Raw genomic sequence first — 142036 nt, forward strand, 5'->3', positions numbered from 1 at the left:
ATCTGTGCGAGTTTTTTCATGAAGTTGACAGATTTCCACTCTATACGGACCCTATACGGACTCTAAACAGACTCCAACGAGAGACTGCTGAATTGGAATTAATTTGCAAACTGGATACAATTAATTTAGGCTTGAATAGAGACTGGGAATGGATGAGTCATTACACAAAGTAAAACTATTTCCCCATGTTATTTTTCCCCCCCACCCCACCCCCTGCTGTTCCTCAGATATTTTTGTGGCATCTTAGAGACTAACAAATTTATTAGAGCATAAGCTTTCGTGAGCTACAGCTCACTTCATCGGATGCATTTTTCCACCAAATGCATCTGATGAAGTGAGCTGTAGCTCACGAAAGCTTATGCTCTAATAAATTTGTTAGTCTCTAAGGTGCCACAAGTACTGCTTTTCTTTTTGCGAATACAGACTAACACGGTTGCTACTCTATAACCACTAACAGTGTCTCCTTCAGCAGGGGGGAGGGTCCCTACGGGGGCATTAGAAGGTCCCGGGTTCCTTCTTGACTGGTGACCCATTGGGAGCATGGGATGGAATTTCTCTTGCTCCAATTTTCTTTTGAATCTAGCTTATTTAATTCACACACTGAGAAAAGATCCTTGTAACGAGGCATTTTCATGCAACGCCGTCCTCTCCATTCAGCTATGGCATAAGGGGCAGCAAACCCAGGCGTTCCCCATCATGCCTGCTCCTCCCACAGTGCCATGGTTCGTGTAACATGTGGCCAGATTTGTAGGCTGAGAGAAAAGGCTGCAGAGTCAACTCTCCGGAATCAGCAATTGCCACAGTTCTAGTTTCCTGAACAACCTTAACGCTACGCACTTGGCCATGTGCATTACGACACCATCCTTTAATTGCATGATCACGTACTAATTTTAGCTACATGAGTCACCAGCTGGGTTTGAACTCAGAATGTAAGTGAAGATGGGAGGGAGACTCTGCATGGAAATTGCAGTCAGTTGAAGATAGAAGACCAGACCCAGTGGTGGCTCCCACCCCAGTGCACCTTCCCCAATGCTGCAGGGTATATTGACAGTGACTTGTCCCCTCCCCACAGAGACATGGACAAGTTGGGAGTTGCATGTTTGATGAGCTGGGTTTTTCTCCTTGTTGTACGTGAGCCTCTGTAAGTCACCAATGTCTAAGTGGGGGGAATAAGGGTGTGAGACTTTTGCTGAGACCCTGGGGGCAGGTGAAGCTGCTCCAGCTGCCTGCAGGAAAGCGATGGCCAATGCCCTTCCTAACCTGAGAACTACGGTGACCAGATGTCCCGATTTTATAGGGACAGTCCCAATTTTTGGGTCTTTTTCTTACATAGGCTCCTATTATCCTCCACCCCCGTCCCAATTTTTCACACTTGCTGTCTGGTCACCCTACTCAGAACCAGGAGGGAGATGCAACCAGTTGCCACAGAGTCACAGCACCGATGCTCTGGAACTGCTCTGTATGAAGCTAGTGAGGACTAACATGACTCCCCTCAAGGCATGCAGTCCAGGGCAAGAAACCTCCTCGGATACGGCCTTCCTGGGTCTAATCTTGGAGCATTCAGCCTCCCTGTCCATGCACTTCCTGCAGCAGGTCCAGCTGGACTGGACCCCTGGGCTGGACCCCCACTTCGCACTCTCAGCCAGCTGGTAAAACAGAAGGCTTATTAGTTGACAGGAACACGGTGTGGAACAAAACTTGTTAGCACGGAAATGAGTGACTTTCAGCCAAGTCCATCTTGGGGCAGTCCTGGGCCTGGGGCCGCCAAGTCCAAAACATAACAAAACTGCTCTACCTTTCACAGCAAGTCCGGAACACGCCAATCCCATTTCAGAGGCACCGCCCCCCGCCAACGGCCGAGCCCGGAACACGCCAGTCCCATTTCGGAGACGACGCCCCCCGCCAACGGCCGAGCCCGGAACACGCCAGTCCCATTTCGGAGACGACGCCCCCCGCCAACGGCCCAGCCCGGAACACGCCAGACCCGTTTTGGAGGCGCCGCCCCCCGCCAACGGCTGAGCCTGGAACACGCCAGACCCATTTTAGAGGCACCGCCTCCCGCCAACGGCCGAGCCCAGAACATGGCAGTCACATTTCAGAGGCACCGCCCCCTGCCAATGGCCGAGCCCGGAACACGCCAGTCCTATTTCGGAGGCACCGCCCCCCGAACTGCTGAGCCTGGAACACGCCAGTCCCATTTCGGAGGCACCGTGAACGGCCGAGCCTGGATCACACCAGACCCATTTCGGAGACGCCTCCCGCCGCCAACGGCCGAGCCCGGCACATGCCAGACACATTACAGAGGCACTGCCCCCCGCCAACAGCCAAGCCCGGAACACGTCAGGCCCATTTCAAAGGCATGGCCCCCCGCCAACGGCGGAGCCTGGAACACGCCAGACCCATTTTGGAGGCACCGCCAACGACCGAGCCCGGACACGCCAGACCTATTTCAGAGGCGCCACCCCCCGCCAACGGCCGAGCGCGGAGCACGCCAGTCCCATTTCGGAGGCGCTGCCCCCCGCCAACAGCCGAGCGCGGAGCACGCCAGTCCCATTTCAGAGGCGCCACCCCCCGCCAATGGCCGAGACCGGAACATGCCAGACCCATTTCGGAGACGCCGCCCCCCGCCAACGGCCGAGCCCAGAACACGTCAGGCCCATTTCAAAGGCACCACCCCCTGCCAACGGCCGAACCCGGAACACGCCAGACCCATTTCGGAGGCACTGCCCCCCATCAACGGCCGAGCCCGGAACACGCCAGACCCATTTCGGAGGTGCCGCCCCCTGCCAACGGCCGAGCCCGGAACACGCCAGACCCATTTCGGAGGCGCCGCCCCCCGCCAACGGCCGAGCCTGGAACACGCCAGACCCATTTCAGAGGCGCTGCCCCCTGCCAATGGCTGAGCGTGGAGCACGCCAGTCCCATATTGGAGGCACTGCCCCCCGCCAACGGCCGAGCCCGGAACACACCAGGCCCATTTCAAAGGCGCCGCCCCCCGCCAACGGCCAAGCCCGGAACACGCCAGTCCCATTTCGGAGGCACGGTCAACGGTCGAGCCTGGAACACGCCAGACCTATTTCAGAGGCACCGACAACGTCCGAGCCCGGAACACGCCAGTCCCATTTCAGAGGCACCGCCTCCCGCCAGCGGCCGAGTCTGGAATACACCAGACCCATTTCGGAAGCACCGTCAACGGCCGAACCCGGAACACACCAGACCCATTTCGGAGGCGCCGCCCCCCGCCAATGGCCGAGCCCAGAACACGTCAGGCCCATTTCAAAGGCATCACCCCCTGCCAACGGCCGAGCCCGGAACACGCCAGACCCATTTCGGAGATGCCGCCCCCCGCCAACGGCCGAGCCCGGAACATGCCAGACCCATTTCAAAGGCACCGCCCCCCACCAACGGCCGAGCCCAGAACACGCCAGACCCATTACGGAGGTGCCGCCTCCTGCCAACGGCCGAGCCCGGAACACACCAGACCCATTTCGGAGGCGCCGCCACCCGCCAACGGCCGAGCCCAGAACACGCCAGTCCCATTTCGGAGGCACCGTCAACAGTCGAGCCCGGAACACACCAGACCCATTTCGGAGGCACCGTCAACGGCCGAGCCCAGAACACACCAGACCCATTTCGGAGTCGCCGCCCCCCGCCAACGGCCGAGCCCGGAACACACCAGACCCATTTCAGAGGCGCTGCCCCCCGCCTACGGCCGAGCCCGGAACACGCCAGACCCATTTCGGAGGCGCCGCCTCCTGCCAACGGCCGAGCCCGGAACACACCAGGCCCATTTCAAAGGCACCGCCCCCCGCCAACGGCCGAGCCCGGAACATGCCAGACCCATTTCAGAGGCGCTGCCCCCCGCCTACGGCCGAGCCCGGAACACGCCAGACCCATTTCGGAGGCGCCGCCTCCTGCCAACGGCCGAGCCCGGAACACACCAGGCCCATTTCAAAGGCACCGCCCCCCGCCAACGGCCGAGCCCGGAACATGCCAGACCCATTTCAGAGGCACTGCCCCCCGCCAACGGCCGAGTCCGGAACATGCCAGACCCATTTCAAAGGCACCACCCCCTGCCAGCGGCCGAGCCCAGAACACGCCAGACCCATTTCGGAGGCGCCGCCCACCGTCAACGGCCGAGCCCGGAACACGCCAGACCCATTTCGGAGGCGCCGCCCCCCGCCAACGGCCGAGCCCGGAACACACCAGACCCATTTCAGAGGCGCTGCCCCCCGCCTACGGCCGAGCCCGGAACACGCCAGACCCATTTCGGAGGCGCCGCCTCCTGCCAACGGCCGAGCCCGGAACACACCAGGCCCATTTCAAAGGCACCGCCCCCCGCCAACGGCCAAGCCCGGAGCACGCCAGACCCATTTCGGAGGCGCCGCCACCCGCCAATGGCCGAGCCCGGAACGCGCCAGTCCCATTTCGGAGGCACGGTCAACGATTGAGCCCGGAACACGCCAGACCTATTTCGGAGGCACCGACAACGTCCGAGCCCGGAACACGCCAGTCCCATTTCAGAGGCACCGCCTCCCGCCAACGGCCGAGTCTGGAATACACCAGACCCATTTCGGAAGCACCGTCAACGGCCGAGCCCGGAACACACCAGACCCATTTCGGAGACGCCGCCCCCCGCCAACGGCCGAGCCCGGAACATGCCAGACCCATTTCGGAGGCGCCGCCCCCCGCCAATGGCCGAGCCCGGAACACACCAGACCCATTTCAGAGGCGCTGCCCCCCGCCTACGGCCGAGCCCGGAACACACCAGACCCATTTTGGAGGCGCCGCCCCCTGGCAATGGCCGAGCCAGGAACACGCCAGACCCATTTCGGAGGCGCCGCCCTCCACCAATGGCCGAGCCCGGATCACACCAGACCCATTTAGGAGGTGCCGCCCCCCACCAACGGCTGAGCCCGGAACACTTCAGGCCCATTTCAAAGGCACCGCCCCCCGCAAACGGCCGAGCCCGGAACATGCCAGACCCATTTCGGAGGCGCCGCCCCCCGCCAACGGCCGAGCCCGGAACATGCCAGACCCATTTCAGAGGCATTGCCCCCCGCCAACAGCCGAGCCCAGAACACGTCAGGCCCATTTCAAAGGCATCACCCCCTGCCAACGGCCGAGCCCGGAACACGCCAGACCCATTTCGGAGATGCCGCCCCCCGCCAACGGCCGAGCCCGGAACATGCCAGACCCATTTCAAAGGCACCGCCCCCCACCAACGGCCGAGCCCAGAACACACCAGACCCATTTCGGAGTCGCCGCCCCCCACCAACAGCCGAGCCCAGAACACATCAGGCCCATTTCAAAGGCACCATCCCCTGCCAACGGCCGAGCCCAGAACACGCCAGACCCATTTCGGAGGCGCCGCCCCCCGCCAACGGCCAAGCCCGGAACACGCCAGACCCATTTCGGAGGCGCCGCCCCCCGCCAACGGCCGAGCCCGGAACACACCAGACCCATTTCGGAGGCGCTGCCCCCCGCCTACGGCCGAGCCCGGAACACACCAGACCCATTTCGGAGGCGCCGCCTCCTGCCAACGGCCGAGCCAGGAACACACCAGGCCCATTTCAAAGGCACCGCCCCCCGCCAACGGCCAAGCCCGGAACACGCCAGACCGTTTTCGGAGGCGCCGCCACCCGCCAATGGCCGAGCCCGGAACACGCCAGTCCCATTTCGGAGGCACGGTCAACGGTCGAGCCCGGAACATGCCAGACCTATTTCGGAGGCACCGACAACGTCCGAGCCCGGAACACGCCAGTCCCATTTCAGAGGCACCGCCTCCCGCCAACGGCCGAGTCTGGAATACACCAGACCCATTTCGGAAGCACCGTCAACGGCCGAGCCCGGAACACAACAGACCCATTTCGGAGACGCCGCCCCCCGCCAATGGCCGAGCCCGGAACACGCCAGACCCATTTCGGAGGCGCCGCCCCCCGCCAATGGCCGAGCCCGGAACACGCCAGTCCCATTTCGGAGGCGCTGCCCCCCGTCAACGGCCGAGCCCGGAACATGCCAGTCCCATTTCGGAGGCGCTGCCCCCCGCCTACGGCCGAGCCCGGAACACACCAGACCCATTTCGGAGGCGCCGCCCTCCACCAATGGCCGAGCCCGGATCACGCCAGACCCATTTAGGAGGTGCCGCCCCCCACCAACGGCTGAGCCCGGAACACTTCAGGCCCATTTCAAAGGCACCGCCCCCCGCAAACGGCCGAGCCCGGAACACGCCAGACCCATTTCGGATGCACCGTCAACAGTCGAGCCCGGAACACGCCAGACCTATTTCGGAGGCACCGACAGCGGCCGAGCCCGGAACACGCCAGACCCATTTCGGAGACGCCGCCCCCCGCCAACGGCCGAGCCCGGAACATGCCAGACCCATTTCAGAGGCACTGCCCCCCGCCAACAGCCGAGCCCAGAACACGTCAGGCCCATTTCAAAGGCATCACCCCCTGCCAACGGCCGAGCCCGGAACACACCAGACCCATTTCGGAGGTGCTGCCCCCCGCCAACGGCCGAGCCCGGAACACACCAGACCCATTTCAGAGGCGCTGCCCCCCGCCTACGGCTGAGCCCGGAACACGCCAGACCCATTTCGGAGGCGCCGCCCCCCACCAACGGCCGAGCCCAGAACACGGCTGACCCATTTCGGAGGCACTGCCCCCCACCAACGGCCGAGCCCGGAACACGGCTGACCCATTTCGGAGGCGCCGCCCCCCCACCAACGGCCGAGCCCAGAACACGGCTGACCCATTTCGGAGGCACCGCCCCGCGCCTACGGCCCAGCCTGGAACACGCCAGTCCCATTTCAGAGGGGGTTTTTATAAAAATTCCATTATTTAGTAGTAATGTAACTACACCTGTACCCTGATATAACGCGACTCGATGTATCGCGGGTTTGCATACAACGCGGTAGAGCTCCGACATGCTGCTCTCAGTTGGATAAGGGGCAGAGGGTATCGGGGGCTGTCAGGGGCTCCCCCCCCAGGTCTGGGAGGCAGGAGCTGTGGGTGGGGGCACTTTTGGGGGTCGCGCAGTCCCAGAATGGCCGGGGAGCGGCCCGCTCCATTTCCCTCACCCCACCCCCAGCCGTGTCGCTCGGAGGAGGGGTCTTGGGTGAAGGGATCCCCCCCGCACTCACCGGCAGCGGTGGAAGCGGAGCAGCCCGGCCTCCGCCCGCTCCCAGCCACGGCGCTTCGCTTCCCGCTGCCGGTGAGTGCGGGACCTTTCCCCGCCCCCACCCCACCCCCCAGCGACACGGCTGGGGCTGGGGCAAGGAAAGCAGAGCAGGCTGGGGCCACGTCACTGTGCTTCCCGCCACTGGTGAGTGCGGGGGGCGTCCTTTCCCCAACCCCTCTGCACTCACCAGTGGTGTGGACCTGTTGGCGGGGGGTGTGTGGATAGGGGTCAGAGCAGTCAGGGGACAGGGAGCAGGGGGGTGGGGTTGGGTAGGGGTGATTAGGGACGGGGGTCTCTGGAGGGGGTGGTCAGAGAACAAGGAACAGAGGGGCCAAAGCAAGTTTGATATAACACCGTCTCACCTATAACGCGGTGAGATTTTTTGTCTCCCGAGGACCGCGTTATATCGGGGTAGAGGTGTACACACAAAAAGGTACGTTGTAACCGTTCTGCCAGATACGGTCTCTGGTTCAATATTTAGGGTTTTCTTCAACAAAACAACACACAATTGGCTCAAATCCCCCCTGCCCCCACCCCCGGTAACCGGTTTTCTGCAATTCTTCTGTTACACTGAACATTGATCTTTTTCCCCCCTCCCATCTCTTTTAGTTTATTTTTTTTCCAGTTCCTATATAGATTTTCAGGGGATCTGAAGTATTTAAGAGAGACAGAGAGAAAACCAACTCTTTTAAGAATCTGGCTTATGTTACAGATTACTTTGGCTTTTTCACAGTCCCCCGCCCCCCACACACTCTTCTCCTCCCCTATAATGTAACTGTATCCCTATGATTTCAGGCTGCTTGTGTTTGCTGCCTGGACTGGGATCCCGTGTTCTTCATGGTTTGCAGATGACATGCTTGGTTTTTAGCCAGGGCGGGGAACTTTCTTCGCGTCCTGCACGTTCAGGACCAAACGATGGGTGCTCATCGGGCGACTGGAGGAGCCGTGCGTCCAGCCGGGAAGAGGAGGAGGCTGAAGGAGAAACAGCTGGAGGTGCTCTTGCAAGCGGTGAAGAGTCCAAAGGGGGCACCTGCTTCCTCCTGCCCAGCAAGGTGGACTCCAGACTGGGTCAGCATTGGTAGGTCTGGAAAAAGGGAACCGTGGAACCGCTCAGGTGCCTTGAGCCCTTCGGTAAACGGTATTCAGAAGGTAATTTTGCCTTGTGTAGGGCTGATAGTTTGCAGAGAGGTCCCAGTGAACAGTCCTACCTGCCATTCGAGAGCTGGTTTGCTTCAGAAAATAGGCCCCCCCCGCCAGCCGTTGCCGCCCCCCTGCCCCCACGCTAGCCATCACTACCCCACTGGCCCCCCCGCCAGCCATCACTACCCTTCTGGCCTCCCTTCCAGCCATCACCGCCCCTCTGGCCCCCCCACCAGCGATCCCTACCCCTCTGGCCCCCGCACTAGCCATTGCCGCCCCTCTGGCTCCCTGCCAGCCGTCGCTGCCCCTCTGGCCCCCCCGCCAGCTGTCGCCACCCTCTGCCCCCACGCTAGCCATCGCCGCCCCTCTGGCCCCCCCACCAGCCATCGCCACCCCTCTGACCCCCCCACCAGCCATCGCCACCCCTCTGCCCCCCCCCACCAGCCGTCCCTACCCCTCTGGCCCCCGCACCAGCCATTGCTGCCCCTCTGGCCCCCCGCCAGCCATCGCCGCCCCTCTGGCCCCCCCCTGCCAGCCATCGCCGCCCCGCTGGACCCCCCGCCAGCCGTCACCGCCCCTCTGGCCCCCCTGCGAGCCATCACTACTGCTCTGGCCCCCCGCCAGCCATCGGCATTGCTGCCCCTTTGGCCCCCCTGCCAGCTGTCGCTGCCCCTCTGGCTCCATCACCAGCCGTTGCCACCCCTCTGGCCCCCCTGCCAGCCGTCGCCACCCCTCTGCCCCCCGCCATCCGTCGCCGCCCCTCTGGCCCCCCTGCCATCCCAATGCATGACCATCAGAGAAGGGGCGGGGCAGGGGCAGGACCTCAGGCAAGGGGGTGGGGCAAGGGAGTTTGGTTTTGTGCAATTAGAAAGTTGGCAAACCTAGTGGGGGGGCAGAGTCATGTGGGGAGGGTGCTGGTTCCCCTATAGCCCTGGCTGGGGAGGGGCAGAGTGACAGGGCGGGGCTGGCTCCCTGATAGCACTAGCTGGGGTTGGCTGAGTGATAGGGTGGGGCTGGCTCCCCTGTAGCCCTGGCTGGGTGTAGGGGGGGTAGAGTGATATGGGGTGGGGGGGGGGCTGGCTCCCCTGTAGCCCTGGCTGGATACGTGGGGGAGGGGATGCCTTTTCCTGCAGCCAGTCCCCCTGCCCTTGAAGCTTTGTGCACATCAGCCCGTTGCGGTTCATGTAGCTTCTCCCTGAGCACAGAGGATCCATCACACCTGGCCAGATCCCCTGGCTGCTCTGCCCTGAGGTGGCTGCTTCCACTTCAGCGTCCCAGTTCCCTGCCCTCCCCGCCCCCAGCCCCAGTGCCTGGGGTGATGGCACTGAACTGGCTCCCATGTGTCTCCAGCCGCTGGAGGGGAGGGGCAGGGCCTGGAAGCCCTCGCCTTCCTTGGGGGCACAGACACCCCGCCCCAGGCACTGACAGCACAGGAGCACGTGCGATCCCTTTGGCGCCCCTGCAGATTGCCCCAGCCCGAGCCTCGCCACACCGCCCAGCTACAGGGGCCCGAGCCATCTGAGCTGCTCTGGGGCAGGTTCTGTTCATTTCCGTCACGCCCGTGTCAGAGGCACCTCTGCTGGGAGACGCCCCCCCAGCTACTGCCCTGCCTGCACCTCGCACCTTTGTCTAGGATGTTCATTGCTTTTTGAAGAGCTCGAATTTGGATGCTCCTGCTCCTCAAGGTCTGTGGAGGGGAGAGCCCGGTTCCTGGGCATTCACCACCACTGCAGGTGGGCAGCCGCCCCCCCTGGACCTTAGGGGTATCTTCCTGGGCCACCTCCCTTTCCTCCACCCGAGGGGGGCAGAGTCCCACTCCTTGTGAGCCCTGCAATGCCTCCCATGCAGCCAGCAGGGGGGTGCAGAGCCCCCATCTCTGCACCTCAGAGAGGCTTTGGAGGCCTATCGCCCCTTCTCCAGCCAGCCCGGAGAAGAGCCCAGCTTGCGGCCGTCTGCAAGAAATGACCAGCCTGCAGTGACCTCTGGACTCTTTAATGAAGGTACCTGACTAGGTTACTGCTGGCAACCAGGCATGCCCTGGCCCTGCTGAAATAACGCCCCGCTCCCGGTTTCTCCGGGGAGGTTTTCTTTTTGACCCGGGCTGCCCCGGCTGCATCATCGCTTTGAGAAAGAACAGGAGATATTTTAATAATCAGGACTGCCCAATGGCACCATGCCACGTGCCCCCTGGTCGCCTGGAGCTGTTCAGGAGTGGAGAGGGAGAACTGTGCTTTGAAAGCCTGGCCCTGGTGGACCCAGGATAAGGGCAGAACAGGGAAGGGCGGGCTCAAGGCCATAGAGCTGATGGGCTGGGCCAGATGGCGCCAACACCCCGCAGAAGACGGGGACAGTGCAGCGAGATGAACACAGCCAGTTGGCGCGGGGGCGTGGGCTGACAGCTGCTCTCCCAGCCTGTGAGCTGTTAACAGCCGTTTGTACGTGGTACCTGCCGCACGCCGGCCGGCTGGGGTTCTGTGCCAGCACAAGGAAAGGCCATGGTGCAATGCTCATGGCGCAGTCGGCCTGCACTCGGAACAGCCAAGCCCCCCACTGGAGCCCTGAGCAGCCTGTGAGGCTCCTCTGCCCACCGCCGGCAGCTCTCAGAGCCAGTCATCAGAGGGGTCCTGGGCCGTGCCGATCTTCACAGCCCCTTTCAGGGAGGGAGCCCGGATGACTGTTCCAAAGTCCTTTAATGATCCTGCCAATGCAGGCGGGAGGGGCTCTGGCAGGGAGAGTCCCAGCCCTGCAGCCCCTTACTGGGGCCAGGAGGGTCTCTTGCGTCTCTCTGGCTCCATGCAGGGGGGCTGGAGGTCCAGCAGGCTCCATGTGACTCGTCTGGGAGGCAGAAGGTGTTGTGACTGGCTCCGCTTCAGCTTGTGGGGTCCAACGGGCACGCTCTGGCCAGGGACCTGGGGTCTCGGGAAGAGGTTTCTGCTCAGCAGTAGAGTCACAGTGGGCTGCTTGGGGCCCCACCACACAGACCTAAGGGACAGACACAGCCGGGCTCACTCAGGCCTTGGGGCTGCTGGGTCTGAGCCCGTCCTCTCTGCCATATCCCCCACCTCTGTCCCAACCCATCAACCTCTTATGTTCAAGCTCCTTTCCCCTCCCTCCGTAAGTTGCTCTCTCTCCAGTCCCTTGTGCCCCCTCCCCTCTTGGCCTTTCCTCAGCTCCATCATGGCCCGACTTCCTTCCCCCAAGGAGTGCTGTCCCCATTCCCTCGGGCCTCCCACACGCTCCCTTGTCGCCCCCTCCAGACCACTCCAGGGTCTCTGCCCATCCCTGCCCCATTCCCTTGACACCCTGGGTCGCCATCTTTCCATCATGTCCCCTCCCCTGTATGCCTGCTCTTCCCACAGCCCCCATGGCCAATGCCCCCCCAACACTCCCCCCGCTTCCAGGAAGACCCTGCGGTGTCAGTGTCACTGTTACATGCCCCAGCTCAGCAGGATCCAGCTCTTGGCCTCAAGCCTTTCCTAGCCCTGTCTGCTGTTAACCTGGCAATGCTGCTGAGCTGGAGAGAAGGGGCTCCTGTGGGGAGAGCCCCATCCCCCTGGAGATAGCAGTGGGGGGGCAGAGAGTGAGCACCCCCTGGAGCAGGAAGCTGAGGCTCAGAGTGGAAGTGTAATAAGCTGTTCTGTGCTCATACCACTGAACGCTGCCTCTCTGCTCCCCCCTTACACTGGTGCATCAGAGGCCATCTCTGATCCCAGGAACAAGGCCCTCCCATTCCCACTGTGCACTGCAGAGGGAGGAGTCAGATTGCAGCCATCAGTCACCAGCAGCGGAGCTCAGCCCCCCCCTTCCCAGAAAACTCCTCAGGGAGAAGGCTCCCTAGCCTAACCCAGGGCTGCCTCAGGCAGGGCTCCCCCAGATTTCACCCATTAGAGCACAGCTCAGTAGGTGGTGCTGCAAGCTCACCCTCACCATCATGACAGCCTGGACTAGGAGTCGCTGGGACCCCTACAGGTACAGCTGGTCAGTTAAAAGCCCTGGCCCATTTATTCTACAATCCACACACATGCTCAGATTGTCTTGAAAGCTGCCATGCCCACTGAGGAGCTGGGGTACAGTTTGTGCTGCAAATTTGGTGTCATTTGGCTAAGCAGCTCCCAGGATCCAGCTTCTACAAATGACCGCATTTTCTAGTCAGTTGGTTCTTAGGGTTTTGCAAGTGGCCAGGGAAAACCAAAGCCCAGTATCCACGGCACTCTGATCCCTCTCCTGGCTCCCGCTGGCTTACAGGGAAAACCGTTCTTTATCTGCACTCTGACCATTGTTCTGCGAGGGGTGGGGGCAGACACGCATTCCACTCAGGTGGGCATGCCCAGTTCCCCAAAGCCAGAGAACTCTGTGTAGCAAAGCCCCTTGGGGTACCGCAGGCACCCTCAGGACTCCAGCCCAGCCCCCGTCAATTCCTTCACACTGGCAGCTGTTTGTCTGGAGACTCTGATGTAGAGGGACCCGAGGGCAGGCCAGGGAGTACACGACTGCACCCACCTCTCAAAGAACAACGGTTACTGTAACCATGAGTAACCATTTCTTCTCCCAGTGGTTGCAGATGTGTAGACCACTCGGGCGACTTGCAAGCAGTAGCGGCTTGGCGTCTATTTAAATAGTGACTGCAGAACTGCTCTTCCACAGCTCACTTCTGCCCTAGAAGCCGTCCTGACCATGTTTGGTAAAGCTGGATACAGAAGACTCAGTAGCAGCCCTGAATATATCTAATATGGGAACAACCCTGAGAAATGCCACTAAGGCAGCCTGGTGTTTGCTACACCCTATTGTAATGCAGGAAGTAATCTGTCTGGAAACTGTCTGAGCCGAAACCACTTGACTGTTCGTCTGGTCTGCACAGGAGACATCACGCCGCGGTGATAATCAAACTGGCTTAGTCCCATCCAGACAGAAAGCCAGGTTCGTCTTACATCCAACATAGGAAGGTGCTGGTCATCTGCATTGGAGTGCAGCTTAGGAAAAATACAGGCACCTGTATAGTTTGGTTAAGGTGACATGGTGAAACCACTTTAGACAAACATTTTGATGTGGCCTTAAGGCTCCTCTGTCTTTCACTAGCTGAAAGTCTGGAGGTCATGTCATTAGGGCCTGGCCTCCTTGCTGACGTTATAGCAATAAAAAAGGCTGTCTTTTGGCAAAGGAAGGACAGCATACAGGTTGCTAGAGGCTCAAATAGAGGCCCTGTCAGGGCAGCAAGCACAGTGTTAAGTTCCAACAGGGGAATCCCTTCTTTATAGGTGGGAAGAGGCAAACAACACCTTGCAGACATCTAACAACCATGGGGTTGGAAAATACCGACTTCCCGTGCATCAGGGAATGAAACACTGAGATTGGTGCAAAGTTGACCCTCAATGGCTGAGAGCAGGCCCCATGGTTTACGATGTAACTGGTAATCTAAAATGTCCTGAATCTGGGCTAGTACCCATCGAATTCCCCAAGTCAATGACAAACCCAAAAAACATTGCCACTTGGCCGAAGAGGTTGATCTAGTAGATAGCTTCATACTATTAGCAGAACCTGTTGGACTGCCTCTGAACAGTTCTTCCCCACTTCATCTGAGCACGCAGCATTCATACCATGAGATGCAAACTGCGGCCATGGTGCAGAGACAGTAGGTCCAGGAAGAGCGCAAAAGGCACTGGACGTTGGACCAATTGGCTGTGAAGGCCGGAGAATCAACATTGTCTTGGCCAGGCTAGTTCAACGAGTATCTGTTTGGCCTGATCCAGCTTCATTTTGAGAATGACCTGAGGGACAAGCAGAATTGGGGGAAGGCTGATCCCCAAATCAGTAGAGGGCATTGGTCAGAGAGCCTGGACTGTGACCTGCTCTAGAGCAAAACTGACAGAACTTCTTGTCTTTTGTTGCAAATAGGTTGACAGATGGAAAGCCCCAGTCCCTGAAGATGGACCTTCACAGAGCACTCATGATTCTTGGAAAAATTCCTGCTGAGTTGATTGGCCAATTGATTCTGGGCACCTGGAATGTAGGCAGCTGTGATAAAGTCTTTCTTGATGCAAAAGTGCCAAAACGTTATCACTTCCCAACAGAACTGATTGAAGTGGTTTGTTGAATTGGTTAGTTCACACACTACATTGCAGTGGTATTGTCAGGATTTATATAAACAGACGTGCCCCTGATGTGAGAGAGAAAAAACTTGGCACACATTGTAAAGCACTCGAAGTTCAAGGACTTTAGTATATAATCATAGAATCACAGAATCTCAGGGTTGGAAGGGACCTCAGGAGGTCATCTAGTCCAACCCCCTGCTCAAAGCAGGACCAATCCCCAACTAAATCATCCCAGCCAGGGCTTTGTGAAGCCTGACCTTAAAAACTTCTAAGGAAGGAGATTCCACCACCTCCCTAGGTAACGCATTCCAGTGTTTCACCACCCTCCTAGTGAAAGAGTTTTTCCTAATATCCAACCTAAATCTCCCACACTGCAACTTGAGACCATTACTCCTCGTTCTGTCATCTGCTACCACTGAGAACAGTCTAGATCCATCCTCTTTGGAACCCCCTTTCAGGTAGTTGAAAGCAGCTATCAAATCCCCCCTCATTCTTCTCTTCCACAGACTAAACAATCCCTGTTCCCTCAGCCTCTCCTCATAAGTCATGTGTTCCAGTCCCCTAATCATTTTTGTTGCCCTCCGCTGGACTCTTTCCAATTTTTCCACATCCTTCTTGTAGTGTGGGGCCCAAAACTGGACACAGTACTCCAGATGAGGCCTCACCAATGTCGAATAGAGGGGAACGATCACATCCCTCGATCTGCTGGCAATGCCCCTACTTATACAGCTCCAAAATGCCATTGGCCTTCTTGGCAATAACGGCACACTGTTGACTCATATCCAGCTTCTCGTGCACTGTAACCCCTAGGTCCTTTTCTGCAGAACTGCTGCCGAGCCATTCGGTCCCTAGTCTGTAGCGGGGCATGGGATTCTTGCAGGACTCTGCACTTGTCCTTCTTGAACCTCATCAGATTTCTTTTGGCCCAATCCTCTAATTTGTCTAGGGCCCTCTGTATCCTATCCCTACCCTTCAGCGTATCTACTTCTCCTCCCAGTTTAGTGTCATTTGCAAACTTGCTGAGGGTGCAATCCACACCATCGTCTAGATCATTTATGATGATATTGAACAAAACCGGCCTGAGGACCGACCCTTGGGGCACTCCACTTGATACTGGCTGCCAACTAGACATGGAGCCATTGATCACTACCCGTTGAGCCCAACAATCTAGCCAACTTTCTATCCACCTTATAGTCCATTCATCTAGCCCATACTTCTTTAACTTGCTGGCAAGAATACTGTGGGAGACCGTGTCAAAAGCTTTGCTAAAGTCAAGGAACAACACGTCCACTGCTTTCCCCTCATCCACAGAGCCAGTTATCTTGTCGTAGAAGGCAATTAGATTAGTCAGGCATGACTTGCCCTTGGTGAATCCATGCTGACTGTTCCTGATCACTTTCCTCTCCTCTAAATGCTTCAGAATTGATTTCTTGAGGACCTGCTCCATGATTTTTCCAGGGACTGAGGTGAGGCTGACTGGCCTGTAGTTCCCAGGATCCTCCTTCTTCCTTTTTTTAAAGATGGGCACTACATTAGCCTTTTTCCAGTCGTCCAGGACTTCCCCCGATCGCCATGAGTTTTCAAAGATAATGGCCAATGGCTCTGCAATCACATCCGCCAACTCCTTTAGCACTCTCGGATGCAGCGCATCCGGCCCCATGGACTTGTGCTCGTCCAGCTTTTCTAAATAGTCCTGAACCACATCTTTCTCCACAGGGGACTGCTCACCTCCTCCCCATGCTGTGCTGTCCAGTGCAGTAGTCTGGGAGCTGACCTTGTTTGTGAAGACAGAGGCAAAAAAATCATTGAGTACATTAGCTTTTTCCACATCCTCTGTCACTAGGTTGCCTCCCTCATTCAGTAAGGGGCCCAAACTTTCTTTGACTTTCTTCTTGTTGCTGACATACCTGAAGAAACCCTTCTTGTTACTCTTAACATCTCTTGCTAGCTGCAACTCCAGGTGTGATTTGGCCTTCCTGATTTTACTTCTGCATGCTCGAGCAATATTTTTATACTCTTCCCTGGTCATTTGTCCAATCTTCCACTTCTCGTAAGCTTCTTTTTTGTGTTTAAGATCAGCAAGGAATTCACTGTTAAGCCAAGCTGGTCGTCTGCCATATTTGCTATTCTTTCTACACATCGAGATGGTTTGTCCCTGTAACCTCAATAAGGATTCTTTAAAATACAGCCTTCCTGTTCTGTCCACATAGCGTGGACCCTCAAAGACTCCAAATACACTCCCCAATCTATCATCGAGGCATCAGTAACTATGATCCTGGTCAGTAAAGGACAAGCGAAAGACTCCCTCAGATACATTGTTCTCTAACGACTGCAGGACCACTGGAGGCACTCAGACTAGGTTGTTGGATTAGACTGACAACATGTGAGATAAACCAATTTAAACAGGTGCACTCTCACAGGTTGAACTACATAAGTACATGAAGCCATGTGGCCTAGCAATCTCAAACATACATGAGCTGTGGTTGAAAGATGAGATTTGAGGGACAGACATAGGTGAAAAATTGTTTGAAACCATTTATGAGGGAGAAAGGCCCTTGAACTTGTAGATTCTAGTTGGGGCCCCAATGAACTCAATTTTTTGCGTTGGAAGTAATGACTTTCCTTTGTTCAAGATGAGCCCCAGTTGACTGAAGAGACACAGTCTGAATTGGAAGTGATGGAGGACTTGGACTTCAGACTTGCCCCTCACTAGCGAACTGTCCAGTAAGGGAAGACCCAAATCCCCATTCTCCTGAGATAGGACATCACCCCAGTCATGCATTGGGTGAATATACCTGGGACTAAGGACAGGCCAAAAGGGAGTACAGTAGAACCTCAGAGTTACAAACACCTCAGGAATGGAAGTTGTTTGTAACTCTGAACAAAACGTTCTGGTTGTTCTTTCAAAAATTTACAACTGAACATTGTCTTAATACAGCTTTGAAATTTACTGTGCAAAAGAAAAATGCTGCTTTGCCTTTATATTTTTAGTAGTTTATGTTTAACACAGTACTGTACTGTATTGGGTTCTCTCTTTTTTGGGGGGGGTCTCTGCTGCTGCCTGATTGCATACTTCTGGTTCCAAATGAGGTGCGTGGTTGATGGATCAGTTTGTAACTCCGATGCTCATAACTTAGAGGTGCTACTGAATAGCGTATTGATAATGTTGATCTGCCACTACAAATCTGAGGAACTTCCAGTATTTTGGTAACACTGCTACATGGAAACAAGCGTCCTGAAAATGGAGGGCAGCAAACCAGTCATGATTCAATGAGGGGAGAACTGTCGCTAGGGTGACTATGCAAATCTCATATATTTGATGCACTTGTTGAGACCTTGGAGGTCAAGTTTAGGTATCAGCCCTCCCTTGGATGTGGGGATCAGGAAGTAACATGAGTAGAATCCCTTTCCCCCAGTGTTGGAGGGGAACTTCTTCTATGGCCCTTGAAGCATATAGAGTCTAAAGCTCTTGAAGAAAGGCTGTAGTCATCCTCCTTAAGGAGTGTTGGTGAGACTTAAAGTCTCCTGGTGGAATCATCTGATGAGGAGGATGACAAGAAGTGGAACAGATGGGCTCCCCTACGGTAAGGCTTGTCCCCGTGATAAGGGGTCACTGCTATAGTGGGAGCTGTATCAGTTTGTGTCTCCAGTCTCAGTGGGCCAGGAAGTGAGACAACAGAAGGACAACAGCTCTGATGTGAGCTGATGATTGAGATCTTGAAGAGCAGTGGGCACTCCAAGGAGGCCAAAGAGGAAATTAATGTGGTACAGGAAGCCAGTATATACCGGGCCAAGAACTTGTGTCCCTGCTGAGGGAACGCTGTTGTCTTGGTAATGATCTTCTGGAGGAAGGGGACGGGAGAGAGAGAGAGAAGGATTCTGAGCCTGATTTCAAGGAACACCCCAAATAGTGAACAGATGAGCTAAACCTGCGAAGCCCACTAAGTACCCCAATCTGTTTGAGGTCTGGTGAGGAGACTGGACTGGTACCAAGGATGGTACAGTAGTCAGTGCCATGAGTACTGCTTGGGAAGTTGAGGCTGCACTAAAATGCAGTACGGGAAAGGCTGTCGGTCCTGTGCAGAGATCGGTACCCTAGCCGACGAATGGCTTGGTACTGAAGGTTTGGAGACTCGGACTAGTGCTATCGTCGGAGCCGAAAACGGTATTGGTACCAAGCAGGATGTCTTGGTGCTGATGATGGGACCAGATCCACCTCTTTGGTGGGCTTCTTAACCAGTAACAAGGGAGAAGCCAGTAACTATCCATAGTCCAAAGCAACTGACCCACTCTGGCCCAGGACTACAGGGGGCTTCCCCACAGATGAGGACTCCTGTGTCAGAGGTGAATCTGGGACAGAGAGGCAGAGTAAATCAGCTGCTGCCTGAAAAGCCTGTGGTCAGTACTGTCAGTGCCAATGTGCTGGCACCGGACGCAACAGATGTCCTGCAGATATTACCAGAATTGACGGTACAGTACTGGTCGGTTTGCTTCTCAGTACTGGGGAGCGGGTAAATGGTCCTCGTCCTGCTCTATTTTGGACACTCAAGGAGTCTTGCTAATGCTCCCCACACTCCTCCTAGAAGAGAAGGAAGAGTCTCTGAGCCCCGGAATGCCTCTGATTAGTTTTGTGAGCCCTCTTCCTTGGGGGACTACAGGAAGGAGAATGGTCCCTTCTCCATGGAGAAGAACCTGAGTCTGGCTGTCTATCAGAAATTGGCACTAGCTCCAACACAGTTTGTGAGGCCAGGTGAGCTGTGCAAGCTCCCAGATCCTTCTGGGGTTGCTTCTGGAGGTGTTACTTCAAGTGTAGGTGTCCGGCAACAAACATTTTCCTTTCCTGTGCCCCTCTCCCAGGCACCACAAGCATCAAATGTGATGGTCACTAGACGGGACAGCCACATGAAGGACAGTGCTTAAAATTCGGTGAAGACATAGTGCCAGGCTTACTAACTAACCAACCACTCATGGAACTACTAACCCTCACTAACTAGCTAGCTAATGGGGCTAAAACTATTTACAAAGCACACAGAGTGATCTTGCTGTGGTGCAGTAACCGTGAGGAACTGCAAATCAGGCTGTGGGTGGTGAGAAGGAACTGAGTGCAGGGGGTGGGCACTGCCCTTATATTGCCTCAGGAGGGGCCCTGAGGAGGGACAGGGCGCATGTGCTGCCCCAGCGGGTACTGCTACACAAAGTTCTCTGGCTTTGGTGTGCTGGGCACTCTTGCACCTGAGTGGAAACACGTCTGTAGCCACTCAAAGGAGGACTGCCTCTGGGGAGCTTTTATGCCCTGAGCTATCTACTGCTCAGCCCCCCAAGAGCTAAGTTCCCCTTTGCATGTTGCTGGCTGAGGTTCGCTGGCTTTGCTTAGCCTGGATTTCTGGTTCCTGAAGGATCTCTGGCTGGAACGACCCCTCGACCCTGCCATTTATCTGCCCCTCTCCCATTTGCGCTGAGAGGCATGCATGCCCACAGAGACCTCTTGGCTGTTTCTTTATGGAGCCTCCGTGCCAGTCGAAGGCTCAGAGCGCCCCATTCCCTGACGACTGTTCTGGTCCTGCTTCCTCAGCTGTGGAGCCGAAGGCGCCCTGCTGGCGCTGGATCCCTGCAGAGCGAAGCAGGCAGGGGTGCTCTCTAGGGCTGGGGAAGCTGGGGGCAGTAGTGGGGCCCCTGCGTGTGCTGAGCGGTCAGACCCCCTCAGGGCCACAGCTGGGCTCTGCCTCGGCTACCCCCTCCCCTCCATTCTGCACACCTATCCCGCCAGGGTAGGGAGCCCTGGCTGGGGGAGGAGGCGTGGGCCCCAGCATGGTACCTGCATGGGCTGGCTCCAACCGTGGATGCAGAGTGCGCCAACGTTGAGCTGCCTAGAGACAGAGGAGAGGCAAAGGTCAGAGCCCTAGGAAGCAACAGGATCCAGCAACACCTGCTCTGGCTCTAGGTGCGGCTCCACAGGAGCAGGGCCTGAGGGGCCATGATGTGGGGGAGGTGAGCGAGAGGAGACCCCCGTGCCCCTCCAGGGTACAGCCGCACTGGAGAGATTCCTCTCCCTTCCCCAGCCGCGTATTAACGCCTAGGTCGACAAGGCCTGGGCCTAGGGCGGCAAATTTATAATAGCAGCCAGAGGCTGCTTCCCCCGGTGCCAGTTCGTGCCCTCTGCCCCTGCCCCAACTCCACCCCTTCCCCGCCCCCTCCCTGCCCCTGTTGGTCCCCTTCCCCAAATCCCCGGCCCCGCCTCCTCTCCTGAGCGCGCCGGGTTCCCCCCTTTCCCCCCTCCTTCGCGAAACTGTTTGCGCACAAGCACTGGCTGGGAGCGGGGAGAAGCAGGACCCGGCGGCGCGCTCAGGGAAGGAGGAGGAGTTGGAGCGGAGGTGAGCTGCGATGGGGGGGGGGCCCGGGAGCTGCTCGGGGGGGGCAGCAATTATTTCAGGGCCTGGGGTGGCAAAATCATTAATCTGCCACTGCCCTTCCCCCACCACAGATCGTCAGCTCCCTCTCTGATGTGGGAGAGAGAGTCCTGTCGCTCACTTTGCACCCACTGGCTACCCCTAGTGGGACCCATGCGGATCCCATGGGGGTGAGGTCACCGTGTTTACCTTGCCGTAGGGATGGAGCCAGGGGTGCTGGATCAATTTATATAGTCGGGGTGCTGAGAGCCATTGAACCAAACTGTAAACCCTGTGCATGATGGAAACCACTTCAAGCCAGGGGTGCGGTCATCCCCCCCCCCCCGCATCCCTTGTTTCAGCACCTATGAATAGGACCCAAATACCATCATCCTCATGGTGGGGGGAAAGGAATTTCCCTGGAACAGCCCAGCTCTGCCAGGCTCTGGTGGGGTGCGGGAGAGGAATTTTCCAGGAACAGCCCAGCTGTGCCAGGCACTGGTGGGGGGGGGAGGAATTTCCCAGGAACAGCCCAGCTCTGCCAGGCACTGGGGGTAGGGGGCAGAGGAATTTCACAGGAACAGCCCAGCTCTGCCAGGCACTGGGGGTAGGGGGCAGAGGAATTTCACAGGAACAGCCCAGCTCTGCCAGGCTCTGGGATGTGGGACTGGGGCAGGGGGCCACCGTGGACCATGGCAGGTGCCTGGCCTGTCTCTTTGCCCTGGGTGCGCAGTCCCCCTGCAGGAGGGCACTCCCCCACTGTGGCGCCAGCTCGCTCCCCGCCCTCACCTGCATGCCGGGTGCTGTGGGGCTCTCCGTCCAGCTGGGCATGGAAGGGCGGGGGGTGCTCTCTGATGGGTGACACGCCGGCGGGTCTCTGGGGCTGCGGCGGGGTCAGCATGGTGATAAGCAGGGGCTGGGGCTGCCGGGCCTTCCATAAGCGCTCAGGCCCAGGGCTGTGCTGGTGACACAGCTTACTCTCCCATAGACCCTCTTCTGGGAGCAGACAAACTGTGGGGGCAGAGGGTTTGAGCCCAGGGACACAGCCCAGTGCCTGGGAGCTGTGGCAGGCCTGCTCTGACAGGGGGGGGTCCACCCATTCCTTCACCCCCCCCACCCATGGCCTTAGCAAGCCACAACTGGGAGCGGCCTACAGAGAGCTTCATTGGGATCTGTCCAGCTCCAAGGGGTGGGTTCATGAGGGACACTGTAGACCCTATGCAAGCGGGGGATGGGGGCACATGCCTTGCACCAGTGTGGGAGTGGGGGACAGGGCAAGTGTCCTGAGGATGGGGGCCATCTTGGGTGGCCTGCAGGGGGCTCAGAGAGTCTCTGAGAGTCTGCTGCTCCCCCCTCACTAGTCTCCCTCCCCGCTGCCTCCCAGCTCCCCTTCTGCACTGTCCTCCTAAGAACCCCTGGGAGTGGGGAGGGGAGGTCTGAGACTAGCAAGAGACTCCAAGGCAGCAGAGCAGAGGCATGCCCCCTCTCCCCCAGTTCTCCAGCCAGGGCCTCGCCACGCCGCACTAGCAGACATCCCCTCTTAGTACACAGGCTCTCTCTCGAGATGGGGCCATCTGACGGACTTGGGTGGGCCCTGCTCCTTCATGCAGGGAGGGCCTCGCAGCGAGTGGCTGTGTGGAGTGCTGCTGGCAAAGAGACAGGCTTAGCTCTTACCCTTGTCAAAGGGAAGCGTGTTCTCTTCATCTCAGGTTCATCCATGCCACCGCCGCCACCCCCACCCTTGGTGTTTGGGGCTGGCTTGATCTCCACTGAAAAGCTGGATCAATGCAGCAACACTGGTCAGAAGGGTGAAGAAACCACAGCCCTGACCAGTGTAGCTCTCCTGACAAAACCTCCAGTGCAAACACAGCAATGGCAAGGCAGCTTCCATGGACGTAGCTACCGTCATTTGGGGGGAAAACGGTTACTCACCTTCTTATAACTGTTGTTTTTCGAGATGTGTTGTTCATGTCCATTCCAATCAGGTGTACACGCACTGCGTGCACAGTTGTCGGAAAGTTTTTCCTTAGCAGCTCCCGTCGGGTTGGCTGTGGAGCCCCCCTGGAGAGGCACCTTCATGGCCCTCAATATATGACCCTGCCAACCCGGCGCCCCCTCAGTTCCTTCTTGCTGGCTACTCCGACAGGGGAAGGAGGGTGGGTATTGGAATGGACGTGAACAACACATCTCGAAGAACAGTTACGAGAAGGTGAGTAACCGTTTTTTCTACTTCGAGGGCTTGTTCACGTTGATTCCAATCAGGTGACTCCCAAGTTCTACCCCGGAGGTGGGGTCAGAGTTAAGGAATCGCTGATTGGAGCACCGCTCTGCTGAATGCTGCATCGTCTCTGGCATGTTGGGTGATAGCACAGTGAGAGGTAAATATGTACCGAGGACCATGTTGCTGCCCTGCAAATTTCTTGTCTTGGGACCTGGGTCAGGAACGCCGCTGACGAGGCCTGTGCCCTCATGTGCCGTAAGAGCCAGGGCTGGGGCCTTGGCCAGCTCGTAGCACGTGCAGATGCAGGACATGATCCAGGAAGACATTCTTTGAGATGAGAGCGGGAGTGCTTTCATCCGGCCTGCTACCACCATGTACAGCTGGTTCGACTTCCTGAACAGCTAAGTGTGCTCAATGTAGAATGTTAGCACTCGCTGAACACCCAATGAGTGTAGCCTCTGCTCTCGACTACTGGCATGAGGCTTAGGATAGAAGACAGGTAGAAAAATGTCTTGGCTAGTATGAAAGAGTGACACTACCTTGGGAAGAAAGGCTGAGTGAGGCCTGAGTTGCACCTTATGCTTGTGGAAGACTGTGTAGGGTGGATCGGAGGTAAGGGCTTTTAGCTCTGACACCCTCCTAGCTGATGTGATGGCCACCAGGAAGGCTACCTTCCACGATAGAGAAGGCAACAAGTCGCTATTGACTCAAAAGGGGCCCCATTAATTTGGAGAGGACAAGATTGAGGTCCCATGCTAGAACAGGCTGTCTGATCTGAGGACGTAGGCATTCCAAACCCTTGAGGAAACAGTTTACCATGGGGTTAGCAAATACGGATTGGCCGGATGCTCCCGAGTGGAAGGCTGAGATAACAGCAAGATGTACTTTGATGGATGACACTGCCAGGCCTTGTTGTTTCAGGTACAGAAGGTGCTCTAGAATGAGTAGTATTGATGCCTGGAGTGGAAGTATACGCTGCTGGGCACACCAGCAAGTGAACCTTTTCCACTGAGCTAGATATGTGTCCCTAGTAGATGGTTTCCTACTGCCAAGTAGGACGTCCCTTCCTGGTTCTGAGCACAGAAGCTCCATGGGGTTTAACCATGAAGCTTCCAGGCTGTGAGATGGATGGACAGACTTTGACTCCCTCAGGGAACTGATGGGCAGGATCCCCTGGGAGAACAACATGAGGGGAAAAGGAGTCCAGGAGAGCTGGCTGTATTTTAAAGAATCCTTATTGAGGTTGTAGGAACAAACCATGCCGATGTGTAGAAAGAATAGTAAATATAGCAGGCGACCAGGCGAGCCATTGGCCATTATCTTTGAAAACTCATAGCGATCGGGGGAGATCCTGGATGACTGGAAAAAGGCTAATGTAGTGCCCATCTTTAAAAAAGGGAAGGAGGAGGATCCGGGGAACTACAGGCCAGTGAGCCTCACCTTAGTCCCTGGAAAAATCATGGAGCAGGTCCTCAAGGAATCAATTCTGAAGCACTTAGAGGAGAGGAAAGTGATCAGGAACAGTCAGCATGGATTCACCAAGGGCAAGTCATGCCTGACTAACCTAATTGCCTTCTATGCTGAGATAACTGGCTCTGTGGATGATGGGAAAGCAGTGGACATGTCATTCCTTGACTTTAGCAAAGCTTCTGATACTGTCTCCCACAGTATTCTTGCCAGCAAGTTAAAGAAGTATGGGCTGGATGAATGGACTATAAGGTGGATAGAAAGCTGGCTAGATCGCTGGGCTAAACGGGTAGTGATCAATGGCTCCATGTCTAGTTGGCAGCCGGTATCAAGCAGAGTGCTCCAAGGGTCAGTCCTGGGGCCGATTTTGTTCAATATCTTCATAAATGATCTGGAGGATGGCGTGGATTGCACCCTCAGCAAGTTTGCAGATGATACCAAACTGGGAGAGGTGGTAGATAAGCTAGAGGTACGGATAGGATACAAAGGGACCTAGACAAATTAGAGGATTGGGCCAAAAGAAATCCGATGAGGTTCAACAAAGACAAGTGCAGAGTCCAGCACTTACGGCAGAAGAATCCCATTCACTGCTACAGACTAGGGACCGAATGGCTAGGCAGCAGTTCTGCAGAAAAGGACCTAGGGGTTACAGTGGATGAGAAGCTGGATATGAGTCAACAGTGTGCCCTTGTTGCCAAGAAGGCTAACCATATTTTGGGCTGTATAAGTAAGAGCATTGCCAGCAGATCGAGGGAAGTAATCATTCCCCTCTATTCGGCATTGCTGAGGCCTGATCTGAAGTACTGTGTCCAATTTTGGGCCCCACACTACAAAAAGGATGTGGAAAAATTGGAAAGAGTCCAGCGGAGAGCAACAAAAATGATTAGGGGGCTGGAGCACATGACTTATGAGGAGAAGCTCAGGGAACTGGGATTATTTAGTCTGTGGAAGAGAAGAATGAGGAGGGATTTGATAGCTGCTTTCAACTACCTGAAAGGGGGTTCCAAAGAGGATGGATCTAGACTGTTCTCAGTGGTATCAGATGACAGAACAGGGAGTAATGGTCTCAAGTTGCAGTGGGGGAGATTTAAGTTGGATATTAGGAAAAACTTTTTCACTAGGAGGGTGGTGAAGCAGTGGAATGGGTTACCTAGGGAGGTGGTGGAATCTCCATCCTTAGAGGTTTTTAAGGCCCGGCTTGACAAAGCCCTGGCTGGGATGATTTAGTTGGGGATTGGTCTTGCTTTGAGCAGGGGGTTGGACTAGATGACCTCCTGAGGTCCCTTCCAACCCTGATATTCTATGATTCTGGAGGGTTTATTCCATATCCATATTCTATGACTGGAGGTCCAGGTGGTGAAGGTGACCATGGTCCTGAGTGATCAGATTGGAATGCAGTGGTAACTCGATTGGAGTGTCCACTGACAGCTCCAGGAGCATGGTGTACCAGTGTTGTCGGGGCCACGCTAGGTCACCAGAATTACCTCCGCTCTGCCTCTCCAGATCTTGAGAAGTGCCTTGTGCACAAGAGGGATCAGGAGAAAGGCATCCAACAGGGTTGCCAGGGTATGCATACCCTATGGCTTCATAGTCACCCGGGAGTCTTTTAAACTGTGCAGCTTGGAGTCTTTTTGCTCCGAAAATAACCCTGTGCCTTCAAATGGTGGGTCCTGCAGGGTTTGCTGCAGCTCTGGGGGCAACTCAAATGCCTGTAGCCATGAGCTTCTCCTCATGGCTACTCCTGAGGAAAGGGTGCGGGAAGCCGAGTCCGCCAAGTCCAGTGAAGCCTGGAGGGAGGTTCGCACCACTGCCTTTCCTTCATCAATGATATCCGAGAACTCGGCTCTGGAGTCTGGTGGAATCAGCTACTTAAACTTCAACATAGAGGCCCACGAGTTGCGTATATTTTCCTGCCAAAAAGATCCATCCTTTTAGACTCCTTGGACTTAGGGGCCAGCCCTTGCTGCCCCCGTCTCTCTTTCTCATTTACTGCCGATACTATGAGGGAGTATGGCTGTAAGTCAGAGAACAGGTACTTGTACCCCTTGGAGGGAACGAAGTACTTGCGCTCTAGGCCCCTGGTGGTGGGCGGGATTGTGGCAGGAGTCTGCCATAGAGTCTTAATATTGCTTTAGATAGTTTTTATCAGTGGCAGAGCTACCCTGGACATCCCTCTGGCGCAAGGATGTCAAACATGGGGTATTCGGGTTCCATCACCTCCTCCACCTGTAACCCCATGTTACGGGCAATCCTTCGTAGAAGATCCTGGTGGGCCCTGGGCTCAACTGGGGGAGGACCCGAGGTTGAAGCTCCTGCCACTGCTTCGTCCGGGGACAAAGATGAGGAGGCCAAAGGTTGTACGAGGTCCTTCTGACCCTCCGGCTCCCTGACCTCCTCCTGTTCAGCATCTGGGACCTTTATGGCGACCATAGTCGAAGTGACAGTAGCCTGGCCTTGCAATGAGTCATGCCTCGGAGTTGCCTTGTGAGGCTTGCGCCACGGTCGCCTCAGAACCACAGGGCATAGGCTGGTCCTTGGCTGTCTGGGTGGTCAATGCTCCGAGGCCACCAAACGGGAGCCCAGGGGGTCCAAAAAGGCTATTGCGCCAGAGGCTACCACTGGGACTACCATGCCATTGGTGCCTTCCTCCATCACTTGTCGGATCTATGCCTGCTGTGATGGGAATAGTACGAGTCACCATCCGAGTCCAAAGACACGGATCTCGACTGAGATGATCACAGTGGTGCCACATGGTGCTGTGCCGGGGACCTGTGCCGAGTTGATGATGCAGGGGACCCGTGTGGACTGAAATCGGGAATCCGATGTCGTGGATCCAATGCCAGGAACTGGTACTGAGAGTATGGTACCGAGGGTCAGTGCCCATCTTCTCTCAGAGCCAGGGATTATTGCCACTCCCTCGTTGGTGCTGGGGAGCATCGTGCTACTGGTGCCAAGGAACCCCTTGCGGAGTCCGGTGCCAGACAGCAGTCCCTTGAGGATGGCGATCTGGAGAGGTGTCAAGGCGAATGGTGCCAGGCAGGAGAGGGTGACTGCTGCATCATGGCCAGCTTGCCTCTAGATGGTGCTGGTCGTGGCAGCACCGGGGGGCTTATCTCTGATCACGGGAGCTGAGGAGCTGTCATCGCTATTAAGTCCTGGGGTAGAGGGTAACTCCAACTCCTCCACCTGGTACTGCCCATCCTGGGAGTCGTGCGCCAGACTTGACAGTCCCCCAGGGGTACCGAAGTTGACGGCGCCAACTCTTGCTGCCTGATGCTGAGGGCTCCTTCACGGAACGCCCCAGTACTGCACCTGCAGGTCCCGCTGTTTTCTGCACCGGGGAGCGCCCCGTCGGCTTTTCTATGCCGCTTGTACTGCACCAGTGCATGCGAGTGGTGCCGGGTTGTCTGTGCATGCTGCGGTGCCAGAGTGCGCCAGTGCCGGGTTTCTTAGACTAGAGTGCTTCCTCAGCACCGTGTCACCATGGGCGACGAGTTCTATGGGCCTGCGGTGCATGGCACCAGGAATATTCCTGGTGCCCAGGCACCACGGGCCCAGCTCCAGCACTGTCTGAGGCCGGGTCTCTCCCTCGGCCCCACCTTCTGCCGTGGGCACCCCCCCCACACGCATCCCCTGGTCCATTTAAAACAGCCCAGGGCCCCCACTCACCACCAGCAGCACAGCAGAGCTGAGTGGCTTCCTGCCTGCTCGCTCCACCTGCCTGCTGGCCCCCTCTGCAGCTCCTGGGCAGGGTGGGTCTGTGTCCCACTCCAAGCGCCCCTGTGGCCAAGGGAAGCTGCGGGAGCAATGTCTGGGGGTAGCAGCACATGGAGACTCCCGGCCTACCCTGCCTAGAAGCCCCAGGTAAGCGCCGCACCTCACCACCCCCTCCCAGAGCCTGCACCCCCAGCCCGGAGCCTGCACACAGAACCCAAACTCCATCCCAGAGCTTGCACCCCCACTTCCTTCCCATACACCCTCTCCTTCCCCCAAACTCCCTCCCAGAGCCTGAACCCCAACCCTCCGCACTCCCTCCCAGAGCCTGCACCCAAACTCCATCCCAGAGCCTGCACCCCAGATTCCCTCCCCCACCCAAACTCCCTCCCAGAGTGCAACCTCTCACCCCTTCTGCACCCCAATCCCCTGCCCCAGCTCAACCTGCACCCCAGACCTCCTCCCCCCACCCATACTCCCTCTCAGAGCCTTAGGCAGGTGGGGGGTGGAGTTTGGGGGGGCGGGTTCTGGGCACCACCAACATTTCTACAAACCTGCCGCCACTGCGTGTCACCTACCGATGCCAGGGCACTCCCTACGGATGCGCTCGGTGTGGGGTCTTGGCGGTCCGCAGCAGACTGGGGATGAAGGGCAGATTCCATGAGCAACTCCTTCAATCAGAAATCTCGCTCCTTTTTAGTTCTGGGGCGGAAAGCCCTGCAGATCTTTTACCTTTCTGTCTGGTGCATCTTCCCCAGACACGAGTTGTGGGGGTCACTTGCTGGCATAGGCTTGCTGCAGGTTCCGCAGGGTTTAAAGCCTTGGGCTCGCGGCATGTTCCGGAGTTTGAGGAAACCCCACTCCCAAAACTCACTATAGACAATATATACACTAACAACTAAGACTAACTACAACTAAACTAGGCTAAGCTAACTATATGAAAGAATGCTAAGGGAAGCACTTGCTGACCAAGCGATTGCAGTTCCAACAATTGTCACTGGCGGTAAAAAGGAACTGAGGAGGGGCTGGTCATCAGGGTCATAGAATCATAGAAGATTAAGGTTGGAAGAGACCTCAGGAGGTCATCTAGTCCAACCCCCTGCTCAAAGCAGGACCAACCCCAACTAAATCATCCCAGCCAGGGCTTTATAAAGCCGGGCCTTAAAAACCTCTAAGGAGGCTGGTCTGATGGTAATGGTTTATCAGAAATTATTACTGTTAATTTAACTAACCTTTCTGGGGGGGAGGGATAACTCAGTGGTTTGAGCATTGGCCTGCTAAGCCCAGGGTTGTGAGTTCAATCCTTGAGGGGGGCCATTTAGGGATCTGGGGCAAAAATTGGGGATTGGTCCTGCTTTGAGCAGGGGGTTGGACTAGATGACCTCCTGAGGTCCCTTCCAACCCTGAGATTCTATGATTCTATGAGGAAAATTCCACCACCTCCCTAGGTAACCCATTCCAGTGCTTCACCACCCTCCTAGTGAAATAGTGTTTCCTAATATCCAACCCAGACCTCCCCCACTGCAACTTGAGACCATTGCTCCTTGTTCTGTCATCTGCCACCACTGAAAACAGCCAAGCTCCATCATCTTTGGAACCCCCTTCAGGTAGTTGAAGGCTGCTATCAAAACCCCCCTCACTCTTCTCTTCTGCAGACTTAATAACCCCAGTTCCCTCAGCCTCTCCTCGTAAGTCATGTGCCCCAGCCCCCTAATCATTTTTGTTGCCCACTGCTGGACTCTCTCCAACTTGTCCACAAATATATTTGTGAGTCATGTATTGAACGCCATGAAGGTGCCACTCCGGGGGCTCCACAGCTGACCCGATGGGAGCTGCTAAGGGAAAACTTTCCGACAACTGTGCATGTGGCGTGCACACACCTGATTGGAATTGACATGAACAAGCGCTCGAAGAAGAACTGGAGTTCCTACAGTGACTGGAAAACCCCTTCCATTGGCGTAGGCTGCATCTACACAAAGGGGCTATGCCAATATAGTCTGCATAGTGTAGACATACTCTGGGATCTTAAGGTCTCTAGCAGGCATCTGGTGCCCTCCAAGACAATGGGAGTTGGATCAGGGGACTGGACGGAATGACCCTGAAGCTGGGCACTGCATCTCAGCCCGGGCAAGGTAGCTACATTTTATCTTACTCCTGCTCTCAGGGCTTGGTTGCTATGGAGGGCAAACCAGTGTTTGAAGCTTTTTGAGGCTGTGAAGAACACTATTTTGGAGCATCTATAGCTAAGGAGCAGGTTGGGCAATTCACTTCCAATGTGGCAGAGAAATTCGACCTCTGCCCCAGAACTAGTCTCCCAGTTCTGAGCCTGCAATTCCTTTGGTTTGTGGGTTTTAGGTGGAGTGACAAAACTGAGTTTATAATGGAAACTTGGTAGCAACTTTAATTATGGACCAGCTCATGTTACTCCCTAATTACACACACCTATGTATACACACACCCTTTCTACCACACAACGTGTGCCAAGACCAATTTGCACCCAGACCTGGTAGCTTCTCCTGGCAGGCATTAGGTTCTCTCCTCTGTAGATCTGAAATGAGGCCAGCTTCTGGAGTCCTGCCCTGTGTGGGGAAACATGAACACCGTCAGCCTGTCTCCACGCCTTCTGCCATGGCTCTGGCTCGGGAAACGAGTCACGGGCCTGTGCACACGGCAGCCATGTCACTGCTGGTAGTGAAGCTGCTTGGGCCACACCTGAATGCAGATATCAAGGTTTCCAGAGAGCTCAGGGCTGGCGCACACCAGAGCACGCAGCTCTTCTAAAAGTCCAGCCCCATTTTCTAGCAAGAATGGATGCTCTGACAACTGCTTTCTGGCCAGTGTAAAATCCCCATCTGCCATGAGAATCTAGCAGGTAAGTTGGCCCTTGCCCTGGGCCTCCCATCTGATCCCCGTGGACTTTACTGTGCGGTATGAGCTGGAACACACCGATTCTGTAGGAGCGATTCTCTGTCAGTAGCGTCCTGATCTGCAGTGCCGCAGGTCTGCTCCAGCCCTTTAGCTACTCACAGGAGACCTGTCGTGCTGGAGGTCACATACTCCTCCCTCCGCCCACCCTATCAGAATGGAAATGGGACCCTACGGTGACGGGAGCTGGGAAGGAGCTGCTCTTCCTCTGCATCCTCCTCATTCACCATGGCCCCTGGCACTGGGATCAAACCTTGCTACCTCAGCCATGGCTGGAGGCCTCAGCCCTCACCGTGCTGGGAGCTGTACGAACATGGGATCCCAGAGCAGACCTAACAGGTTATTGAGACAAACAAGCAGGTTGCGTGGAGGAGTCGGGGTTATGGCAGCAGATGCCTGGCTCTTAGCCAGGCAGGTGGTGAAGTGACGTTAAAGGAAGAAGGAGCAAAAATTGAACCACGCTGCACCAGATCTCAGTGCGTGGGGTGGCGGGCAGCGGAGAATAATTAAGAAAGTGTTAGTGTTGAATGCATCCGATGAAGTGAGCTGTAGCTCACAAAAGCTTATGCTCAAATAAATTGGTTAGTCTCTAAGGTGCCACAAGTACTCCTGTTCTTTTTGCGAATACAGACTAACACGGCTGCTACTCTGAAACCTGTTTTTTCAGTGTGTGTGTGTGTCTGCTTCCTCCTGCTGGCATGGATGAGCCTTCTGCTGCCCCGCCCCTGCTGCCAGGGAAGAGCCCTACGTGTGTATGTCCATCCCCGCTGTGAGAGCATTACAGTGTCTTGAACCTGGAGCCCTTTCAGACTCCATCCTCTGCCAGGGGTCAGAGAGACAGACGATCTCCAACGCCCCCACCTTGGTGTCCCAGACGCAGACCCCATTGCAGTCCCCGGGAGCCCAGCACCAGCAGCACCCTCTGGCCCTGGCTATGCTGTGGGGACAAGCAGATGGTGCTGTGGCTGTGAGCGGAGGGAGAGGGGAACTGCACTGCACCTGTTTGCCAGAGCTGTCCTCCGCCGCGCTGACAGGCTGGTGGGTCCGGCAGGTGGGGCTCCCCAACCTTCTCTCCCCAGCCACCTGCAAGGAGACCCAGAGGGACATTTCTGAAAGAAAGCAAAGCAACCCTCTCCTCCCACACACCCTCCGCCAGCTGCTGGCAGAGCGAGCACTAGCCAGGGCGCTCCCCCAAGAGAGGAACCACACACCCTGGGAAGGGCCCCAAGGCATGGAGCCCACCAATGTGGCCAGGGCGTGAGTCAACGTGTGTATGTGGCCAAGGCCTCAGTCTCCCTGCAGGCTGCTCCTCCTTCCCCACAGGGCAGGAAGCTGAACAAGGGCACATGCAGAAATGATCCTACAATACCCTTCAACTAGCCAGAGAGCCACCCAAGGCCAGCCCCTCATGGAGGACTCATCCATTGGGAGCCCTTTGCAGGCCCCTGCCTCACTGTCCCAGGGAGGAGGCAGCTCCGTGGTGCGCCCCATCTGGCGTGCTCCTTACCGGGGTCTTGTCTTGGCACGTCAGCCCCTGGCTCGAGGTGTACTTCTGACGCAGCTCGTTCCTCTCCTTCCTCGTCCGCAGCCGCTTCTTCTTCTTCTGATGGAACTGGTAGGGTGAGCAAGGATCCCACGCTCAGCACAGCTCCACAGGGGACAGCCCTGCTCCCCAGGAAACACACCGTTCCCCACCACCCACAGCCTTCAATCGAGCCAAAGAAACCCACGCCAAGGCCAAGGGATGGTAACACATCATCTGCAAAACTGGCCCCCATCTGGCCCATCCCGCTACCCTCGTCCGCAGGAGGCCTGGCCCTGGGGTGCGCAGCTTGCCGACAGTGCTTCAGCAACACACACCCCTCCAGTATTCACCAACAGCAGCAGACTCCAACCCTGACAGACCCAGACCCAGCCCTCCCTGGGCTGCTCCCACTGCGGCAATCGCTGGGACCAGCTCAGCCCTGGGCGCTGCAGCTGGTTCCCTAACACCTAAAGTTCTTGCTGCGGAGGGTGAAGGGCGAGTTGGGCAGCCCAGGTCGCCAGTGAATCTGGGAGTCCAGCCAGACTATGCTGGCCCGCCATTTCCAGCGTGCTGCAAACATTTGTATTCATACCCCACGTGCTCCTGGCCCCCTCCCATGAGAGAGCGTGACCCTGTCTGCCTCCGCCGCCATGCAGCCCCTAAGCAGCCCCTTCCTAGAATGGCAGGGGGGCAGCTGAGGAGCCGGGAGCTAGCACGAGAATGGCCACCCCATGTGGAGTGTAACGGCCTCACTTCCGGGGCCTGGGCATGGGGCATCGCACAGGGGTCTATGAGCCCTCATTCACATTGCCCCCTGGGCGCAGCCCATAGTTACATCCCTCCACAGCCACGTGGCTCTCACCTTCTCTGCCATGCTGAGTAAATGAGCAGGTAGGCCGTCGGACTGCGAGCTGTTGGAGCCGCTGGTGCTGCACCAGGCAGAGAGAGCCCCTTAGCTGTTTGCACAGATTCCTGGCTTCCAAGGCCACAAGGGCCTATTTGGACCACCCTGCAGAAGAGACAGGCCACCCCAGCCATCCCTGCAGCCAGCCCAGCACCCCCAGCTGAGCCCCCAGCCACCCCCATCTAGTCTGGATTTACGGATGTCAAGTGGCGGAGACTCGCCCAGGCCAGCTGTTCCGATGATCATTTCCCTCCCTGCTGAACCCAGCCCCTTCTCTCTCCTCTGGACTTGTCACTTCAGCTCCCAGCCGCTGGATCTCGCTCTGCCGGTGTCTGCGGCATTCAGAGCCCCCTGCTAGCAGAAATCTCCTCCCTGCCGTGAGCCAGGAGGCTCCTGCTGAACTCACACTGCCTGGCAGGTCCCGAGTGCTGGGCGCAGCCAAGGCCCGGGGCTTTAGGGACAGAATGAGCTGGGGGCAGCTGTTGCTTGGGGGTTCCCCAACTCGGGCCAGGAGCACAGCCCCGCAGCTCTGGGGTCCCTGGGCTCAGAGAAGTGAGTTTCATGGGGCCAGCCAGCCTTCCCCCAATCAGGCACAGCACACCCTCTGCCAGGCGAGCAAAGGGCTCAGCCCACCCTCCTCCCTCCAAGGCTCCTCCAGAGATGGGCCTGGCCAGCCATGGACCAGGTGTCCCTGGGGCGGCAGAGCTCAGGAGGGTTCTCCTTGGAGGGTGACAGGGCGGCGGTACCTGGTCTCAATGTCTGACAGGGAGATGTCACTCCATGCACCGTCTGAGTCCTGCCCACGGCCCAGATCCTTGAGCTTTCGATGGATTTGATGCTGAAGCAGCTCCTGGAGCTCGGACAGACACTGCAGGAACTGAGGGTAGAGAGGCAAGAGTTCACACACACCTCCAATGGAAGGAGTTTCACTTTTGGGAGCACTCCATGCGTCTCTGCTTGGCCAAACCCATCCCCTGCAGCACACACAGTCTAAAGGGAAGGAGCAATTAAGCCCCTTTATGGAGAGAGACAAATACAATAGAAGCCAATGCCCAACGCACTCAGCCACTTGGCAGAGTTAAACTGTGTGGTCTGAGGGCAACCCAGGGCTGGCTGCGAACACATGGGCTAGGGGATGGCATGGCAAGCTGTGTGTAAGAGAAGGAAAAGCCACAGACAGCAAGACAAGCAGTCGAGAGCATGGCCCTGGTAGGAAGCAGAGACACAGCTCTTTGGGCACAGACCTGGGGGATCTCTGAGAAAGAACACTGCCTGCTGTTGTTTGTTCCTTCTGTGCTCAGTGGAACAGAACTCTGCTTGCATACTTTTCAGATGAACTGGATTATAGCTAGAATATCCCAGACTCGAAGTATCCATTTCTCCTCCTAACAGAAACAAACCTGCAAGGCCCCGAGTACTGACAAACTGCTTGGGCCAGAGGGGCAACCTGGCTCCCATGCGCAGTGACTCTGGAACATGGCAGCCAGGGCTCAGACATTTGGATGAGCTGACAAAGATCCCATGACTCGGATGTCCAGTACAGAGAGTCAACAACACAGAGATCCTTGGCAGGGGCTGGCATGTGGCCAGGGCACTGCAGGAAGAGGGCTAGCATCCCTGGAATGCAGAGTAATTCCAGAGTGCACAAAGGAACACAGTGATTGCAAACACATATGTTAAGGTGCCATCTCTGCTGAGTCCCTACGCCCCGGTGTGCCCACGGCTAGTATAATACTGCTCCTCCACCTCTATCACTATGCCCCGGTGTGCCCACGGCTAGTATAATACTGCTCCTCTACCTCTATCCCTATGCCCCTGGTGTGCCCATGGCTGGTATAACACAGCTCCTCCACCTCTATCCCTACGCCCCTGGTGTGCCCACGGCTGGTATAACACAGCTCCTCCACCTCTATCCCTACGCCTCTGGTGTGCCCATGGCTGGTATAACACTGCTCCTCCACCTCTATCCCTACGCCCCTGGTGTGCCCATGGATGGTATAACACTGCTCCTCCACCTCTATCCTTACGCCCCTGGTGTGCCCACGGCTGGTATAACTGCTCCTACCCCTGTGTTCCTACCCCCCTGGTATGCCCATGGCTGGTATAACACTGCTCTTCCCTCTGCGTCCCTATGCCCTTGGTGTGCCCATGGTTGGTATAACACTGCTCCTCTCCTGTGTCCCTACCCCCTGGTGTGCCCACAGCTGGTATAACACTGCTCCTCCCCCGGGTCCCTATGCCCGCAGTGCGCCCATGGCTGGTATAACACTGCTCCTACCCCTGTGTCCCTAGCCCCTGGTGCACCGATGGCTGCTATAACACTGCTCCTCCCTCTGCGTCCCTACGCCCCTGGTGTGCCCATGGCTGGTGTAGGTCCTAGTATCTCCATGTGTCCCTCAGCCTGCACTGTGCCTGGACCTAATGTCTGACACTGCCTCTGCCCCGCTGGCCTTTTCTCCGTGTGTTCCCACCCCGGTCTGTGTTCTCCCATGCCCTGAACACATCCCCAGACTTGCAGCAAGCCCAGAGCTGGGGCAACTGTGGAGCCTAACACTCATCACTACAGTCACAAGATGCTCAGGGCGGACCCCTCTGAGTATGTTTGGGGGCTCAGCCTGCAGGCACAAGGCAGGGGAGAGGCTGGCAGCTCTGGAAAGCTGAGGAGGGGTTGGGGTGCTCTAGCTTTGGCAGGCTCCTAAGCTGGGTGACCGAGATGCCAGGGAGGTGGCTGAGATGAGGGACGGAGCCCAGGGAGGAGCAGCAGGACTGGTGGGTGTAAATTCCCTGGGCGCAACACTTGGGCCTTTCGACACCGTTTCCCACTGATGGGACACTTGGAATCCAGCGAGTGCTCGGACCCACAGACAGCAGCCCAGGGCTTAATTTGTAATGAAAGAGGTGCGGGGGCTATGAACTGCCAAGCCCAGAGGTGCCCGGGCTATGAACTGCCAGGCCCAGAAGTGCCAGGGCTATGAACTGCCAGGCCCAGAAGTGCCAGGGCTATGAACTGCCAGGGCTCAGCCCTGGCACAAATTAAGCACTGAGCAGCCCCCCATTCACTCCCACCGCTGTCCCACCCCTAGCCCCTGCAGCAGGGCTGCGTGGAGCCAGCTCTCACCTTGGTGCGGTCGGGGTCACAGAAATCCAGCAGTGTGTCGCAAATGTGATAGCCCAGAGATTTGAGATCCTCTGAGGTGAAGTGGGAGTCGCTCTTTCTGCCTGAAAGAGGAGCAGAGACACAGGCTGAGGGCCCTGGATTCACAGTACACCAATCTGGTCCTGGTGCCCACCTTTCCACCCCACCACATTCTTGGGGTTTGCCCAGCAACGGGCACACACAGCAGCACAACCCACCTTCCCCGAGCTGCTCTCCCTGCTATTGGGGTCCTTTGGCTCCATGGCACTTTAGATCTCAATGCAGCCGAGTGACAAAGTAGGGATTTTCTGTGTTTTGTATGAATACCGTGTATGCCTGAGTTTCCCCTCTATGCTGCATGGTTAACTAGGGGTGGGAAAAGGCTGTTGACTCTCGGGCAGGCTATGACAAAGGTGTGCCTGGTGCTTGCTGTCCCAGGTTTGGGGCCCAGGCCATTGGAGAGTCCATGAAGGCAATGGCAAATGGCAGGACCTTTGGTACCTAGCAACTACAAAGGATGGCCCAGTCCTCCACAGGCAGCCAGCCATGTGTGACAAGCTGGTTAACAAAGGACTGAGGAGGGGCCAGGTGGGGAATTGGGACACAAGGGCACATAGGGACAGAAGAGGAGTCAAGGGGGTCATGCCGTGTGGCTGGGGTTCTGGGTATCCAGAATGGACCAAGCCATAACTTTCTTTTCTCTGTGCTAATCAAGGACTTGCCATGCCGTGGTCCAGACACTTCTGACCCAGCTACTTTTACAGCCCTGGCTGAGTCACTGCACATGCTAAGCTGGGGGGTGCCCTGCTCCCTCAGGTGCCCAGCTCAGGCGGACTCGCTGAAGGGAGCTTGCGGTGTGAAACGGGTGCTTGAGGCTTAGAGCTTCAGTCCTAGGAGACAGTGACAGAGTAAGACCTGATGGGGGTCTGGAACCCTGAAGGGGTCCTCCAAAACTGTCCCAGAGCTGCTCCAGAGCACCGGACCTGTGGCTCCATGACATGCAGCAAGGCCGACAGGGCACTGAAGGGGTAGGGCTGTCCTGAGCAATGTGCCTAGCTGGCACCATGCAGCACTGGGATTTAGCTCTGCCTTCAAGCCACAGTTTGCTGCCGGACCTCTCCCCTGCTGTCTGCATGCAACTCAGCCCCCACACTCACCTCCTGCTCCCACTTCTTGGGAGGAATTGGGGCCACACAGCCCTAGAGCTTGTCTATGCATGCAGCAATGCTCACTGTGGGCTGTGGATGCCGAGGTGCACTGACGTGTTGGGGACAAGTAGGGTCCACACCAGTCAATGAGTGCACGAGTGGGGTTGGGAATTCACACCCACATGCGCCCTGCTGCACCATGTAGACAAGCCCCTAGACTCCAAGGCCAGAAGGGACCATTGTGATCATCTCATCTGACCTCCTGTATAGCACAGGCCAGAGAACCGCCCCAGCATAACTCCTGGTTGAACCAGAGCAGAGCTTTTAGAAACACATCCAGTCTGGATCTGAAAATTGCCTGGGGAGGCACAGCTGAGCCACCCTGACCCTGCGCAGGAAGTGCAGGGGGGCGGAAGAATAAGAGCAGCAGGGCCCTGCCTGCAGCGTTGCAGCTGGACAGGAAGGAGGCAGACAGCGATCTAGGGAGCCGAGCCCTGCAAGCCAGAGAGTGACACATTGCTCCAGTCGTGCACAAGGTAGCAACCGCTTGTTTCCCCACTGATCCCGTGGGCCCCGGGCTAAGACCCAGTGCAGCAGCATGGACCTGGGGTCCCCAGCCTCGGGGGCTGGCCAGGTGCAAAATCTTAGGCCGGAACGCCTAGCCAGTGACTGGCTTGTTGCTCAGCCCACATCCCTGCCCCAGCCAGGAGAGTGTGGCCATAGACCGTTTCAGTGCTCAGTCCCCACACTCCAAGAAGCCAGAGTCCTAGCGTGTTGGGGTACCCCCAACCAGGGACCGGGGATTCCCGCCGACTGGCAGTGTGTGCTGGGTCCTCTAGTGGAGACCAGTCCAGAAGGGCTCACTGGGCTAATGAGAGGCCGCAGGTCAGGCTGCCTGACAAATTTCTGGCTGGCCTGCTGACTCCTTGATGCCCCCAGAAGGGGGCGCCCTTACCCCAAGAGGGAGGAACCCTACAACTTGGTGGAGAACACAGATCTTAAACCCCACCCCCGCACCCTGAGTCGAGGGGACGAGCTAAGGGTGAACTACAACGCTCCCCATGGAAATGGGATTGAAGGAACGAGTACCCAACCGTGACATGGTGGATATGGAGATGCTGATAAAGTGGCTACAGAGAGCCAGCAGAAGCAGCTCCTTCAGCAGCTGGGCAGTCGGCAACAACAATTAATCCGAGAGCTGGGGGCCCAGCACCAAGAGCAGCAGCAGCAGTGTTTGCAGCAGCTTGCTGCTCCACTCCCGATCCTTGCAGGCCCCAGTTCTGGTGGAGAAGCGACCCCAACCAGCTCTGTGGTGCCCTTTCACCTAACTAAGATGGGGCCCGATGATGATCCAGAGGCCTTTCTGGTCACGTTTGAGCGGGTTGCCTCAGCAGCTAAGTGGCCCCCCCGAGCAATGGGTCACCCTTTTGGCTCCATACCTAACGGGTCCAGCTCAGGCTGTGTACTGCAGGCTCTCGGTGGCTGACGCCCAAGACTATGGGCGCCTGAAAAGTGCCATCCTCGATGACCCTCAACATCACACCCGAGACCTTCCGGCAACGACTGAGGGGAAGGACATATCCACCAGGGGCCAGACCAAGGATGGTGGCTCAGCAGCTAAAAGATGCATGCTGGAAGTGGCTACAGCCCGAGAAGCATAAAGGAGCTGAGGTTGCTGAGCAGGTGGTTCTCGAGCAATTTGTACACATCCTTCCATCCTAAGGAAGGTCATGGGTCCTTCACCACCAGCCAGCAACACTGAACGAGGCTGTCTTGCTTATGGAAAAATTTTTGGCTGCTGAGATCCCTGTCGGCGTTGGGCCTCCACACCGACAACCTCACTAACAAAAGAGGAGAGGCTGTGAAGTCAGGGGAACAGGCCTGGCCTTGACCCAAAATGCCCTGATGGAAGAGACATCACCAATAATCAGTGGTCGTCCAAGGCATTTAGGAGAGCCCTTGAGCCCCCAGCCATAGTGGGGAAATTCCAAATCCTAGGCGGGTCGACCCACTCGACAAAATCCAAGAACAGGTTCAGACACTCTGAAATTGGCCCATGCTTCACCTGTGGCCGTTTCAGCCACCTCTGCCGCGAATGTCCAAGGGCAGGTAGCTTCGGGCAGGTCTGGATCAGCAAAACTCGAGCCCAAAAATAACCCTCTGGTAAGCTGATGATCCCAGTGGAAGTTGATGGGGTACGGGTTTCCGCACTCGTAGACTCAGGATGTGGGCAGACACTCATCCGCCAGGACCTCATTAAGACTCCAGGCCTGCCAGAGGGGGTGATCCACATTCAGTGCATTCATGGGGATGTGAAGCGCTATCCCAGTGCCCAAGTCACTGTGATGGTGAGACTAGAACCCTGAGTGTAAGCCTGGCTTCAAAACTAGCATATCCCATTATCCTGGGCCATGACAGGAGGGGATTTGCGGAGGTCCTACATGCTGCAAGTCCTGAGTCCAACTGTCTGGAGTCAGCCATTGAAGGAGACCTCCTTGAAGGGGCAGGGGAGACACCCACTGACCTGGCACCAGCGGTGGGGAACACTAAGATAGTGAGCTGGACACCCTGGATGAGGAGGCCACCCCCAGGCAACCCAGCAGTGAAGAATGTGGAATTTGGGGGCCAGCTTTGCCCAAGATCAATGGGAAGACCCCACGCTCAGTCAAACCTACAAACGGGTAACCAGCATCAATGGGGAAAGTCATGGAACCTCACCAGGCGGGAAAGTACCCCCAGTTCAAGTTCATGGGTGACCACCTGTACATATTGACCATGACCCACAGACCCAAGAAATCTGGGCTCAGTTGGTGGTGTCATCCTGTGACTTACCCGTGATGTCCCTGCCACAGGACATCTGGGCCATGAGAAAACAATGGCCTAAGTTCTGGCCCAGTTTTTCTGGCTGGGGGTGCACCAAGAAGTTAGAGACTTCTGTAATTCCTTTCCAGAGTGCCAGCTCGCCACCCCGCAAGGAGTACCAAAGGCCTCCCTCGTCCCACTCCCATTAAGGGGAACCCCTTTGAGAGGGTTGCCATGACTTGGTGGGGGCCCCTTAAAAAAGTGTCACTGAGTTCAAGTACATCTTGGTAGTCCTGCACTACGCCACTTGATTCCCGGAGGCAATATCCCCTCAAGAACACTAAAATGCAAACCATTGCCTTGGAGCTGCTCAAGATCTTTGTCTGAGTAGGCCTTCCTGGGGAAATCTTGACAGACCAGGCAATGAACTTTACGTTGTAGCTGCTCCACCAGGTCTGCAATTTACTAAGGATTAAAAAACTTGGGCCCTCTGGCTATCCTCTGCAGACTGACGGCTTAGCGGAGTGCTTCACAGGACCCTCAAGGCTATGTTGTATAAATTTTCCCCAAAAGAGCTCTGCTATTGGGACCAACTCATCCCACCACTACCACTTGCTATCTGGGAGGATCCCCAGTCATCAACACAGTTCTCCCCCTTTGAACTTTTGTAGCAGCTGCGGGGACTCCTGGACCTCATGCAGGAGAGTGGGGAACAGCTACTATCCCCATAGCAGGGCCTCCTACAATATGTCTTGGAGCAAGAAGGGGCCCTAGTGAGGGAAAATCCATGCAGCGTGCAGAAGGCCCAGGAGAAGACATACAACAAGGGAGCCCACAGAGAACTTTCAAACCCAGCGAGAGGGTCCTGCTCCTGCTTGCCTCAGTGGAATCAAATCTACTGGCACAGTGGCAGGGGCCCTCTGAGATTGTCCACTGGGTAGGGCCAATCACCTATAAAATCTAGCAGCCCAACAGCAAAAGAAACGGCAAGTCTACCATGTAAATCTCCTCAAGCTGTGGAGGGAGCAAGAGGGGCTGCAGACTGGTACCACCCCAGAGGAGCTGGTGGTGCCAGCCCAGCTGAGCTCCATTCCAGCTTGATGAGGGGAACCAGGCAGAACTCCTGAAGGGCAGGGGATGACAGCCTTGTTCCAGCAAAACTCTTATTTCCCAGTTCCCTCCCAGCCCAGCTACATGCTGGGATAGTGCTGCCCTTACCCAGAGTTGAGCCACTGAAGGTGGACTCCATGGTGTAGCTGTTGGGGATTCCCATCCTCCACATCACAATTCGGCCCGTCCCTTCTTTACTCTTCTGGACCTTAAACTTACAGCTGTGGAAAGAAAACTACAATGCCCCAGGTGGGTCAGCGCGGGGGTGGGGCAGAAAGAGATCCTGGCTGTACCCCAAGGTGGGATTGCTCCTGACAGACAACCCCTTTTCCAGGGGTCTCCATGTCCCAACTGGGGGGCTTTCCTCATTTCCCTTGGGGACACTATTCCACAGTCAACAGCCCCCTCAGCATTAGGAAGCTTTTCCTGATTCTCAGCCCACTCATTCCTTACACGGCCCCATCCTGTTTCTCCTAATTCCTGTGCCTTTTGGCCACCCAACACTAGCAGGTTGGCGTAGCGACACCGGCATTAAGATTTACTGTAACTACCCCACCACCACTAGCTTCTTAGCACAACTTTGTCCCTAGCCTCATTCTTGGAAACTGGTGAATAATTTTTGCTGAAACAATCCAAAAAATTCCACCCAAGACAGAAAGCTGCTAGGACAAGTTCCAGCCCCAATGGCTAAAACTCAGAAAAATTATACCCAGCTGAAAACCAGGGTTGGAATGGGACGGGTTTGGGAACCTCCCCTTAGCGTATGTAGCAAACACGCTTCCTACAGAAACACTAGGGAGAGGATCCTGCCCCTATAAAGCCAAGGGGAGCTTTGCCACTGATGTCAATGGGGCCAGGGCATTCCGTATTGCAAAGAGAACAAGTCTAAAGGTAGGAAATGCCAGATTGAAGGTTGCCTGTGCACCCTTCACCCCGCTGCCGGTGCAGGTTCAGTCCCTGGCTGTACATACAGTGGTAACTGGGGGATTGCATACTGCTTTCTCCACAGGGGCCCTGGCCCTAGGTCCCTTCAGCCCTGAATCACCCTTGTGCTCTTGGGGAACCTGCGCTCTGCACTATAGCTGCAGCTCTGTTGTGCCCCAGAACAGAGCACCAAAGCTTTCCTAGCTCCGTGATGTGATTTTTTTTTAATTTCCCCTATGCACCCCCCTGCACTCCCCAACAGCTGGCACATGAGCAGCTGGCTCAGCTGGCCCCAACAGACTCCAGTCAAAACTGGGACTCCTATGCAGAGATGCCCAGGCCTTGCAGCCAGGCCCCCACCCAGCCCATGGTGGCCAGTGAAGGGCTCCAAGAGCAGAGACGATGCTTCTCCTCCATGTAGGGGAGGGCTGTGGGGAACTCCTTCCCTTCCTGTGGGCTGCTCTCACACCCACCTTGTCAGGGGCGTTCTTGCTGAGCATGAGTGGGAAGATGCGCTCATGGAGCCACTGGGCAGGAGTGCTCTTGTTGTTGCAGCCATACATGAAGACATTATTCTTGCGGCTGTGCCCATGGAAGTCACAATACAGCAGAACCTCCCGCTCCTCCAGGACTCTGCACAATTACACATGTGTACGGATGCATGTATGTAACCACCTGTGGGCCACAGATGGTATCACAGACTCCTCAATTCAGGAGGAAATTAACACTCCATCCCCAACGCCGCAGAGAGCTACATAAAATCTGTCCCACAGGAATGACGCTTCGCAGGCCTGGGCTCTGCCCAGAGACAGATTATTCTGGCAAAGTTTGTACACAGCCAGTTTTGAGCTGCAAAAATGTGCAGACGGGAGAGTTCTGCTTCAGAAGTCATTCAGGGTATATCTACACTGCACTTAGACACCCGTGACTGGCCTGTTCCAGGTCACTCAGGCTCACAGGGCTTGGGCTAAGGGGCTGCTTAATTGCAGCATAGACATTATATAGTGCATACTAATGAATCTCAAGTAGAGACTCGCATTGATAGACAGTTGCAAACTACCTGCCCCAAATACTGCAGGAGCAGCTACCTCATTGTATGAAGCTGACGTAGTGGCCCCTTTCTATAATTTATCTTGCATAGAAACATTAATCCTGTTCTTCAGATTAGCAATAACAGATGCTAAAAGCCAATAAACTGAAAATCAAAGCCTGCTTTATATCTGTTAAATCCTGCTTGGTTTAGAGAACCCTAGTTGATTCAGAAAACACTCGCTACATTCCATAGTTTGGGGCTGTGGTTACAAAGACGTAGTTCATTTTTTGAAGTAAATTAGTGAAGGTGATACTTGTACGGGGATCTGTTAATAAAACCGGATGAATGGGTGCAAAAGGAAACATAACACCTGACTGTGAATTCAGGGCTAAAGGGAAATTTTAGCAGTTATCACATTTGATGCAAAAGTGAAGTGGTATCATTTGAGAATCATCACAGAATAACTGGGGAGCGGAAGAGAGAAGCTTCTGGGTTAGAGGGGACTCTGGGACACACAATAATGAATAATAAAACCTAGCTTTTATCCAGCACTTTTCATCAGTAAATTTCAAAGCGTTTTGCAGAGCAGGTCAGTCTCATTATCCCCATTTTTACAGGTGGGGAAACTGAGGCACAGAGAGGGGACGTGCCATGCCGAAGGTCACCCGTCAGGCCAGTGGCAGAGCCAGAAATAGACCCCCAGATCTCCTGAATCTCAGACCAGTGCTCTAGCTGCTAGGCAGCACTGTCTCTGTAAAAATAGAATTCAGTTAAAAATTGGCAGACTACCTAGCATCACTACTGACATCCGTGACAGTTTACACCACAGACCACCTGGCCCCTGAGCTCTCACACAGCTGAGCAGCCATGAGTAGGTTTTCTACAGTTGCACATTATGAAATTTCTATTATTCATTTTTTTTAAATTAGGGAACCCAAAAAATTAAATTCAAAGAACATTACTAAGGCTTCAAAGTCAAGTGGTTTCAGAGTAGCAGCCGTGTTAGTCTGTATTCGCAAAAAGAAAAGGAGTACTTGTGGCACCTTAGAGACTAACAAATTTATTAGAGCATAAGCTTTCGTGAGCTGTAAATGCATCCGATGAAGTGAGCTGTAGCTCACGAAAGCTTATGCTCTAATAAATTTGTTAGTCTCTAAGGTGCCACAAGTACTCCTTTTCTTTTAAAGTCAAGTGGAGAACAGTTAGGAAATGCCAGAATTAAACCTTCCTGTGCAACCTTAACTCTGCCCCCCTTGTGCATCTATAAGTACATGATCACATGCTGTTTTTTCCACAGGACTCCTGCCTCATTCAGTGCACAGGACAGACTGCATTCAGGTCTGTGCAGCGAAGGAGGCTTTTGTCTGTAGCACCCTACCCCATTTGCTGCAGATGTATGAGTGTGTGTCTGGAATGAGGCAGGGGACTGCAGGAAGAAAAAGGAGAATCTTGCAAAGGAGCTGGATTCTCCCTGGCTGGGCAAGCCACTTTCACCAACATGTCTGCCAGTGATCATTAATTGTGTGTTCTCCATTTTATGGTTGTCCGGACAGGGACACCTCAGGGCTAGTTTTTGAGAGAGCTGAGCACTCGCACTGCAACAGTTTGTGATAGGGAGCTGTGGGGGCTTAGCACTTCTGACAAATCAGCTTCAAGAGAGCTCAAGTTTGGTACCCAAACCTAACCACCAGTTTTGCCCATACTGGCCTTCATCTCTGTGTGCCTCTGTTTCCCCATTTGTAAAATGAGGATCACAATACCACTCACCAGAGAGATGTGAAGGTAAATACATTACAGTTTGCAAGGCCCAGTGATGAGCATCACAGAACTTGGATATGCAAGGGCAACCTTAGTAGTGTGCCCCTTTATGAGTTTGCATTTTTGATAACCTTAATTGAGGCATTTCCTTGTTTGAGACTGAATGACTTTGCAGCATTAATAATTTGTCTCTCTTTACTTGGATGGTTATGTATGCACTCTCTCTCTCTGTATATATATTTATAATAATCTCTCACTCTTACCTTGCACTTTCCATCTGTAAATCTCAAAGCATTTTACAAAGGGGGTCAGGATTATTCTCCCCATTTTACAGAGGGGAGAACTGAAGCACAGAGCGAGGAAATGACTTTGCCCAAGGATATTCAGCAGGCTAGCGACAGAACCAGGAATAGAGCCCCGCTCTCAAGTCCCAATCCAGTGCTCTACCACTAGGCCACTAATCAACAGTGTTCTCTTTACCGTGCTACGTTATGGTGCCCTAGCTGCTCTGTGCTACACACTGAGGTCAATAAGCCTTGCTCCTCACCTCTGGATCATGCTCCGGGTGTGCCAGATGCAGGGGAAGGACTCTTTCAGGATGGTCTGATAGTTGCGGTTGAGATCTCTCCCGGCCAGCGAGCAGCGGTAGTTCCCCACGATCACCCCGTCTGGATTGAGCATGGGCACCACCTTAAATATGAAGAGCTCACGGAGGAGCTGGGCATCGGGGGAATCACTCAGGATGAAGTCCAGGAAACCTCTCATCACCCATGAGCCATTGGTCTCCCCAGGGTGCACCCTGGCACTCAGCACCACGGCCTTCTTGGCGGCAGTGGCAGTGGGGTTTTGGGATGGGCTGGTGATGGTGAGAAGGTAGACGGTGTTGCCAGCCAGACTGCTGCACAGGACCCGCAGCTTGCAGTACTGGGAGCGGACCGGGTCGCTGACCACTGCCAGCAGGTAGCGCTGCAGGTCCGAGAAGGTGTAGGGGTAAAAGTGGGCAAAGTAGCAGGTGTCATGGTCATGGGGGAAGCATGCCGTCCACGTGAGACAATACATTGCCTGACCCTCTTCGGAGCTGCACTGGTAGTACCGGATGTTGCCCCCCTCTCTCCGCCAGCCCACACCGTGTGTCTGCGCATCCCTCTGTGAGTACAGGAGTGGCTTCATCCCCATGCTGTACAGGCTCTTGGGCTTCATCAGGTTGACAATGGAGAAGCGGTAGGTGATGCCTTTCCTGGTGTTCCTGACCTGGAAGTAGAACCACTGGGTGTGCTTGTTGGTGTACAGGTCCATGCGCAGCGTCAACTCATACTCGTATGGGCCTCTGCAAGCAGGAAAGAGAAAATGACACCCAGAGCAGCTTCTCCCCGTATACGCATCTGTGTGAAGGACAGGAAAGGCCACAGGCAGACCTGCTCTGTGCACATCAGCAGCCGGGCTATTGGGCTACTGCTGGAGGGGTGTTAGATACTTTGATTCAAACAGCATTCCCTAGTTACACCTGTGGTGTTGTGAAAACTGAGTTAAAATTATAAGCTACCACTCTAAATTTCAGGGAGTTTCCTGGTCCTGCTTGCAAGCTAGGGGACGACTATAGGGAAGTGTGCAATCTGGTCTTTCAGCAGAGATCCAGCCTAGAGTAAGGAGGGATGAGTTGGACCTCTCCGCCTTAGGGAGCAGCCTGCTTTGTCTCACTCTGCTTTTGTGTGGTACCATTCTGGATTCTAAGCAATAAAGTCATGTTACATTGCAACCGTCCAGCAAGAGGATTGATGTTTCTATCCAACTTCTCTTTGTGTAGGCCATGAACATGAGATTCCCCCCATCTCTCAACAGCATGTTGCTCTGTGCTAGGGAATAGGTCTTTGTTCCTAGCATTCATTACATGCAATGATATGCAAAAAGCTTAGTTAAAAAGATGTTCTTTAAATGGCAACTCTAGCTCTAGATCATTAGGAAATACCAGCTTCACACATGTCCGAGCAATCTGACTTCTGCCCCCTTGTTTGTCCGCATTATGGTACAGCCTGTAAAGATACGAGCACCTGCTATTTTCCCCACAGGATGACCCATCTCAGTCAGTGCATAGGATAGCTCCTAAGCTTCCCTTTCCATAGCCCCTGGTGCAGAGGACATGGGGGCAGAGGTATTGTGACCGTTGCTGGCTGGCACAAAGTAGAGCAACTCCCAGGCTGCTCTAACCTGGGCTGGGACAGAGAATCCTCCTTCCCCGCTCATGGGGGCTGTGGGGAAGGGGAGCCTCTAGGCTCAGACCTGGCCCGTCAAGCCCATTTCCTGTTCCCCCAGCTTGGCAGAGGGGCTGGTGATGGGGCAGCCAAATCTCCTCCCCTGTGATTTAGCAGGCAACCACTGGGGGAGCTGCAGCAGAGAAGGGACAGCTACAGCTCGGTGCGCTCCCATAGCTGGGGGAGGCAGCGCCCGCTCCCTGGGACGGGGCTGATCCAAACACTTTGGAGACACCGTCCCAGTGAGGCACATCTTCAGTTCCTCTCCTAATGCCCCTGTCCTAATTAATACAGCCACCCCCCAGGGCCATCCCAGCTTCCCCTTCGCCTGCCCTCCACAGAGAGCCTGGACCGGGCACCCTGGCTTAGCTGGAAAGCTCCCTCTCCCCTGCCTGCCATGGACAGTCCCACGTCCTCTGCCCTCTCACTCACACTCGGACGGCCTTCTGGAGGTTCCCGCTCTCGAATCTGGATTCAAAGAGCAGGGTGGTGTCCTCTGGACCTTCCAAGCTGATGGCGGATGACGTAATGGGCCCTCGCACGCCTCCAACGCGGGAGCAGGTAAAATAGGAGCCTTTGGCCGCTGCCGGGAGAGGAGATGCCCTTGTCACACCTGCAGCTTGCGCTAGACCCAGCTCCCTGCGGCATGGCCCTTGTTTGGAATCCCACTCCCCTCCGATGCAGGGCGGGGAATTTGAGCACACAGCGACTCAGGCTCTGCCCCAGTACAAGGCAGGGAACCACTGTGCTGCAAGTGCCCAAAGCACCCCCCACTACTGAGCAAACACCCCACTGCAACTGAAACCCTCGCTTCCCCTGCTTCATGCTCCTCGCCCTCAGGCATTTTTCCCCTGACACACACGAGACAGCCCCCTCATTGCCTTCTCTGGGCTCCATAGGGGGCAGCCTGGAATCCCCAAGCCATGATTAGGGAGTGCCAATAATAATGACCCTAGCTTTCCATCCATAGATCTCAGAGCGCCTCACAAAGCAGGTCAGTATCACTGTCCCCATTTCACGGAGTGGGAAACCGGCACAGGGAGGTGACGTGACTTGCCCAAGGACACCCAGCAGGCCAGGGAATAGAACCCAGGTCTCCTGAGTCCCAGCCCAGTGCTCTATCTGCTATGAGACACTGCCTCTCCTGCTGATGCTCGCTGCCAGGATGAGAGTGGATGGTGGTGTGCCAGTATCACATTGGTCCCCGCTCTCAGGATTGGAGAGAGCGCAGAGGGACGGGGGCAGAGCACGGGCCTGCTGCTGCGCCCACCTCCATGGCTTGGCCTGCACGAGTAGTAGGGCAGGATCATGATCCTGGTCTGAGCATCTGCCCCATGGGCTGCAGGAAATGGGACTTACGTACCAGGCCCAGACACATCCTTGTTACGATGCGTCTCCATCTACACAGCAAAAAATACCCACGGCGGCGAGCCTAAGAGCCCGGGTCAAGTGACTTGGGTTTGTGCCATGGAGCAGTGTAGATGTTCCCGCTTGGGCTGGAGACGAGCTCCAAGACCTTCCCACTTCGCCAGGTTTCACAGCCCAGCTCCAGCCCAAGTGGGAACATCTACCCGGCTGTTTTTAGTCCCGAAGTGTGAGCCCTGCAAGCCCAAGTCAGGTGACCCAAGTTCTGAGATTCACTGCTGTGGGGCTTCTTCTTGCTGTGTCGATGTACAGTAAGAGCCCCGAGCCCCAGAGGCAGCACTGCTCCAGGATGGGCTACGTGTGGACATGACTCACTAGAGCCAGCCCCCAAAGATGGCCACACTTAGGCTTGGTCCACGTTTTAAAGTTACATGGGCGTAGCTACAGCCGTCAGCAATGTGAGAAAACCACAGCCCTGCCCGACATCTGTGCCGACAACACTCCCGTGTGGACGCAACAACGCCGAGGGAAGATGGCTTCTGCTGACGCAGCTAATGTTGTTTGGGGAGGGGGTATTCCTACACTGACAGAAAAACTCCTTCTGTCAGGATAGGCTACACCTCCGCTAGGGGGTTACACAGGCATAGCTGCACTGGCATAGGCTCCAGTGTAGATATAGCCAAAGGGTATGTCCATACTGGAGCTGGAGGTGTAATTTCAACCCTGGATCACACCTCCAGCTCCAGGGTAGATGTACCCCAAGTTTCTACTGTTAGAGCAGGCATGTCACACAGGGCAGCTAAGCTGGGCACAAAAGGGTTAAGGAGAGTTCACTGGGAGGGCAGGGCTGGTTCACTGGAACTGGATGTCAAGAGTTGTGCTTGCTGAAGAAGCAGATTTCAGAGTAGCAGCCGTGTTAGTCTGTATTCGCAAAAAGAAAAGGAGTACTCACAAGTCCTTTTCTTTTTGAAGAAGCAGAGGTGGTAAAGAATACCCTACCTGCCCTTGGGAGTTATCGTGAGTACCCTAGGGGACACCTGGCTGCTGCCCAATCTCAGCCTCTCTCCTAGGGGATGGTTAGAAAACCAGTAAGAGACTTTGGCCCTGCTAACTGGAGGTTGCTGGGCAGTGACTGGTGGCCATTTCCCATCTCACAGATCCAGCAAGCTGCTTATGAGCTGAGATCTCCAGAATCTGCCTCCTGCTGCAGGACAACAGATCAGAATTCAACTCCTCAACAGAGAGACGCATCAGGCTGTGGGATCGCTCCTGTAGGGAAGGGGTGGGAGCCACATTGCCAGGAACATTTGCCGCTAGAAAACATAGCACAGGGAATAGTTCTGTATTGGGACCTCTGGGTCTTTCCCACCCCAGCGGTGATCTGGGGATGAGGTATGCTCTAGAAAAGCCAGCATTCAGTCATTTATAGAGGCCTCAACCACTGAGATCCAGCCCATTCAAGTTTTATGGTTTGATCAATGATTTCCCAATTAATGCCTGAGCAGGTCAACATTGGCTTCATTGGGCTTTGGATCTGGCCCTGGGTTATTTTCATGTCTCATGCGCTGGAGATGAGAATTGTGCAGATCTGTCACCCGAAGTGTAGAGCAAGACTTCCTGTGTGCAGCCAGAACCTCCGAGTGTTTCACATGAAAACAGGGAGCTCTCGTCCCACTCTGTGTCGGAACCGGAGAGGAAACGACAACTTACAGCCAGTGTTCTCAGAGACCAGCCAGGTGCGGCTCAGGCCTGCCCCAGAGCAGGCCTGAAAGGGGCTTTACAGACTCCTGGATTCCACGCCCAGGTTATCAGTGTTGTTAGTATATGAGCAAATACCTGGCTTTATGTGATAGACCACGGTTCCTTTCTCCTCCCCCACAATTAGTGGGGCCGGCTCATTTCCTGTGGGCTGATAGAATGGCTCCGGTTCAGACGGCACCCACTCTGAGGAGACAGGGGGAATGGTTCCAGTTATTATTGCAGGGATTTCAGATGCCCCACAGGGTAAAGAAAAGCGCTCTCCTGAAAAGAGCTTTGAAGCCCCTGTGCCATGTAGTAATAGAGCAAAAGGCATGACCCTCCCCATATGTTCATTCTCAGCAAGTGTCCTCTCTTCCACACCGACAAGCTGGGGACCCTGTGATTTTTAATAGTCCAGTGGGGGTCTGTGTTGGGAAGGAGGCCGACTGGGTAGAGTAAATCTGCTCTCAAGGGGAAGCACCTGGGCAGTGACAGAGCAGCCTGGTTTCAGACCCAGCCAGTCCCTTTTGAAGATGTGACAGTCAATCGTCCTCCACAGAGTTTTAATGCACATGCATGGAATTAAGAGAGCAGACCCACGGCCCTGCCCTGTCTGCTCGCACCTTTCCTGGGTTTCATCCCCCAGACTCACCTGTGGGAAAAGCAGGAAATGCCCATTTCAGGTCCCCCACAAGAACGGGAGACCCCAAGAGCCAACAAATACTGGCTGGAAAGTTCTGTGCAGAGAGCAACAGTTTGACTGCTGTGGAGGCAGAGAATTCTGGGTAATGCTGGGCCTTAGCCACGTCTCTCCCAAGGGCTGACCAGCCTCCCCGTGCCACAGAGCCCAGCTTAACCCAACACAAAATGATTCCTCACACAGAGGGAGAAGTAGTCTGGTTTCTAGTGCCACGATTACTCCACTAGGCCCCACTGGCTGGCTGGGAGGCAGACACAGCACTCTGACCTCTGGGCACCACATTCCCTGGCAGGAACTGAAAAACGAAGTGGAGCCAGAGGAGAGAAGCAAGAAAAAGATGAGCTGGCAAGGGGAGCTAAGCAATGCCAAAGGCAGGGGAGCGTTCGCTGGGTGGATCCATCCCGGAAAGAGGAGGATTCCGGAGAACAGGGAAGATTGAGGAGCCATGGGGCAAATGGCAGAAAGGGATGTGCTAGACTGAATGTCGGGGTGATGACAGCAAGATGCACTAGGCCATGGAACAGTCTGTCAAGAGAACTGGGGAAATCTCGATGCTGGGGACTCTAACTAGACACAACGAGAGAGAAATGAACGGCTGTCTTGGCCAAAGCACACCTGAACAGGTACAGGTTTTCAGCGAGGCTCTAGGGGGTGGAATTTTATTCTTCCTAAAGGAATTGAAGGCTTGGATGGGTGCCTTGTCGAATGAAGCCTGGCAGGTCTGTGCAATTCGCTGGGCAGGGTGTCATGGGTTAATGTTACCTGGCTGGCCATTAACACAATTGACCAGGCTCCTATGGGCTCACCATTCAAGTGTGAAACCTCACTGCAGCCTCTATCCTATTGGGGACCCTGTAATCGACCTAGGAGCTCCCAGACCTCCCCAAGAGCCCCGATCCACATGCTTATGCAACAGGTGCAATACCACTTGCCCATCCCAAGTCAGACCCCCAAAATCATGAGATTGGCTTAAAAATCATGACATTTGACAACCTCCTCCACTTGAGGCTCTTGTTATCTAACATCTGGTGTCGGTGCTGTCCAGGGTCACAGTCTAAAGCTTTTCTCTGCGACCATGAGGGCTATGAGCATCCTTTATTAAAATGGATGCTGAGCTTCTCATGCAGTCATGTAATTCCAGGATCTGGAGCTTTAGGAAACACACCATCCGTTGCAGGAGCTGGCAACATTGCTAGCGCCAGAGACCTGACAGGCTGGGGAGCTCCCAGCAGCCCCAAATGGGATGGGGCAGTGACACACACAGGGCTCCAGTTACCGATGCCCTGATGAGCTGGGGAGCTTCCAACAGCCCCACACGGGATGGGGCAGTGACACACACAGGGCTCCGGTTACCGATGTGTTGGATTTGCTCCTTGATGACTTCGCACTCCACTGGCCAGCGTGGCGCCTGCAGGGGGCCTCTCGAGGTGGGCACAGCAAAGAGACCCCGTGGCTCCCGCAGGCGTGGGACCCCAGGGCCCTCAAGGTGATTGAACAGAAGCTGTTTGCTCTTGAAAAGTGCAGCCTCCAGCATGAGAGAACCTGCAAAGAGAACAGGAGCAGGCACTAGGGACTCCGCAGTGCAGTGCATGGCTGGACGCCCCGATTTCATAGTGCACACACACAGCAGAGCCTCAGCTTTGGCACTGCTTGGAAAAGGCTTGTGCAGCAGGACACAAACACACCTGGCACCTGTATCTCAGCAGCAGCAGACTCTGCCAACCAGGTGGAGGTACAGTACCTGCCATGGCCAGCAGGCTATAGGAATAAGCACTGCCCAGCACTCCTGGGGACGCGCTGCCTAAGGCAACATAACCAGTGGACTAGGAGAACTGGTACCAGCTGCTCTTCAGTGGACACAGTGGAGAAGGCCTGGCTGTGGCTCTGTGATTCAGAGTCACCCGGCCACAGCACACACCAGAGTTGCATGGGGGCAGCCCTAGCTTGGCTACTTGCGGAAGGTCCCTCAGGGAGTGTATCCCAATGGAGGATCAAGCCCACTGGAGCATCCCTCTGCCTGCCCAGGGGACACCCTTCTCCCTTCCTAGGGCTTGTGAGAGGCTGCTGGCCTGAGTCCACGAGCCGCCTGCACCCACGGCATGCCCCGGCATACACTCAAGGCAGCAGGATTTGGCTTGCTCAGGAAACCTTAATTCTGACTCTCCTAGATGGGAAGGGCTACACTTTGCCACTGGACATTGTGAGCTCATTGATAAATGTATTATCTTCAACTGGCTCACAAAGGGTTTCTCCCCCGTAAAGCCATTGTGCTTTCTGCTTTGGGTGGCAGTAGCTCCCAGGGGCCCAGCCACGGCCCAGCACCCCATTGTGCTGGATGCTGTGCAGACACAAAACAGTCCCATGCCACAGAGCTGCGTAGACACAATACCACACTGCAGGCCAGTGGCCGGCTCCCAAGCCCAGCGCTGGGCATATTAGTAGTGTCGCCACCAAGTATCAGCTTTAATCTATTGTATTTTTAATGAAATTTCTATTAACAGGATCTTCAAAGCAGTTTTGCCTTTGGGGCATTAAGCCAGACGGCTCTCCCTGCCCCCAGTCCAGCCACAAGGTGACAGCCCGGCCAGTTCCCACTGTGGTTGCGAGGCCCTCACTGACAGGGAGGGAGTGTGAGCACGAGATGTGGGAATGATCGGGGGACAATGACGCTGTTATCAGCCCAAAGGCAATGGGCTCAAGGCATGCCATTGGGAGTGGCGAGGCCCTCCTGGCCAGAGAGCCGTCTGCAACCCACTGGCCATTTCCCCAGGGTAGGGCTGGAGGGAAGCTACTTTTGTGGGAGCAAGTGGACTTGCAGTTTAAGACAAAGATAGTGATAAACTTGCCCACTTGAAGAAGGCTCCCAGAAGAGAACCCAAGGCTAAGTCTGGTCACCTTCACTCAGGACCAGAACATGCAGCTGGAGTACAAAGTCCAACTGGATACTGCTACGTGCAAAAGATCTCTGGGAGGGACAGCGGGGCATTGCTGGCTCCAATGGCAACCCGAACAAGCCAGGTGAGTAAGGAAGTGGGCTCCTGGCTGGGTCATCCTGACAACAACTAAACCGCTGATTCCCCCCCTTTCCCTGGGCCAGTCCTGGAGAGGGCAGACAGACAGCACAGCGCAGCCAGCTGAGCAGGGGACGACACCCACTAGCACAAGCTACAGAACCCAAGAACTGTCTGTCTGCTCAGACTGCAGTTCCTGGTGGACTGCGAAGCTCCACAGGCCAGGCTGGCCACAGAACAGAGTCTTTTTCCAAGGGGGTTTCTTTTTACTTTTGGAGTCTTTTCTAGGAGGATGCCTGCAACTAACTGTTTTTACCTAACCTTCCTGCATGCGTGTGTGTGTGTGAAGTAATCACACTGTGCTGCTAAGTCCATATTAGAAAGTCATCACACCTGGATTTACCTAACTCCTAAGTAAGCTGCCCCAGATCGCACTATGCCACCCTGGCTCTGTGCAGGTGTTAACGAAAACCACTCTGCCTGAGAGGGGAAGTTGGGGGCTGGCCCCATTGCATTGACAGGAAATGGAGAGATTAGCTGTGGGGGGAGAAAGTTGAGCAAACCATTGCATTCTTAGTGCTTCAAAGAGAGGCAGCAGAATTTCTAGGGCTCAGGAGAAGGCTGCTCTACCTCGGAGAGTCAGTCTGTGTATAAAGGTTTGTGGATAAGGCTGTGTTCGGCTGGTTGCATGATGTGACTGACTGTGATCATGCAAGGATTTGATCGATTGTTGATCTCACTCTATTTTCGTGTCACAGTTATTCATTCCCACTTACACTATTAGTAGTTCCTTGATGAAGTGTTGTAGTAGCCAGGCAAGGTATTAACAAATTTCACAGGACTTTATTCTTTAAAGTGGTAACCTCTTTTCCAAGCTGCTGCTGCACCCTCAGTAGCTCTCCATCCGCCTCTTCAACTCCTCCTCCCTCCTTCCTGTTTCCTATCCTTTCAGACTCCCAACAGCCAGTGCTCCCAATTCTAATAATTACAAGCAACATCTAAACACCACATTCCCTCCTCTCTTAAGAAACTCTCCCAATTACAATAAACGTTGTTCTTACCACAGGAACAAATAGGAAACAAGACACTATACTGTTGACAGGATTATTACACTAAAAGCACTATAGAAACTACGTAACATAGTCTCTAGTCCAGACAGGTGGTCGTCTGGGTCTGACAGGCCATCTCTCAAGCCCCGGTTCCAGTGCTATGTCTTGTTGTGCTGATACTACGGTGAAGTCATCCAATGCAGACTGGGTGTTGGCATAATCTCCTCTTGGTGCATAGGCAGGTGCAGATAAGAAGCATTCCATACCCGCCCATCAGAAAGTCGATAGGTGTAAGGTCCCTTCTTCTCTATGATTTTAAGAGGAGCTGTGAATTTGGGTCCCCTTTGTGTAAAATTCCAGGTTTTCATATTCTAACAAAGGGACCACACTGAAACTTTGGTTCCTTAGCACCCTGCCGCTTGTCTGTGAAAGCCTTATATTTTGCTTGGTTCTGTTCAACTGTTTTTCTCACATCATCCTCGGTTGGGGCCTCAGGTCGTGCCTTTAACAATCCAGCAATGTTCAGTTTAGTATTCATCTGTTTCCCATGCAGTAACTCTGCGGGTGATCTTTGTGTTGTGGCATGTTGTGTAGCCGGGTGTGCTTGCAAGAAATCAGTAGTGAAGGTTATCCACAATCGCCCTTCCATTTAGCCGTTTGCAAACTCTCTTTCAAACTTCTGTTAAACTGTTCGATTTCCCCATTGGCTTGAGGGTAGTATAGGGATGACCATCTGTGTAAAATGTTCCTCTCTGCTAGAAAAGTTTCAAACTCCAGGGAAGTAAATTGACTACCATTATCTGAAACCAGTTCTTTGAGGTTACCTTCCTTGCTAAAAACTGAAGAGAGGAACTTAATTACTATAGCCCAGAAGAAGAATCTGTCCTATCTCTGGGTCTCTCCTTCTGCCCCTCCACCCCCACAAACATGATACAGTTCTGTAGTGACCTAGAATCCTATTTTCGACGTCTCTGACTCAAGGAATATTTCCAACACACCTCTGAACAACATACTAACCCACTGAGACCTTCCTACCAAGACTACAAAAAGGATTCTGGGTGGACTTCTCCTGACGGTCGAAACAACAGACTGGACTTCTAGATAGAGTGCTTCCGCCAACATGCACGGGCTGAAATTGTGGAAAAGCAGCATCACTTGCCCCATAACCTCAGCTGTGCAGAACAAAATGCCATCCACAGCCTCAGAAACAACTCTGACATCATAATCAAAAAGGCTGACAAAGGAGGGGCTGTCGTCATCATGAATAGGTTGGAATATGAACAAGAGGCTGCTAGGCAGCACTCCAACATCACTTTCTACAAGCCATTACCCTCTGATCCCACTGAGGGTTACAAAAGAAACTACAGCATTTGCTCAAGAAATTCCCTGAAAAAGCACAAGAACAAATCCGCACAGACACACCCTTGGAACTCCGACCTGGGGTATTCTATCTGCTACCCAAGATCCATAAACCTGGAAATCCTGGACGCCTCATCATCTCAGGCATTGGCACCCTGACAGCAGGATTGTCTGGCTATGTAGACTCCCTCCTCAGGCCCTACGCTACCAGCACTCCCAGCTATCTTCGAGACACTACCCACTTCCTGAGGAAACTACAATCCATCGGTGATCTTCCTGAAAACACCATCCTGGCCACTATGACTGTAGAAGCCCTCTACACCAGCATTACACACAAAGATGGACTACAAGCCGTCAGGAACAGTATTCCCAATAATGTCACAGCAAACCTGGTGGCTGAACTTTGTGACTTTGTCCTCACCCATACTATTTACATTTGGGGACAATGTATACCTTCAAATCAGTGGCACTGCGATGGGTACCCACATGGTCCCACAGTATGCCAACATTTTTATGGCTGACTTAGAACAACGCTTCCTCAGCTCTCGTCTCCTAATGCCCTACTCTACTTGCGCTACATTGATGACACCTTCATCATCTGGACCCATGGAAAAGAAGCCCTTGAGGAATTCCACCATGATTTCAACAATTTCCATCCCACCATCAACCTCAACCTGGACCAGTCCACACAAGAGATCCACTTCCTGGACACTAGGGTGCTAATAAGCGATGGTCACATAAACATCACCCTATATCGGAAATCTACTGACCGCTATTCCTACCTACATGCCTCCAGCTCTCATCCAGACCACACTACACGATCCATTGTCTACAGCCAAGCTCTACGATACAACCGCATTTGCTCCAACCCCTCAGACAGAGACAAACACCTACAAGATCTCTATCAAGCGTTCTTACAACTACAATAGCCACCTGCTGAAGTGAAGAAACAGATTGACAGAGCCAGAAGAGTACCCAGAAGTCACCTACTACAGGACAGGCCCAACAAAGAAAATAACAGAACGCCACTAGCCATCACCTTCAGCCCCCAACTAAAACCTCTCCAACACATCATCAAGGATCTACAACCTATCCTGAAGGATGACCCAACACTCTCACAGACCTTGGGAGACAGGCCAGTCCTTGCTTACAGACAGCCCCTCAACCTGAAGCAAATACTCACCAGCAATCACACACCACACAATAGAACCACTAACCCAGGAACCTATCCTTGCAACAAGCCCGTTGCCAACTCTGTCCACATATCTATTCAGGGGATACCATCATAGGGCCTAATCACATCAGCCACACTATCAGAGGCTCGTTCACCTGCACATCTACCAATGTGATATATACCATCATGTGCCAGCAATGCCACTCTGCCAGATACATTGGTCAAACTGGACAGTCTCTATGTAAAAGAATAAATGGACACAAATCAGACGTCAAGAATTATAACATTCAAAAACCAGTTGGAGAACACTTCAATCTCTTCGGTCACTCGATTACAGACCTAAAAGTGGCAATTCTTCAGCAAAAAAACTTCAAAAACAGACTCCAATGAGAGACTGCTGAATTGGAATTAATTTGCAAACTGGATACAATTAACTTAGGCTTGAATAGAGACTGGGAGTGGATGGGTCATTACACAAAGTAAAAACTATTCCCCATGCTATTTCCCCACCCACCCCCCACTGTTCCTCAGATATTCTTGGCAACGGCTGGAAATGGCCCACCTTGATTATCACTACAAAAGGTCCCCCCCAACCCCCCAGCCGCTCTCCTGCTGGTAATAGTTCACCTTAAGTGATCACTCTCCTTATAGTGTGCATGGTAACACCCATTGTTTCATGTTCTCTATGTATATAAATCTCCCCACTGTATTTTCCACTGAATGCATCTGATGAAGTAAGCTGTAGCTCACGAAAGCTTATGCTCAAATAATGTGTTAATCTCTAAGGTGCCACAAGTGCTCCTTTTATTGTAACAGAAGAGATTTGCAATGTAAGTGCTATCTCAGGCCATTTACTGAAATAGTCTATTAAGGTGATGGCATAACGACAGTCAATTGGAGCAGTATCAAAGGGTCCTACAATGTCAATCGCCATTTTTTCCCATGCAGATTCAGGAAGAGGAACAGGCTGTAATAGAGGGGTACATCACTGCTGTCTTCATGCATTTGGCATGACACAGGATTTTATGAGTGCTTCAGTTTGAGAGTCCATCCCTGGCCACCAATACGATCCCGTAGTTGTTGTTTGGTTCTGACAATTCCTTGATGAGTATCGTATGCCAGGTATATAAGTTTTGACTGTAATTCTTCTGGCACAATCTCCAGTGTGTACCTCGTAGCACACAGCCATCGAGCAAAGAAAGTTCATCCTGAACTCTAAAATAAGGCAGCAAAACTGGGTCAAGGTTTTTACGGTTACTGGGCCATCTCTTTGTCAGAAATTCCCATAGTTTTTGTTGAATTGGACACACTGAACAAGCAGCTTGAAATTGTTCTCTTATAACTACAATAAGAGTACTTGTAATAAGCGCAACTGCTACATCCTCATCCTCCAGTGGACCATCTGGTGAAGGCAAAAGCAGGTGAGAAAGGCAATCAGCTACCACATTTTGGTTTCCAGGCTTATATTCCAGTTCATAATTGAAAGAGAGTAATCTTGCAGACCATCTAGCAATACGATATCCTGCTCTTCCCAGTCCTTTAGTGGTGAGCAACGTCGTCAAAGGGCTGTGGCCTGTGCGCAACTTGAACGTGGCCCCACAGATAAGTTCTCAATTTTTCAGTAGCCCAGACACAAGCAAGTGCTTCTTTTTCGACTGTAGAATATTTTCTCTCAGCATTACTTAGTGTCCTTGAAGCAAATGCAACAGTCCTCTCTGTGTTGTCCTCATGAAGTTGTGTGAGGACAACCCCAAGTCCATAATCAGAAACATCAGTAGTTACAATTGTGGGCAATGCAGGACTGAATAGTGCAAATACTGGATTATGTACAATCAAGTCTTTCACCGTTTCGAAACTAGCTTGTGCATCCATTGCCCACACTAAAGTTGAACTTCCCTATAATAATTCTCGTAACGGTTCAATGACAGAAGCATAATTGGGAATGAATTTTGCATAGCAGGAGGTAAGACCCAAGAAGTAATGTAAGGTTTGCAAATCTGTTGTAGGAGGAGCATTTGAAATTGCCAAGATATGAGCCAGATCAGGTTTTAATCCAACCTGTGAAATTGTATGCCCCAGAAAGGAGAGATCAGTTTGTCTAAATTTGCATTTGGACCTATTGAGCATGAAGCCTGCTTTGCTGATGCAGTTTAGTACAGACTGCAGGTTATTGTCATGCTCCTCCAAAGTATTTCCAAACACTATAGTATCATCCAAATAGCACTGAACTCCATGTTGATTCTTCAAAATCAATGACATCATTTTTTGGAAGGCACCCTGCGAGACCATATGGAACACGTTTAAAACGGAATAGTCCCTCATGTGTAATAAATGCTGTGAGGTCTCTGCTATCTTCATGCAACATAACCTGGTGGTATGCGCTCTGCAAATCAAGAGTAGAAAACATCTTTGCTCCACAGAGTTCTGCAAATACTTCTTCTATGTGAGGAAGAGGATGGTTGTCAATCACAATAGCTTTATTTGGCTCCCTTAGGTCCACACAAAGGCGAATGCCTCCACCCTTCTTCTGAGTCACTACGATAGGTGAAACCCATTCCGAGGAGTTAATCTCTTCAATAATGTCCTTTTGAATAAGTTTTCTAAGTTCCTCTGAAACAGCTTCCCTGACAGAAAATGGTAAGCACAGTAATTTCTGTCGTACAGGCATCACATTATTCCGCATTTTAACTTTATGCAGAAACCCATAAGCACAGCCGAGTTTCTCCTCAACCTGATGTTGGGTCCCAGCTGAAACTGGTGTGTGTACCGCAAGAGTGCTTTGCTGAGGAAGATCAATTCGTCCATTAACTACCCTGAAATTTAAAGCAGGCAATAAATCTCTGCCAAAGATAGAAGTACCTTTGTGGACAATGTAGAACTCTGCAGTTACACCGCAATCACCAAAAGTAACTATTGCTGGCAGGCAGCCACGTACTGGAATATGGTTTTTCAAATAGCACATCAAGTGAAGCTTGGGTTCAGTAAGAGGCACATCTTTAAAGTAATGCAAATAGATGGAATCAGGTAGTATAGATACTGCTGAGCCAGTGTCCAGCAATAGCTGAATAGAGTGTGATTTGCCTGAGGGCATGGCAGAGAACGTTTACCGTCCACTTTATTGTTCTGGAATATGTGCAATACTGATTTTGCCCATGCTCAGCACATTAACATCTGGTATTATAACTGCATGTACCTGTTGATTGAACTGGCTGCTGTGACATACTTTAGCAAAATGCCCAATCTTTTTGCAATGATTGCACTGAGCTACTTTTGCTGAGCTGTCGGTGTTGCAAGCTTCCACAGGGCTATTGCCACTCGTTTCTTAACTGTGAAGGCTGCTCTCATCTTGGTATTATTGCGCCTCAGGGCAGGGGAAAGCAAGTCATAAAGTTCCATGAAAGTGCACTTACGCATGCGAAAGTTTCACAGCCACTGGGAATTGTCCCAGACCTGCAACACTATGCGGTCCCACAAGTCTGTGCTTGTTTCCCGAGCCCAGAATCGGTGTTCCACCGCATGAACCTGCCCCATTAGCACCATGATGCCCACGTTGCCAGGGCCTGTGCTTTGAGAGAAGTCTGTGTCCATGTCCTCATCACTCTCGTAACCACGCTGACATCACCTACTCACCTGGTTTCACTTTGCCAGGTTCTGGTGCTGCATATACTGCTGGATAATGTGTGTGGTGTTTAATGTGCTCCTAATTGCCAAAGTGATCTGAGCGGGCTCCATGCTTGCCGTGGTATGGCGTCTGCACAGAAAAAAGGAGCAGAACGATTGTCTGCCATTGCCCTGATGGAGGGAGGGGCAACTGATGACATGGCTTACAGGGTTGGTTTACAGGGAATTAAAATCAACAAAGGGGGTGGCTTTGCAAGAAACTGAATGGCCCCCTCAAGGATAGAACTCAAAATCTCAAGGATAGAACTCAAAACTGGGTTTAGCAGGCCGTTGATTTCACGGAAGGAGGGAGGAGAAAATGAATACAAAACAAATCTGGTCTATTTCTTGTTTTGAGCCACTTCATCTATCTTTATACATCTTGCTGGAAGCAGACTGTGCAGTACGACCGCTAGCCATCATCATCTCCTGGGTGCTTGGCAGAAGACGGTGCACTATGACTACTGGCCATCGTCTTCTGCTGGCTGCTGATTAAAAGACAGTGCACTGCCAGTAGGACTCAATCGCCATGAGACGAAACTTAAAAGGGAAATGACCTGGCTGCGTCACTCCCATGTTTGCCCAGGCGCCCCTGACCTCATCGAGGTCGGTTAAAAGAGCAGCCAGGACTACGTTGACAATGGCTACCAGTCATACTGCACTGTCTGCTGTCAAAAGGCAATAAACTGCTGCTGTGTAGCAATGCAGTACTATGTCTGCCAGCACCCAGGAGACATACGGTGACGGTTAGCTGAGCAGGCTCCATGCTTGCCATGGTATGGCGTCTGCACAGGTAACTCAAGAAAAAAGGCGCAAAACGATTGTCTGCCCTTGCTTTCACGGAAGGAGGGAGGAAGGGGGGCCTGACGATATGTACCCAGAACCACCCGTGACAATGTTTTAACCCCATCAGGCACTGGGATTTCTACCCAGAATTCAAATGGGTGGCAGAGACTGCGGGAACTGTGGGATAGCTACGCACAGTGCAACGCTCTGGAAGTCAATGGTTGCCTCAGTACTGTGGACACACTCCACCGACTACATGCACTTAAAGCATTTGTGTGGGACACACACAATCGACTGTATAAAAACGCTTTCTACAAAACCGACTTCTATAAATGCGACCTAATTTCGTAGTGTAGACATATCTTTAGTCTCATACATATGGATCCAGGCAGTAAAAGCAATTAGAGGCTCACCTGGGCTTTGTAGAAAGGGTGCAGGTGGGTTCAGAGGAAGAAGATCCATCCTCGTCGCCAAAATGTTGTAGTAGCCAGGCAAGGTATTAACAAACTTCAACAGGACTTTATTTTTTAAAGTGGAAACTTCTTTTCCAAGCTGCTGCTGCACCCTCAGTAGCTCTCCCTCCACCTCTTCAACTCCTCCCCACTCCTTCCTGTTTCCTGTCCTTTCAGACTCCCAACAGCAAGTGCTCCCAATTCTAATAATTACAAGCAACATCTAAACGCCACATGAAGCCATCAGATCTCCACTGGAATCCCCATTCGATTGCTGCATTGATGAGTGTTGCAGGGAAGTATAGCAGATTTGTTTGCTAGTTTGTATTCTCAGTAAAATTCATAAAAAGGACAGCAGATTGGTTTTCTCTCATTGAATGACTCAGAGGCCAAAACAACCTATAAAAGTATCTGAGAGACACTAACCTGCACTAGAATTAAACCCCATTACCACTACACAAGTGCTCTGGGATATACAGTAGTCATTCTTTGCCAAACCTCCTCAATAGGGTCAACAAGATTTCACAGCCTTGATCAATCTACAGGGGAAAGACAGGCAGAAAACACTGGTTCTTTATGCCCTGCCCAAGAAAGGGCCCCTGCCACTGCCCGCACCTTTGTAGATCCCCTTTATAAAGAAACCCGCACTAGAAAAGGGGACAGTGCAATACTGGGGTGAGATCTTGACCTCCCCAACTCTGGATTTTATACAATTTATTCTCCATTCTCCTGGGGCAACCATTCACCTCCCCAGCAGCCCATTAACTGGCCATTCCCCCTTAGCTCGGATAGACTCTGTGTTGCAACAACTTCCATATCTGGGGAGGTTTCTCCCTGCTCTTCAGGGGACACCAATTGCTCTTCCACAGATGCATGGTCTTGCAAAGCTTTCAAACAGCGCTAGCTCACTTGGATGTCATCTGTTCCTTTACTTAGCCAAGATGCAATCCCCTGCCAGCAGTGTGTTCTATGAAGTGATGTTCATACCTCTGGGTGAGGGTTGCTCCATGGTTCCCCAGCTAGCCCACTAACGTGGATGTTTACAGCTCACCCGTTTGCTATGGACCCAATCCTTTCCCTATGCCCCGCCCCTGCTCTCTGTTTCCAATCTAATGCAGCCCCTGAGTTGCAGACAGCAGCTGAACTGAGCCACTGGCTGTCATGGCCAAAGGAAACCCAGCTCCTCACGCTGAGTAGCTCACTCACAGATCAGCTTCTTCCTGTTGTCCTGAAGGGAATTGAGGTCCAATCCTCCGCTCTCCTGGAGGGTCTCCTGCTCCAGCAGAGAGTATGAGCTCTTTGATCTGCGCTCTCGTGACACAAGGGAGCTGCTTTCTGCAGTTTTCTCCTCATCTAGGAAGGGATGTTGCTGTTAGTGCTGGAGAACCTCCATTTCTTGGGACATTTAAAGCTAGCCTGGCCACCGTGCTGTAGGGAACAATCCAGCACTGCTCCTGGGTGGACCAGATTGCACTCAGCAGGTCTTCCAGCCTACAGCTACTCCGCTTCTGAGCACTAGGGAGAGAAGGCTAGTGGCTGTAGGATCCTCTCAGAGAGATCTCAGTCATTTAACATGAAAAGGCTAGCTAGCCACCAGGTGCCGGAGGAGGCACTCTGCCCTGCAGCTCCCTATAGGTACAGAAAGAGCCTGCAGTTACTAGATGCTTGAATACTAGCCAAGGCTCCTGGCAATATGGGAAGCTATGTGATCAGAGACTCAGTCTTGTCTCAGGAGCAGAGGACCGGGATCGGATCCCACCAGAGTGCAGACTTCGCTCCAGGGCTGCCAGCCTTCAAGCGAGACACAGTAGGGACACAGCCCACTCCACAATCACACAGGTCTGCCTGCTCCAGCACCAGCCTACCAGAGACGTTAAAGGCAAAAGGACATGCTGCACTGATCCCCTTCTAACAGCACTGTGCCTAGCCAGTATCACGCACTGCGACCCTGGGCCCTCAGCAAGCGGCCTGTTCTCCTTTGGGTGGTCTCCATACAGCGATGGGGGAGGGAAAACATTTTAAAATACAGGGAAATATCACTGTAACGGCACCTTTGTAAACTGCCTAGCTCTTCAGTTGACACTGTCCCCTTCCCACAGCTGTCCCAGCATGCGGTGCCCAGTGCAGGATGGCAGTTCTAGAGGGAAGGGGGGGAACCCAGAGGCATCCAGTGGGCTCTGATCACTGTTTGCTGACCAATGAAACATCCTGGGCCAGTGAACAGCAAGCTGCCCAACTGCTCTTACCTCTGAAGTAGCCATAGTACTGGAGATGGTGATGCATGAAGCTCTCATAGGGGTCTGCGAGCAGCTGGGGAAGGAAAGGGAAGGGTGAAGCTAGGCCCCAACACCCACAGATGCCAGCACACAGGAATTTAATGAACAAACAGGTCAGAGTGCACGTGGCCAATCACTTGTAGTCCAGCCCCCCAGTGCCCGCCCCTTTCACGTGTGCCTACCCACCCTGATGCCCCTTTTGCCCTGGGCCCCCACTGCTCCCCTCTCCTTGCTGCAGTCCCCAATGGCATGGCCCCATAGGCTGAAAGGATCCCACTCTCCCCCCTAGGCCCAGTTCAGCGGGGCTGGACTCTGCACTAACCTCAGGGTTGGCTCCTGGACTGGACTCATGACAGGCAGCGGTGACAGCTCTGACAGACACTAGGGGGAAGCACAGAAACTAGTGACCAAGAGGGCTGGAAGGGACCTGAAAGCCACCAGTCCCTGACCAATACACACCAGGCCTCCCATTCTACCCCTCTCTCCCTCACTCCATGAGGTGAAACCCAGCTCTGCATCCTTCCCTGCCCCTCACCAGCTCTCTAGACCCTGAGACACCATCCCAAACCAGGGCAGAATCCTCAGAGTGGAGGGCTGGTTCTCAGAGATGGGGCATATCTGTCAGGTTATCAAGAAACCCTCCAACCACATCACACCCCCCATGCTGCTCATCACAACCATCACCTTCCCCACCAGGCTCTGTGCTCCAGGGGCCCCAGCCCCTCCGCTCTGCACCCCCCGCACCTGCCCTATGGGGCTCCGTGAACCCAGGGCCCGTTCTGTACAGGGCTGCTCCCCCAGGCAGCTGATGGTGTGGAGCCAGGGCTGCACTGGAATCACAAGCCATGGGTCCTGAGCAGCCAGATGCATATGGAAAACAGCACAAACGGCTGTAGGGAAACACCCCTCATGCCTTGCAGCCCAGACTGCCCCCGAGCTCCCCCCGCTCTAGAGCCGAGACTGCCGCCGAGCTCCCCCCGCTCTAGAGCCGAGACTGCCCCAGAGCTCCCCCCGCTCTAGAGCCGAGACTGCCCCAGAGCTCCCCCCGCTCTGGAGCCGAGACTGCCCCCGAGCTCCCCCCGCTCTAGAGCCGAGACTGCCCCCGAGCTCCCCCCGCTCTAGAGCCGAGACTCCCCCGAGCTCCCCCCGCTCTGGAGCCGAGACTGCCGCCGAGCTCCCCCCGCTCTAGAGCCGAGACTGCCCCAGAGCTCCCCCCGCTCTGGAGCCGAGACTGCCACCGAGCTCCCCCCCTCTGGAGCCGAGACTGCCCCCGAGCTCCCCCCGCTCTGGAGCCGAGACTCCCCCGAGCTCCCCCCTTCTGGAGCCGAGACTGCCGCCGAGCTCCCCCCCCTCTAGAGCCGAGACTGCCCCAGAGCTCCCCCCGCTCTGGAGCCGAGACTGCCACCGAGCTCCCCCCGCTCTGGAGCCGAGACTGCCCCCGAGCTCCCCCCGCTCTAGAGCCGAGACTCCCCCGAGCTCCCCCCCGCTCTGGAGCCGAGACTGCCGCCGAGCTCCCCCCGCTCTAGAACCGAGACTGCCCCAGAGCTCCCCCCGCTCTGGAGCCGAGACTGCCCCAGAGCTCCCCCCGCTCTGGAGCCGAGACTGCCACCGAGCTCCCCCCTCTGGAGCCGAGACTGCCCCCGAGCTCCCCCCGCTCTGGAGCCGAGACTGCCCCCGAGCTCCCCCCCTCTAGAGCCGAGACTGCCCCCGAGCTCCCCCCTCTGGAGCCGAGACTGCCGCCGACCTCCCCCCCTCTGGAGCCGAGACTGACGCCGACCTCCCCCGCTCTGGAGCCGAGACTTCCGCCGACCTCCCCCCGCTCTGGAGCCGAGACTGCCGCCGAGTTCCCCCCCGCTCTGGAGCCGAGACTGCCCCCGAGCTCCCCCCCGCTCTAGAGCCGAGACTGCCCCCGAGCTCCCCCCGCTCTGGAGCCGAGACTGCCCCCGAGCTCCCCCCCGCTCTAGAGCCGAGACTGCCCCCGAGCTCCCCCCGCTCTAGAGCCGAGACTGCCCCCGACCTCCCCCCCTCTGGAGCCGAGACTGCCCCGAGCTCCCCCCGCTCTAGAGCCGAGACTACCCCAGAGCTCCCCCGGCTCTAGAGCCGAGACTGCCCCAGAGGTCCCCCCTCTCTGGAGCCGAGACTGCCCCCGAGCTCCCCCCGCTCTAGAGCCAAGACTGCCCCCGAGCTCCCCCCGCTCTAGAGCCGAGACTCCCCCGAGCTCCCCCCGCTCTGGAGCCGAGACTGCCGCCGAGCTCCCCCCGCTCTAGAGCCGAGACTGCCCCAGAGCTCCCCCCGCTCTGGAGCCGAGACTGCCACCGAGCTCCCCCCGCTCTGGAGCCGAGACTGCCCCCGAGCTCCCCCCGCTCTAGAGCCGAGACTCCCCCGAGCTCCCCCCGCTCTGGAGCCGAGACTCCCCCGAGCTCCCCCCGCTCTGGAGCCGAGACTGTCACCGAGCTCCCCCCGCTCTGGAGCCGAGACTGCCCCAGAGCTCCCCCGCTCTCTAGAGCCGAGACTGCCCCCAGCTCCCCCGCTCTAGAGCCGAGACTCCCCCGAGCTCCCCCCGCTCTGGAGCCGAGACTGCCGCCGAGCTCCCCCAGCTCTAGAGCCGAGACTGCCCCAGAGCTCCCCCCGCTCTGGAGCCGAGACTGCCCCCGAGCTCCCCCCGCTCTACAGCCGAGACTGCCGCCGACCTCCCCCGCTCTGGAGCCGAGACTGCCGCCGACCTCCCCCCGCTCTAGAGCCGAGACTCCCCGAGCTCCCCCCGCTCTAGCCGCGACTGCCCCCGAGCTCCCCCCCCTCTAGAGCCGAGACTGCCCCCCGAGCTCCCCCCGCTCTAGAGCCGAGACTGCCCCCGAGCTCCCCCCCGCTCTAGAGCCGAGACTGCACCCGAGCTCCCCCCGCTCTGGAGCCGAGACTCCCCCCGAGCTCCCCCCGCTCTAGAGCGCGAGACTGCCCCGAGCTCCCCCCGCTCTAGAGCCGAGACTCCCCCGAGCTCCCCCCGCTCTAGAACCAGGACCCCCCCAATCTGGAACACAGACACCCCCTCCCCGAGCTCTAGAGCCCATAACCCCCCCGCCCCCTCACCGCAGCCTCCCGCCCTGCTCTGGGCCTCCCCTCATGCCGGGACGCGGTAGCCCAGCAACGGGCAGTGGGCGTGGCTCCGGGGAAAAGCTCTCTGCTATTGGTCCATCCGGTGACCCAGTAGGAGCCAATGGCGGAGCCGGCTGAAATCGAAGCCTCCCCTCGGCGCTCCTGGGCTCGCTCAGCGCCAGCCCCGCCCCTTCCCCCTCCCCCTCCCCCTCCTACCGGCTGGCGGGGCCCGCGCCGTGGCTGTCTCTGTACGGACCGAGTCCCACAGCCCCGCCCCTGTGCGCCTGTAGAGACTGGGCCCTACAGCCCCCATCACCCTGGGACCTGCACATTTGTATACAGACCTGGTCCCACAGCCCCGCCCCTGTGCGCGTGTAGAGACTGGGCCCTATAGCCCCCATCACCCTGGGGACCTGCACATTTGTATACACCTGGTCCCACAGCCCCACAGCCCCGCCCCTGTGCGCTGTAGAGACTGGGCCCTACAGCCCCCAACACCCTGGGGACCTGCACATTTGTATACAGACCTGGTCCCACAGCCCGGCCCCTGTGCGCATGTAGAGACTGGGCCCTATAGCCCCCATCACCCTGGGGACCTGCACATTTGTATACAGACCTGGTCCCACAGCCCCGCCCCTGTGCGCCTGTAGAGACTGGGCCCTATAGCCCCCATCACCCTGGGGACCTGCACATTTGTATACAGACCTGGTCCCACAGCCCCGCCCCTTGCGCGTGTAGAGACTGGGCCCTATAGCACCCTTCACCCTGGGGATCTGCACATTTGTATCAGACCTCGTCCCACAGCCCCGCCCCCGTGCGCCTGTAGAGACTGGGCCCTATAGCCCCCATCACCCTGGGGACCTGCACATTTGTATACAGACCTGCCCACAGCCCCATAGCCCCGCCCCTGTGCACCTGTAGAGACTGGGCCCTACAGCCCCCGACACCCTGGGGACCTGCACATTTGTATACCAACCTGGTCCCATAGCCCCGCCCCTGTGCGCCTGTAGAGACTGGGCCCTATAGCCCCCATCACCCTGGGGACCTGCACATTTGTATGCAGCCCTGGTCCCACAGCCCCATACCTGTGCGCCTGTAGAGCCTGGGCCCTATAGCCCCCGTCACCCAGGGGACCTGCACATTGTATACAGACCTGGTCCCACAGCCCCCCTGTGCGCCTGTAGAGACTGGGCCCTATAGCCCCCATCACCCTGGGGACCTGCACATTTGTATACAGACCTGGTCCCACAGCCCCGCCCCTGTGCGCTGTAGAGACTGGGCCCTATAGCCCCCATCACCCTGGGGATCTGCACATTTGTATAACAGACCTCGTCCACACCCCGCCCCTGTGCGCCTGTAGAGACTGGGCCCTATAGCCCCCATCACCCTGGGGACCTGCACATTTGTATACAGACCTGGTCCCACAGCCCCGCCCCTCTGCGCCTGTAGACACTGGGCCCTATAGCCCCCATCACCCTGGGGACCTGCACATTTTATACAGACCTGGTCCCAGAGCCCCGCCCCTCTGCGCCTGTAGAGACGGGGCACTATAGCCCCCATCACCCTGGAGACCTGCACATTTGTATACAGACCTGGTCCCACAGTCCCGCCCCTGTGCGCCTGTAGAGACTGGCCCTATAGCCCCATCACCCTGGGGACCTGCACATTGTATACGGACCTGGTCCCACAGCCCCACAGCCCCACCCCTGTGCGCCTGTAGAGACTGGGCCCTATAGCCCCCATCACGCTGGGGACCTGCACATTTGTATACAGACCTGGTCCCACAGCCCCATAGCCCCACCCCTGTAGAGACTGGGCCCTATAGCCCCCGTCGCCCTGAGGACCTCCACATTTGTATATAGACCTGGTCCCACAGCCCCGCCCCTGTGAGCTGTAGAGACTGGGCCTATAGCCCCCATCACCCTGGGGACCTGCACATTTGTATACAGAACTGGTCCCACACCCACAGCCCCGCCCCTGTGCGCCTGTAGGGACTGGGCCCTATAGCCCCATCACCCTGGGGACCGCACATTTGTATACAGACCTGGTCCCACAGCCCGATAGCCCCGCCCCTGTGCGCCTGTAGAGACTGGGCCCTATAGCCCCCATCACCCTGGGGACCTGCACATTTGTATACAGACCTGGTCCCACAGCCCCGCCCCTGTGCGCCTGTAGAGACTGGGCCCTATAGCCCCCCTCACCCTGGGGACCTGCACATTTGTATACAGACCTGGTCCCACAGCCCCGCCCCTCTGCGCCTGTAGAGACGGGGCCCTATAGCCCCCTCACCCTGGGGACTGCACATTTGTATACAGACCTGGTCCCCAGTCCCGCCCCTGTGCGCCTGTAGAGACTGGACCCTATAGCCCCATCACCTAGGGACCTCACATTTGTATACAGACCTGGTCCCACAGCCCCATAGCCCACCCCTATAGAGACTGGGCCCTATAGCCCCCGTCGCCCTGAGGATCTGCACATTTGTATAGAGACCTGGTCCTCAGCCCCGCCCCTGTGCGCCAGTAAGACTGGGCCCTATAGTCCCCATCACCCTGGGGACCTGCACATTTGTATACAGACCTGGTCCCACAGCCCCGCCCTGTGCGCCTGTAGAGACTGGGCCCTATAGCCCCCATCACCCTGGGGACCTGCACATTTGTATACAGAACTGGTCCCACAGCCCCACAGCCCCGCCCCTGTGCGCCTGTAGGGACTGGGCCCTATAGCCCCCATCACCCTGGGGACCTGCACATTTGTATACAGACCTGGTCCCACACCCCGATAGCCCCGACCCTGTGCGCCTGTAGAGACTGGGCCCTATAGCCCCCATCACCCTGGGGATCTGCACATTTGTATAAAGACCTGGTCCCACAGACCCATAGTCCCGCCCCTGTGCGCCTGTAGAGACTGGGCCCTATAGCCCCCATCACCCTGGGGACCTGCACATTTGTATACAGACCTGGTCCCACAGCCCACAGCCCCGCCCCTGCGCCTGTAGAGACTGGGCCCTTAGCCCCCATCACCCAGGGGACCTGCACATTTGTATACAGACCTGGTCCCACAGCCCCATAGCCCCACCCCTGTAGAGACTGGGCCCTATAGCCCCCGTCGCCCAGAGGATCTGCACATTTGTGTATAGACCTGGTCCCTCAGCCCCGCCCCTCTGCGCCAGTAGAGACTGGGCCCTATAGCCCCCGTCACCCTGGGGACCTGCACATTGTATACAGACCTGGTCCCGCAGCCCCGCCCCTGTGCGCCTGTAGACACTGGGCCCTATAGCCCCCATCACCCTGGGGACCTGCACATTTGTATACAGGACCTGGTCCCACGCCCCGCCCCTCCGCCTGTAGAGACTGGCCCTATAGCCCCATCACCCTGGGGACCTGCACATTTGTATACAGACCTGGTCCCACAGCCCCGCCAACGTGCGCCTGTATAGACTGGGCCCTATAGCCCCCATCACCCTGGGGACCTGCACATTTGTATACAGACTTGGTCCCACAGCCCCGCCCCGCTGCGCCTGTAGAGACTGGGCACTATAGCCCCATCACCCTGGGGACCTGCACATTTGTATACAGACCTGGTCCCACAGTCCCCCCCTGTGCGCCTGTAGAGGACTGGGCCCTATAGCCCCCATCACCCTGGGGACTTGTAATTTGTATACGGACCTGGTCCCACAGCCCCGCCCCTGTGCGCCTGTAGAGACTGGGCCCTATAGCCCCCATCACCAGGGGACCTGCACATTTGTATACAGACCTGGTCCCACAGCCCCATAGCCCCTGTGCGCCTGTAGAGACTGGGCCCTATAGCCCCCGTCGCCTGAGGATCTGCACATTTGTATATAGACCTGGTCCCTCAGCCCGCCCCGGTGCGCCAGTAGAGACTGGGCCCTATAGTCCCCATCACCTGGGGACCTGCACATTTGTATACAGACCTGGTCCCACAGCCCCGCCCCTGTGCGCCTGTAGAGACTGGGCCCTACAGCCCCCATCACCCTGGGGACCTGCACATTTGTATCAGAACTGGTCCCACAGCCCCACAGCCCCGCCCCTGTGCGCCTGTAGGGACTGGGCCCTAGCCCCCATCACCCTGGGACCTGCACATTTGTATACAGACCTGGTCCCACAGCCCCGCCCCTCTTCGCCTGTAGACCTGGGCCCTATAGCCCCCATCACCTGGGACCTGCACATTTGTTATACAGACCTGGTCCCACAGCCCCACCCCTCTGCGCCTGTAGAGACGGGGCCTATAGCCCCCACACCCTGGGGACCTGCACATTTGTATACAGACCTGGTCCCACAGCCCCGCCCTGTGCGCCTGTAGAGACTGGGCCCTATAGCCCCCATCACCCTGGGGACCTGCACATTTTGTATACAGAACTGGTCCCACAGCCCCACAGCCCCCCCCTGTACGCCTCTAGGGACTGGGCCTATAGCCCCCATCACCCTGGGGACCTGCACATTTGTATACAGACCTGGTCCCACAGCCATAGCCCGTCCCTGTGCGCCTGTAGAGACTGGGCCCTATAGCCCCATCACCCTGGGGATCTACACATTTGTATACAGACCTGGTCCCACAGCCCCGCCCCTGTGCGCCTGTAGATACTGGGCCCTATAGCGCCCATCACCCTGGGACCTGCACATTTGTATACAGACCAGGTCCACAGCCCCACAGCCCCGCCTGTACGCCAGTAGAGACTGGGCCCTATAGCCCCCATCACCCAGGGGACCTGCACATTTGTATACAGACCTCCCACAGCCCCTAGCTCCACCCCTGTAGAGACTGGGCCCTACAGCCCCCGTCGCCCAGAGATCTGCACATTTGTGTATAGACCTGGTCCCTCAGCCCCCCCCTGTGCGCCAGTAGAGAACTGGGCCTATAGCCCCGTCACCCTGGGGACCTGCACATTGTATCAGACCTGGTCCCGCAGCCCCGCCCCTGTGCGCCTGTAGACACTGGGCCTATAACCCCCATCAACCTGAGGACCTGCACATTTGTATACAGACCTGTTCCCACAGCCCCGCCCCTCTTCGCTGTAGACCTGGGCCTATCCCCATCACCCTGGGGACCTGCACTTTGTATACAGACCTGGTCCCAGCCCCGCCCCTCTGCGCCTGTAGAGACGGGGCCCTATAGCCCCCATCACCCTGGGGGACCTGCACATTTGTATACAGACCTGGTCCCGCAGCCCCGCCCTTTGCTCCTGTAGAGACGGCCCTATAGCCCCATCACAATGGGACCTGCACATTTGTATACAGACCTGGTCCCAGCCCGCCCCTGTGCGCCTGTAGAGACTGGGCCCTATAGCCCCCATCACCCTGGGGACCTGCACATTTGTATACAGAACTGGTCCCACAGCCCACAGCCCCGCCCCTGTGCGCCTGTAGGGACTGGGCCCTATAGCCCCCATCACCCTGGGGACCTGCACATTTTATACAGACCTGGTCCCACAGCCGATAGCCCCGCCCCTGTGCGCCTGTAGAGACTGGTCCCTATAGCCGACACCCTGGGGACCTGCACATTTGTATACAGAATGGTCCCACAGCCGCCCCTGTCGCCTGTAGAGACTGGGCCCTATAGCCCCCATCACCCTGGGGACCTGCACATTTGTATACAGACCTGGTCCCACAGTCCGCCCCTGTGCGCCTGTAGAGACTGAGCCCTATAGCCCCCATCACCCTGGGGACCTGCACATTTGTATACAGACCTGGTCCACAGCCCCACAACCCCGCCCTGTGCGCTGTAGAGACTGGGCCCTATAGCCCCCACTGCCCAGGGGACCTGCACATTGTATACAGACCTGGTCCACAGCCCCATAGCCCCACCCCTGTAGAGACTGGGCCCTATAGCCCCCGTCGCCCAGAGGATCTGCACATTTGTATATAGACCTGGTCCCTCAGCCCCGCCCCTGTGCGCCAGTAGAGACTGGGCCCTATAGCCCCCGTCACCCTGGGGACCTGCACATTTCTATACAGACCTGGTCCCACAGCCCCGCCCCTGTGCTGTAGAGACTGGGCCCTATAGCCCCATCACCCTGGGGACCTGCACATTGTATACAGACCTGGCCCACAGCCCCGCCCCGCCTGCGCCTGTAGAGACGGGGCCCTATAGCCCCCATCACCCTGGGGACCTGCACATTTGTACAGACCTGGTCCCACAGTCCCGCCCCTGTGCGCCTGTAGAGACGGACCCTATAGCCCCCATCACCTAGGGGACCTGCACATTGTATACAGACCTGGTCCCACAGCCCCATAGCCCCACCCCTATAGAGACTGGGCCCTATAGCCCCCGTCGCCTGAGGATCTGCACATTGTATAGACCTGTCCCTCAGCCCCGCCCTGTGCGCCAGTAGAGACTGGCCCTATAGTCCCCATCACCCTGGGGACCTGCACATTTGTATACAGACCTGGTCCACAGGCCCCCTGTGCGCCTGTAGAGACTGGGCCTATAGCCCCCATCACCCTGGGGACCTGCACATTGTGTATACAGAACTGGTCCCAGCCCCACAGCCCGCCCCTGTGCGCCTGTAGGGACTGGGCCCTATAGCCCCATCACCCTGGGGACCTGCACATTTGTATACAGACCTGGTCCCACACACCGATGCCCCGTCCCTGTGCGCCTGTAGAGACTGGGCCCTATAGCCCCCATCACCCTGGGGATCTGCACATTTGTATAAAGACCTGGTCCCACAGCCCCGCCCCTGTGCGCCTGTAGAGACTGGGCCCTATAGCCCCCATCACCCTGGGGACCTGCACATTTGTATACGACCTGGTCCCACAGCCCCGCCCCTGTGCACCTGTAGAGACTGGGCCCTATAGCCCCCGTCGCCCAAGGATCTGCACATTGTGTATAGACCTGGTCCTCAGCCCCGCCCTGTGCGCCAGTATAGACTGGGCCCTATAGCCCCGTCACCCTGGGGACCTCACATTTGTATACAGACCTGGTCCCCAGCCCCGCCCCTGTGCGCCTGTAGACACTGGGCCCTATAGCCCCCATCACCCTGGGGACCTGCACATTGTATACAGACCTGGTCCCACAGCCCCGCCCCTCTTCGCCTGGACACTGGGCCCTATAGCCCCCATCACCCTGGGGACCTGCACATTTGATACAGACCTGGTCCCACAGCCCGCCCTCTGCGCCTGTAGAGACGGGGCACTATAGCCCCCATACCCTGGGGACCTGCACATTTGTATACAGACCTGGTCCCACAGTCCCGCCCTGTGCGCCTGTAGAGACTGGGCCCTATAGCCCCCATCACCCTGGGACTTGTAAATTTGTATACGGACCTGGTCCCACAGCCCGCCCCTGTGCGCCTGTAGAGACTGGGCCCTATAGCCCCCTCACCAGGGGACCTGCACATTGTATACAGACCTGGTCCCACAGCCCATAACCCCACCCCGTAGAGACTGGGCCCTATAGCCCCCGTCGCCTGAGGATCTGCACATTGTATATAGACCTGGTCCCTCAGCCCCGCCCCTGTGCGCCAGTAGTAGACTGGGCCCTATAGTCCCCATCACCCTGGGGACCTGCACATTTGTATACAGACCTGGTCCCACAGCCCCGCCCCTGTGCGCCGGGAGAGACTGGGCCCTACAGCCCCCTCACCCTGGGGACCTGCACATTTGTATACATAACTGTCCCAGCCCCACGCCCCGCCCCTGTGCGCCTGTAGACTGGGCCCTATAGCCCCCATCACCCTGGGGACTGCACATTTGTATACAGACCTGGTCCCACAGCCCCGCCCCTCTCGCCTGTAGACACTGGGCCCTATAGCCCCCATCACCCTGGGGATCTGCACATTTGTATAAAGACCTGGTCCCACCAGCCCCCCCTGTCGCCTGTAGAGACTGGGCCCTATAGCCCCATCACCCTGGGGACCTGCACATTTGTATACAGACCTGGTCCCCACCCCACAGCCCCGCCCCTGTGCGCCTGTAGAGGACTGGGCCCTATAGCCCCCATCACCCAGGGGACCTGCACATTGTATACAGACCTGGTCCACAGCCCCATAGCCCCACCCCTGTAGAGACTGGGCCCTATAGCCCCGTGCCCAGAGGATCTGCACATTTGTGTATAGACCTGGTCCCTCAGCCCCGCCCTGTTCGCCAGTAGAGACTGGGCCCTATAGCCCCGTCACCCTGGGGACCTGCCCATTTGTATACAGACCTGGTCCCGCAGCCCGCCCTGTGCCCTGTAGACCCTGGGCCCTATAGCCCCCATCACCCTGGGGACCTGCACATTTGTATACAGACCTGGTCCCACAGCCCACCCCTTTTCGCCTGTAGACATGGGCCCTATAGCCCCCATCACCCTGGGGACCTGTCACATTTGTATACAGACCTTCCCAAGCCCCGCCCTCTGCGCCTGTAGAGACGGGGCACTATAGCCCCCATCACCCTGGGGACCTGCACATTTGTATACAGACCTGGTCCCACAGTCCCGCCCCTGTGCGCCTGTAGAGACTGGGCCCTATAGCCCCCATCACCCTGGGGACTTGTAAATTTGTATACGGACCTGGTCCCACAGCCCCGCCCCTGTGCGCCTGTAAGACTGGGCCCTATAGCCCCCATCACCCAGGGGACCTGCACATTGTATACAGACCTGGTCCCACAGCCCATAGCCCCTGTACCCCTGTAGAGACTGGGCCTATAGCCCCCGTCGCCCTGAGGATCTGCACATTTGTATATAGACCTGGTCCCTCAGCCCCGCCCCTGTGCCCAGTAGAGACTGGGCCCTATAGTCCCCAATCACCTGGGGACCTGCACATTTGTATACAGACCTGGTCCCACAGCCCCGCCCCTGTGCGCTGTAGAGACTGGGCCCTACAGCCCCCGTCACCTGGGGACTGCACATTTGTATACAGAACTGGTCCCACCACGACAGCCCCACAGCCCCCCCTGTGCGCCTGTAGGGACTGGGCCCTATAGCCCCCATCACCCTGGGGACCTGCACATTTGTATACAGACTGGTCCCACCGCCGCCGCCCCTCTTCGCCTGTAGACACTGGGCCCTATAGCCCCCATCACCCTGGGGACCTGCACATTTGTATACAGACCTGGTCCCACAGCCCGCCCCTCTGCGCCTGTATAGCGGGGCCCTATAGCCCCATCACCCTGGGGACCTGCACAGTTGTATACAGACTGGTCCCACACCCCGCCCCTGGTGCGCCTATAGAGACTGGGCCCTATAGCCCCCATCACCCAGGGGACCTGCACATTTGTATACAGACCTGGTCCCACAGCCCCACAGCCCCGCCCCTGTGCGCCTGTAGAGACTGGGCCCTATACCCCCATCACCCTGGGGACCTGCACATTTGTATACAGACCTGGTCCCACAGACCGATAGCCCCGGCCCTGTGCACCTGTAGAGACTGGCCCTATAGCCCCCATCACCTGGGGATCTACACATTTGTATACAGACCTGGTCCCACAGCCCCCCCGTCCCCTGTGCGCCTGTAGAGACTGGGCCCTATAGCCCCCATCACCCTGGGGACCTGCACATTTGTATACAGACTGGTCCCACAGCCCCACAGCCCCGCCCCTGTACGCCAGTAGAGACTGGGCCCTATAGCCCCCATCACCCAGGGGACCTGCACATTTGTATACAGACCTGGTCCCACAGCCCCATAGCTCCACCCTGTAGAGACTGGGCCCTACAGCCCCCGTCGCCAGAGGATCTGCACATTTGTGTATAGACCTGGTCCTCAGCCCGCCCCTGTGCGCCAGTAGAGACTGGGCCCTATAGCCCCCGTCACCCTGGGGACCTGCACATTTGTATACAGACGTGGTCCCACAGCCCCACAGCCCCGCCCTGTGCGCCTGTAGAGACTGGGCCCTATAGCCCCCATCACCCTGGGGACCTGCCATTTGTATACAGACCTGGTCCCACAGCCCCACAGCCCCGCCACCCCTGTGCGCCTTAGAGACTGGGCCCTATAGCCTCCATCACCCTGGGACCTGCCATTTGTATACAGACCTGGTCCCCAGCTCTATAGCCCCCCCTGTAGAGACTGGGCCCTATAGCCCCGTCGCCCTGAGGACCTGCACATTTGTATATAGACCTGGTCCCAGAGCCCAGCCCCTGTGCGCCTGTAGAGACTGGGCCCTATAGCCCCATCACACCCTGGGGACCCTGCACATTTGTATACAGACCTGGTCCCACAGCCCACCCCTGTGCGCTGTAGAGACTGGGCCCTATAGCCCCCATCACCCTGGGGACTGCACTTTTGTATACAGACCTGGTCCCACAGCCCCATGGCCCGCCCCTGTGCGCTGTAGAGACTGGGACCTATAGCCCCATCACTCTGGGGATCTGCACATTTGTTTACAGACCTGGGCCCACAGCCCGCCCCGTGCGCCTGTAGAGACGGGGCCCTATAGCCCCCATCACCCTGGGGACCTGCACATTGTATACAGACCTGGTCCCACAGCCCCGCACCTGTGCGCCTGTTGAGACGGGCCCTATAGCCCCATCACCCTGGGGACCTGCACATTTGTATACAGACCTGGTCCCACAGCCCCGCCCCTGTGCGCCTTAGGGGACTGGGCCCTATAGCCCCCAACCCTGGTGACCTGCACATTGTATACACCTGGTCCACAGCCCGATAGCCCCGCCACTGTGCGCCTTAGAGACTGGGGCCCTATAGCCCCATCACCCTGCGGACCTGCACATTTGTATACAGACCTGGTCCCACAGTCCCGCCCCTGCGCCTGTAGAGACTGGGCCCTATAGCCCCCATCACCCTGGGGACCTGCACATTTGTATACAGCCTGGTTCCACAGCCCCGCCCTTGTGCACCTGTAGACTGGACTCAGCCCCCATCACCCTGGGGACCTGCACATTTGTATACAGACCTGGTCCCACAGCCCCGCCCCTGTGCGCCTGTAGAGACTGGGCCCTATAGCCCCCATCACCCTGGGGACCTGCACATTTGTATACGACCTGGTCCCCAGCCCCCCCCTGTGCGCGTGTAGAGACTGGGCCCTATAGACCCCCATCACCCTGGGGACCTGCACATTTGTATACAGACCTGGTCCCACACCCGATAGCCCCGTCCCTGTGCGCCTGTAGAGACTGGGCCCTATAGCCCCCATCACCCTGGGGATCTGCACATTTGTTATAAAGACCTGGTCCCAGCCCCGCCCCTGTGCGCCTGAGACTGGCCCTATAGCCCCCATCACCCTGGGGACCTGCACATTTGTATACAGACCTGGTCCCACAGCCCCGCCCCTGTGCGCCAGTAGAGACTGGGCCTATAGCCCCTCACCCTGGGGACCTGCACATTTGTTATACAGACTGGTCCCACAGCTCCATAGCCCCCCCCTGTGCGCCTGTAGAGACTGGGCCCTATAGCCCCCCTCACCCTGTGGACCGCACATTTTATGCAGACCTGGTCCCACAGCCCCCCTGTGCGCCAGTAGAGACTGGGGGCCTATAGCCCCCATCACCCTGGGGACCTGCACATTTTTATACAGACCTGTCCCACAGCCCCATAGTCCCACCCCTGTGCCCTGTAGAGACTGGGCCCTATGCCCCCATCACCCTGGGGACCTGCACATTTATCACAGACCTGGTCCCACAGCCCCCGCCCCTCTGCGCCTGTAGACACTGGGCCCTATAGCCCCCATCACACCCTGGGGACCTGCACATTTGTACAACCTGGTCCCACAGCCCCGCCCCTGTGCGCCTGTAGACTGGGCCCTTAGACCTCCTCACCGCTGGGGACCTGCATATTGTATACAGACCTGGTCCCACAGCCCCGCCCCTGTGCACCTGTAGAAACTGGGCCCTATAGCCCCATCACCCTGGGACCTGCACATTATACAGACCTGGTCCCACAGCCCGCCCCTGTGCGCCTGTAGAGACTGGGCCCTATAGCCCCCATCACCCCTGGGGACCTCACATTGTATACAGACCTGGTCCCACAGCCCAAGCCCCTCCCTGTGCGCCTGTAGAGACTGGCCCTCTAGCCCCATCACCCTGGGGACCTGCACTTGTATACAGACCTGGTCCACAGCCCGCCCCTGTCGCCTGTAGAGACTGGGCCCTATAGGCCCCATCACCCTGGGGACCTGCACATTGTATACAGACCTGTCCCACAGCCCCACAGCCCCGCCCCTGTGCGCTGTAGGTATGGGCCCTATAGCGCCCATCACCCTGGGGACCTGCACATTTGTATACAGACCTGGTCCCAGTCCCTCCTGCCCCTGTGCGCCTGTAGAGACTGGGCCCTATAGCCCCCATCACCCCTGGGGACCTGCCACATTTGTATACAGACCTTGCCCACAGCCCCGCCCTTGCAACGTGTAGAGACGGGCCTACAGCCCCATCACCCTGGGACCTGACATTTGTATACAGACCCTGGTCCCACAGCCCCCGCCCTGTGCGGTAGAGACTGGGCCCTATAGCCCCCGTCGCCTGAGGACCTGCACATTTTATAGACTACCTGGTCCCAGAGCCAGCCCCTGTGCGCCGTAGAGACCTGGGGCCCTATAGCCCCATCACCCTGGGGACCTGCACATTTGTATACAGACCTGGTCCCACAGCTCCATGGCCCCGCCCCTGTGCGCTTGTAGAGACTGGGCCCTATAGCCCCCATCACTCTGGGGATCTGCACATTTGTTTACAGACCTGGGCCCACAGCCCCGCCCCTGTGCGCCTGTAGAGACGGGGCCCTATAGCCCCCATCACCCTGGGGACCTGCCATTTGTATACAGAACTGGTCCCACAGCCCCGCCCCTGTGCGCCTGTAGAGACTGGGCCCCTATAGCCCCCATCACCCTGGGGACCTGCACATTTGTATACAGACCTGGTCCCCAGTCCCGCCCCTGTGCGCCTGTAGACTGGGCCCTATAGCCCCCGTCACCCTGGGACCTGCACATTGTATACAGACCTGGTCCCCAGCCCCGCCCCTGTGCGCATGTAGAGACTGGGCCCTATAGACCTCCCTCACCCTGGGGACCTGCACATTTGGATACACCTGGTCCCACAGCCCCATCGCCCCGCCCTGTGCACCCTGTAGAGATGGGCCCTATAGCCCACCATCACCCTGGGGACCTGCACATTTGTATACAGACCTGGTCCCACAGCCCCGCCCCTCTGCGCCTGTAGAGATGGGCCCTATAGCCCCCATCACACCTGGGGACCTGCCATTTGTATACAGACCCTGTCCACAGCCCCCCCCTGCGCGCGTGAGACTGGGCCCTATAGCCCCATCACCCTGGGGACCTGCCACATTTGTATGCAGACCTGGTCCCACAGCCCCGCCCCTGCGCGCGTGTAGAGACTGGGCCCTATAGCCCCATCACCCTGGGGATCTGCACATTGTATACAGACCTGGTCCCCCAGCCCCGCCCCTGTGCGCCTGTAGAGACTGGGCCCTATAGCCCCATCACCCTGGGGGACCTGCACATTTGTATACAGACCTGGTCCCCACAGTCCCGCCCCTGTGCGCCTGTAGAGACTGGGCCCTATAGCCCCCATCACCCTGGGGACCTGACACATTTGTATACAGACGCTGGTTTCCCCACCCCACCAGTCCGCCCCTGTGCGCCTTAGAGACGGGCCCTATAGCCCCCATCACCCAGGGACCTGCACATTTGTATACAGACCTGGTCCCACAGCCCCATAGCCCCACCCCTGTAGAGACTGGGCCCTATAGCCCACGTCGCCCTGAGGACCTGCACATTTGTATATAGACCTGGTCACACAGCCCCGCCCCTCTGCGCCTGTAGAGACTGGGCCCTATAGCCCCCGTCACCCTGGGGACCTGCACATTTGTATACAGACCTGGTCCCACAGCCCCATAGCCCCACCCCTGTGCTCCTGTAGAGACTGGGCCCTATAGCCCCCATCACGCTGGGGACCTGCACATTTGTATACAGACCTGGTCCCACAGCCCCATAGCCCCGCCCCTGTAGAGACAGGGCCCTATAGCCCCCGTCGCCCTGAGGACCTCCACATTTGTATGTAGACCTGGTCCCACAGCCCCGCCCCTGTGCGCCTGTAGAGACTGGGCCCTATAGCCCCCGTCGCCCTGAGGACCTGCACATTTGTATGTAGACCTGGTCCCACAGCCCCGCCCCTGTGCGCCTGTAGAGACTGGGCCCTATAGCCCCTGTCACCCTGGGGACCTGCACATTTGTATACAGACCTGGTCCCACAGCCCCGCCCCTGTGCGCCTGTAGGGACTGGGCCCTATAGCCCCCATCACCCTGGGGACCTGCACATTTGCATACAGACCTGGTCCCCAGCCCCATCCCCACCCCTGTGCGCCTGTAGAGACTGGGCCCATAGCCCCCTCACCCGGGGACCTGCACATTTGTATACAGACCTGGTCCCACAGCCCCATAGCCCCGCCCTGTAGAGACTGGGCCTATAGCCCCCTCACCCTGGGACCTGCACATTTGTATACAGACCTGTCCCACAGCCCCGCCGCTGTGCCCTGTAGAGACTGGCCCTATAGCCCCCTCGTCCTGGGGACCTGCACATTTTTATACAGACCTGGTCCACAGCCCATAGCCCCGCCCCTGTGTACCTGTAGAGACTGGGCCCTATAGCCCCCGTCACCCTGGGACTGCACATTTGTATACAGACCTGGTCCCACAGCCCCATAGCCCCGCCCCTGTGCACCTGTAGAGACTGGGCCCTATAGCCTCACCCTGGGCCTGCACATTTGTATACAGACCTGGTCCCACAGTCCCGCCCCCCTCTGCGCCTGTAGAGACTGGGCCCTATAGCCCCCATCACCCTGGGGACCTTCACATTTGTATACAGACTTGTTCCCACAGCCCCGCCAACGTGCGCGTGTATAGACTGGGCCCTATAGCCCCCATCACCCTGGGGACCTGCACATTTGTATACAGACCTGGTCCCACAGCCCCACCCCTGTGCGCCTGTAGAGACTGGGCCCTATAGCCCCCATCACCCTGGGGACCTGCACATTTGTATGCAGCCTGGTGCCACAGCCCCATACCTGTGCGCCTGTAGAGCTGGGCCCTATAGCCCCCGTCACCCTGGGACCTGCACATTTGTATACAGACCTGTTCCCACAGCCCATACCTGTGTGCCTGTAGAGACTGGGCCCTACAGCCCCCATCACCTCAGGGACCTGCAGGTGTGATTTTGTGTGGCCTGGGCTGCAGGTATTAATTTAGGTGGAATATAGGGCTAAAGGTGTTAACATAATTCAGTCCATAATCATCATTAAACAACATGCAAAGCTTGGGATACGGAGACTTCAGCATGCTTAACACCATGGTTGATTGTATTAAAAATCCTTTGAACTTCAATAAAACGACAGAAAAGGAAATTCTCTTAAAGCCTTTACAATGTGAAGTGTTAAATAAGGCTTATTTTCACCAGCCTTGGCCCCTTGAGCTGCAGAGAGTTTTCAGAAGGAAAAAGCCCTTGTTCGATGTATTAAAGACAGCCATACCTGTCCTTTTGGAGAAAAGGGAAGAAGTTGGTTGAGAGGCTAGAGCTGCGAGCACTGCTGCTGCCAAAGTCCAGTTTCAGAAGACACAGCCCCCTCACTTGACAGTGTCTTAGATGGAAACAAAGGTGGTAAAAAACTGTCATGCCAGGTGGTGTTTGGGATTCAGCTGGAGTTGGTACAGATGGCGATAGCATCTAGGCCCCTCTCTGGCTGGGTCTGGTCAGGGCACCTCTCCGCTTTAGGGTGACACAGGTCCCTGCTGCGGGCAGAGGGGAGCCATGATAGTGAAGCTCACTCCAGGAGACACTTTTTTTTGGGTTGTTTCCCACAAAATCTTTCAGGATCCAACAAGGCAGTGATGGGTAGACTAACCCAACCCCTCATTATTTTATCCACCAATTAAGCTTAATATCCAACATACCAATTTGGGTTCATTAACTTCCAGCTCCCTTCAGCCCTGCCCACATTATACAATGGATGTTAGACACCATACCCCACCGCCTATAGAGGATTTGCCAGGTCAATTTCGTCTTTAGGATTCACTACAACAGTGGTGCTCCCCTTTTCCCCACTGATTGGCATGGAAGGGGGGGCATTCCTCTGCACCCCCTGCCCTGTGGCTGAGAACACCTGCACTAGAATTACACAGGTGTGACTCAGTAAAAACCTACAATCCTTCCACCCGCCAGGAACCTTTTGGCACATAAGGACATGACTTTATGAGCAGGAAGTGGCTGGCAGAACAGGGGACAAGGCCAGGACTGAAAGGCCAATGGAATGAATGCTGCTGAAAAAAATCTCATGACTGGATTTGACCATAATCAGCACCCAGGGTGTTATGGATAAGGCTACGTTTTAGTCACGGGTATTTTTAGTAGAAGTCATGGACAACGTCACAGCAGTACAAAAATTCACAGCCCATGACTTGTACTATAGACCCCTGACTAAAATTTGGGCCAGAGTGCTCTGGGGGGGTGGCCTGGAACCCCTGCTGGTGCTGGAGGGTGCGGGCAGAGGCATGCAGCCCAGGGGCAGAGGGGTGTGTGTGTTGTTTGTGTTTGCGGGGGCTGACAGGCTCCCTAGCCAGCTCTGCGCAGCTCCCTGGAAGCAGACTGCATGTCCCTGCAACTCCTAGGGGAAGGGAAGGCCGGGGGGCTTCCGAACACTGCCCCACCACGAGCTCCAGCTCCACAGCTCCCATTGGCTAGAAAATCACAGCTAATGTGGGGGTGGTGCCTGCAAGCAGAGGCAGAATGCAAAGCCCCTGGTCTAGCTCCGCCTAGGAGCTGCAAGGGACATGCCATTCTGCTTCCTAGGAGTCCCTCCAAGGTAAGCGCTGCCCAGCACCCCAACTCCTGCCCTAGCCCTGGCCCTCCTCCCACACCTAAACTGCTGCTGCTGACGGCTCAGGGGCTGCCCGAACACTCAGGCAGCCCCTGAGCCAGCTGCAACCATCCGCTGCAAAAGTCATGAAGGCACGGAATCCGTGACTTCTGTGACAGACACGCTGCCTTAGTTATGGGCCCTACTGTACAGGTAAGAGGGTGTCAGAGGTGGCATCCAGCCTCCCTGATGAGATTCCCTGTGTAGCTGAGCCTGCATCAACAACTGCTTTAGTGCACCCGCGGACCAAGAGCGCCTGCCCGTTCAAGTCAGACAGATCCCCCTTTGCTGGTGAGTTGGCAGGGGCAGTGGCTGGAGAAGCCTGAGTCACCCAGAACGAAGCTCCACCATATCCCCCCAGCCCGATTTGCAGGCGCTGCCCTATGCCCAAGTGCACTGCCCATCCCGCGCCGCAGTACAAGAGCACGCAGGTTCTGAAGTATAAAAAGGGATTTTATTCATATCTATGTACAAATTTACAAAGCCAAAAACTGGAGAAATACAAACGGCTGGAAACCCGAGCGGCCTTCCCTTCCGTGGGAAGAAAGTGACTTTTACCTGATTCTGAGCCAAAGAAAGAGGGGGAGGGAGGCTTAACACGGACAAAAGCTACTTTCACTGAAATCAGTGGACTGATGGGGAGCGAAAGGAGGTGGGGCCTAGAACAGGGGAGAACTAGAGAGCAAACAGCAATGCTTTTCTATGAGTGGCTCCTGACACATGGCCTCCCACCACCTCCCAGGCAGCCCGCAAACGTGTCCAAGGGCTGACCAAAGGTTTTATGGCCCAGGCAAAGTGGACTCGTCTAGTCTCTGCACTAGGCCCTGCAGACAGCCCTGGATTCGAGTGAAGGGCTCGCTGAGCTCTCAGGGACGTCCAGGCCACTGGCTGGCTCTGATGAAGGAAGTGCATGCACAAGTTCCTACTCGGCGCAGGACAGAGCTGCAGCACCTTCGGGCCAGAGATGCAGGGAATGGCAACGCCAGGAGGCGTCCGAGAGAGCTAGGTCTGAAAGCCAAGGAAGAGCTGCCTTCTCCTTAAACCGCAAGGGGAAGGTAGAGGGTTCTGAGCTCGACTCGGCTCTACCAGCTGGGCCAAGCATTGTTCGGGGAGGAAGGCCCACCCGGTGCAGTCGCTGGCAGAGCCCAACCCCAAAATGCACTATTCATGCCAGCACCCCCGCTGTGCCAGGAGGAGCCGAACGGCGAGCACAAGGCCGATCAAGGCCGCCCATTGCCTAACAGGCCTTTCACATCCCCACTCCCACCCTGGAGAGGTCCCAGTCTAGGGGATCGCTGCATCAGCCCATTCAACTGAAACGGGATGCCCCAAACAGTCACAATTTATTGACAACAGTCGTATTGGTAAGAGGCTCTAAACTGTACATGTGTAAAAAAAACCCCAGAAACAAACCCCCAGTGCCAATTCCTCATGTGCTCGAAGTGGTTTCCTCCGCTTGAGCCGCGCTCGCCAGTCCTCCGGCAGGGCCTCGAAATTGGCGTTCCTCTCCGCCATGCCACTGTGGGGACAGAGCACCTCAGGTGCTGCAAAGGAGTCCGGGCAGAGCTCGTGCAGCCCACCCTCAGGGGCCTGACCTGCCCTTGGCAGGGGGTGGGAGTCGGGTGGCACAGAGGGGACATGCATACGATGCGAAGTTCACAGAGTTGCCTCTGATGCAGAATGGCCAAATCAACCCTCCGGAGAGCATCGGGAGCATATTAGCAGGAAACTGGCCCTTTGCCTAAGATCTCCTGGGGCCACTAGAAGGTGCTGTGTCAGGGAGCAGTTCTGAGGGCTGGGAAGGGTTCAGTCAAGTGTTGTCCCCTTGCTGCTGGGATTCCCCACCCAATGCATGACAGCTCAGTGGTCAGGCTTCCCCAGGTGCAGAGGTGATGGAGAGTCCAGCTATCCCCCCCCCCACACACACACACCTGCTCCCCTCACCGGGATGGGCAGAGGGGAGAAGTTTCTTATACACATCTTCAGAGTGGGGCGTTCAGGCTCAGGCAGCCACTGGAAGGACCCCAGGGGAGAAGCTGGAGTGGCCATGAAACTTGACCCATGGGAGTTTTGTAATACAGTGGCAGGAAGGACCTAGCCCGTGCCGCCCAGCTCACTGCAGGGGAGTAGCAAAGTGAACATCCAGCAGGGTCTTCTCCCTCCCCATGCCCTCTCGCCTTCCCTTCGCACTCCCCAGGCCTCATTGCTTTACACTGCGAGCCCAAAGACGCTGGCCAAGGACCCTGCCCAGCTCAGGGCTATGGGACCCCTGGCCCTACACACTGGAAGGGGGGCTGAGGGTTGTAGTTAAGCAGGTGACGTACTGAGTCAGCTGCTGCGCTGTGACTGGTGGAGAACTCCAGCTCGGCACAACGAGGGGTAAGTGGCCCAGCAAGGCAGTGCTGTCCCTGAGAGGAGGGACCCAGGGCAATGGGCTCTCTGCTGGCCTGTCCTGGGAAAGGGGCATCTGCTAGAGGAGCCAGGATTTCCAACAAACGGGGCAGGCACCCAGGCCGAGAGCACTGCTCGCATGGGCAGGCTGGAGAGGGCTGATCTGAGGGGGAGTGCTCCAGAGCGCCTGGAGATAGGTGAAGGGCGCCAGGAAGTGCCTCGCTAAGGCACAAGCAATAACCGGTCACAGATGTCGTGATATCGACAGGAAAAGAACCGCCCCCCCAACAGCAGCAACAGATACAGCCAGCATCTGAGGGGCCAGGCCAGTGAGAGAGTCTCCTGGGGACTGTGGCACAGAGAAAGGGGGTGAGGACCCCAGAGACAGCACAGGCCAGCCACGCTGCCCTGTCAGGGGGAAGCTGGCTCTGAGGGGAGGAACGCTCCCCCCTGGGACTCCTCTGCTGACACTGCCACCTGGGGGGCTGGCTGGTGCCCTGGCCGGGGCTGTAGCAGGAACTGGATTACGAGCAGGTGCAGAGGACCCCCGAGGAGCAGGCTCCAGGCCCACCGGGCCCCTCTCAATCCCCGCCAGTCCTCCCCCCCATACCTCACTAGCTGCTGCTGCTTCCACTCCTCAATGCGCTTCTGAGAGGTGAGCTCCCGGTCCTCCTCGCTGGAGCTGGAGTTCTCTTCCTCATCCAGCTCCCGCTGGATACTCTGCCACTTCTTCACCAGCGACGGCATCTTCGCTTTCCCCTTCTTGCCCTGCACACAAAGAAGGGGAAGGGTTGGGATCATGCAGGTGGCACCATGGGCACGGAGGAGCGCCCCTCCCACACAGGGCCAGGGAAGGAGGGAGAGGAAGGCAACACGGACCCAGCCAAAGGAACAGAGGCAGAGTGCGTGTGTGGGAAAAATGGCTGATGCTTCCAGGCGGGCACTTCGCTCTGCTCCAGTGGCTGGCTGGGAGAGACCGGTGGGGGGTGAGAGGGGCTGATCAGCGAGAGTCAGGGGCGGGCACAAGCCCTGCCACACACTGCTATATTACCATAGTGGCTGCAAGCCACAGGTCAGGGCCCTGCCGTGCTAGGGGCTGTACATTATTTATTAGGTGTATTACGGTAGCGCCTACAGGCCCAGTCAGGGACAGGGACACAGCCCCCCTCTTAATGCTGGAGGGGGCCCAAGAACTCCAGGGAAGCGGTGTGTCTAGCTACCGCCAGGGAGAGAACAGGCTTTACCCCCAGCCACTTCAATGCTGACTAGCAGCAAGCCCTGCTAGCCCAGCGCTGGCCCCACGCACCCGTGGGCTGACCTGCCCCACACTAGGGGAACCACTGCCCACGAGCGGGAGCAAGCTGCCTGAAGCATCAGCCCTTCACTCAGGGACCTCAAGGTGCTCCACACATCAGCCAGCCTCCCTTTACAGACAATCAGAGGGAAGCGACTTGTCTCCCAAGGCCACAAAGTCCTGACTTCTCTCACTGCTCATGCCCACCCTGCAGGCACAGCCTGGATCTGCCAGTAACTCCCCCACAGGCCCGGGCAGTGGTGAGCCCGCCCCTACCTTGTCTCTTCTCCCTTTGCGAGGTTTCTCCGGAGGCGGTGCTTTGGTGGTTGGGGGAGGTGGTGGTGGTGGCTGTGGCGGAGGTGGGGGAGGAGGCTGCTCCATGGCCCCCTTGGCAGGGAGGGCTCCTCGTGCGGGGGCTGGCTGCACCATGGTGGCCGCGAGACCAGTGGGCACGGCACACTCCGAATAGCTCATGATGGCTGGTGCGGTCACGCCCAGGTAACTCGGCTGGAGACTCAGCCCCATGGGCTGAGGGCCTGCGGATACAGCAGAGAGATGGAGGTTGGCAAGTCCCTGGCAGCCCCCCGCTGCAGATGCTGCTCTGGCCTCAGGTAGGCCGCTCCGGAGCTGGTACTCACTGGCTGCCATGACGGGCTGGCTGTAGAGAACGGGACAGCTGCCATGGTCGCTGCTCGCTGAACCAGCCCCGTGCTCATCTCACCGGCTTTCCTCTTCTGTGGTTTAGCGGTGAGGGCAGTGGAGGTGCTGCCTTCGGAGTTACTCTGCAGGAAAAGGGGGTGGGCAGTCAGGGGGCTGGACTGAGTCATAGATACTAAGGTCAGAAGGGACCATTATGATCATCTAGTCCGACCTCCTGCACAACGCAGGCCACAGAATCTCACCCACCCTCTCCTGCGAAAAACCTCTCACCTATGTCTGAGCTATTGAAGTCCTCAAATCGTGGTTTAAAGACTTCAAGGAGCAGAGAATCCTCCAGCAAGTGACCCGTGCCCCATGCTACAGAGGAAGGCGAAAAAACCTCCAGGGCCTCTTCCATCTGCCCTGGAGGAAAATTCCTTCCCAACCCCAGATATGGCGATCAGCTGAACCCTAAGCATATGGACAAGATTCACCAGCCAAATACTTCAGAGAATTCTTTCCTGGGTAATTCAGTTCCCACCCCATCTAACATCCCATCACAGGCCATTGGACCTATTTACCTTGAATATTTAAAGATCAATTATTACCAAAATCATATTATCCCATCATACCATCTCCTCCATAAACTTATCGAGTTTAATCTTAAAGCCAGATAAGTCTTTTGCCCACACTGCTTCCTTGGAAGGCTATTCCAAAATTTCACTCCTCTAATGGTTAGAAACCTTCGTCTAATTTCAAGTCTAAACTTCCCATGACCAGTTTATATCCATTTGTTCTTGTGTCCACATTGGTGCCGAGCTTAAATAATTCCTTTCCCTCTCCGGTATTTATCTCTCTGATATATTTATAGAGAGCAATCATATCTCCGCTCAACCTTCTTTTAGTTAGGCTAAACAAGCCAACCTCCTTGAGTCTCCTTTCATAAAAACAGATTTTCCATTCCTCGGATCACCCTAGTAGCCCTTCTCTGTACCTGTTCCAGTTTGAATTCATCCTTCTTAAACATGGGAGACCAGAACTGCACACAGTATTCCAGGTGAGGTCTCACCGGGGCCTTGCATAACGCTACTAAAATCTCCTTATCTCTACTGAAAATACCTCACATGATGCATCCCAAGACCGCATTAGCTTTTTTCATGGCCATATCACATTGGCGGCTCATAGTCATCCTATGATCAACCAATACTCCAAGGTCCTTCTCCTCCTCCGTTACTTCTAATTGATGCATCCCCAGCTTATAACTAAAATTCTTGTTATTAATCCCTAAATGCATAACCTTACACTTCTCACTATTAAAGTTCATCCTATTGCTATTACTCCAGTTTACAAGGTCATCCAAATCTTTCTGTATCCTTCTCTAAATTGGCAATACCTCCCAGCTTTGTATCATCCACAAACTTTATTAGCACACTCCCACTTTTGTGCCAAGGTCAGTAATAAAAAGATTAAACAAGATTGGTCCCAAAACTGATCCCTGAAGAACTCCACTGGTAACCTCCTCCAGCCTAACAGTTCAGCTTTCAATAGGACCTGCTGTAGTCTCCCTGTTAACCAATTTCTTATCCACCTTTCAATTTTCATATTGATCCCCATCTTTTCCAAGTTTCAGAGTAGCAGCCGTGTTAGTCTGTATTCGCAAAAAGAAAAGGAGTACTTGTGGCACCTTAGAGACTAACAAATTATTAGAGCATAAGCTTTCGTGAGCTACAGCTCACTTCATCGGATGCATTCGATGAAGTGAGCTGTAGCTCACGAAAGCTTATGCTCTATAAATTTGTTAGTCTCTAGGTGCCACAAGTACATCTTTTCCAATTTAACTAATAATTCCCCATGTGGCACGGTATCAAACGCCTTACTGAAATCTAGGTAAATTAGATCCACTGCGTTTCCTTTGTCTAAAAAAATCTGTTACTTTCTTAAAGAAGGAGATCAGGTTGGTTCGCACGATCTACCTTTTGTAAAACCATGTTGTATTTTGTCCCATTTACCATTGACCTCAATGTCCTTAACTACTTTCTCCTTCAAATTTTTTTCCAAGACCTTGCATACAGCTGTAGTTGTAAAACTAACAGGCCTGTAGTTACCCGGATCCCTTTTTTTTCCCCTTTCTTAAAAATAGGAACTATGTTAGCAAGTCTCCAGTCATTCGGTAAGACATCTCCAAGGCCCCTCTGCTGAGCCAGCTAAACCCAGTGCCTCTCGGACGGGGGCTCTTCTCTGGCAAGAAGGGGATGTGCCCACTCAAGACAGCCCCGGCCGCGCTGAACCTAGGCCCGGGTGACCCAGCGATGGAGGGAGCCCATCACTGTGTTGGCCCTGCCGCACTGCCCCGTCCCCCCCTACAGCTCTGGCCTGGCTCGGGGACCGCACTGCCCCCCCATGGCTCATCCTCCCAATCACCCTGGTGCAGCTGGCACCCACTGCCCCTGCCAAATTCCTAGCCGTCGGCAGCTCCTGCACAACCAGGTCTTGCTCTGGCTGCTGCCACTCCTGAGCGCAGCCAAGCGAGCTACTAGCATAGAGAGGCCTTGGGTCTGCCATTTAACATGCCCCCGCCCCAGGAGACAAATGGATTCTCCGCCTCGTATGGGGGAAACATTTTGCACTCCTGGCAGAGGAACCCTTTCACGAGGATGAAATCCCCCGCAGAGAATAAGGGGTGTAGGCTGTTCTAGAGCAGCACGGCCTCAGGAGGGAGCTGGCAACTCGCTAAGGAACGCTTTGCCCCTTATCCATTGCACCTCCACTGATCCCCCAGGCTCCCCTTCGCTGGTTCACAGCGCAGAACCATGGCACACCCAATGACCTCTCTGCCCGTTAAAACTCACCTTTGCTCCCCCCAAGAACCAGGGCTGAGCAACGTCCGAGGACCACCTCCTTTCCACCGCCTCTTGGGAGGGGCCCTGGCAATGACTTTTGGAGAGGGTATATCATTCATGAAAACCTTCTCTCCCAGGACTGGGAGGGGGGGAAGGCAGAGCTGCTAGCTATCACCCATGGGATGACAGGGGCTTGCCACAGGAGGATACAAAGCAGAGCCACTGGAAATACGCCCGGCCAAGTGATGCTGAGCTGCCTGTTTCACACAACATATCCGATCCAAGGCCCGCCCTGGGCAGTGGTCACTCCCCACCCTCACCTGGCTGCTGGGACAGCTGGGCGGAGAAGCGGTTTCAGAGGAGCATCTTCCTCTGTTCCTGGGGCTGGTGGTTCCTCGCTTTCCTCATCCTCCATCTCTACCTCCTGGATCTCTCCATCCTCCCCAGGAGGCGGCGGTGGTGGCGGCGGCGGTGGGGGTGACTCTGGCGGAGGTGGAGGAGGTGGGGGCACCTCCAAGGGCAGAGGGGGCTGGAGCACGGGGACAGAAGACTGAAGCATAGTCCAAAACGGAGTGAGCGGCACAAGGGACGTGGCAGGAACTTGGCCGGAGAAGGGCTCTTTGCTGAGAGGACCTGAGGAGACACATTGGTGCATGCCTGACAACCCCCCTGGAACTGCTCGTGCCGCAACCCATCCATTCCTCCACACAGCTGTGTTGATCCCCTTCCCCGAGCAGTGGCAGGAATGCGCAGTTCTCATGTAGGTGCACCTCAGGCTCACTGCCCAAGCTGTAGGGTGAGGAGCTGTGTGCCCTCTGCGCACGAGGGCTCTTGGGGAAACATGTGGCAGTGTGACTCCAGCTGCCCGGGGCACAGTGCCTCCTTCTGGGTTAACCGCGTCCACAGCTCAGCCACTGTCCATGGCTAACCGAAACCTGATGGCATGTCGAGCCATGGCTCACTGGTGGCAGAGGGACTCTTCTCTTTCTCTGGCTCAGAGGAGCTTGTTCTGGCCCTATCACCCACCATCGGCGCCCCTCACCAGCTCACAGATTGGCCCTCACATCCTGTTACAGATGGGAACTCTGACAACAAGGGACCAGCCCATGGTCAGACAGCGAATCCATGGCAGAGCAGGGAACTGAAGCCAGGTCTTGTAGTGGTAGTGCTCTAACCATTGCACCATCCTTGGTACCAGCAGCTCTCCAGCATCTGCTGGCCACACTCACCCTCCCTGTAGCCAGTCCACACTGCTTCCCGTTCCCCCATCTCACAGCCTGGGCCCCCCCAGTACCTGTGGAGTTCTCCACCGTGGATTCACCACCGGACTCAGCTTTTTCCTTCGGAGCTGCTTTGGGAACAGCCTCAGCTTTACTGTCCGGGGCCTGCCCGTCCTCTTCCTCCTCACCATCCGGGAACTCCCACTGGGACTCTCCTGTCTGCTCGTTAACATAGAAATAGCGCCTATGGTCCCTAGATCACAAGAAGAACAGGCGGCTTTACGTTCTTTCCCCTGCAGTGACACGCAGACATGGGCCTTTCCCGCGACAGCGCTGGGCTCTCACCCGGGAAGCCCCTCTTCTACCAGGGCTGCCATTCACAAAGGCAACAAACAACTTTGAGGAGGGAGGCGGGAGGTCAGAGCTAGCTCGTTCAAAGCTGTTTGCATTGCTGGCTTTGTGAATCCAGCCCTGAGCCCTCTCCTCCAAGAGAGAAGGGCTGGGAAAGCAGGCTAATGTTCACCGGGAGGAGGGGGCGAGCTCTCTCTAGGAACAGGACTGTTAGGAACTGCCTCCGGAGTACAAACAGGGAGCAGCCCAATTTAAGCAAGGTGGCTGCTCCCCCCATGGGCTGTCGAGGTCCCATGCATGATACTCTTGGTGTCAAACATACAGTGAACGCTAGAGAGAGGGAGAGGCTCTGGGAGCTGAAAAAACAAAAGAGCAAACATTTCAAACAATGAACAAACAATCCAGAAAAGCCAAATAGAAAAAGAAATGTTTGGGTCTGACCTGCCGGTAGGAGACAGTAATCTTGCGCTTGGTTCCCATCCGCAGCCAGGGGGGCTCTCCTGAGGGTCAGCGCTGTTAGCCGGAGTAGAGATCCAGAGGTCCTGCAAAGTGCACAGAGCTCTCGCATGCGCGACCCCCCGAGCCCGCCCTCCTCAGCGCAGCTACACTCGGAGAGTAAAAACCAGCTCTGTCCAATCACCGACCCAAAGCCATTCCAAACACTTTTTTATCAGGGATTTTTTAGGTCTCCATTTGGTGGCTGGCCCAAACTCTGTGAGTGCCGGAGGTTCTCTGCCTGCCCAGCACCGCTAACTGCAGCTGCTCTCAGTCTCCGTACAGATGTCGCCAACGTCGTCAGGTGGTGATGGTCACAAATCATGTCTGAGAGGTCAAAGGTCAAAGGTGAAAAGGGGAGAAGAGTGCGTACCTGTCCCAGTGGCAGGACCAGCCTTTAGGGGTGGCGTTTATTTCATACTGTTTTAGCTGTTCGGCTGCATCTTGCAGTTTGCGTTTGAGGTAGTTTCCATTGAGAGCTCCTTCACGCCAGTCTGCAATCCGGGTCTAGGGCCAGCAAGCAGAGAAGCTGTCACACTTCGGCATCAAAGAGAGGGTACAGCAATAGTAAAACTAGCAGGAGGGCAGCACGGGGGTATGGGGGGGGTACGGGGAGAGGAGAAGAGATGAGTTGCTGCACTCTGCTGGCAAAGGGGCAGTTCATGGTCCATTTTGGTCAATTTCAGTGTCACAGGATTTTAAAAATTGTAAATTTCATGATTTAAGATATTTAAATCTGAAATTTCACAGCGTTGCAACTGTAGGAGTCTTGACCCAGCTCTGAAGGCAGCAGCGCAGAAGTAAGGGTGGCATGGTATGGTGTTACCATCCTTACTTTTGCATTGCTGCTGGCAGCAGTGCTGCCGGCGGCAGTGCTGCCTTCAGAGCTGGGCGCCTGGCCAGCAGCCTCCGCTCTCTGGCCACACAGCTCTGAAAGCAGCAATACCATGACCCCCCTACATAACCTTACGATCCCCCCAAAAACCTTCTTTGGTTCGGGACCCCCCCAGTTTGAGAAACGCTGGCCTCCCCATGAAATCTGTATAGCATAGGGTAAAAGTACACAAAAGATCACATTTCACAGGAGGAGACTAGATTTCATGGTCCGTGATGCATTGTTCATGGCCATGAATTTGGTAGGACCCTACCTATGGGTGGTGTTGCACAAGGACATGGACCTGTCCTGTCTGGGGGAAGGACTCAGACGATGAAGAGGGACAGTGGTTAGCTGCCTAGAGCTAGAGCAGTGGGCCCAGCTTGGCTTCCAGCACTCAGGAAATAGAAGGATGTTTGATTCCTGGGGACACACACAGGCCACCAAGAGGGTCGAAGGCTTCCGTTACCTCGGTCTGCAACAGCAGCATATGGAAGTTGACATGGATTGTCTGTTGATGCCCAGAAACTCCAGCTTACTAGTCAGGGTATTTGCCAGCTCTCCGATCTGAAACTGCCAAGAGACAAGGCACGCAAGGTGTGAGGATTGGCTCGCAGATCCCAGGGGAGGACCGCCAGTACTCATGCAGCTATGCCCCAGCTCCCCCGGTAGCTAAGAGCAGGTCGGGGAGGCAGCAAGAGAGCGCCCATGGGCTGTGTGGAGTGCCTGACTCAGAACCCGCCTCCCCTGATCCCAGCACTCTGCAAGCAGAGCCATTTCATGCTACCCAGCAGGGAACAAGCCTGCCCTGTGATGAGCTAAGAAGCCTCCTTCATCTCTGACTTGGAGGAGTTATACTTGAGTGGTAGGCAAACCCCCCCCCACACCACACAGCCACTGCCTTCTCCACGCGCTACACTGCTTCTCAGGAGCAGAGACACAAGCAAAACTCTCATACCCCAAACCCAGCTCCACTGCTGTCCCCAACCCTCCAAATTCCCAGCTTCACCTGGGGCTGAGGCCAGAGGGCCACCCAACGGAGCGCTCCAGGGCTCCAAGGCCATGCTCCAACCCCCACATGGCTCCCTCAAGAGAGAGGATGGGAGGGAATCCGGGGACACCCCCCGGACAGAGACACAGTTGAGACCCAAACACTAGTCAATACCAAATTCTTCCTTCCCCTGCTGCCCACCCACCTTCAGGTCCTGCTCCTCCTCTTCTGCTTTGGGTGCTCCCTGAGCTTTCACTTTGTCCTGGACCTCCTCTGGCTCCAGCTCTGTGTCTGACGTCTCCTCAGCTGCTTCTGCGCTCGCTGCTAAGGGAGAGAAAACACGCGAGACTTTCCTAACTGTTCCCACAGGACAGCGCAATCACCCGCCCACTGCACAGCCCCCCATCGGCAGACAGCTGTGGAAGGGAGTCAATTCAAAAAGCTCGGCCCTATTCTGTCCTATTTTAAAGAGTTCAGGTCTGGCCTGCGCCTCCCGGGCAGACTCTGTGGCCTCAGAAGAGAATGGGAGCAGGCAAAGATTTAAACAGCGCATTTGAAGAGGAGCAGTAGACAGCATCTTCTTCTGTTCCTTTATTGTTTGCAAATTAGGGCTTTTTGCCCATTAAGAATCCAGGCCCTGGTTAGGCCAGAAGACTAAGGCCATGTCTACACTACAAACTACATCGACCTATCTTACACTGGCACACAGCCATGGCTGTCAAAGTGCTCGTGAGTGCACACTAGGCTCCTTCTGTTGGCGGTGCCCATCCTCATCGGGAGTGCTTGCATCGATGATGGTGTTGGTGTGGGGCATTGTGGGACAGCTCCTGAAGGCCAGTTACAGTCAGCAACGCAGCATCTACACTGACGCTGTGTTGACCTAATCACATTGACCATGACCCTACGCCATTTGGGGAGGTGGTGTTACTAAATCAGCATAGAGAGGCACCTATGTTGGTGGGAGCCAATTTAGGTGAAGACAGTCCCACAGCTAGGTCGATACAAGGCCGGTTATGTCGACCTAACCCTGTAGTGTAGGCCTGGCCTAAGACAGCCAGCAAGCTAGTTCAAACCTATTTCACTGCAGTCACCGATTAATGTTGGGAATAAAGGACACCTTTGCAGGAGTCATACAGAGCTGAGTTCCCGATACACATCCCACCTACAGCCCTGCTCCTGGCCCACAGCAGCCAGGCAAACAAAGTTCCCAAAATCCCTAAGGATGCGTCAACCCAACAAGCAAACCCATGATGGAGCAAGCCTCAGGCTCTAGGCCGATGACTTGGCTACGGGGCTAACAGCAGCTGTGTAGACGTTCCCACAGAGGCTGAAGGCCAGCCTCCGGGACCCTCCCCTGTGGCCAGGTTACAGCCTGAGCGGGAACGTTTACACAGCTGTTTTTAGCCCCATAGTGAGAGGCCGAGTCATTGACCCGGGATGAGACTCGCAGAGCGTGGTTTTTTGTTCGATAGACGTACTATGTGCACTAAGCCACAAGGCAAACCTCACGCAGCCCTTCCAGTTCGCCAACAGGTATTTAACTCCAGTTACTAATGAACGGGGAAAGGACATTGCTGTTAAAGATTCAACCCCAGCTCCTTCCTTCAGAGCGCGAGACCTGCCCCGAGCAGCCTCCAGCCCAGCCAGCGAAGGCCTGCAAGAGAGCAGGACACATACCCAAAGGAAGAATGAAATCCCAGGCAAATCACCTCTAATCTGTCTCTTACTCTGTTTGCGGAGCAGCAGTCACGATGCCGGATACTGGCTGGAGCTTTTGGGTGTTAGTGTAATACAGACACTAGACACCTTTTAGGATGGCACGGCCAGCACCTGCTGTTCTCACCCAAGGACAGCTCTACAGCACCGCACACAGACTCAGCCCTCCCCACCAGCAGGGCCAGTCAGCTAGGGGAGAGGCCACTCCCCTCAGGGAGGAAGGAGGGCTGTTACTGGGGCTGGACAATCAGTTATTGCACAATCTCAGTTCGCACTATGACCCCTCCCCCGGCCTGAGCTGTTCATCAACTCTCAGGCCTCTGCAGGGCTGTTTCCATTCAGAGGAGAAATCGAGAACACCAACCAGGTCTGTGCTTTGGTGCAATCCTGTTTACCTACAAAGAATGGGTAGCGAGTCTTGTCTCCTGAACACACTAGGAACAAACAGCTCGCAGCTTCCTCGCTGCACAAGGAGCCGTCTCTGCTCCTGCCCAGGGCCTTAGTCTCTAGGCTACAAGGCGGGTTTTTTCCAGCCATGACCACCACCACTGTAAGAGTTGAGGGTCTGGGTGCTGGGATCCGGGCATCCTCTGGGCGCCCTCAAGCCAAGGCAAAGAGCAGAGACCTGGCAATGACTGCTCTAGTGCACGCATGCACAGTCAGCCACAAACTCGCCTCCTTCAGCCCATCTCATTCCACCATGAGCCCGAGACCCTCCTACCCCAATCCCCTCCCGCCCCACTCCATGTGAAGGCCCCACACCAGCCAATGGTTCTGCTTTCCTCCACTGGCTCATGTACCTAGACTCAGCCAATAGGAATTTTATCTGCATGGTTTCCTCTATTCTAGAAGACGGTCCCCAGACCCTTCAGAACAGCTCCCCACCCTTCCATGGCTCAGGAGGCAGAGTCAACTTTGGGCGGGGGGGGGAGGAAGGGAGGCCCAGCCAGTCAGTGAGAGAATGCACAGGGGTCCTTCATTTAGCTCTGGAGCTGCTGAGGCCTTCAGATCCTCTAGTACCATGAGTTACTGCAGATCAGCCTGCCAGGAGGCAGCCATCAAGATATAGCCCAACATAGGAATGTTTTCCTGGGGTGAGGGTGTGGGGAGGTGTGTATATCTGGCACCTGCTGACTCCTCCTTTCAGGAGGCCTCCCTGTAACCTTTGAAAGCTGCACTCACAGACCAAAGGAACCACACATGCTGCTCTGCCACAGGATAGAAGGACAACCCTGGAAAGGGCTTGTACTTTCATTAGTCATTATGGTAGGGCCTAGGAACCAGCTGATATCATGGGACCCTCATTAGGCACTGTACATTCAGAGTAACAGACTGTCCCTGTCACAAAGACCTGGTCAGCTACATTGAGAGACTCTGTAAGGGCGCTCTGGACCTGAAGTAAAAAGTCCTTAGGGGCATGGTAGGGAATTGTGGCCCAGTCAGTGGGGCATAGAAACCAGAGGCTTGATCCATGGGGCACAGCTGCCCATGACAGGTGCCGGAGGGGCCGATCCGTGGGGCGCAGCTGTCCATGGTGGGGACCCAGGCGGGGAGCGATCCATGGGGCATAGCTGTCCGTGGCAGAGGCCAATCCAGGATGCTGGGAGCTGTGAAGCTAGCCGTCTTTGTGGCAGAAGAGGGGCTCTGCAGAACTCAAGGCCAAACTGCCCAAGAAGAAGTTGGAATCCAGAAAGCCAAGCAGCAGGGGCAGAGTCAGCCTGGCTTGGTTTATACAATACCCTGCAACACAGAATGCAGGAGCCGGGACAAACCTCCAGCCCTCTCGAGGTGTGCTGGGTTAACTGGGGCCTGGCAGGTCTGGCTTGGCCTCTTGTGCCATGGAGGGCTCAAGACTCTGTCACAGATCCATGGATCAGCCCATGCAGACAAGCACCCCTAACAAGTCAGACCATTATACCAGCCTAAAGAGTCAGCCCTCGCTAGTCCTCATGCTACATTAGAGGAAGGCAGGACTTCTACCCCACCCCAGCTCTGGAATGCCCACCCGCCCGGATGGGTGTATCTATAATCCACACCCCAACTAACCACTGGGCAAGAAACTGAGCCTCGTTTGGCAGTCCCTGGGCCCATGCACAAAGTGCCACATACAGGTACGCACACACTGCGAGGACCAGGGATTCAAATACAGCAGTGGACTGGCCCAATACAACACCTGCCCAGCCAGCCCTGCCTCCTGCAACCACAAGTCTACAATGGATTCTGCCTCCAGCCCTAGCAGTCAATAGGTGTGGGCTGGGTCAGTAGCCACTGAGCATTTGACACTGACCAGGAGGTCCCAGGGAAAGCAGGTCTCGGATTGCCAGGCCATTTAGAGCAGGGGTTCTCAAGTTAGGGGGTCGGGACACCTCAGTGGATCACGAGGTTATCAAATGGGGGGTCGCAAGCTGCCAGCCTCCACCCCGCTTTGCATCCAGCACTTATAATGGTGTTAAATATATAAAAGAATGTTTGTAATGTATAAGGAGGGGTCGCACTCAGAGGCTTGCTGTGTGAAACGGGTCACCAGTAGAAAAGTTTGAGAACTACTGATTTAGAGCCTCGCAGACGGGCTCCCGTGCTGCAAGCCAACAGGAAGCAAGGGCAGCAGAGCAAGGACTGGTGTGACCTGCTCCCTGCTGCCGACCCCACCAACCAGGTGGGCAGGCCCATGTGGAGCTCCCCAGGCACTGTTCAGTGTACGGCCCTTCTGCTTTGCAGGAGACGCTGGCCTAGCTCGTGGCAGCGAAGGCTAGACCAGAAAGTAGTGGCACGCCCTGACCCACAGAAATGGGGGCATTTGGCCAATACACTCAAGACCCCAGCAGCGAGCGCAGTCTATGAGCACCCCCAAATATCCACACCGCAGCCTCAAGTCCAGTGGTGGGCAACCTGCCGCCTGTTAGGGTAATCCGCTGGTGGGCCATGAGACAGGTTGTTTACACTGACCGTCTGTAGGCATGGCCGCCTGCAGCTCCCTGTGCGCGGTTCGCCATTCCCAGTCAATGGGACCGGTGGCCAGCACATCCCTGCAGCCCGTGCTGCTTCCTGCAGCTCGAATTGACCGGGGATGGCGAAAAATGGCTACTGCCCACCACTGCTCAAGTCCCTTCTCCACAAGCATCGCCTCTGCCTCACCCACCTACCCAAACCCACTCAACCCAAACCCTATCCCAGCCAGACACCAGGAAAGCAGCCCACCCCATTCAGAGGCGAGACAGACAGCAGGTTTGATGCATATGCTGATGACCCCATAGCCCCCAGATCTTCTCCAAGGGTCTTGGACCTGTCACACAGGACAGAGCCTTGAACCACCCCACAGGACTGCTGGAGGCAGACGGGACGTACCCCCAAGCACCCTGTCAGGAATGGAGCCGCTCGGTGGCAATGCTGTCCCCAGCTGCCAGGCTCTGTGATGCAGTGCAAACCCTGTACGGCTAGTGCTGATCAGAGACGCAGACCCTTCACAACCACCCAGCTCTAGGAACTGATACAGTGAAGCCAATCTCTATCCCACGAGCCAGCTCTGAACTGCTCCCATCACCCCACCTGCTCCCCGAGAGCAGAGCCCTGGGCAGATACAAAATTTGTATCTGCACCTGGTCCGCAGGCTGCAAAAATGGTCCACGAATATCCGCATCCGTGGATATAAAACAGTTCTCTGCAGATTTTCAGGGCTCTGGGCTCCAAGTGCCGGGGTGCTCCTCCCTGTAGAGGGCATACACAGAGCCCCACAAGAAGACATTCATTGCTAATAACCCAGGCATTACCACTGCTTGGCTGCAGAGAGGGGAAAGAGATCAGCATGGAGGCAACACGGCTCGTGCCCTGCCCCCTCCAAACAAACCCTCAAGCTGCCAACCCCTGCGATGTGAAGGAGGAGACCTTGCTGAACACTGCGATCTGGTGCACGAGGGTGTGGCTCTCCCTGCAGTCACTGGCTGGGAAGCGAGGGCCTTGGCTCAGGAGGCGTGTCTCAAATTACCTGCTTCCTTGATTTCTGGAGTCTCTCGGCCAGTCTTGCTAGAGCCACGGCTGGTGGACTCTGGGCTGGCAACCCCGACAAAAAGCTTCCACTTCCCTTGCATGGAGGGCAGCTTGGGTGCTGTGTCAAGAGATGCTGACTGGCTCCCTTCGGAGAGCGGGCTGGAACCCGAGACACTGCCATCTCCCTCCTCCAAGGCTCGCAGCTCCGCCTGCCACGAGACCAGAGGGTGAGTGCTGCCTTGGGGAGTAGCGCCCAGCACTCACAGAAAGGGAGGGAGGAGGGCAAAGCCTCAAGAGGAGCTGCACCCCTGCTGATACGCAAGGAGGTAACCTCACAACAGAGGGTGGCCAGGCCAAACCTGAGTGGACTGCGACCCCCTGCGCCAGGTCGCCATGCCCAGAGCAGGGAGCCAGGCCCGGCCCTGCGGAGTGAGTGCAGAGGTGCATACATGTAACAGTGGGTCACAAAAAAACCAGACAAGGTGCAGTCAGTGGGTTGCCCTGGTGAAAAGTCTAGGAACCACTAGCCTAGGTTGTCATGAGCCCCTCTGGTCTAGAAATCTAGGAATCCACTGGCGGATGTCACATCAGCCTGGCACAAGTGTGTCTGTGGTGAAGGGGGGTGGTAATAATGGGAACCCTGAGATTGGCCCCCGGGGCTGGGGAGCAGTCCCTTTTCCCAGAGGAGAGAGACTCTTTTCAGAGCTTTCCATCCACTGGCAATTCTCTCTAACTGGGGAATTGAAACGGTGTCAGCTACAGGGGGCTCACGAAACACCTCCCCCTGCCCAGATTTCTACATGCAATGCTCCAGCCAATGCTGCTTTCCTACTCCAGCCCTGCTTCCTACCGCAGGGGAGCACAGTGCTATTTCGGCCTGGTCTGCACTTCAAATTGAGATCGACCTAGCTACGGCGGCCAGGGGCGTGAAAAACACCTGCCCCCTAAGCGTTGTGGGTATGCCGACCTACTCCCGGTGTAGATGCAACAAGGGCAGCAGAAGAACACTTCTGATGACCTAGATACCACCGCTCAGGGGTGTAAGATGGGGGAGGGATGTTCCTACAGCAATGGAAAAACCCCTTCCATTGCTGTACAATGCGTCCACTCTCCAGTGGCACAGCTGCAGCACTGCAGCGCCTGTAGTGTAGACACGGCCATGGGGTCATTCTGCCGGAAGAAGGAGCATGCTGTGTGGCGTCTCCCTGGGCACTCTACCCCATAGGTGATGGGGGGCAGCCCCTGAACCCCCACTTAGTCCCTGGCACAGACCCACAGGGGCTGAGTGGCAATTGTGACTAGGTTTTCTCTTGACCTGCCTGGACTGTTAATGACACAGGGGTTCCCTCCAACAGGAGCCCGGCAGCACCTGCCCCCTTTTCCCCCAGCTGCCACTTACCTTCTTCCTCTCCAACACCATCTCCAACTCCAGCGTGTCCTGCTCCTCCTCCTCCTCACTGCTCTCCCCTGACTGCACTACACTGCACAGACCCTCCTGGGAAGGGTCTTCCGGAGCATCCCTGCAAGGGTCTTGCTTGTCAGCAGCCACCGCCGCTTCCCCCGCAGCCATCTCCTCCGCTAGCACCGGCTCCACCTCCTCCTTACAGATCACCTTCCTCCTCCAGCGCTCTTCTTCCTCCTTCACCACCTCAGGGACCAGCGGAGCCAGCAGGGATGCCGCCACCCCCCTTCTTCTCCTCTTCACTGCTCGAGAGGGCCTGGACGCCTTCATTCACCTCCTGTGGGACAGACAAGAGTCACGGGCTCTCTCCTGCTCCAGAATCGCCACTGCCCGACAGCCCTAGGGCTTCTCAGACAGCGGCAGAGGGAGGAACAAGAGATCCCTGCAATGAGGGCCTTTTCCCAGCCAGTGATTTGCAGCAAATCCAGGAACAGCCATCCTCTAGCCTCCGATACCAACCAGGCTTAGGAGGAAGGTGCAAGAACCCTGCAGTAGACAATTCTGGAGTAATGAGCCTCTAGGGAAAGTATCTTCCTAGCCCTGTCCGTGAGAGGTTCAGTACTTAACCCGCTGCATCCCACCCAGCAAACAACCAGAGTTATGGCTGATCCCTTCTGGGACTCTCGGGGCTGCTGGCATCTGGGGTGCATTGTGGGCCTGCAAGACCCAAACATCAATGGGGCATGGTGTAGGGGACTTCTTCTTAGCAAGCGACTCCTGAGTGCGGCCTGGGAGAAGGGGCTACTGGGAGCGTCTGGCCCTCCTCCCCTCCCTCACCCGCACAACGTCCTCTCTAAGCTGGACAGCTGCAGCCTTTGCAGACCCTTCCCACGGATATTTTTCCAGCCTCTGATCACTCATCACCTGCCTCTGACCCGTCTCCTTCACAAGGTGGGGGATCTAGAACTGAACACAGGCCTCCTGAGGAACGCATGTTTGCTCCAGGGGGGCACTAGAAGATGGCCAGTAGTTTTTATTCTGTTACCATGCAGCTGGATACTCAATGTGGCCCCCTATGCATGGCATGCCCTATGTGAACTCCTCTACAAGCCTGTCCTCCTTCAAACTCCGCCTCACCCCCCCTCCCACCAGGGATGTTACACGAGGGGACAGTGCAGATGGAACACTTCCCAGCCACAAACTCAGGGGCACGGTCAGTGAGTCCCTCGGGCAGCGCATTCAGAAAGAGAATACATGCTTCTCTACATGATCAGTCTGGGAAACTCAGTGCCACAAACTGTCAGTCAGGCCAAGAGTCTGGGAGGGCTGGAAAGAGGAGCAGGAGTTTCTATGGAGGGCAACAGCCTGCCTCCAGTTACTGGAGGACGCGGTCTCTGGGGGCAGATTGGCTCATCACTGCCTTGTGAAGGGCTCCTTGCACCTTCATCAAAGCAGAGGCTCCTGGCCTTTGTCCTTCTGATCCAGCAAAGCAAACCCTGAGCTCCTCTCCTCAAAGTATGCCTTGGCCCGGCATCGTCTTAGTCACCGGGGCAGCTCTCAGGGCATGTGCAGAGCAAAGGCCACCCACATCACTCCTGTTAGCCTCGCTGAGTCAACTCAGCTCCAGCAGAGAAAGCAGGAGTGTCTCTGCGCTGCTAGCCAGGTGCCACGTACTGCCCGACGGCTGCACTGTGCCAGCCCCACAGAGGGAATCAGATGCCCAGGAGTAGCAAAAGCTCCCAGTGCTGGAAACATGCTCAGTACTGCAGGACCCACCCAGCAAGGCAGCCCTTGCTTCCGAGCCTGCACAGTCCCTCCACACAATCCAATTTTCATTCCTACACCCCCAGACTCCTCCTGCAGGTGACCTGACCAGAGAACGCCTAGCTGCCATGCTGAGCTGCCCTTCTACAGGGGTAAGAAGAGCGCCAAGTGAACACAGGACCCATTGGGGCCATTTCTAGAGCAGAATGGCACTTGGAGCATGCATTCCACCTCTAGAGCAGGATTTTCCACCTGGGGAGGTGGGGATGGGGAGCCTGGCCTCAGATATGCCTAGCTGTCCAAACTCGGTGGCTAGCTGAGGCTCCTCTGAGTCTCTAGCTCCTTCCTGGCCCCTCTGTTCCCTGGGAACCCAGGGTGAGGATGGCCTGCAGCGTGATAGAGCGTCTCATTGAGATGTTCTGCAGGAACAAGGACAGGGGTGACTCCCACTGACCTTCTTCACCTCTCGCTTGGGTAGGACAGTCCCACGGCTAATGCTGGCAACAGTGACCCCTTTCTCCTGAGGATACAGGTCTGCAGCCACCAGGAAACTCCCATCGACACCTGCTACAGAACTGGGGAGGGAAAGCAAAGGCTGTGAAGGGCACATACCAACAGGCAGCACCACCACCCCCTCTGTGCTCCAAAGGTGGCCTGACCCCGCCCTGCTGGCCTCACCTGGGCTGATAGCGCTGCAGCCCCTGGACCTGGGTGGCGAGGTACTGTGGTAGCTCCCAGGTCACCTCGTTGGTCCGCGTGTTCCAGTAATAGTAGCAGCCAGTGTTCTCATCCCAAACCTCCTGCCAGTCTCCCATCTCCACACCCACTGAGGGAAGAAAATCAAAGGCCGTGAGTGAGCAGGATGCTCCTAAGCCCGCAGCCCGGCGCTAGGCACCATGGACCTCTCCACATGCCTCAGGAGACAGGGACCCCACCATCTGTCCCTGCACTCACCCCACGCGCCAGCCACTCACCAATAGCCCTTGGAAGACACAAACCTGTGTGTGTCGGCCACTAAGTGTTTCATTCTTGGGGCTACAGCACAACATTCATCTTCTGACATCACAGCTAGAGAGAACGCGGCTGTATCCAGGCAATGAAAGGGACACGGGGGCTGGCGTGCTGCCGGGGATGGAGGCCCCCCCAGCGCCCCGGCTGGAATGGCTGCCCGCACGCCCTGGGGCAGATGAACCCGGCAACAGAGCTCACCTCCGGCCAACGAGCACTGCGTGTCATACTGCCACTCCGCCGGCTGGGCAGAGCCCGTCCCATTCGCCGTAGCCGAGGGATGGCTCGAGGCAGACTCTTTCGGCTCGGGGCGCGGTGGAGTCGGCGGGGGCACAGAGGCGGCACCAGTGGATTCAGCAGGCTGGGGCGGAGCTGTAATGGCATCAATCTCCTTTGAAAACACAAAATGTTTACAAATGAATTGAAGCCCCAGATTTGGGGTAATCAGCATATTCCCCTACGCGCAGAGAGCAGCTACTACCCCAGGTGAGTCCTCCAAACTCAGCAGCCCTGGAACCCTGCCCACCAGCTTCATCCTCCACCCCACCCCACCCTGCCTTCCACCCCAGCAAAAGCACATTCGCCCACCTTTCTCCATAAGCACGCTCAGGTTGGTCAGAAGGTGATGACCCCGGAGCCCTGCCTGTCGTCCCTTGACTGAGACCCAGGGCAGGATTTCTACTCACCGCCAGAAAGTTTGCCAGCGTGCTGTCAATGTCTGTCGAATTGTTGCCGTTTGCATCTGTAGACGGCACTGATTTTTCAGGTGCCTCTCCCTCCTCCTCATCACTGTCTGCGTATGCACCGAGCAAACGTAAGCCACCTTGGCAGAGGAGAGTTACCAGTGAGAGTTTCCCTCCACCCTCGGCTGCCTGGGATTAGAGGCAGCTCCTCTGAGATGATGATCATTGGTACAGACACAGACCTGGGGTCTCGTGGCACTGTACAGACACACTGAAGACATGGTCCCTGCCCCAAAGGGCTTACAATCTCATTTAAAACAAGATCAATTTTGTAACCATGGAGGCTAGAACCTTACTATGCTGAATGTGACATGTGGGCCCCACACATCCCTACTAGACCTTTGCTTTGGAGACGGCAAGGTCACAGGGTACTCCCACCTAAGTACTTATTCAGGGCAGTCCGGAATGTGCCAGCGCTGTGTGATTTAAAGGTTATTGAGGTAATTGCTGTGGGCAGCACTACAAATCAGGAAAGCCAGTTGCCTATCCCAGAGTTGCAGGCATTTCAACTGTTTAACTACTGACTATATCTGAATAAGTAACAAAACAGATTTAATCGTCCACAGGTTGCTGGAGCTCAGTGAGCTAAATCAGGCCATGAGCATGGGACTGCTGTAAATGTAAAAAGCTCTCTGTCAGCAACCTTTCCACTAAGGTGGAGCCATTCCCTCCAGGGGCCAACAGGGACTCAGCTCCGGATTCCAGCCTGGGGTGGTTAGCTCAGTGGTAGGCACAAATTCCAAAAGACAGCTCCCTGATGGGCTCTAAAGGTGAGGACAGAGGGGGAAAAACAATTTTATCTGCTCCTTGTTTTATTTCATAATGGTCACTAACAAGGGGCCTGAAGAGTTTCTTCCACTCACTCTTCATGTTACAAATCCAGGTACCTGGAAAAACCAGCTAGACAGAAGAGTCTATGGAGGACTAGAGCATTTGACACTTGAACCTAACTGAGGCCTGGTCTGCACTAGGATTCTATATCAATACAGCTTGCATCTCAGGGGTGTGAAAAATTCACATTCAAGAGACTTATTGATACTGACCTAATTCCTGGTGTACGCAGAGCTAGGTCGATGGAAGAATTCTTCCATTGACCTAGCTACCACTTCTCGGGGAGGTGGATTAACTATGGCGACGAGAGATGCCATTTTAAGCACAGACATACCCTGACTGAGGTGGGAAGGGATTTTTATTCACGTTGCATGAGATTGAGCGACCAAAACAAAGCCAAAGGGTTGGAACAAATAGCTAACTAAAGACTCACCACCACCTCATCATCAATTAGAGCTGAGGAAGTTCGCAATCCATTGAGTCATCTGTGAAATCCTTCAGTGAAACAGGAAAACAAGACCGACATCCCTGAGCCTTCCAAGGCAAAGGACAAGCAAGAGGTGCTTGCTTTGAAGGATCCATTAAAGCCTCCTTCACACACTAACAGACCAAGGCCCAAACGCCATGTCTGCCTTTGCTAGCTGCCTTCCAGCGACAGCACTTTGCACCTAGAGCGTCCAGAGCCAGACAGACACAGACTTGGCTGCTTGCCCTTAGTAACTGCAGATTGCACTAAAGCCTAGGGAGAGCAAAGGGAGGAGAAATGCCCCACCTACCTGTTGGCTTGACAGCTGCTGGTCCAGCAGGTGCAGTCATTTGGGGCGGGTTTGGAGCTGTTCTGGGAACCTCCCCTGTCACCTCGGGTTCATCTGGGCGAAGGAAGGAAAAGTGACAGGCACTTCAGTGGCCCATGTCCAGGGAAGAGCCTCTGTCACCAAAAGAAGCGGGGGAGGGGAACTCCCTGCTCCCGTTTCCCAGTAAGCACCATGTGGGGTAACATCTTCCGCTCCACACGCTCCCCTGGGATGGTCACTGCAACTTGTCCTGGGGAGGCACTCACAGGCTCTGCTCCCAGCCCTGGGGTACCATCCAGACAGCATAGTCCAAGCCCCCAAAACGGTTACAACTGAACCTCAAACGTGACTCAAGTGACCATACCAAGCAGAAGGGAGGGAGGGAGGGAGGGAGGACGGTAATGAAAAAAAACGGCGGATACACATGGCAGCAACGGGCCGTGTGCACAACTGGGCAGCTCGGACTCACTGCCAAGTTTTCTCTTTCATAAATAAATAAAATCAGCTCTTGCCAAGACTTGTGGGCCAGCTGATTGCTTGTAGGCAGCATGTCTTAAGGAGGGAAGTGGAAGCAGAGAAGGTGCATAACATGGCCAGCTGTGGGCTTGACCCAAAGCAGGAAAAGGGACAGCCTGTGCCTCTGCTGTTGCCAAGGTGGAGCCAAGCAGCTGCAGGCCATTCTGGGGGCAGACAGCACAGCAACCTCCCCATCCTGTGCCCTCAAGCAGCTCCAGCACTACCACTGCCCAGCTGCTAATCTCTCCAAGGAAATTCCCCAGAGACCATACTGCTTAGTCACCAACTGTACAGGTTTAGCTGAGGTGCAGACCCCTGCTGGGCAGGAGCCCTGAGCACCACCCCCACCATGGAAACTCCCAGAATGCTATGCCACTGATTCCTGGCTCCTGCCCAAAACAGGCAGGAAGCCCGGGCCTCAAGCTCTGCACTCGGTCCCTTATGTCACTGCGCTGAACGTGTGGAGACCGCTGGCACAGAATGTGTTCTAACAACTGTATTTTGAGATCTTTATTTTCCACTCAAAGCTTCTTTTAGAACAGGAGTGGGCAAACTACGGCCCATGGGCCACATCCAGCCCATCAGACCATTTACTGTGGCCCCCAGCTCCCGCCAGGGAGTGGGGTTGGGGGTTTGCCCCGCTCCAGCACTCCAGCCGGGGAGCAGGGTCAGGGACCCCGCTCCATCTCCTACATAGTACAAGGAGGCTTGGCCAGGCGGCTCTGCATGCTGCCCCGTCCGCAGGCACCACCCCCGCAGCTCCCATTGGCTGCCAACCAGGGCAGCGTGTAGAGCCACCTAGCCGCGCCTCGGAGCCGGGGGGGGGGGGAAATGCTTCCGGGAGCTGCTTGTTGTAAACACCACCCAAAGCCTGCACCCCTGAGCCCCCGCTCCATGCCCCAACCCCCTGCCACAGCCCTGATCCCCCTCCCGCCCCTTGATCCCAGCCCAGAGACTGTACCCCAAGCCCCTCATCCCCAGCCCCACCCCAGAGCCTGCACCCCCAGCCAGAGCCCTCACCCCCGCATGCCCCAACTCCCTGCCCCAGCCCTGATCCCCCTCCCGCCATCAAAACCCCTCAGTCCCAGCCTGGAGCCCGCTCCTGCACCCTGAACTCCTCATTTCTGGCCCCACTCCAGAGCCTGCACCCCTACCCCCAATTTTGTGAGCATTCATGGCCTGCCATACAATTTCCATACCCCAATGTGGCCCTCAGGCCAAAAAGTTTGCCCACCCATGTTTTAGAACCTGAAATTCAGGCAATTGGCAGGGTGGCCCACTGCACAGCTGGACAAGGATCTATGCCTCCCTTCTGCCAGATACTGATCGGCATTCCAGCGAAGCACCAACCTGGCACTGACGGGACTAGGAGCTGGGGGCTGCCACTGGTGAAATTATCACATCATTAAGGCAAACAGGGCAGAGGGCTTTTCAGTGGGCTTGGTCAGGGAAGCCATAGGTTCTGTGGGGAGGGAGACCATGAAGTGCAAGAGAAGACATTAGCCTCCACCATGGGAATGGCAGAATGGTCTCCTGGGAGCAATGGATGGAACTAGATACTGTTTTGCCAGTGATCTGGGGAGTCTGGTCCAGCTGTTCACGTGTGTCCAATGCTCCAAGACCTGCTACATCCGCTGAGACAACTGAGTCAGTCTGTTACCCAAGACTGAGCCTTCTGCTCCAAAGTAGAACATGCTGTAATTAAGTCTGTGCAGGGCTGCATCCAAGGTCAGATGCCAGTAACACACCAAGCAGAAAAAGGGAATAAACCCCAGAATACAACATCAATGCTACCCTTTCCTAACCCTACCTCCACAATCTACAGACCCTTTGCTCCCAAACTATGACTGCCACTACACAGCTCCGCGATGCCATGTCTGCGATAGGTGGAGAATCCAGTCACTCACAGCAGGAGCAAAGGACACAGGGGCTGAGCAGACAACTCGGGAGAGATGAACAGAACCAACCATCACAACAGCTTCCACTCCTACTTTGGAAAGGCAGACACAGCCCATACAAAAGCATCAGAGAGCTGTGAGGACGCAAGGAAAAGCCCTGCAGGCCTGCAATCCAATAAAGAAACCCCTAAATAAACAGGTTTCAGAGTAACAGCCGTGTTAGTCTGTATTCACAAAAAGAAAAGGAGTACTTGTGGCACCTTAAGAGACTAACCAATTTATTTGAGCATAAGCTTTCGTGAGCTACAGCTCACTTCATCGGATGAGCTGTAGCTCACGAAAGCTTATGCTCAAATAAATTCGTTAGTCTCTAAGGTGCCACAAGTACTCCTTTTTTTTCCCTAAATAAACGTGATGCACCAACATGCTACCAGAGATAACCTGACCCATTAGACTAGTGGTTCTCAAACTTTTGTACCGGTGACCCCTTTCACATAGCAAGCCTCTGAGTGCAACTCCACCCCCACAGAAATTAAAAACACTTTTATATATATTTGACACCATTATAATGCTGGAGGCAAAGCGGGCTTTGGGGTGGAGGCTGACAGCTCACGACCCCCATGTAATAACCTCATAACCCCGAGGTGTCCTGACCTCCAGTTTGAGAACCCCTCCATTAGACTGTACGGCAGCACCCAGCTATTCAGGCTGAGATCAGCAGCCCTGTGTTCATCACCCTGCCAGCAAGGGCTACAATACACATGTAGACACACACCTAGTGACCCCATACCTACCGCCCTGCCAGTGACAGTTACAACACACAGAAAGGCACCACGCGACCGCACTCTGCCAGCGAGGGCTACAACACACACATAACGAACCGCTCAGAGACGCTGCATCCCTGCCAGCAAGGGATACAATGTACGCATGTAGAAATCCAGCCAGCAGCTCTATCTTCACTGCCCTGCCAGCGAGAGCTAGAATGCAATATAGAAACTTGCCCGACCATGGGGCAGGGACGAACAACAATCACCTTCTCAGGCCATTCCTACCAGCAGTGTAACAGACAGCAAACATTATTAGCTCACTGCTCTTATGGGGAGTATGGACTTCAGTTTCAGTTAGTTTCCCCAAACCTTTTTTTTTTTTTTTATCATTACAGCATTGACTTAACCAAACACCCATTACCCCCACCCCCGCAACGCCACGAAGCACTCAGGACTAAACCACACACTCCTCATGTAACCCCTGGTGCTGGCTGGACAGATCGAGCTTCCAGCATCTAAGACCAAACTGACAGCCTATGGGGACTTGGGGTGATCTCCACCAATTCCCACACCCTGAGCCCTGCTGGCAGGGTGGGTGCTGCCCTTCCATTGCCAGCCATCCCTGAGTAGTCCAGACAGATATGGCATCAGGTAGGGCCCGGGCCCAGCCCACACTGCAAAGTGATGGCACCAGGGGTGGACAGGCCCTGCCGGGGAGGGGACAACAGGCTGGAAGAGACGAACACACCACCCAGGGCATCACCCCCCACCCCTGTGGGACCCCCACCTCCCTCAGACACCCCATCACAGCCCTGCCTCCCTTCCCCGGACACCCACCTCTGCCCCTACCTCCCTATACACCTCCTGGCCCTCGCACCCCCAGAACCCCGCCTCCCAGGCCTAGCCCCCTCGGATACCCCCCCCCAGCTCCTGCCTCCCTAGACAGCCCCAGCCCTCGCCCTCCGACCCTGCCTCCTTCCCCAGGCACCCCCTCCCTGACCCTGCTTCCCTATACACCTCCTAACCCATGCCCCCCCCGGCCCTGGCCCCCTCAGATACCCCCAGCTCCTACCTCCCTATACAGCCCCAGCCCTCGCCCCCGACCCTGCCTCCCTTCCTCGGACACCCACCTCTGCCCCTACCTCCCTATACACCTCCTAACCCATGCCCCCCAGGCCCTAGCCCCTCAGATACCCCCCCCGGCTCCTACCTCCCTATACACCTCCTAACCCATGCCCCCCCCCGGCCCTAGCCCCCTCAGATACCCCCCCCGGCTCCTACCTCCCTATACACCTCCTAACCCATGCCCCCCCCGGCCCTAGCCCCCTCAGATACCCCCCCCGGCTCCTACCTCCCTATACACCTCCTAACCCATGCCCCCCCCGGCCCTGGCCCCCTCAGATACCCCCCCAGCTCCTACCTCCCTATACAGCCCCAGCCCGCGCCCCCGACCCTGCCTCCCTTCCTCGGACACCCACCTCTGCCCCTACCTCCCTATATACCTCCTAACCCATGCCCCCCCCGGCCCTAGCCCCCTCAGATACCCCCCCGGCTCCTACCTCCCTATACACCTCCTAACCCATGCCCCCAGGCCCTAGCCCTCAGATACCCCCCGGCTCCTACCTCCCTATACACCTCCTAACCCATGCCCCCCCGGCCCTACCCCTCAGTACATCACCCCCCCCTCCCAGACCCCCCCCACCCCCCCCCCACCCCCCCCCCCCCCGGCTCCTACCTCCCTATACACCTCCTAACCCATGCCCCCCCCCGGCCCTAGCCCCCTCAGATACCCCCCCCGGCTCCTACCTCCCTATACACCTCCTAACCCATGCCCCCCCCGGCCCTAGCCCCCTCAGATACCCCCCCGGCTCCTACCTCCCTATACACCTCCTAACCCATGCCCCCCGGCCCTAGCCCCTCAGATACCCCCCCCGGCTCCTACCTCCCTATACACCTCCTAACCATGCCCCCCCCGGCCCTAGCCCCCTCAGATACCCCCCCGGCTCCTACCTCCCTATACACCTCCTAACCCATGCCCCCCCCGGCCTGCCCCCTCAGATACCCCCCCAGCTCTACCCTCCCTATACAGCCCCAGCCCTCGCCCCCCGACCCTGCCTCCCTTCCTCGGACACCCACCTCTGCCCCTACCTCCCTATACACCTCCTAACCCATGCCCCCCCCCGGCCCTAGCCCCCTCAGATACCCCCCCCGGCTCCTACCTCCCTATACACCTCCTAACCCATGCCCCCCCCGGCCCTGGCCCCCTCAGATACCCCCCCGGCTCCTACCTCCCTATACACCTCCTAACCCATGCCCCCCCCGGCCCTAGCCCCCTCAGATACCCCCCCCGGCTCCTACCTCCCTATACACCTCCTAACCCATGCCCCCCAGGCCCTAGCCCCCTCAGATACCCCCCCGGCTCCTAACTCCCTATACACATCCTGGCCCTCGCACCCCCCCCGGCCCCAGCCCCTGCCCCCTCGGATACCCCCCCCCACCCCTGCCTCCCTAGACAGCCCCCGCCCCCGCCCCGCGCGCGCCGGCCAGGCCGCAGGCCCCAGGCTCCCGTAGCAGGCGCCGCCCCCGAGGCCCGCCCGGTCCCTACCCGCTTCCGAGCCCGAGCTGACGTCGGGCGGGGCCGGCCCGTCGCGGGCGGCGCGGGGCCCGGGCGGGGAGAGCTGCAGGATGGGCCGGCGGCCCGGCGCCGCGCGACCCTTCTTCCCCATGGAGCGCGGTGCGGCCTGGGCCGGGGGCGGGGCGCGAGATGGCGCGCGGAGCGTGTGACGACACAGCGGGGCGGGGCCGCGGGGGGCTGTGACGACACAGCGGGGCGGGGCTTGGCCAGAGCCCGGTGGCCGTTTGCCGGGGCGGGGGAGCTTCAGCCTCCGCCTGAGCCCCTCGCTGGGGGCTGGCCCGGGGGCGACCGACTGCCCGAGCCTGAGCCCCTCGCTGGGGGGCTGGCCCGGGGCGACCGACTGCCCGAGCCTGAGCCCCTCGCTGGGGGGCTGGCCCGGGGCGACCGACTGCCCGAGCCTGAGCCCCTCGCTGGGGGCTGGCCCGGGGCGACCGACTGCCCGAGTCTGAGCCCCTCGCTGGGGGGCTGGCCCGGGGCGACCGACTGCCCGAGTTCTGAGCCCTCGCTGGGGGGCTGGCCCGGGGCGACCGACTGCCCGAGCCTGAGCCCCCGCTGGGGCTGGCCCGGGGCGACCGACTGCCCGAGCCTGAGCCCCTCGCTGGGGGCTGGCCCGGGGCGACCGACTGCCCGAGTCTGAGCCCTCGCTGGGGGCTGGCCCCGGGGCGACCGACTGCCCGAGTCTGAGCCCCTCGCTGGGGCTGGCCCGGGGCGACCGACTGCCCGAGTCTGAGCCCCTCGCTGGGGGGCTGGCCCGGGGGCGACCGACTGCCCGAGTCTGAGCCCCTCGCTGGGGGCTGGCCCGGGGGCGACCGACTGCCCGAGTCTGAGCCCCTCGCTGGGGGCTGGCCCGGGGGCGACCGACTGCCCGAGTCCGCAGGGAGCCTGAGCCCCTCACTGGGGGGCTGGCCCGGGGGCGACCGCCTGCCCGAGTCTGAGCCCCTCGCTGGGGCTGGCCCGGGGCAACCGACTGCCCGAGTCTGAGCCCCTCGCTGGGGCGGCCCGGGCGACCGACTGCCCGAGTCTGAGCCCCTCGCTGGGGGGCTGGCCCGGGGCGACCGACTGCCCGAGTCTGAGCCCCTCGCTGGGGGGCTGGCCCGGGGGCGACCGACTGCCCGAGCCTGAGCCCCTCACTGGGGGGCTGGCCCGGGGGCGACCGACTGCCCGAGTCTGAGCCCCTCGCTGGGGGCTGGCCCGGGGGCGACCGACTGCCCGAGTCCGCAGGGAGCCTGAGCCCCTCACTGGGGGGCTGGCCCGGGGGCGACCGACTGCCCGAGCCTGAGCCCCTCGCTGGGGGCTGGCCCGGGGCGACCGACTGCCCGAGCCTGAGCCCCTCGCTGGGGGGCTGGCCCGGGGGCGACCGACTGCCCGAGCCTGAGCCCCTCGCTGGGGGGCTGGCCCGGGGGCGACCGACTGCCCGAGCCTGAGCCCCTCGCTGGGGGCTGGCCCGGGGGCGACCGACTGCCCGAGCCTGAGCCCCTCGCTGGGGGGCTGGCCCGGGGCGACCGACTGCCCGAGCCTGAGCCCCTCGCTGGGGGGCTGGCCCGGGGGCGACCGACTGCCCGAGCCTGAGCCCCTCGCTGGGGGCTGGCCCGGGGGCGACCGACTGCCCGAGCCTGAGCCCCTCGCTGGGGGGCTGGCCCGGGGGCGACCGACTGCCCGAGTCTGAGCCCCTCGCTGGGGGCTGGCCCGGGGCGACCGACTGCCCGAGTCTGAGCCCCTCGCTGGGGGCTGGCCCGGGGGCGACCGACTGCCCGAGTCCGCCGGGAGCCTGAGCCCCTCACTGGGGGGCTGGCCCGGGGGCGACCGACTGCCCGAGTCTGAGCCCCTCGCTGGGGGGCTGGCCCGGGGGCAACCGACTGCCCGAGTCTGAGCCCCTCGCTGGGGGCTGGCCCGGGGCGACCGACTGCCCGAGTCTGAGCCCCTCGCTGGGGGCTGGCCCGGGGCGACCGACTGCCCGAGCCTGAGCCCCTCGCTGGGGGGCTGGCCCGGGGCGACCGACTGCCCGAGTCTGCAGGGAGCCTGAGCCCCTCGCTGGGGGCTGGCCCGGGGGCGACCGACTGCCCGAGCCTGAGCCCCTCGCTGGGGGGCTGGCCCGGGGGCGACCGACTGCCCGAGCCTGAGCCCCTCGCTGGGGGGCTGGCCCGGGGCGACCGACTGCCCGAGCCTGAGCCCCTCGCTGGGGGGCTGGCCCGGGGCGACCGACTGCCCGAGCCTGAGCCCCTCGCTGGGGGGCTGGCCCGGGGGCGACCGACTGCCCGAGCCTGAGCCCCTCGCTGGGGGCTGGCCCGGGGCGACCGACTGCCCGAGTCTGAGCCCCTCGCTGAGGGGCTGGCCCGGGGGCGACCGACTGCCCGAGTCTGCAGGGAGCCTGAGCCCCTCGCTGGGGGGCTGGCCCGGGGCGACCGACTGCCCGAGTCTGAGCCCCTTGCTGGGGGCTGGCCCGGGGGCGACCGACTGCCCGAGTCCGCAGGGAGCCTGAGCCCCTCACTGGGGGGCTGGCCCGGGGGCGACCGACTGCCCGAGTCTGAGCCCCTCACTGGGGGGCTGGCCCGGGGGCGACCGACTGCCCGAGCCTGAGCCCCTCGCTGGGGGCTGGCCCGGGGCGACCGACTGCCCGAGCCTGAGCCCCTCGCTGGGGGCTGGCCCGGGGCGACCGACTGCCCGAGCCTGAGCCCCTCGCTGGGGGCTGGCCCGGGGCGACCGACTGCCCGAGTCTGAGCCCCTCGCTGGGGGCTGGCCCGGGGCGACCGACTGCCCGAGTCTGAGCCCCTCGCTGGGGGGCTGGCCCGGGGGCAACCGACTGCCCGAGTCTGAGCCCCTCGCTGGGGGGCTGGCCCGGGGCGACCGACTGCCCGAGTCTGCAGGGAGCCTGAGCCCCTCGCTGGGGGCTGGCCCGGGGGCAACCGACTGCCCGAGTCTGAGCCCCTCGCTGGGGGCTGGCCCGGGGGCAACCGACTGCCCGAGTCTGAGCCCCTCGCTGGGGGCTGGCCCTGGGCGACCGACTGCCCGAGTCTGAGCCCCTCGCTGGGGGCTGGCCCGGGGCGACCGACTGCCCGAGCCTGAGCCCCTCGCTGGGGGCTGGCCCGGGGCGACCGACTGCCCGAGCCTGAGCCCCTCGCTGGGGGGCTGGCCCGGGGCGACCGACTGCCCGAGTCTGCAGGGAGCCTGAGCCCCTCGCTGGGGGCTGGCCCGGGGGCAACCGACTGCCCGAGTCTGAGCCCCTCGCTGGGGGCTGGCCCGGGGGCAACCGACTGCCCGAGTCTGAGCCCCTCGCTGGGGGCTGGCCCGGGGGCAACCGACTGCCCGAGTCTGAGCCCCTCGCTGGGGGCTGGCCCGGGGCGACCGACTGCCCGAGTCTGAGCCCCTCGCTGAGGGGCTGGCCCGGGGGCGACCGACTGCCCGAGCCTGAGCCCCTCGCTGGGGGCTGGCCCGGGGCAACCGACTGCCCGAGCCTGAGCCCCTCGCTGGGGGGCTGGCCCGGGGGCGACCGACTGCCCGAGCCTGAGCCCCTCGCTGGGGGCTGGCCCGGGGCGACCGACTGCCCGAGCCTGAGCCCCTCGCTGGGGGCTGGCCCGGGGCGACCGACTGCCCGAGCCTGAGCCCCTCGCTGGGGGCTGGCCCGGGGCGACCGACTGCCCGAGCCTGAGCCCCTCGCTGGGGGGCTGGCCCGGGGGCGACCGACTGCCCGAGTCTGCAGGGAGCCTGAGCCCCTCGCTGGGGGCTGGCCCGGGGGCAACCGACTGCCCGAGTCTGAGCCCCTCGCTGAGGGGCTGGCCCGGGGCGACCGACTGCCCGAGTCTGCAGGGAGCCTGAGCCCCTCGCTGGGGGGCTGGCCCGGGGCGACCGACTGCCCGAGTCTGAGCCCCTTGCTGGGGGCTGGCCCGGGGCGACCGACTGCCCGAGTCCGCAGGGAGCCTGAGCCCCTCACTGGGGGGCTGGCCCGGGGGCAACCGACTGCCCGAGTCTGAGCCCCTTGCTGGGGGGCTGGCCCGGGGGCAACCGACTGCCCGAGTCTGAGCCCCTCGCTGGGGGCTGGCCCGGGGCGACCGACTGCCCGAGTCTGAGCCCCTCGCTGAGGGGCTGGCCCGGGGGCGACCGACTGCCCGAGTCTGCAGGGAGCCTGAGCCCCTCGCTGGGGGGCTGGCCCGGGGGCAACCGACTGCCCGAGTCTGAGCCCCTCGCTGGGGGCTGGCCCGGGGGCAACCGACTGCCCGAGTCTGCAGGGAGCCTGAGGCCCTCACTGGGGGGCTGGCCCGGGGGCAACTGACTGCCTGAGTCTGAGCCCCTCGGTGGGGGGCTGGCCTGGGGTGACCGACCGCCTGAGCCCCTCACAGGGGGGGCTGGCCTGGGGAGACCCACTGCCTGAGCCCGCAGGGAGCCTGAGCCCCATGGCTCAGAGCAGGGAGCTGCTGAGCAATGCAGGCTGAGACAGTGGCTTTGGGAGCAGGCTTCTAGGACCATGCAATACAGCCCAGGACATTCACCAGGTTGCTGCTGGCAAGCCCCAGGCAGATTGTTCGGCCTCGTGCCTCCCCCTGGGGCAGGTTAACAGGATTCCAGTTGATGCTGCCCAGCCCTGTTGCAAGGACCCAGGCAGCAGCAGGACTGGAAGCCAGAGCTGGAATCTGGCTTGGAGCCAGGGAGTAGGGGAAGCCACAAGCCTAGGCATTTAAGCTGGGCTGCGTAAAGAAAAGCCCAGGAACATGAACTGATGAAGCAAGGTACACGCTGTCACACATCCACAGGTCCGGTGCTCTGGTACAGCTCTGTAACGGTCCCTGGGAGGAGCCCTTCAGTGCATCAGCCCCCATAAGGTCACACTCTCTCAACAGGATAAGCCCCTGGGCTTCACTGCCTCCTGAGACCAAACCTCTAAGCCTGCAGTACCCCTGCTTCACACCCCGAGTTCCCTTCAGCGATTCCACCTGAGATGGGCCCCTGGGGAAGACTTGCACACCCAAAGGGAGCAAATGCACCCCCACCTTCCTTAAACCAGAGTGATTCTCAGCCAGTGCTGTAAAAGCAGAAGGGTTTATTAGATGTCTGGAACACAGCATAGAAAAATCCTTATTTAACAGAATGGAAAGTTACTGCAAAGTCCATCTGGGTCAGTCTAGAGACCTCTGACCCCTTTAGGCCCAGGTCAAAAGCTTCCCTCTGTCTCAAGCACCCCTCACTTAACCCCTCCTCATTCATTTGTCCTCCAGCTGGTCACACCTGTCTAGCTTCCTAAGGAGGGTGGGTGTCCATGGTCATTTGTTGCTAAGTGCCAAATGTCCAGACAATTGGAGTGACCATTGTCTTCTGGGACTCTCCTTGGGCATGGGGGGCACAGGCAACTAAGCATCAGGCACACCTGCATCTCTGGGCTTCTGCAACAAGCATACAACCCTTTCCCACCCCCTAACCATGTATCACATAGGGGAAACTGAGGCACAATATTAATCCAAAATATTATAAAAAATTCTCACTCTGTCACAAATTCTCCCACTTCCTTCGTTGAAGGAGGGTTTGAGCCAAGCTGCCCAGAGAACATGAGAGCCCAGGTCCAGGGAGATGGTTTGACTTGAAAGCAGACTCCTTGACTCATTGTAAGTCAGTGAGGATCTTCAGCTGAGTCAGTGCTGCAAGGGGGAGGTGGGAAGGAAGGGAATGCACCTGGATAGCACAAATTAACCCTACTGGGGTGGGATTGGGTTCTTTTCTCATCAGGGACCAGAGGGGTGGCTGGCTGTCGAATGTGCTGCCACCGGGTCATGAAGTACACAGGACTTCAGCCTTCAGGAGACGAAGCGAAGGAGTAAGACCCGGGGTGGTGGAATGAAGTGGTTACCTGCTGATCTTTATTCAGTTACTTGCTGTCTGCCTGAGCTGAAGCTGAATGAATGGTGCACATAGCTGAGCAGTGAGTGACCCTGATTAACGGACTGAGTGATGGGAAAATCCAGGCCCCCCATATCCCTTGTTAACCTAAGATATATAGGCTAGTTCAACCATGAGCGACCAAGGGAGGTGAGGAATAGCTCACTCAGTGGTTTGAGCACTGGCCTACTAAACCCAGGGTTGTAAATTTAATCCTTGAGGGGGCCCATTTAGGGATCTGGGACAAAAATTGGGGATTGGTCCTGCTTTTAACTGGGAGTTGGACTAGATGACCTCCTGAGGTCCCTTCCAACCCTGATATTCTATGATTCTAAGTTGGATGCAGCATTGAGCAGCTGAGGTTCCTTGGCAGGTCAGAGCTGATGACCGCAACAGGCCTTTACATGTGTCTAGGAACAATGCGCTTGGCTTGGAAATAAATTCTCCAGCAGGCTGCAAAGGAAGGGCGGATATCAGCTCAGAACACACTATTTTAAATCTTTTTGTGCTACAAATCCCAGCTACCCATGGCCTTGCTTTGCAGACTGGCAATCGCCTTGAGACAGGCAAGCAATGAGCCATTTCTTCTGAAGCAGAGCCAAACACTGACCCAGCCGCTCCCTGCAAGCTCTAGAGGCAGAGTCTAGGAACTGGTGCCCTGCATTCAGCACCTGCACCATGCAATGGGGAAAAATGTTCCCCTTTATGGGCACCTCTGTGCCCTTGGTTTCCTCCTTCCTTCTCCAGCCTCCTTTGTGTTTCTCTGCCTTATCTCATCTCACCTAGCCCCTCTGCACTTTCCAATTCCCACCTCCTCTAGGCTCACTGCTAAGAGCCTCAGCAATTGACTAGCCAATGCTGACCTTTAATGTGCTGTCATCTGGCTTTAGAGCAGACGCTCCACTGGGACAGAGGGACTAAGACGGAGAGTTTGTGCCCCCAAGCCCCTGCCTCAGGCTATCTTCGGACTCAGGCAGAGAGAGCAGCAGCGAGACGCTGTTCATGTTTGGAAGGTTTTCTTCACGGCCACAAGGATTAGTAAATATTCGTAAAAACAGAAACTGGTTTTAAAGGCAAGTTGAGATTCTCTCAGATTCTGAGTCTGCCTGTCAAGTGGGTTGGGTCTGTGATGCTCCCGCGTTAAGGAGTTTTCTTCTGCCACATAAGCGTTTATGGCTTAATGTGCAGAAGTTGTCAGCTGGCCCAAAGCGCCAGAGGCCAGACCAATATCTCCTGTCATAGTCAGTTGTTACCCAGTCACTTGAGCTCTTGCACAGATGCCAAGCTAGTGCTCCTTAGCCACAGCTTTGGGACATGCTCCTTTCAATGGCTTAACACAGAAATCTAAACTCAGGCTTGTAACAAAGTTTCATTTTATTAAAGATCATTCAAAAAAGCCACAATAAATAAAGATGACAAACCCTTTCATTCCTATTTATAATACAGGCTAAGAACGACAGGACCTCCTGGCCAAAGGTATTCAGTAAAAACAGAAATGGAGGGAACTTGGGGTTTATGGAGTGTGGGAATTACAGCTTAATAAACCCACCGTCTTCATGATTGAAAGTGGTTACATCAAAGCGATACAGAATGGGTCTCCATTGCATTAAAAATAGAAGCTCTCCAATCCCGATTTGGGCAGGGAATACTGTTTTTGGACCATTATGGAAAAATAGACTTTGTATTATAGCACCACCAGCCGCACACGGGGCAAGCATGTGATCCTGACCTTCCCACTCATGGTGATAGCCCCATGCAGAGATTGAGTCTCATGCATGAGGCCTGGTCACGGCAGAACATTGCAAGCTCTCCCTGGGGCTGGGTCTCCAGCCCCATCAGGCCACCCAGACTGCTAGTTCCGGCGATATAAGAGATCTCGGGTTGCCGTGTCAACCTTTTGTTGGTAGTCCTCCAATTTGTCCTGCACCTTCTGGTACAGCTAGGAGAGAAGAGTGAGGGCAGCCATCAGAGAACACAGAGTGGCTCCGGGGACAGAATAGGACAATCGCTTCTCCCCCCTCAAGTCCCCACTTAGACCATCATTATTGCACTGTCCCTTCACAGGACCTGTCTCCTGCTGGTGCGAGAGCTGCTCTTCTGCTGCACCTGCTGTCAGCTTTGCTTTAGCTACCTCCACCCCTTTTCCTCCATTTCCCCTCCCCCTGGCCCCCATCACTGGAAGCGTTTTAGGACACATTACACAAGACACACACGCAGGGTGGAATGACAGTACTCATGGCTTGTGAGGAGCTGGGTGGGTTAGTGAATGGGGCAGCCTGGCTGTAGCCTCTGCGGAGAGGTCCTCTCAGCCCTGGAGGATGCAGAGAGCCTGTAGCAGTGTGGTAGGGCACAGCACTCCCTCATCTCTGCCAGGCCATATCCACCTTGCTCCTGCAGCCCGCTTCCTGGGAGCACCCTTTGGGCAAGGAGGTGCCCTGCACTGAATACTGGCATGGCAGAGTGCAGGACTTTCACCTCCCTGCTCCTTGCACATTGCCTCTGAACTGCAGGCTTCTTTGGCTGCCAACCCAGCTAATTGCTGCTCTGCTGGCAGCTATCACCTGGTCTCGCAGCATTGATGTTTTCCAGATTTCTCCCTGCTCTGGATTCCATCGGCACTAGCCATGCTTCGCCAAGCTAGAGCCTCTTTCCTGCCGAGCTCTCTCTGCCTTTACTGGGGGAAAACCACCTCTCATCTGGCTAGCTGGGACCCCGCCCCCTCACATACTGTTTACTCCCCTTTTCAGCTCAGTCAGGAAGATTTCTAATCACTCCACTCCCTGCATTAGCCCTCTGGGTATCCGCCCTCAGCCCACTGCCTCGCCATTCAGAATCACACTATTGGCAGCCCTCCACCCTCTTGGCCAAAAGGTTTTATAGACTAGAAATTCATTCAAGTAGACGTGTAAGGTTCTACGAGGCACAGATGCTTGACAGCACAGACCTACAGGCCCTTCCTTCACCTGCCGAGCTCCCAAAACCAATCCCCTTTCCTCCCAAGACACATTCTTTGCCAAGTCCCAGTCTGGTGAGTTGCTCCTCATTTCATTACCCCCTAAAACTACAAACACCCTCTGTGGAGCTTCCCCACTCGCAAGGGATTGTTTTCCGTTCCCCATCCTGCTTGCTGCGTGGGACAGAAGTAGGGTTGCTAACTGTCCAATTGCACAAACCCAAACACCCTTGCCCAGCTCCTGCCCCGCCCCTTCTCCAAGGCCCCACCCCTATTCACGCCATCCTCCATTGCTCGCTCTCCCCCACCAGGCAGGGGCAGGAGATTGGGGTGCAGGCTCCGGTGGTGCTTACCTCAGGCAGCTCCTGAAAGCAACTGGCACATCCCTCCGGCAGCAGCTCCTAGGCGGGAGGGGTGGGGGAAGGGCAGGGGGTCTCCACAGCTGCCCCTGCCCACAGGCACCAGCACCGCAGCTTCTACTGACCACAGTTCCCAGCCAATGGGAGCTGCAGAGTCGGCACTCGGGCAGCACGTGGAGGCCCCCTGCCCCCCCTCAGGTGCCACAGGGATGTGCCAGCTGCTTCCGGGAGCAGCACGGAGCCAGGGAGCCTGACTTTATCCTGCTGGACTTTTAGTGACTAACATCTCCCGGTTTGGCTTCAGTAGCCTCCGGGAGACTCTAGCGAAACCAGGAGGGTTCGCAACCCTAGACAGGAGGAAGCTCATGGCACAATGCTGCACCAGGCAGGATGCCACTGGTTTGTGCAAACTGGCTTTTTTCCATACAACTGAAGAGTTGTGGAGGAAGGGGGAGGTCTTTGCAGCAAGTCTCAGTGGCCTGGGGATTGTCACTCACTCCCCTGCTAGGAGGCACAGATGAGCAGTTCAGGCAAGATTTCCAGATGCTCATCCCTACTCTGCCAATGCTTTTAAGTGTCTTCTATTCCTCCTAGTGACTCTTTTTCTGCTAAATGCAGATCAGATTGAGCCTTGGCAGCCATTCATTTCAGAACCTATTTATCAGTGGGCTCCCACCTGTTCCCTTCCTCCCCAGTGCACCTTGGTATTGCTCCCATCCCCCCACCTGTCTAGGGACTTTGGGTGGCAGCACCATGGAGATGTACTCACCACAAAGCTGTGATGGTTTGTCGTGTTCTCTCCCAAGGCCTGAAGCAGCTGGTCGATAGCAGAGTATGGCAGCCACACCATTGGTGCTATAGCAGACAATGGACGCTAAAGGGAAGAGTAGCCTTAGTACTAACTACAGCACTAAACACTTTTCTACCATTTTTAATCGATAGACCTCAATTATCCCCATTGTACAGACGGGGAAGCCGAGGCACAGCGGAGAAGTGACTTGCCCATGGTCACCCAACAGGCCAGTGGCAGAGCCAGGAGCAGAACCCACGTCTGCAGAGTCCCCGTCCAGTGCTCTAGCCATTGGGACACATTGCCTCTCCTTTAAACTGGTTTATGGTCACTGCAGAAATGCTTAGCACTGTTACAGGCAAGGAGGAAGTCACACGGCAGCCAGATCTTGGCTTCAGAGTAGCTAGGAACCCGGTTATATTCCCCAGGAGGCACACAGTTACATTAACCCAGTCGGGAAGGTGCCATGGGTTAGTTCTTTGAAGAGCCTCACCCTCCTTCCAGGAGTGTTACACCGACCCAGGATCAGTAACAGCACAGACAAACTGCCCCACCAACCCATGCTTGAGCAGCAAGCTTCGTGCTTTGGCCTCATGCTTCGGCCGGCAGCTCCACACCTGCCATGGGCACCTGCTGGGGTGGGCAATGGGGCCACCGCTTGCCCTTCTGCCACCCTTCATCTGAGTGGGGGAGGGAAGGTGATGCCCTAGAGGCCCAGCCAGAAGAGCTCTGCAGTGTGTAGCTGGAGTCCCTTTTCGCAGGCAGGGAACTCTGGAGGAGCCGTCCTGAACCTTGGCTCAGAGCTGGCTGCCACTAGTCGCTAAGGCAATGGGGAATGGTCACAGGAGTGGGACCGGGGAGCGTTTCAGCCCTCACCTACCTCAATCCCAAAGTGCTCATGGCCCTTCCCCAGTAAGGCGTCCACGTACTCCAACACCAAGTCCACAGCTTCCTCCAGGAGGGCGTAATTCAAGTAGAGGCGAAGGAGCTCAGCAGCATCCACCTTCTGTGAGCAAACAGAGTTAGTGACAGCCTGGACCTAGGCTGTGAGGGGCGTAAGGATCACTCTCGCCCTAGCAGCCACTGCCCAGAGCCTGGGTCCAGAGCCTCTGGACCAGCCACACAAAGTCCCTGGGTCCAAGTCCAAGCTATGTGGTCCCCCAGTGGCCAGGGGTTCCGGGCATGCTAAGTAGTCTGACCACATGCCTGCAACCAGGGCCAGGCTCTGCTGCCTGAGCCACTCAAAGCCACCAGACAGGCTGGGGATCTGCCCTCAGTACGGGGCAGGGTTTCACCTAAACCAGAGCAATCACACTCAGGGTTACATTTCCCACGGCGCCAGCCCCTCACAGGTATGCACAGGGCCACACGATAGCCTGGGATTTGTTCTGGCCAAAAAACAAAAGCTACCCTCCTCGCTGCTGTTGGCTCCTGCCCCTGCATTCTTCGCCCAGGCTCACTCCAAAAGCACCTGATTCTATTGTTACTCCCCTTTTTAACAGCCCTTGGGATCTTGCACAAGCACCTGCTGGCTCTTGCCTCTCCAGGCTTCTGAATCTTCCAGCAATCACACCCCCCAAGCAGCCCCCTTTCCAGCTCACTTGCCCCCAGTGAAACCGTCCCAATACACTCACCCCACAAGCACCCTGCCCTAATACAGTCCCACCCTCTGGTGCCCCCTAATACCTCTTAGAATACACCCAATTTACAAGCACAGATAGTGGCTCATTCTCAGTTACACAACTTGCCTTACAATCTCACTGGATGAGCCACTACAGAAAGAAGCGCTGTTCCTCTCCATTATACCGTGATGGGCAAGGAACGACTATGTGCCCAGCACTTTACAGATGGGTCTGTGACTCAGAGTGTACATGGCACACATGAGAATAAAGTTACGTCTGCCCTGGAAAGGTTTTCTGGTTCCTGAGTGTAGTTTCAGAAGTTTCTTTGCATTTCCTTTCTAAAGGACCAAAAATTTAGATGACGCTACAGTGGCTTCACTAGAGAGGGACTAGTACAAGATATCTGCGGAGAATATGGCTGCTTTTTGAAAATGGGATTAGCCACACTTCAAGATGACTAGAGTCATCTCCCCAGGAGCCAGAGAAATCCAAGTTTCAGACTTCCTGGTTTCAGACAGTGACACTGCAACTGCTACAGAAGGTTAAAGCCAGTCAGTCCATTGTCAACCCTTTTCACTACCTCAAATATCTTCCTTTTGGGCTGAAATTCAAACCAAAAGACACAAACAAGTCTCCTCAGCTGAGTTCATACTAAGAATGAGTAACATTTCCCCAATCAGCTGAACCATTTTAACTTCAACCAATCTGAACAGATTTGGTGCACAAGGTATCAGCAACACAGGTAGCACCACCAGTGGTGAAGGTTGCCCAACACTTTCCATTGTAAGACCCTGCTTTCAGTTGCTTATCACTTTGTCTAACTATTCATGCTGAAGTTTACCATGCTGAATGTTACTGGAAAGTTTCATTTCTCAGAACAAGAGCAGCAACAACACACTTTTTTGCCCCATGATAAATTCCTCCAACTCTTTTACAGACAAGTTCTAGCACCTCCGTACTTTGGACCAGGAGCTTGAAATTTGCCAGAGTGGGGGGCCACCATGGTGTCACGGATGTGCCTTTTGCTCTCCCATAAACATCTGCCTAAATCCTCAGAAAGTCTCAGTTTCCACCTGGTCAGTAGAAGCTTGTTAAAAGTTTAACAGCTAAACTATTCAAAGATTCTATTTGCACTGAGCATGCTCCATCCCAGGGCTGTTTGACATTCCCTGCAATTGCTAGTCCAGGCAACCAAGCGCTGCAGCACTATCTCTGCTGTGCTGTCACAGTGCTCCCCCTGCCGGTGCCTAGGCCCCCAGTGAAGGGGAGAAGGAGGAAGCTACCCATCTAGAATGTAGAGGTGTGAAGATCTGGAGAGAAAAGAGGCAAACGACTGGGACAAGGACAGCTGTGAAACTCACTGGCAAAATGTGGATCTCATCCCCCTTTAGAGTCTGGCCCACACAAAGGATGACAACCTACTACTGCTACCAGGTCAGCATGATCCAACATGATGGAATAGCTGAATTTTCAGTTTGGTTTTACAAAAAACTTAGGAAGCTACATACAAATTATGTTAAAAGAATAGTAAAACTGCAAAACAGGGCATGTGAGAGTTTCATGGGGCCTGAGCAAACTTAATTCGGCCTCCTTGTAATTACAGGATCACATACTATTTTCCTGACAGCCCCTGCCTCATTCAGTGCACCCTCCACCCCTGAAGAACCCTACCCTCTCCAGGAGACCCCTGGCCCCCCAACATGCTCTCCCCCCTCAAAAGCCACTGACAATCCACCCTCCTACAACCCTCTTCACTTCAACCCCATAAAAGAGTCCTGGTATCCATGCCCACCCCACCCCTCCCCAGCAACCATCTAAGTTCCTTATTCAGAAGCTCCATTCCCACCCAGCAGCCTCCCCTCCCCATGCTGACCTCCTGCCCTTCCATACGCCCAAACACAGTAGCCTACTCAACAGGGAAAGTTACTCCTCCTAGATCCTAACTTCTGATGCCTCCCCCTACCCTCTGCAGCCTGACCAAACCCAGGATGTAGCCAAGCTGCCGTGTTCACCTAGCTTTGTAGTAGCTAAGAAAGTTGCCTGTTTCCAAGGCTGGGGAAGGGGAAGTCTCGTTTAGAGATCAGACTCTTTGGCCCTTGAAGTTGTTTTAGCTTTGGTTTGGCTTCTGAACTACAATGGGTGCACGATAAGCTGCATGAGCACTAAATTCCCGACCAGCAGATGTACTGGAAGCAATCACACGGCCATGCAGTTGTCTCTCCCCCTTCTCTGTAGGCACAAACATTTACCTTGTAACTGTTGACAAGCCAGTTGGGCAGTGGCACTCCATGAGAGAGGAGCTTGTTGATTACACAGTGATGATACAGATGGTTCTGGGATTTGTATCTGTCCAGGTAGGAAGATAATAGCCGCCAGGCTTCATCTGTTGCACTAGAAGACAGAATAGAGAACGTAATTTGCTATTCCTGTGCTTAGACTGCAATGGGGTAGCTTGTGTGTTACCAGCTATGCGTTAGTCCCCAATAGATACGTAGATGGGTGGGATCCACATGGAAAACAGTAATCACAGAGACGTTGAGCGGAGGGGGGCGGCCAACTGGAGAAGAGCGTGTAGCAAGATTTAGAAGAAAGAAAGGCAATGCAATGTTGTCAAGCACCAGCAGTCCTAGTGCTGGTTTTACCTGAGAGGTGACCGGGCTAACAGCATGTGCTTAATGCCTGCATTTAAAACAGTGCATTTACAAGTACACCTAATGAGGTATAGAGAAAAGGCGAACACATGCTTTGCTACTGCTTGTGTGTGGCTGGAGCCATGGGGAAACAGGGTGGCCGTCTTTGTATTACACTGCCAGAGTGCCGTCCTCTTCCCCAAAAGCTTCGATGCTACAGGGTCCCCTCTGAAGCAGCTGCAATCCTGGGATTTTTTATGAACCCGAGAATCTTGGTTTTGGTAAGAGATTTTTACCACAAGAAGCTACAGCAACACCTGCCTTTGAAGAGCAGCTCTGAACAGTCTCCTCCAGGAGGAACAAGCACCCTTACCTGGACTCCTTGGTGGTAACAACAGAGGAGAGCTGGTTTGCTGCTAGCCAATCCCAGGCCTCTGCCTGAGCTGCTTCCCCACCGAACTGGAGTTTGATGCATCTGGAACATACAATATCTAGCACTGTACACTGCACGGAAAGCTGGGGTCCCCATGCCCTCCCCTCCCACAGCTACACCATGAAACTGTTCAGTCAGGTTGGTCCTCCCCGATGCAGTTATACTCCCAGCAGTTCCTGGCTTAGCTGGTTTAAACAGGAGATGCAGTGGGTACCACTCGGTTGAAGTTAAACTCTTCAGATAGGAACTAGGGTGTGATTGTTTTTAAATTGACCTAAGTCACAAGAGCCCCTCAAAAATCAACCTGACCCAAACAAATGTGACCCTTTGAGTGGGCACTAGGAAAAGCCAGGACACTAAGCATGGGAGTGTAGTCTGCATGTGCCAACAAGCAGGAATGGCCTCTCAAGCACTCCTAGCATAGACCCCTTGTGATTCCACCCCTGTGGAATCACAGCATTTGCTGGTGTGAAAAGAAACGCTGCAGAAGTACTCCAGGTGTATTCCAGTAGCTCTCTCTACTGTGAGGCAGCATCTGAAAAAGGGAAGCCAGCCCACACGTGCTCCAGCAGGCACAGTTTGAGAACAGCTGAGCTACACAGTGAGGAAAGTCTCTTTGCACTCAATGAACATCAATGCTGTCAGCCCCAGAGCCCAGACACCCCGTGTCAGAGCCAAGATGCCAGGAAGGATTTAAAACACTCCTGTTTTTGTGTTTTCTGATTTTTAGATCTTAGGGAGCAGCCAATTACTCCTGATGTGTGTCGAAGGTCATTTTAGGTTGAAAATTCAAGTTTAGATGCACACACAAGTGTGGGACTCCCCCACAGCGGCTTGAGGGGGTGGCTCTTTGCTCTCCCCACCCCAGGAGCAAGGAGAGAGTATCACTAACCATCTCATTCCCTTCTGCTGATCTCTGCCCTCCTCGGTTAAACTCAGCTGTTTCCAAGAGCACAACTAACTTTAACACCTAAAATTCACAGGCTTCTGAGACAACCGAGAGCGTTGACAAGCCAGGAATGGTCCTAATTCCACAGAGCTTATGCAATACAAGTTCTTCAGCGTGTGTGTTATATAGCCTTAAAAGCATGATAATGTGTCACTTACTTGAAAGCCAGTCCCTCAAAGACAGATGTCAGGGGGAGTTTGAAGGTCTGGCAGAGTGAGACAGCTGTGTCAAAGAGGCCAGCCTGAACCAAGAGAGTGACCATTTCCTCTGGCGAAGAGCTTCCTGTGCAAACAGAACACTCAGTCAGCGCGTGCCACAAACTGACCATTCACACATACCTTCTTAAAATGCAACACTGCAGCGTGGGACAATGCCCTACTGAGGGATTCACTGAAAGCTACACTGGGGTAATACCTTAGAAGTCAGGAAATTCTCCACAAGGCAACAGACTGTGCAAAGTGGCAGAATTATAAACAGTGTAAATAAAAAAGTTTAGGAGACTCGCAAGCATGGAAAGCCTCAGCCTAAATGGTTAAAGTTTGGCAAAATTATAACTGCTTGAAACAGATAACCAAAAAGTATTTGGCAAATTTAAGCCATAGGCGTCATTCGGCTGTAAACCAAAACCCTGCTTGCCTCTTGGTAGCAGGGAAGAAGATTGATGGGGATATTCTTACTCTCAGGCTGACAGCCATCAATATTACAGGCTAAAGAGCGATCCTGCCTTTGGGGTGGATCACAGCAGTGTTTAACACAAAGAAACACAAGTGTACTGGTTCTGGACAGGCAGTGAAAAATATTGTATCCAATTAAAACTTCAGGAGAAGTTAGGAGGCAGAAGGTAATTACTTGAGCTGGAATTTGTCTAGGAGAAGAGCTACCTACTCTTGAGAGATTTAACCTGCCCCTACCCCTCAATTTGCCTAGACTTCTGAATGACAACAGCAAAGAAAGCGATTAACAGCAGCAATGCCCCAGACATTTTGCTGGTGCATTGGTTAAAGAATAGACTGAAGAAATGCTCACCATTCATACTTCTTGTAGCAGCCTAGAAGGGACCACTGTGATCTAGTCTGACCTCCTGCGTAACATAGGCCAGAGAACTGCCCCGAAACAATCCTTAGAGCAGGACTTTTAGAAAAACATCCAATCTTAACTTAAAAATTGCCAGTGATGGAGACTCCACCATGACCCTTGGTAAATTGTTTCAACAGTTAATTACTCTCATTGTTCAAAATGTACTTCTTATTTCCAGTTTGCATTTGTCTAGCTTCAACTTCCAGTCTTTGAATTGTGTTAGACCTTTCTCTGCTAGATTGAAGAGCTCATTATTAACTATCTGTTCCCAGTGCAGGTACTTGTAGACTGTGACCAAGTCACCCCCTAACCTTCCCTTTGTTAAGCTAACTAGATGGAGCTCTTTGGGTAAGTCTGTACTGGAATTAGACACCCAAGCTGGCTCAGGCTTGTGGGGCTCGGGCCATGGGGCTGTTTAATTGCGGTGTAGATGTTTGGGCTTGGGCTGCACCTAAGGTTGCCAACCTTGGTTGGACATATTCCTGGAAGTTTCATCAGATGACATCTTAATTCCTGGAGACTCCAGGACAACCCTGGAGGGTTGGCAACCCTAGCTGCAGCCCAGGCTTTGGCACTCTGCAAGGCAGGAGGGTCCCAGAACTCCAGCTTCAGCCCAAGCCCAAACCTGAACACGGCAAGCAAACTGCCCTTTAAGACCGAGCCAGCAGTGGGTTTTTTAACTGTAGTGCAGACGTACCCTTTGAGTGTCTCACTATAAAGCAAATTTTCTAATCCTGTAACCTTTCTCCTGACTCTTCTCTAAACCCTCTCCCATTTAGAAACACCCCTTGTAGGCTTCCCATTCCAGTATAGCCAGGTCCATCCCTGGTTGGCTTGTGAGATCTGACGAGGTGCAAAACAGTTTCACACCACCACTCCGTGCGTCTGAACTACGCCCCCTCTCTCTAAAAGCAGCTCTGAGCTGCTGCTCTGAGCCCTGTGGGCCACTATCCCATCCCTACCTGCAACAGCAGCTGTCGATGGCTCATGCTGCGCAAGAGTTAGTCGGAGGCGAGCCAACAGGCACTCCTTCTCCAAATCCTCCAGTTCCAGGATTTCTATCTGGCGTGCTGCTGTACGGAACAGATGTTTGTTTAGAGAGTGCCCAGTGCGGGCCAGATGCTTTGCAGACAAGGGGATGGGAAAGGCCCTGCTTTACAGAGCTTATGGTCTAAACAGTCAGTAGATAGAGGAAGACTGGGATACAATGACAAGTGATTGAAGAGAGAACATATGTGGTCATTTAGGATGTACGTCTACACTGTAATCTGGTGGGGTGATTACAGCACATGTAGACAGCTCTGACCTAGCGTGAGACTTGATTATCTAGTTAAATCAAAACTATCTTGGGTATATTGATATGCGCTGCAATCACTCCTCAGGACTGCAGTGTAGGCCTACCCTAAGTTAACACTTCCACAAGAGGATGACTAGCCTTTAGGGGATGCAGGTAAACCAATTTTTTTAGGACGGACTTGCAGGAAAGTGTGGAGGCATGGCAGATGAGGCCAGAAAGGGAGCTTCAACCACAGAGCACCCTAGAAAAGAAGCTGCAGCATCTGCAATTACATATAAAACAAACCAAGTTTAAAACACCCTCAGCCGTGGTGACTAATGGAACCCTCTATTCCATCAAGATGTGCATATTAGGTACTTGAGTAGTCACCTGACCTTTGACTGTAGCCCTTGCCCCTACCTCCCCCAGTGCTCACATCATGGCTGAAGTACATTGCAGGGTATTCAGAGCACGGGCCACGTCTTCTATGGCTAGATGGCATTTAGCACACACCGCAGCACTCAATGAACATGCAAGTTACACACATGCTCAGTCAGTGAAGCTAAGGGTAAAGAAGCCCTGGGGAATGGCCCATCCCGGCTTTATGAAGACTGCAGAAAATCTGATCTTCTGGAGATGCCATGTGCAGTGCTCTCCCTTAGTCAAGGATATATCTGGGGCACACAATAAAGCAGATGTGGACTCACCTATGACTCCAGAACACTCTCGCTCTCATTTTAGCTGGCAACAACTAGAATTTGCTCTCAATGTTTTAAACAAGTGAAGGATTTTTAGATTATAGGTCTTCAAAATGACTCCTCTGGACATTATGCAAAGGGGCTAGCATGCCTATGCGTCTCTCTTATCAACCTATGAAGTCATATTACAACAAACAATTGAACAGAATTCACCTTGACTGACCTCTCCTTGCTAGTTTTTAACTCCTATGCAGCATTTAGACAGATCCAGTTAAGAACATTACAAATGCCAGACTCTGGTTAACACAACAGGGAGGTGGTTTTTTTGTTTTTATTATTATTCCTGTCTTTTGAAATGTTAAAAAAAACTAGACACGGTGCCCCAGGCAGACCCTCTGTGGTTCCCATTTCGCACTAAATCACATGCCTTTGGAAAATATGTAGATACTGAAATGAAGATAAATACACATGCAAAACAAGGCAGGGGTCAGAGTTAAGTTTGTTGTGCTGGAACATGCCCTTCCCTGAATTTGATAGGAATATGTTTGTTATGCAGACAGTGCATTACAAGAGGAAAGGCCATTGTTGTCATAACTGATATTTTTGTATTTTTTACAAATTAGTATGCTGGAATTTTAAGAATGTAAACACTAAGGCCATGAGGGGGATGAGAGAAAGGCAGCACACTTTTCAAATGCTACTTCAAGTGGTACAGAGGCTGTGGAAGGAGGGGAGCCCTCTCCCAAGTTACTAGCAAGCGGCACAACTTCTCAGTCAAAAGCAAAGAGTGCTGGAAAACAAGAATTATGGGAGGTGCCAGTGACTTACTTGGGACAGCTGTGCACTCCCCATCATGGCTTCTCTTTGGGGACGCTCCTGGGCGTTCATACTGCCAGGAAGAAAAAGGTTTAGTTGAAGTTGGATTTCAAAGTTTAGGCTGCTTCCCATTCCCCATCTAATGCTCCATTTCAGACGCTGTCACACTGGGAGAACTGTAAGGCTATATAGCAATTTCAAAGGCTACAGCTGTATGGGTCTGGCTGCAGAAAGCAGCGCAAGTCTCACATAGTCTCTGCCACCCCGAACCAAACTTCTGCAGTAAGATCTCAGAAGCTGGATGCAAAACGAAGCATTCGCAGTTATGTAAGAAACAAAACCTATCAAAGTTCAGGAGAACCAAGGAAACAAGGCACAGAATTTGTAGCTTGGTCCTTGATTATAGCTATCTCCCCCGCTTTGTGAAATGAAGTGGATGGAATGCCTTTTGGAGGACTACACCCAATAAGAACAGCGCACAGCTAAAACAAGCACAGCGCACCCTGAATGGGAGGTGAACTTCAAGGCAGTTACCATGGCTACAAGGTTCTGACAATTACAGCATTTGCAGGTTACACGATGGCTTCCGTTCTAAACCAGATTTACACACTAAACATGCTCAAAAAGTTCTCCTTTGGGGCTACAATGCTGCCTCTCTGGTCTCAGCCAAAAATGGATTTCTCTTTTTTCCCCACCCTCACGTACAAAGAAAATCCATCCATCTGTATGTGTTATAAGGCCGGGGGGAAGAGGATGCATAAATATATTTTTCACTTTTTGCTTCCCAAACAGCTGACCAAAAAAAGCAACTGGGTTGTGTCTAGGCCTCAGCCAAGATGGAGAAAACTGGGAAAGTTTAGAGTTTTGAAGTTTTTGGCTGAATTTGGTTAGCAAGTATCTGAACATTTTAACCAGCTGGAAGTAGTTCTCCTTGCCCCTTGCGCAACCTGGGCCTTGTCTAGACAAAATGGCTTTGCTGGCATAGACATTTGTTAGACCTATACCAGCCAAAGAGCTCTTTTGCCCGTACAGCTTAGCCCAGTTCCCCAAACAGTATCAATATTGGTGTAAGGACTCTTTGGCTGCAGAACTGTCTCCACACTGGGGCTTTGGCAGCAGGGCTAGGTTGGTCAGCTTACAATTCTTTCACCCTGCCCACACCGACATAGCTATATGCCAATCAATTTTTCTAGTGTAGACCACACCCTAGTGATGTTATGAAACAAAAAAGTTGCCAGCTTAATCCCAGCTGAGTATGATCAAAAGGGGGCTGAGAGCAGCCAGCTAGACCACCCCCTCAGTCGGAGCCCTGGCGCAGTGGCTGGTGCTAGCTCCTTCCTCCAGTCTCCAAATACACAGGGTCAGTCCTGTTTGGGGAAAGCAGCAATAGTAGGCCTTTGAGATTAGAGGATGGTGGCTGCCAATGACTATTCTAAGGCCCTACCAAATTCACAGTTCATTTTGATCAATTTCAACGGCCAGAGGGTTTTTTAATTGGACAATTTCACATTTTCAGATGTTTACATCTGAAATTTCACGGTGGAGTAACCATGGGGTCCCAACACAAAAGGTACCTGGAGGTGGGTCCGATCTCTTCCCCCACCCTCCCAGAGGAGCTGTGCAGGTGAAGAGGAAGTCCTGTTCCTCCCCAGACCAGCTGGGACACACTGCTAGGAGCCCCCACCTGGGGCACCCCAGCAGCACAGGGGAGATCAAACCCACCTCCACAAGCCTCCTCCAGCTGCAGAAACCTCTGGGGCTGCTGCCCAGCCCCAGAGCTTCCTACAGCAGGGGGAGGCACATGGAGGTGGATCTGATCTCCCCCCGAGAGTGGCTGTGCAGGGGTAGGACAAGTCCCGTCTCCCCCCAGCCCAGCCAGGATTCACAACTAAGAGCCCCCAGCTGGGGCACTCCCAGCAGAACAGGAAATATCAGATTTCATGGGGAAGGACTTATTTCACGGTTCATGACACGTTTTTCACGGCCATGAAATTGGAAAGGCCCTACCTATGGCTGACCTCATGTACTCTATGGTAGCAGGAATGGTAGGTGAACCCCACTGGTGACATCAGAACGGCCTTACAGCCGAAGCACCTTCACAACGAGAGGGATTGCTGCTAAAAAACCAGGCCCATAGCCAACACTTTGACAGACAGTTTTAAAATAAGCCAAAGGTTCAAGATTTCATACCACTGCTCCGGAAGCCGGCTGCACTATCCATGCGTATTCCGGGCGGATGAGCCGTAAGCAGTTAATGGCAGCAAGATAGCAGTTCCCTTGTTTCTGAAGTCCACGAAGCGTCCGCACCTCCCTGCCCAGGCGCATGCCATATTCAAACATCACTGTCCCAGCTGGGGAAGAAGATGTGAACATTTCAGCACACAGCAGAATTCTCTTTCCATTGAACTGACTCCTCTGGGGATTAGGCACTGGCTAGGCCAGAGAGACGGGCAACAGTGCTATACCTAGGAGAGCCCACGGCATCTGGACAGATAAACAGCATACATCATGGGGAGAACCATATGACAGACTGTATGTGGACACAAGATCTACTAGTACAACTATACCAGGCAAGGAGAGAACAGTGCCGCGATGTCCAGCAGCCTTACCCTTGCGATAGTTGTGACGGTAGATGTGGAATGCATAGAGCAGCTCATAGTAATTGTGAGTCATCAGGTCTACGGCGCGAGCTCGAGACTCAATTATCCCCACAACCTAAGACACAGGAGACACAGGAGCTTTTCAGCCAGCTTCCACTACACCAGTACTCCCCCTGGTCCGCGGCCGGTGAATTACCTCATTATGGAGGTTCACATAGGGGAACTCCACCAGGTCCTGCAGCTGGGAGCGCTCACAGAGAACCACCACCAGCTGGCGCAAACAGTCCAGCTGCCTAGGAAAAGACAAAGGCAAAGCTATTCTAATGAACTTGGATAGGCAGGCAGGCAAGATGCACATCTACCAGCAGAGAGTTCACAAGCCATGAGAGGTTCAGACTTGTGATGGGGGGGTGAGGACTCCCCATCCCATTTGGGCCCCAAGAGGAAGGCCTGTGTTTGGCTTCAGGCCAAGCTTTTGGGAGGCGAAAGGGGGTGGTGGAGGAGATATTTGCAGGAGGCTTGGCTGGAAGCAGGCAGCCTGGACAGGGGAGCTGTTCTCTTCAAGCACCTAGGGAACAGAGCTCTTCCTTCTTTCCTCACCAGAAGGTAAGTGATTCAGGCAGAACCCCCAAACTACTGAGTCCTGTACATATACTCCCCCCTCAGGCTTATGAACCTGAATGGGGTGGGAAAGCCTCTCACTGACTGGCTGTCCAGTCTCTGCCCCTCTTGATCCTGTGTTCTTCTCCTGCCAGGAAGGGGCTTCTCGGACAACAGACAGCCTGTTAGGACCTATTTAGTGTGGGCTTATTGGGGGTGGGGTGGTGTTCTCAAACTATTTTTGCTGGGAATCCCTTTGAAAATATTTCAGATTGTGATGACCAGCCCTCCCTCCCCCCAACCCATGCCACCCAGCTCTGAAGGCAGCACCACCGTCAGCAACAGCACAGATGTAAGGGTGGTCATACCATGTCATGCCCACCCTTACTTCTGCACAGCTGGTGGTGGCTCTGCCTTCAGGGCTGGGTGCCTGGCCAGCAGCTGCTGCTCTCCAGTCACCCAGCTCTGAAGGCCACGCAGAAGTAAGGGTGGCAATACAACACTCTCTCTATAATAGGCTTGCAACCCCCTTTTGGATTGGGACCCCCAGTTTGAGAAACACTGCCTTATAGCATACCCAGGTATAAACCAGGTTTTGGCTTTCAGGGTGAGAAGGGGATGTGGCAGCCAGATAGACCCTCAGGTTAACCACAGCCAGGGCACACATTTTTAAACACAACAGTGTCTACACTAAGTGCTAGGTGGGGTTTAACCGTGTTAGAAAACCTGTTCACGTGATTTAACTAACACTTTACTCACTCAGTCCAGACAATGACTTTGCTTGGGAACCCTGGGGATGCGACGGCCTGCAGCTGGGCAACGAGCCCCAAAGCAGGGGCATTTCCCACTGCAGGGGCTCTCCAAGGGCTCTATAAAAAGCTGCTAGCTCCTGCACGCTTGCCACAGGGCTAGTGTTTGCTCCATGACAGTCGTTGCTTCCGACCTGGACATCTTACTGGGTACAAGCAGTACCTAAAAAGCAGCTGGATGGATGGATGGATGGATGGATGAACTGGGGCTATGGTTTAATTGGGGGTATACAGACAAGCCTGGCTCCATAAAGCCCGTATTCAGGATTCATGGTCTAGCTCCCATCTAGCACAGTGCCATGGCGAAAGGAACCAGATTTGAATCCGACAGGCATGAAGCATCCCAATCAGTTTCTTACACTGCACTGAACTAAGCACAAATATCACATCAGAGTGATGGTAATGTTCTGTACTAACAGCTTTCCAAATGAGTGAGAGGTTGCAAGACAGACGCTAAGTGCAGCCCACAGCTCAAACAGCAGAGCAGCAGAGTTGAAGGGCACAAGGATGTTACCTGCTGGAATCTGGATTCTGGGTTAAGGCCTCATACGCTTGGCTATTGTGCCCTAAATCCAAGTGATGTTTGAAAATGCACGTCCTCAAAGTAGCCTAAAACACCAGAGAGCGTAACTCAGTTCAGTCAATATTATCTGTACCAATGAAGATAAATTCTTGGTGCCAGCAATAGCTGCTGCATGGAAAAAACCCAATGTCTCAGCACAAAAGAATTAATGCCTACCTGGCTTCTCCAGTCATCAGCTGCTTCTGTGATTGCTAGCGTTGCTAACTGGATGACCAGTTCAGGTAAACCAATAATGTCCAGCAATCGTAAGACCTAGAGAGAAGACACACTCTGATTTGGGATGTAGCGGTGTCTAAGAATGTGGAAAATTTTGTTTTCTTTACCATGAGAAAGTTATTTCCACACTCACTGAATTCAGAAACAACCAAAGATTTTGCTGATGTTTTCAAAAAACACATTCATTTTCCAGCAGATGCCAAGAATGAAAGATTTCAAACCCAAAAAGAGGGATGCTTTGGTATGTTATAAACAGGGGGATTGAATCAAGGCACCAGTGTTTCACAGATAGGGACTTTTCTGCAGAATCCAACCCACTAACTGATCTACAACTAAAACTTCTCTCTCTCTCTCTCTCTCTCTCTCTCTGTGTGTTTATAAGCCCTTATGGTTTCAAAAATTCCCAAAGAACAAACCTGTAAATGCTCTCATTAGGGTGTGCAAACTGGAGCAGCAGCAAAGAAAGATGCAGACTCCTCCATTCATCTCTATGGGCATTTGATAATTCAAGTGTTAGCACAGCTAACCATTTGAGGGCTGATGATTCTAAAAGAGATGTAGCTAACACACTTACCAATCAATCCTGAGCTCCTGCTTACACCTCTCCAGGTGCCAAAAGCACCAACTGTCCCCTACTCAGCGGCCACAACCTCCAACCTCCCTCCCACTCCCATGGATAGCTTATTTGTTCTGTGGTAGCATCCAGGAGCCTGAGTCATGGAACATGTCCCGCAAGGCACTGTACAGACAAAAAGTCTCTGACCCACAACCACAATCTAAGTAGCTACCACAATGCAGTTAGGCACTCTCAATAGAATTCACAGATTAAGGCCAGAGACTCTTACCTAGTGATTCCTGCATCAAGTCCACAACTGTTTGAGCTAGAGTATATCATTCAGAAAGATACACCGAGTCTTGACAAAAAGACAACAAGTGATAGAGAATCTATCACATCCCTAGGTCAGTTACTCCAAGAGTTAATCACCCTCATTGTTAAACACTGACACCTTATCCCTAGCCTGCATTTGTCTGGGTTCAGTTTCCCCCCAGTGGCTCCCGTCCTGCTTCCGTCAGATCAATTAGAGCCCTCTGCCAGCAGAAGTCTCTTCCCCATGCACATCAGCCTCTAAACCAAATCACCTCTCAGCCTTTTTTTGGATAATCTAAATAGGCTGAGCTTCTGAAGTCTCCCTAGAAGGCAGTTTCTCCAGACCTCAAACCATTCTTGCAGTTTACTGAAAGTTGAGGGGGAGACTAATAAATTGCATTTAATATGAGACACTACAAGAGATACTGTGCTGACTTCTTCACTTCCAGGTTTTAGCCAATAAAATCCCCATTTTGTATTTACCCAGCAGCAACCAGAGATTGCCAGATGGCACAAACCTGAGGGCCTTGCAGCAAAAACCAACATCTACCCTGTTGAGAGGTGAAACATGGCTCCAGTTCTAATGTTGTAGCCTTAACTGTAGAATTTAGCTTAAATCCAAGTCTTTAGCATGGCTAGGAAAAGGCCTGCCACAAGACAACAGGCTGCCTTGGCAGCGTCCGCGACCAAACTTTCACAGCAAGTGCCAAGTTGCGGTACTGTCATGGCAGCAATACCTTGTCATAATACTGCAGGCGAGGGTTGGAAGCCATCTCGCCATCCTCGGCTCGGATCAGCCTGTCCAAGAACTCCTCTTTTCCAACTTCGGATGCAGCCTGACAGAAACAGTCCAGAGCCTGGAAGACAAATTAAACTGCTAAGTACGCCCTTTCTTAGGCAACTGACTCAATCCAGAATACAGGTGAACATGACAGCTTGGTTGTGTGCCAGGCTACGCAGGGTCACCACAGGCCAGTCCATTAAGCCCTAGCTAGCTATGTGTTTCCATAGATGTCTCAAAGCCTCCCAGGTATTTAAAAACAATTTTCCCCTCCCCCTTCCCCGTCTGAAGGAGGAATAGCTCAACCCGCTTTGTACACTTGCTTGCTCATTTACACTTGTGTATATGAGTGAGTGGGTGTGTGAAAATCAGAGGGAAAGCTACGCTCAAGAAACAAGTTTTGCATTTCTTTCTGAGCAACACATCTTCTAGCCCTAGGAACAGAATGTAACCGGCGGTCAGGTAAGTGTGACAGTGCAGATCCACACAGCCACCACTGAACCCTGCACATGAAGCAATGCTCCACTCTGGGAAGCAGTGAAGCTGTTTTGTACCTTGTGTCCCTCACCCATAACAAGGTAACATCTTCCCATCAAGAAGCGACAGGAGCCCACGTTCACGTGACACCAGGGCTGCAGCAGGCGAATGTATTCCTAAGAGACAAAAGGGCATCCTTTGATCAGACACACAAAAGCTTTAACATTCCCTTAACGGTTATTACGAACCAACAGACCCCTGTATTTTTGCAAGATTGTCCCTGTTTTACCAAAGAAACAAACTGAGGATTTCAGCTTTGGATTCCTGCAATGCTACTTTAGTGGCACGCTGTAACTATAGCACTAAGGGCACCAGGATGACTCCATGTTCTGATGATCCTATTTTCAGATGTCATTTGCAAACGAGGAATCTTAATGGAAGGTGTGAGGTGTGTTACAAACAGAGTGTGTAGCGAGAACTCTAGTTAACAGCACCTATGTGTTTCTGTTCCGAAGGGCCTTTTTCAGGTGCTTGCAACAGTCACGCACCTTTTGGACAGATCTTTTGGGTTGGGAATCTCCAGGGGAAAAATCCACATGAACAAAAGTGGTTCCGTGACTTTCAGTACAAAGGTGATGGGGGAAACACACACACACACACACACACACACACACACACAGAGTAAATGGCCTAATCTGAACAGCTCCAGCTTCTCAGTGGGAGGTGACAGGAATTGGAAATTTTGCATTTGAACATGACCTGCATCAGATGGGTGCCTCTGGAGCGTGGGATGAAAAGCCATTTTGATTTGGCTGAGTTAAAAAGGGTCAACAAATATGTGATGCAAGCTCACTCCTAATAAGGGTTTAACAATCTCCCTCTGCCCCGCCAGCACCATGTATGTCTATAGAACAACCCCTTGTCACATTCACTGTGCAGAACGGCTTAGAATGAGGTATCTGGCACACAGCAGGGTCAGAAGGAGCCCTACTTCAATGCACACGGACACATGGCCAGCTGTCTAGCACAGTATTCCCTACCTTTTTCAGGCTGGCAAGCCTTTCAGTCACAAATTTTCGCATTACATTTATTATAAAAGAGTAAAAAAAAATGCATCAGCGATAGCAACAGGTCTAGTCTATGTAATATAATGTATTGGTGTGCATGTTTCAAGAGGTCGGCAGAGGACGTTTGACCTTGAGGGGTCAGGGTGCGTGGCAAGTGAGGGAACCAGATTGTATAACAATCTAAAGCAAAGACTGACTCATGGCCTTCCCCCCACAACTTGCTTTG

General features: G+C 55.7%; 3 protein-coding genes across 5 annotated transcripts in view; all 3 read right to left on the reverse strand.

Annotated features, from left to right (window-relative positions):
• Nucleotides 1-10264: 10264 nt before the first annotated feature.
• Nucleotides 10265-68464, reverse strand: AGBL2 (AGBL carboxypeptidase 2). 2 transcript variants are annotated; one of them, XM_038405965.2, is made up of 19 exons: nt 68370-68464; nt 65608-65666; nt 65256-65319; nt 64216-64362; nt 52872-53060; nt 50915-51022; nt 48146-48296; nt 46012-46791; nt 43147-43306; nt 41858-41984; nt 36672-36772; nt 34300-34430; nt 33512-33578; nt 32632-32736; nt 32124-32207; nt 30703-30778; nt 28778-28837; nt 20227-20278; nt 10265-11304 (listed from the first exon to the last, which is right to left on the reverse strand). In XM_038405965.2, exons 3-19 carry the CDS (start codon nt 65290-65292, stop codon nt 11076-11078), a joined length of 2604 nt encoding a protein of 867 aa, XP_038261893.1. In that variant the 5' UTR covers nt 65293-65319; nt 65608-65666; nt 68370-68464; the 3' UTR covers nt 10265-11075. The 2 variants fall into 2 exon arrangements, with proteins under 2 accessions (XP_038261893.1, XP_043372748.1); XM_043516813.1 differs by lacking the exon at nt 28778-28837 and having other exon boundaries at nt 10266-11304.
• Nucleotides 68465-85626: 17162 nt separating this feature from the next.
• On the reverse strand, nt 85627-114473 carry FNBP4 (formin binding protein 4). The gene is given in 21 exon segments (XM_038406418.2): nt 85627-86710; nt 88193-88350; nt 89153-89412; nt 89515-89559; nt 89562-89658; nt 91264-91278; nt 92690-92988; nt 93650-93828; nt 94795-94928; nt 95765-95796; nt 95799-95868; nt 96492-96610; nt 101985-102195; nt 103386-103673; nt 103675-103725; nt 105607-105727; nt 105831-105978; nt 106362-106551; nt 106847-106983; nt 108511-108603; nt 114315-114473. Coding segments are annotated over 21 exon segments (2913 nt in total). The 5' UTR covers nt 114436-114473; the 3' UTR covers nt 85627-86565.
• A 7089-nt stretch (nt 114474-121562) lies between these two features.
• Nucleotides 121563-142036, reverse strand: part of NUP160 (nucleoporin 160) — a 55946-nt gene continuing 35472 nt past the window's right edge. The window contains exons 22-36 of one of the 2 annotated variants that reach the window (XM_038406829.2): nt 140821-140919; nt 140223-140342; nt 138558-138653; nt 138333-138427; nt 136606-136702; nt 136419-136524; nt 136000-136160; nt 133822-133882; nt 131982-132089; nt 130101-130224; nt 128934-129035; nt 128180-128321; nt 125189-125314; nt 124288-124392; nt 121563-122145 (exon numbers count right to left, since the gene is read on the reverse strand). In XM_038406829.2, the coding sequence (XP_038262757.1) occupies nt 122059-122145; nt 124288-124392; nt 125189-125314; nt 128180-128321; nt 128934-129035; nt 130101-130224; nt 131982-132089; nt 133822-133882; nt 136000-136160; nt 136419-136524; nt 136606-136702; nt 138333-138427; nt 138558-138653; nt 140223-140342; nt 140821-140919 (1629 nt within the window). In that variant the 3' untranslated portion in view covers nt 121563-122058. Of the gene's footprint in view, nt 122146-124287; nt 124393-125188; nt 125315-128179; nt 128322-128933; nt 129036-130100; nt 130225-131981; nt 132093-133821; nt 133883-135999; nt 136161-136418; nt 136525-136605; nt 136703-138332; nt 138428-138557; nt 138654-140222; nt 140343-140820; nt 140920-142036 lie in introns of both variants that reach the window. The other variant, XM_038406828.2, reaches the window with a different exon arrangement.

The sequence above is a fragment of the Dermochelys coriacea genome, chromosome 6 (genome assembly GCF_009764565.3).
Source record: "Dermochelys coriacea isolate rDerCor1 chromosome 6, rDerCor1.pri.v4, whole genome shotgun sequence".
Lineage (NCBI taxonomy): Eukaryota > Metazoa > Chordata > Testudines > Dermochelyidae > Dermochelys > Dermochelys coriacea.

Coding starts and splice junctions, on each gene's coding strand:
- AGBL2 (XM_038405965.2), bottom strand. CDS start 65,292: ATGCATCACCATCTCCAGTACTATGGCTACTTCAGAG. Junction 46,792..48,145: donor CTCCAGAAGGCCGTCCGAGT/GTGAGTGAGAGG, acceptor TCCTGCTTGCAG/AGGCCCATACGAGTATGAGT. Junction 41,985..43,146: donor GCAAGAACGCCCCTGACAAG/GTGGGTGTGAGA, acceptor GGGGCATTGTAG/TTTTCTTTCCACAGCTGTAA.